Source organism: Rhododendron vialii, chromosome 7a (genome assembly GCF_030253575.1).
Source record: "Rhododendron vialii isolate Sample 1 chromosome 7a, ASM3025357v1".
In the NCBI taxonomy this organism is placed as follows: Eukaryota; Viridiplantae; Streptophyta; class Magnoliopsida; order Ericales; family Ericaceae; genus Rhododendron; species Rhododendron vialii.
Genome location: NC_080563.1, coordinates 13,219,449 through 13,363,627, shown reverse-complemented (window position 1 = coordinate 13,363,627; position 144,179 = coordinate 13,219,449). Strand labels below are relative to the sequence as shown.

At 38.8% G+C, this 144,179-nt stretch overlaps 3 protein-coding genes across 9 annotated transcripts in view; 1 reads left to right on the top strand and 2 right to left on the bottom strand.

Moving 5' to 3' along the window:
- Window positions 1-1,135, bottom strand: part of LOC131332066 (glutathione S-transferase T3-like) — a 1,998-nt gene extending 863 nt beyond the window's left edge. For both annotated transcript variants that reach the window (XR_009201587.1, XM_058366124.1), the window contains exons 1-3: window positions 1,019-1,135; window positions 160-621; window positions 1-76 (exon numbers count right to left, since the gene is read on the bottom strand). The exon at window positions 1-76 is cut by the window's left edge. Coding sequence is in view for 1 of the 2 variants with exons in the window: in XM_058366124.1 (XP_058222107.1) it covers window positions 1-76; window positions 160-381 (298 nt within the window). In the remaining variant the exon portion in view is untranslated. The remainder of the gene's footprint in view (window positions 77-159; window positions 622-1,018) is intronic.
- Window positions 1,136-29,282: 28,147 nt separating this feature from the next.
- LOC131332065 (aspartate--tRNA ligase 2, cytoplasmic-like) lies at window positions 29,283-82,580 on the top strand. Of its 3 annotated transcripts, none has more exons than XM_058366123.1 (11): window positions 29,283-29,634; window positions 71,825-71,935; window positions 72,123-72,236; window positions 73,347-73,637; window positions 73,730-73,840; window positions 74,610-74,663; window positions 76,531-76,596; window positions 78,411-78,490; window positions 78,635-78,750; window positions 80,927-81,041; window positions 82,165-82,580. In XM_058366123.1, the coding sequence occupies exons 1-11, from the start codon at window positions 29,455-29,457 to the stop codon at window positions 82,289-82,291; spliced, it is 1,365 nt and encodes a 454-aa protein (XP_058222106.1). In that variant the 5' UTR covers window positions 29,283-29,454; the 3' UTR covers window positions 82,292-82,580. The 3 variants fall into 3 exon arrangements, with proteins under 3 accessions (XP_058222106.1, XP_058222105.1, XP_058222104.1); XM_058366121.1 differs by lacking the exon at window positions 29,283-29,634 and adding an exon at window positions 70,451-71,112; XM_058366122.1 differs by lacking the exons at window positions 29,283-29,634; window positions 76,531-76,596 and adding an exon at window positions 70,444-71,112.
- A 55,511-nt stretch (window positions 82,581-138,091) lies between these two features.
- Window positions 138,092-141,315, bottom strand: LOC131333203 (protein FAR1-RELATED SEQUENCE 4-like). 4 transcript variants are annotated; one of them, XM_058367606.1, is made up of 4 exons: window positions 138,759-141,315; window positions 138,607-138,669; window positions 138,450-138,525; window positions 138,092-138,410 (listed from the first exon to the last, which is right to left on the bottom strand). In XM_058367606.1, exons 1-4 carry the CDS (start codon window positions 141,063-141,065, stop codon window positions 138,151-138,153), a joined length of 2,706 nt encoding a protein of 901 aa, XP_058223589.1. In that variant the 5' UTR covers window positions 141,066-141,315; the 3' UTR covers window positions 138,092-138,150. The 4 variants fall into 4 exon arrangements, with proteins under 4 accessions (XP_058223589.1, XP_058223590.1, XP_058223587.1 ...); XM_058367607.1 differs by having other exon boundaries at window positions 138,613-138,669; XM_058367604.1 differs by having other exon boundaries at window positions 138,092-138,525.
- Between the last annotated feature and the right edge of the window lie 2,864 nt (window positions 141,316-144,179).

Sequence of the window (144,179 nt, the reverse complement as noted above, 5' to 3'; positions counted from 1 at the left end):
TCAAAATATTCCAACAGTGCTCAAATTGAAATGAGCTTCCATGGAGTTCCTTGTACGATTTGTTTGCTTCAGTGACCTACAAACATGTAAACAATTACCTCGTCTGTAAAAAGTGTGAAATCAATAATCAATGTAATTATTTATATTGAAACTCAATACATTGTCTTCCTCATTCATACCACTTTGATGCTTTGCTTCAATTCCAGCAAAGCATCCACAGAACTTGTTAACTGAAAGTTGAATGGTCGACCACCTATTCATCAGAGAATTCTCATTACGCTGAGCCAATGGCATGTGCTCATGAAAGTAATCCCACGCTCTTCTCCAGTATGTTTTCAGTTTCTGGCCATTCCCTTGCACGGCATCCAAGCTAACATGCATTCAAATATGCCGATACAAGCAATTTGTCTTCTTCAATGGTGAACTTGCCACCACGTTGAGCTCTCTTAGGAGTGGATCCCTTTTGAGGTGGGGTTTGAGATGCTTGGGTAAACACTTGAGCATGTGGATTTGCATAAGTAAATCCAAATTCATCTTGAGGCTCCCTCTCAGAATGATCTTCAAGGATCACACCATCTTGTAAGAGATTTGTGAAATATGTATCTGGTCTCGCATCCATCCCTAGAAGAACAAGAATGTAGGTATAATAAAAGAAGAAGAACCGTAAGCCAATGCAAAAAACAAAAAAAGCATCTCTCATGTCATCTCACCTATTCAGAATCAAGAAAACCAACAAGCAGCATGTAGGAAAATTTAGGGTAGAACAAAAACTGCAATTTCTCTAGTTTTAAGCATCCCATATATTGATTTGTTTACACATAAGCATGTCAAGTCTGGCTTAAAACAGGACCAACATTCATTCCCTCTAGTATTCATTGAACAGTCTAGCTTAATCGTTTCACCCATGTGAGTTTCAGAGAAGGGACCACAAGGAAACAAGAAGACAAAGGAATTAGAAATTGGGTATGCAAAAAGCTATGAAATCAAGCTCATGCTATGTCAGCTTATGAAGTTATACCTAGGAAAGCTAGCACTGAGATATTTCCTTATGATTTGATAATGGTTGCGATTCCCGCCTGTAAATGTCACATGATTGAATAAAGTTAGGATCAAAAGGGAACAAAACGAAAAAAAATTTACGCGTTGGAAGTTAGACTTATTTCCTTATCCAATGACTGCATTTGAACTTTGAAGCATGGATTTTGGCAAAGTGTTCACGAAGAAAACAAGAGTAACAGGAACCATTTGAATTTACTTGTTGGAAGTTCCACTTCTTCCCTAATCCAGTAGCTGAATTTGTAATCATAGATTTGGGCAGTTGTTCATAAATGAAAAGGGAACGCATGTATATATGTAGCAGGCACGTTTTAGCATATCGAGAGTGTGTCCAAATGTGTCCCTGTCCTAATCATGTCGAACAAAGATACATTTTTCTCAGCATATTCTGTTCGAAACATAGCCTATATATATATTGAGAAATCCAAAAGTTCCTAATGAAGGGATACCATGGCACAAAAATGCAGATGAAATTTCTCACTAGCCCTAGTTGGCTAATGCAAAGCATAAATCCTTCTAAATGAAAAGCAAATCCTATGCATAGTAATTCTTAACTGCCATCTTCAGTAATGTGAAATCGCCGACCACACATGTAGAAGATCCAAATCGATATAGTCGAAGGAGAAGGAGCGATAGCAAAACGACACCATGAGTCAAGTACATATAGGACGGGCATGTCGTTTGATTGAAGCTAAAACAATGTGCAGCATATAATATTCTCTGTGACAAATAGACAAAGCAATATATATGCAGCATTGCATAGTTGTTCTGCAACAAGTATCTCAAGATAGCAGAACAAAGTAGAGGAGAAAAGAAATCAAGTAATTTGAACTTGAATCAGCTTTTCGAGTCCTAATTAGAATTACGGATAAAGTGTTCCAAGCTGCAACTTTTATCACACAAGTGATTCTTATTATAAAAGATGACCAAAATAAGAATCTAATTAACAGGATCCTTTGAAAATTAGAGCTATATATTTCATTTCATTAAAATCTTGCTGCTTATGCGAGAATGTGCGTGACCTGCTTCAAGGGAAGTTTTCATGGCAGCTGCTTTATCGAATGCAAGAAAACAAAAAGCCAACTTCACTGGCCTGTTTTATTTCTCGATCGCCTTTCTTCATGTCAATCAAACCATTTGGGTTACTCAAATACCACTTGGCCATTCTAGCCACCAATCTTACCAGCTACTTCCCGACCACTTCTCTCTCACATATTTGTATGGGGCCTTATTAATTATGGGGGCCAACACATATGCGAGAGAGGAGTGGTTAGTAGGAGTGTACATAGCATTGTTGCTAACCGAGCCATAATGACAAAACTGACACTAAATCTGAACAAAACAGAGAACCCAACAAATATTATTCCGGGAACAAGCATTTGGCTTGATCTGGATTTTCAGTATCGTATGAGAAATTGGTTAGCCAGTCAGTAGAAACTGAGCCGATAGTCGAATCTTTTGTTTTTCTTCACACATCACATAAAAGCAAGCATGAAAATCCTACTTTTCCTAAGCCAAAATCGAAAATCTAACTGGCAAAAAAACTAATGAGCAGTACCGAAATAACCCACAAAAGAAAATAAAAAAAAGAATCCAACGAATCACTGGCGACACTCGGACATGGATGTACAATCAACTAAACACAATCCAACTGTAAAATCAACACGCACAAATACAGTACAAAATCCTAGGGAATTGTGGTAACCCTAGTTTTGCATGTAATTTAGGTACCAATTCTATAACTATGATCTAATTCACACAAATTATCTTCTCCGATTTCATACCCCAATTGACGTTGATGAAAAAATTAATCCCATAATCTAAACCTAAATCATGAAGTTCAAATTAATTTCGACAGAGAGAGAGAGAGGAATACCTTGTCGATGTTGATGAGGACCATGAAAAATCTCCACAACCCTAGAGTATAGAGGGAAAAGAGGAAGAAACTTCACGCGGGAAAGCGAGAGCGGTGATGAACTTCGCGCGGGAGATGACAAATCGAGGGGAGGAGAGAGGGAAAAGAGGAAGAAATCGACAGAGCGAGGCTGAAATACCTCACTCTGATGAGCGAGGTACTGTAGCACCACGTCATTTCGCCCACGGTGAAGCGAGTCTGTTGGATTTCCTCTTTTTGTGCTTTGGCTAGCTATTTAAGCTAAATGTTCCAATTGCCTATGCAGTTGGAGATGCTCTTATAACATGGAGTAGAGATCTCCATTTCATAAGAGGATGTAAACCCCAAGAAAATGGGTGCAATGGCAGAATAAAGGGCATGCAAAGGAAGTTTTATCAAGATAATTCTACTAAACGAGCCCATTGTGGATCCTACAGAACATTCACTGTAGAGGGCATGCAAAGGAAGTTTTACCAAGATAATTCTACTAAACGAGCCCATTGTGGATCCTACAGAACATTCAATGTAGTAATTTGAACTATTCATCTTGTAGGACTCATAAACTAATACATCAACGCAAAAAATCAGCTTAATCGGCCCATCAATAACAATATCAAAAAATGAATTCCAGCTTACAAAACGTATGACCTAATTTTGTCACTAGTTTTTTTATATTTAACTGTCCATGACCGTCTATTTCATAAATTAGAATTTAATTTTTGATATAAGTATTGATGTCAAGTTGATTTTTTTTTTTTTACGTGAGTATACTAGTTTTGAGAGCCTTACAATATGAACGGTTCAGATTACTACAGTGAACCGTCAATAGAGCCCACAATGAATGGGGGAAACCATGGGGTTTCGAAAGAATTTAAACTCTTTAATATCAATATGGCTTACTTGATACTTTCTTTATTTTTGCTTTATCCCTGTGCAAATGTCATCTAACCCTTTCATTTGTTAAAAATGAACAACTGAAGAAGAATGTTGTAAATCCAAATAAGTAGAGAGAAATAAATAATAATAATATAACGCAATAAACTGTGAAAATTACTACCCATAAGGCCATAAATAAAGCTCTATCATATATGGAAATCCAATAAAAATAAAAATAAAAATAAAAATAAACCCCAGATAGACACAACAAGCCTTCGGTACATGAAACAGAACAAACACAAAAAAAGAGAGAAGATAAAACACGGGGGAGAACAAGTACTAGAAAACAAAGAGTCATTGTGAGTCATCTAAACAAGACTCGGGGTTCAACTCTTCTCCTTCGACTCTGAAAATTTATTATTATTGGGTTCAATCAACTCTTATCCTTCGACTCCCAAAAGCAAGTGGTTTGATAGCATGCATGCACCCGCACTCTTTACAGTGGGAGAAGGCCTCCCCTGTTTGTAGAGACGGGAGCTGCAAAGCACCGCCAGTTGATTGAGCGTGTTACTCGAAAACGATCGACAACCATTCTCTGATGGATCCAGTTCCAGAACACTTCAAATCCGGAGCACAACATCTCCCTGTTCGAAAACAGGACGTACAGAAAATACAGAGCAAGAGAAACAGAGTTATGGAAAAGAACAGAGGCTAGTGATACAGAGAGGATCGAACCAAACAACCGCATTCCACTGCGACCCATTTGTATAAAGCTTGGTTTGAGCTCGTACGCAATGCAATACAAGAGCAAACTGAAAAGTGCAACCCACATGGTTGTGGGGTGTGTTTGGAATGGAGAAACGGTGCCGCCGGCACCTTGATAGCGTAGTTGAAGGAAGTTAAAGAGGGCCGAAATCAGAAAGGCGAAGACGGTGTGGCGGGTTGAGGGCACGGGACGTTGTTGCAAGATGTTGTAGGATGTTATGTCGATGAATGCAACATTGATCCCTCCATTGAAGGTCCTACTTGTGCTTTGTCTGAACATTATCAGAGAGTTGTCCAGTCTATATGTAGAAAGGTGGATGAGATGGGATGGGAATGAGAGAGAGAAGTAGAGAATGTGAGATTTGTAGAGCTGAAACGGGGTTGATTATGCTTTATGTAGTAAGAGTTAAATGGTGGAAAAGTCGTCATACGAAATTCTACTGCATCTTCTGAATGTATAAAAGGTGGAGCCCAGGAGCAACCAACCACTTGGTATTGCTCTTCAAAAGGTATGGCAACCAACTAGGGCCGCAAACGAATAAAATCGTTTGCGAGCAACTCGTAGCTTGGCTCGGTAATGGCTCGACTCGTTATCTAAACATACAAGTTCGAGCTATGATTTTCAACTCATCTAATTAACGAGCCGAGTTTGAGCCAACCAAAGGTCGGCTTGAGTTGGCTCGCGAGCTTAACTTATTTATATATTTAATTTTAACTACTTTATTTCTTCCCACTTCTATCTATGTTTTCCCTATTTCCCCTGTGTATATCATACTCCAAATGACGGTATATATGGGCAAAAAGGTGAGGGATAAAGGGTGATGTCAGTCTCCACCAGAGGTTTTATTGAGTTTGCAAAAAGGTGAGGGATAAAGGGTGATCTCAGTCTCCACCAGTGGTTTTATAGAGTTTTGAAAGTCTCTGCAACTTTCTTTTGTCGACGTGGGACAAATGCAAAGCTTTCCTTTCTCCTTTACTCCACTTCTTTTAGTCCACATCGCTCTTGAAGGTAAAAGAGAAGTGTTAGCTTCTCTATAAAGCCCAACCTTCAACTGCACCTTCAACTGCTTTCCCCGTGCTAGCGTTGTAGCTTTTGCTCATGAGCCATATGAGAGCTGAGTTCGAGCTGAGGACTTTCTCTTCGAGCCGAGCTCGAGTCCACTATGTGCAGCTTGTCTTAAGCTCGAGTCGAGCTCAAGCTAGGATAATCGTCTTGAGCTCGAGACAAGCTCAAGCTGGGGTAATTTATTGCGAGCTTGAACATTTCAAAGCTCGGCTCGATTTGGATTATTTGTAGCCCTACCAACCCTTCACAAATAGATAGAAAAAAGAAAAAAAAAACCAACCCTTCACAAAAGACTGAAACAGTAACCTGGGAGTACCACGTTTTATGCCACGTGACGCCACATGATATTCCAGACAACTTTAAAACACATATTCTAGTAGAGTCTGTACACTTAAAGATAGACTCCAAAGAAATGTATGATTGTAAATAGGTCCGCAGTACCACGTTACGATACTCCTGAACTATTGTATAATTTCACTTTCACAAAAAAACACGACACGTGGCAAACTATGCCGAGAAATGATAAAATATGAGGACTTTAACCATAATCTATTCATCCCTAATTCAGTATTCGCGCTAAAACAAATTCCTCTAGTGTTTTTCCTGCGCAAAACGCTCACTTCTTAGCCCTTTGGGCGTTTTCGTTGTAATTTTTTGAAGTTAATTGTTTGTCTCAACAAGACAAATCGAAAAAGTATAAAATATGAACCGATGTTGAAAAAAGTTCATTTAAGACGACAATCTAGTTCTTCTCACTGTTTGATATTTTTTCATTTTTAGTGAACTTTTTCTTTTGCTTTTGGTCATAATTTTTTATTTGTCAGACTCCTCTCATCGAGACAGATGATTAATTCCAATAATATAATGCAAATCTAACAAAAATTAAAAACGATGAACAAAACTAGAAAAAAAAAAAAAAAAAGCTCACTCCCTTACTCCTTTGTGTATGATATAGGTGTTGTTTTTGTTTAATCTTTGGTTATTGTAATTTTTTTTTAATCATTGTGCTTTGAAAGGAAATTTTACCACAGTCAAATTTTACTACAGAAATTTCATTTTTTGGAAGCCTTGTCCCAGTTTCCAAAATATGTACTTAAAAAATAAGTACCTATTTTCAAGCTTAAAAATAATGAGCTTATCGAATTCAAAAATATGCAATATAAATCTTATTTGATAGACCTCGATGAGATCTTTTAAACGATGTAAAAAAGTTGAAAATTTGATTTCCTAAATAAATTATTTTTAATTTTTAATTTTAAAAATTAAAAATAAGTACTTATTGTCTAAAAATGAAAAGTGGAATAGAGAGCAAGTCCTCGGGATTATTCTTTACCTTTAAATGTTAAATTACATTTAAATTCCTCATATTTTATTCTTTCTCTTTTCTTGGCATGGTAGTGGTACCAAGTGGTTGGTATACTTGTCATCATACAAAAAATGTTTCTCATCGAGAAGGAATTGGAAAAAAAGTACCCAACAAAACCACCTATTTTCATCATACTTGCGCAGTTTCCTCCAACTTGTCTTTGCAGTTATTACTATATGGGCTGTTTGGATGTGAGATTAAGTTTGGGGGTATTATGCGAGAAGGGGGATTGGATAGTAGAGAATATTGGTTAATATAGAATGACCCACATTTTATGGAGTGTGTATTAAATAGTACTTGGTTTTGATGAGGTATAAGAAAATAGGGATAAAAATAGTATTTGGTTTGGATGGAGAATTAATTGGGAGTATAAGAAAGGGGGATTGATGTAAAAAACTGTTAAATGACTTTTTTGCCCTTATGCAGTGTTTTATGACAAAATTTGTTAGTTTCATTATATAATTAGAATAAATATGTGTTTTTTGAGCTGCAAGGGACAAAGAAAAAAGAAAAGAGCTGCAAGACTTGGTTTGGGAAAAGTTGAGAAAAAAAATTAAGTATTCTAAATTTCAATCCATTTGAATAGGTAGGAAGATTTTATTTTTTTGATTATTTAATTTTAAAAGGTCATAATTAAATTTTTGACTCTATGACTCTCGTTGATTAGCCTTAAGAAAGTCGTACAATCAAATATCACTTAGGGCTAACCAACAAGAGTCCTAAAGCCAAAAATTAATTATGACCCTTTAAGATAAAATGATCAAAGAAATAAGATCTTCGTATATGTTCAAACGGATTGAAAATTAGAGCACTTAATTTTTTAACCATATTTTTTAAGGCTGACGATTTTGCTACTCCTTTTTTTGTTAACGCCACTCCCCTGCAAGTGTATTTTTGGTGCAAAAATATACTTGCAGGGAAGTGACGTTAACAAAAAATAGAGTGGCAAAATCATTTCCCTTTTTTAATATATAAACTATAGGTTGAAAAATTAAGTGTTCCAATTTTCAATCGGTTTAAATCAGTGCAAAGATACTATTTCTCTAATCATTTTATTCTAAAGGATTATAATTAATTTTTGACTTTAGGGCTCTCATTGGTTAACCCTAAGAGATATTTGGTTGTATGACTTTCTTAGGGCTAATTAATGAGAGTCTTAGAATCAAAATTTAATTATGACCATTTAGAGTAAAATGATCAGAAAACTAAAATCTTTTCACGGGTTCAAACGGATTGAAATTTGAAAAACTTAATTTTTTTGTGTTTGCTCAGCTTTCCCTCTCGTCTCTTCGAACAGAAGCAGAACTAGCACCTGGGTACCTCGGGGTGGGAAAGGGGGATTACGAGGGATAGAATCATCTAAAATAGAGAGGGATTTGGAGGGATTCCACAGCAACGGGTCGAACCCTACCCATTACTAACACCCCCTCATCCGGTATTAGCAGATGTAATGGAAGACGGGGTAAAGAAAATACCCCCTCCATTTTGGAATACCAAACGGGGTCTTTGCTGGGCCCAGAGATTAAAGGGGATATCACAACCCCGTCATAATACCCCATCCAAATAGGCCATATATATATATATATATATATATATATATATAGAGAGAGAGAGAGAGAGAGAGAGAGAGAGAGGAATTTTCAAGTGAGAGATACCTCATTTTGTTAAAATGAGAGACTTTCATTTTCCGATCAAATTTTGAAAATCCGAACCGTTCAATGTGTGCAGAACGTAATTTTAAGGGTCCTCGCGAGAAATCAGCAAAAAAAATGACCGGGAAGGGCGTCATCCGAGCAGTTTTTTTTGAACCGTTCAATGAAAACTGCTCGGATGAAGCCCTTCCCGGTCATTTTTTTTTGCTGATTTCTCACGGAGACCCTTAAAATCACGTTCTGATCACTTTGAGCGGCTCGGATCATCGAAATTCAATCGGAAAGGGGAGTCCCGTATTTTAATAAAATGAGGGATCCCTCACCGGAACCTAACTCTCTCTCTCTCTCTCTCTCTATATATATATATATATATATACTATAAAAAAGACTAGATTTTCATTGTCTGTGATGCACTGTTGATTGCTATCAATTTCGTTTGCCTGTTTGCCCCTATTGCAGCTCATTTGTCCGAGAAGTTTGCAGGGTGGGCACCGGCCACGTGATGCCGAGCACCATCTCGACCGTTCAAACGTGTTTTAAACGGTCCAGATCTGTTTAGGTAAATTTTGAGTGTAAAATTACCAAAACATCCCCTCAAGCCCAAACAAATCTGAGCCGCCTAAAACACGTTTGGACGGCCGAAATGCGTACTCGGCACCACGTGGCCAGTACCCGCTCGGCACTGAAAAATTTTCCCATTTGTCCGGGTAGCGGCGGCTCATTTGCTGAAAAGCAGAGTTTATTGTCGTTGCCAAGTGTGGGACCTGGTGAGGAGTAGCCGAGCCGTAGCTTGGGGTGGCGCCTGGTGAGGAGCAGCGTGTGGGACCTGGTGAGGAGTAGCCGAGACGTAGCGTGAGGTGGGGCCTGCTGACGAGCAGCCGAGCCTGGGGTTCATAGAGAAATTTCTCGGGGTTCATGACCGAACCAATCGCGGTTGCTGTGCTCGATTGGAATATTTCCCCAGGTATTTTTGAGGTATAGTCTAATCTGGGAATTTCCGACACGACACGAATTCGATACAAAATTAGTGGGTTTTGGTCAGCAATTTTTGATGCAAAACACGAATATGACAAAGCATGATAACACGAAAAGTTAAACAAATCGAATTAGAATCGAGAGAATTCTAACACAAATACGAAATTGCATGACACGGTGTTCGCCCCTATTCTGTATGGGAGTTATGGTTGCCTGCCTGGCATTGATTCATGTTTCTTTGTTTTCTTTGTGTATTGATCGATCAGTTTTGTTTGGCCATAGGTTGGATTTGAGTTTTGTTTTTCAGTAATGCTACACGCATAGCAAATGTGCACAGATTTTGTGCACAGATTTTTTGTGGGGCCCACTACGGGTCCCACACAAATAATCCGAGCCGTTCATGAAATGTAAAACATTTTTTCAAAAGCTCCCGCAAAAAATCAGCTCAATCCGATTTCTATAAGTGTTTGATTCAATCATTTAACTTTCATTATCTTGAGATTCTAATGAAAAGTTAAAAGATTGAATCAAGCATCTATGAGTATCAGATTGAGCTGATTTTTGCGAGGGCCCTTGAAAAAATGTTTTACATTTAATGAACGGCTTGGATTATTTGTGTGGGACCCATAGTGGGCCCCAGTAAAAATCTGTGCACATTTGCTGTGCGTGTAGCATTACTGTTTGTTTTTTATGTGGGATGCTCCTTTGCACCTGGGTGCTACTGGTACAGATTTTAAACCAGCGAGTACAAATGATTTTTTGGACCTCTTTCGGGTCTCAAAAAAATGATCGGAACCGCTTATTTTGTTTAGAATACTTTGTTTATGATCCTTGTAAAAAATAAGCTCAATCCGATATCGGTAAGGGCATTTACAAAACATCTAACTTTGTTACAGAATTCAGGCTTGAGTTCTAAAGCAAAGTTGGATATTTTGTAAACGTTCTTACCGGTACCGGATTAAGTTTATTTTTTACAAGGACCATAAACAAAGTATTTTAAACAAAATGAGCGGCTCCGATCATTTTTTTTGACCCAAAAAGCCATTTGTACACACTGGTACAGATTTATATTTGTACCAGTATCATTGCAACCTGTAATTGGTTTGTTTCAATAAAAAAAATTTTAATTACCTTCAAAAAAGAAAACTACAAAACGACAACTTGATCTAACATCTGTTATCTACTAGGATTGTAGGGAGCACCATATGGTCATGGCCGTGGGAAATATGCAAGGTTTAGGATCGATGATGTTGTATAGATTGAGTTTGAATAATTTACGTTCATATACACATTGAAACTGTAGTTGAAAAATATATTTGCGTGGATATGTTCAAAGTTTAAAACGATTAATTGTATTTGTAAGTGAAATAATAAAGTATTAGACTTGTCCAATATTGCTCATTGAAGCCACCTAGGTTTAGTGAATAAAATCTAGATGCTACTTCACATATTGTCAATTGGTTTTAGGTTGGAACCCTCTAAAAAATTTAACATAGTATCAAAACGAAGTCTTTAGTGACCTCATCTCCTGTGGAAAAGTCTCTGTCATCTCTGTCGTCCGAGTCAATCACTGGTCTCCTGGTCTGTTAGCTCCACGTCCATCCAAACTGCACGTGAGGGAGAGTGCTAGACTTGTCCCACATTAATCATTTAATTAAGCCACCCAAACTTAGTTAATAAGATTTAGAGGTTACTCCACCTTTTGCCAATTAATTTTAGGTTGAAACCTTCCAAAAAATTTAACAAGAAGAATGTATAATCGAACGGAATTTCTAACAATTTCTAACTCTTAAGAAGCAATCAAAATTTTAACTGGTCACTTTCTTGACAGAATTTACAATGAGACTCAAAACACATGCCCATATTGGCTCCTGCTCCTATTTTGAAGGGGAGGCATATATATGGATGCGGCTACAGAAAAAAAGGTAACATTTTGCCTAAATTTTTCTCAGTGTTTTAAATTGAGTTTTCTTTCTCTTAATTTTCTCAATTTTAAACATATATTTTTGTTATCGTCCTCGTTGAGACAGACAATGTAATGTACTAATGTATAATAATTCTATACATTAGTAAGACTAATTAATGGGTAACCAGATATATAATTTTATTTACAATATTCAGTTTATTTTAAACAGTTTATTTGGATCATGTGGTGGTAAGTATTGAGTAGGATTTACAGATATTTGATTACAAGCTTTTAAACCTTTTGCATGCATAAACAAAGAGGAACACATCTTGATTTACATACGTAGATTAGAGGAAGAAATATTTACCCAAAATCTTTTGATAAATAAGCTTTTAAATACAGCTTTATATACAAACAGACCTCGATCTAGTAGCACCCTTACTAGGTCATAGGAAAAGAACAGGTTAAGATTAGAGAACTATAGCAACAATTAGCTGAAGCACAACTTCAGTACAGAAGAGCAAAACCATTCCAAAACTAGGTCTAAGTTGTAATAACAAATAAGATAAAGCAGTAAAGTGTAATTATCTAGATTTGTCTCTATAAGGATCCCTACCAGTGTCTCTACTCATAGCAAAACTCCAGCACGCATGGTGGCTCCTCATTCAGCTACATTTCTAATATTTTTCGCTCCCATATGTTAGCAATTTTTAATAATCGGAAGTACATGTCATTAATTAGACTTAAATATTGTCGAACAAATTAACTTTGAGATATTTATGTTATACCCATTGATTTGTGATTGTTATTACGGTCGTGCATTTCGTATGTCTTTAGTAACACAAATTTTTTGTCGTGGAATTTGTATAAAGTTGGGCTGGCTAGTTTTAACGTGCAGAGACTATTGCAAATGGTTCAATGATATTCTGAAGGTGTAAAGTTTTACATGTTGCAATATGTAAATCCATATAAAATTTACGCAACTCCATAAAAATGTAGTTAAGGTCAATAATAATATTACTTCGTGTCTTACGGCACTAATTTGTACGTATATACATTGTCATCATTTTTGCGAGACAAATGATCTCTTAAAAGAGAAGACTGCTAGAAGTAGAATATGATTATTCAGGACTACAAGTATGGTTTAATTTCTTTAATGAATGGACAATTTATTTTGGGAAAAAAAAAATTATCTTGAAATCCATCATCATAGTCCAATCTCACTCCCCAAGATGTCACTAAAAAAACATGACCATATAGGCTAAACGAGATGTTAAAATGTCTACAAATCAGCACATATTGCACGTGCATGCGGAAAAAATTAACAAACGGAAGAAGAATGATGTAAATTAACATAAATTGAGATTAAAAAAAAAAAACAAATATAAGGGGAAAAAAAAGTGTGAAAATCACTACCCATAAATAAAGTGTAACTTAAGATGTATAAATTGAAATCATTAGATGATCCTCTCTCAATCTACATCCCCTTAAAATCTTCGAAATTTTCCAAGTGTAGTGGATGAGAAGGGATGGCAATTTGAACCGAACCGATGGGTACCTGAACCGTAACCGAAGTTTTTCCCCGAATCATAACCGAAATTTTCCCCGCGGATACGGGTATGGTTGAGACACAGAATAACCGAATGGGTATCGGTTCGGGTCTGGTTCAACTGATACCCAAACCGATACCCGATCCGAATCGTAACCGAATCGAACCGAAACAAGTAAATTACAAAAATACCCCTGTATATATATATACCCATACTCGTGAGTTAGGGTTTGGGCTCTGGTTCATTTATCACTTCTCACTTCTCAAAGCCGATAAACTTTTGTATATCCCAGGTATACAAGGGCTCTTAGTATCCCTTTTCGGTCCGTTTTCAATTTTTAGTTCACTTCCCAAGCACACCTTGATAATCGGCTTCGCTCATTTCGTAGAGTTTGACGAGAACATTAATCTTGCAAAAAATTATGATTATCGGACTTTGGTAGATACATGATCGGCACATGTGAAAAATGCAAAAAAATAAAAATTGGATCCAAAAACACACTAGATCAAAACCCAATTTTTGTTTTATGGCATTTTTCATATTTGCCAATCATATATCTACTAAAGTCCGATAATCATAATTTTTGACAGGATTAATGTTCTCGTCAAGCCCTACAAAATGAACGAAGCCGATTATCAAGTTGTGCTTGAGAAGTGACCTAAAAATTGAAAACGGACTGAAAAGGGATACCAAGAGCCCTTGTATACCTAGATATAAAAAAGTTTCTCAAAGCCAAGGAGGCGGAGATATCAATCTCTCTCTCTCTCTCTCTCTCTCTCTCTCTCTCTCTCTCTCATCCTATAATTCCTAATTTCCTACCAGTCATCCTCACGGGTCCTGCATTGCTAATCGATCATCCCCACGCCTCTCGCCTCATGCCGTCGATCAGCCTCACCTCTCTCGCCAAGTCGCTGCGATCTTTATCACTTCAGGCACTCATCTCGCCGTCCATCATCATCACTACGAAAAAGTGAAGAAGGAGTTGATGTCGTCTCGTCGATCGTCTCTCAAATTGAGCGCAAAAACCGAGGTCCGCCGCAACTGGACTACAAGTTCCATTTCTGTTCCATAAACGTTTATTTAATCGATTGAAGTTAGTGTTTGTGTTGGTCAATGAGTTGTGTTGCTTGATTAGTTTACAGAGATTCTAGATCTGCATATTCTCTTTCTCTCTCTCTCTCTCTCTCTCTCTCTCTCTCTCTCTCTCTCTCTCGTAATAATCGGTTAACCATTCGGTTCGGGGATTACCCGAACCCCAGTTACGGTTCATTCCTCCCCTCCCCGTTCGGGGTATCGAGGCGGATTTGGTTTGGCTTCGGGTTTTGAGGATCAGATACGGATATGCCAATATCCGCCCCAAATGCCATCCCTATTGACATGAGATCAGATATAATACAACAAGCCTTTGGTGCATACACTAAAGAAAAAAAACACAATAAGAGAGGGGATGAAACAGGGGAGGAAATAAAGAACAGAGGAAGCTAAGCAACACAACAACAGATGAGAAACTTATCAGGCTCACCTCCTCTCCTTACTCCATCTCTCCAAGTATCTTACAGTGGGAGAAGGCTTCCCCTGTCGGCATAGATGGGCGTTACGAACCACCGCCAATTGATCTAGCATATTGCTGGATAAAGGAGGAGAACCATCCTCCGACGGACCCAGCTCCACAACACTTCACTTACGGAGCACATCATCTCCCAATTCGAAAATAGGATGTACAATAATTATAGAACGAACCAAACAGGGTTTCGGAAAAAGAAGAGAGGCCAGTGATACGAAGAGAATCAAACGGAACAAACCCATTCCACCATGACCCACTCGTGTAAATCTCTGTTCAAGCTCGTACGTAATGCAATACAAGAGAAGACTGGCAAATGCGACCCCCATGGTTGCGGGGTGTGCTTCGAATGGATAAACATTACCGTTGCCCAGATAGTGCAGGTAGAGGAAGCTAAAGAGGGCCTTGATCAGATCGAAGTCGAAAACGGCGTGCTCGGGAGTGGGCATGATTATGGGGTTGAGTGTTGAGATAGAGCAGAGCAGTGTGGACTGTAGGGCTATAATTGAACCGAGCAGCTTGCAAGTTCGGTTCGGTTCGGCTCATTTACTAAACGAGTCGAGTGGAGTTGGGCTCGTTCGACAAAAACTCGACTCATTAACGAAGACTCGACTCGATTAAAGAGTCGTTTAGTAAATGACTAAGCTTAGCTTGTTAAGGCTCGAGCTGGAGTTTTTGGCTCGTTTAGTAAATAAGCTGAGCTCGAGCTCGCGAAAGCTCGACTCGGCCCGTTTATAGCTCTAGTGTGGAGTTCTCTCAAGTACCATTTTCATTATCAATGAGTGACTCCATTTTTTATAGGTTCCACGGAGTTTTTCTATTATTACACGTGAGTAGTCAATATCTTTTGCTATACAGAGAAAAATGCAAAAAAAGATAATTTGTAATTACTATTGAAGGCAATTTAAAAGATTAGAAAATTAGAGGCCGGTCCTTCTTTTTAGATCCGGTTTAATCCTAACCCTGAATATTTTTCCGAACCTATGTAGGTTTGGTAATGTTATGTAATGACTTTTATACCTAGCCGATCAAAAAAAAAAAAAAGACTTTTATACCCAAATGAATCAAATCAAAACCCCTCTCTCTCTCTCTCCCTCTGCAATACTCCATCTCCATCCCACCGTCTTCAACCAAGGGAAACTGAGGCCATACCAGTTCGTTCTCAAGATGACGCAACGTGGTCGTGGCCCACTAACGTACACGGATGCCATGGCGTCGTCGGAGACTTGCACGAGTTTAAGGCCACCGCCCTTGAAGACTATGTTGACGGAGGTGGAGCCGGCGGTGAGTTTGTTCTCCATCAGCTCCTTCACGGCGGAGACTGACCGCTGGATCACTTCTCCAGCAGTGATTCGGTTCACCACGGACACATCAATGCGCTGGATCTTCGGTGGTGGTTCTTCCGACGCCGATCAAGGTGGAGCCGGATAACGCGGCGACGGTGTTGACAGGAATAGTGATCTGGTGGAGGTTCGGCCCGTGTGTGGGTATGGGTGTGATGAGGTGGTTGTGAAAGGTGAGATTTCGATGCGGTGGAATTGGTTCGGTCGCTTGAAAAGAATCAATCTCAACAAGGTTATAAAACTAGATTTGATAGGAGTATTACAATGGAGTAATATGTAAACCATTTACTGCTTTGTTCAACTTGACTCTCTCTCACACACACAAATTTTGTGAACTGAAACTTTGTTCAATTTTTGTTGGTGTATGAATTTTCTATGAGAATTGTGTATTGTTCATGAGAATGGTCTATGAGAACTATGTATTTTCTATGATAATTGTATATTTTTCCATGAGAACTGTATATTGTCCATAAGAACTGTGTATTTTTCTATGAAAACTGTGTATTTTGTATAAGAACTATTTATTGTTCATGAGAACAATGTATGAGAACTGTGTATTTCTATGAGAACTGTGTATTTTAGTGTGTAGTGAGTTTATTTGAACTGTGTATTTTTTAGTTCACATAGACAGTGAGCAATTGAATTGTAATTAGTTCACAAAGCTGGTTTTCTATGAGAATAGTCAGTTTTTATAAGTCAATTATATGGTAATTGACTTATAAGAACTGACTATAAGAATTGACAGTTCATATAGCCAATTCTCATAGTTTAGTTCACATAGTCAGTTCTCTATGAGAATTGAGTAATTCTCATAAAACTGACTATGAGACTTGGAAGTTAAAAATTCAATTCTAAATCAATTTATTTCCTATGTGAGAACATTTATTTGATTTTGATTACCTTTTTGTTTTTTTTCAGTTTTTGTTCATATGTGTATTTTCTATGAGAACTGTGTGTTGTTCATGAGAACTGTGTATTTTTCTATGAGCGTATTTTTAGATTTCAATAAATCCATAATTTTTGAGCTTGAAGTTACCTTCTTAAAAAATAAAGGCTTTTTTCCGTTTCCGAACGGAGCCTTAGTGCTATTTCAACTAAAATAGGGGATGTCAGTCCAAGTCCAGTGAAATAGTCAAAAAACCTCAGGGTAGGTAAATGTAATTTACCCTTTTATACCTTTTAGGAGTATTTTTCTAGGTCGTTGATTTTTCTACTCCCTTTTTTGTTAACGCTACTCCCATCTAAGTGTATTTTTGCACCAAAAATATATACTTACAAAAGAGTGACATTAACAAAAAAGGGAGGGACAAAATTATTTCCCTTTTTCTATCGTCAACAGTTTCCCCTTGTAGGTCTAGGAATTTATCATCCGTGGTTTTACCATATCTCTCCTTATCAAAACCCTAGTGAGTCGTCCTGACAATCATTCCTGGAGCAGGCCGAACATAAAACTTCGTTGTGGTATGAACCGAGCCTTGTTCGATTCAAATTAGAAATCCTGTGCACGGCTCCCGACCCTATTTTTCATCGCGAACCCGCTGTGACACGTGTTCGGCGGATTACAAGCCTGTGCTTGGCCACTCCCTTACAACGTCCCTTCTTCCGTCAGCCGCGTGCCAAAGTCGGCTAGGCGTGCTCGGCCACCTGCGGAGCATAGTCGCTATTGACGTCAGATGACTGCTGGATTACGCGCCTTCCCACGCGCAAAAACGGTTATAACAAAAGATGATCATGGGCACACGTGGTTCATGCCAGCTCACCCATAAAAACGGTTACCAGATCTATTCGGTGGCGTCGCCTGGCTCGCGCAAGGCACGTGCCTGTGCTTGGAGAGCAAGTCAGGGAGACTCTATAAATATTGGAGGATAACGCCTCTGGGGAGGTACGCACTCTTACACGCGAATATCCACTCAAAACCCTGGTCTCTTTCCTCTCTTCCTACACATACTTATCCTCTCGCCGGAGGGCCTTGCCGGGCAACCCCCGGCCAGGTCTTAGTCGTGCGCTCCCTGTGCAGGTTGCGGAGAGAAGGCTGGGAAGCCACTGAACCAGCGGAGGAAGGGTTCAAGCCAGAAGAGACGGGCCACACAATTGGTGAACCTGACGTGAAACCTTCTCAGCTTCTGATCAAAACGGCTCAAACTCTCTTCCAAACCACCTTCCTCACAAAAAGACGGTCAAAAACTCAACAGCGATGGGCGGAGATCCACAAAACGTTTCCGTTTCGGGGGCCAAAGACACCAGTGGAAACGCAATCCTCCCACCGTTTTCAGAAAGGCACATATCCATCTCACTCCCCCCAGATTCTGGGCTTTCTCCGGTCGCAGACGACATAACAACGGCCTACATCCGCCTTCTGCAACGACGAGACGACGAAAGGGACAACGAACTTGCAGCGCTAAGGGCGGAAGTGGCCCAGATGAAGCAACATATGCAGGACGCAACCCCAGCCGCCTCCAGATCTACCGGAGGCGGACGACGGAGGCGAAAAAACTCTCCTCCCCCTCCTCCTCTTCCGCCGCCGCGAGACCACCCCAACGAGGCGGGCCACCGCGTCTCCGTCAAAGACCGCCTTGGGTTTACGCCAGAAAAAGGAGACGTCAGGGAAATTATCCTCTACAAACGACCTGCAACATCTGGTTCACACCACTCGAAGTCCCACCACGAGCGAACCCGCACAAGGGACACCGAATCATTCACGAGCACGTACTCGACTGGTCGCGCGGAGTTCTCTCGCACAACGGCCTCACGCCGAAGTTAAGACTCCGTCGAAACCAGGCGCCACATTTCTGAACGCCTCAGGGTGATACCACCAGATAACTTGGATAACGAAAACAACGTTCGGCGGAATGGCAAAGGCGTACGGATCGAAGGGGCGGAGAACGGGATCAAACCCTATTGCGACAAAGAAAAGTCCGTCGACCACCCCCGTAGGGAAACGACGGACCTGCGGGGCAAGCTTCGCAGCCGAGTACATGAGAAAACCGCAGAAAGAGAGAAGCACCCAAAGAGGTCGCGCACGAACGAGCTAGGCAAACCACCGCGTCCAGGATTTGAGCGGCAACGTAAGGACCTTGGTATCTCACCCTTCGCCTCCCACATCATCAACACCATTGCCGAACCCAATTTCCACCTACCAAAATTCACGAAGTTTGACCCAAGCACCTGCGAAGCTTACACTCACCTCATCCACTTTCGGCAAACCATCGAGCTGTGTACTACAAAGGATGAAATCAAATGCAAAGCGTTCCCATCCAGCCTCGGCTCTCTTGGACTCCAGTGGTTCAACAAATTGCCCGCTGGATCCATACGGAACCTGGCTGACCTTGAACGCGCCTTCAACACTCGCTTTATCACTAGTAACAGAACGGCGAAGGAGCCTGAGTCCTTGACCCAGATGAGGAAGCTCCCAAATGAAACGCTCAGGCACTACGCAGAGCGCTACTGGTAACTTTTCAATGAAATTCCTGGAATCGACGAGTACTGGGCTGCGCGCACCTTCAAGAATGGGTTGGAATCTGGCAGCAAAATACTCGACGAACTGGCTATTCGACCTCCGCACGGCATGGGAGAGTTGATGCGTGTCGTAGAACGATTTTGTGCCCTTGAAGAGTTCTACGCAGACCGAGTCGCTCAGGGGATCCCCAATGCAACAGCCTGCCTACCGACAACAGCTCCTCAGCTGTAGACACCAATCGCAACTCAACAATCCCAGCCAAAGAAACACGTCAACAACATCAAATAAGGGAGGAAACGCCAGCCAAAGGAGCACGACTACGTGACCGAAACCACCCACTTCAAAGAACCCATCTGGTCCTTCTTGAAGGAAATCATGAGGCAACCATGGTTCGAATGGCCGCAAGGCAAACTCGGCACGGACAACGGCCAAGCGGATCAGAACCCAAGGAAGAAGTGCTCATACCACAATGAGCTCGGCCACTACACAACGGCATGTGCTCCATACAAGGCACTGTTGGAACGTCTGGCAGCCCAAGGCCATCTCGACCAATACATTGATCGAACAAAAACACCCGCCCGCCCACCTGTCGGAAATCCCAACCCCAACGAACCACGACCGACGATACATGTCATCCACGGCCCGATGACAAAGGAATCTGAAGCACACCTCAGAGCCGACCTCGATCGCGCCTCCACTTCTAAACAGGTGCTTGTAGTAAGACCCGGGTCAAAACGCCCGCGGCCGGACGAAACGCCCAAGTGGACCATAACTTTCACAGAGTGCGACCTCGAGTTCGTACAAACTCCACACTCCGATGCCCTTGTCGTTACCGTACAAATCAGAGTCCACAATGTCAAAAGAATCCTCATCGACCAGGGAAGCTCGGCAGAAGTGATGTACTATGATCTGTTCAAGAAGCTCGACCTAACCGAGTCAGCCCTACAACCCGCCGAGGTCCCTCTAATCGGATTCAACGGAGCACCGGTCTGGCCGCTCGGACGAATCTTCCTTCCGGTCGTCGCAGGTTCGAAAACGTTGACCGTCGAGTTCATCGTCGTCAACGTGCCAAGCCCATACAACGCAATTCTTGGCCGAACCTGGCTTTATAACATGCAAGCAATCGCTTCGACCTACCACCAGGTTGTCCGCTTCATCGGCTCCAACGGACGACAAGAAGATCTGAGAGGTGACTAAGTAGCCTCCAAAAAGTGCTACGTTTCGGCCGTCCACAACTCGGCCGAAGCCAAAGAAGTACAATGGGTTGAGGTCCCCGACATGGCCGTGATCAACGACGTCGGCCAGAAAGCCGAAGACAAAGTAGAAGAGGACCTCATCCAAATGCCAATCAACGAGGATGGCTCCCGATTCTTCCTAATCAGCTCTTCCATCAGCATGACTGACCGCGAAGAAATGTTCCAATACCTCAAGAAAAATATAGAAGTCTTTGCCTGGACCCCCAACGAAATGCCGGGGGTCGATCCCAATTTCATCAGTCACTCTCTCAACATCAAGAAAGACGCCAAACCTGTCATCCAGAAGGCGCAGCGTTCCGCAGCCGAACACGCCGACGCCGTCATCGAAGAAGTCAAGCGTCTACTGAAAGCCAATGCAATTCAAGAAGTACAGTACCCGACATGGTTGTCCAACACTGGTGTCGTTAAAAAGAAAAACGGTAAATGGCGAGTCTGCGTGGATTATACCAATCTCAACGACGCCTGCCCAAAAGATTGGTTTCCACTTCCGAAGATTGACCAACTCGTAGATGCAACAGCAGGCCATGCTCAGCTAAGCTTTCTTGACGCCTACCGTAGCTACCACCAAATCGCCATGGACCTTGACGACATGGAGAAAACTGCTTTCATCACGCCTTATGGCATTTTCTGCTACCGCGTCATGCCCTTTGGACTCAAGAATTCAGGTGCAACGTTCAACAGAGCAATATTCAAGATGTTGCAAGAACAAATTGGCCACACCGTGGAGGCTTACATTGATGACTTGGTCATCAAAAGCAAGCAGGAATCCAACCATCTCTGAGACTTGGCGGAAGTTTTCGAAATCCTCAAGCTCCACAAGCTCCGACTAAATCCTGAAAAATGCGCGTTCGGAGTTAGCGTCGGAAAATTCCTGGGGCACCTTATCACTCGAAGAGGTATTGAGGCCGACCCTAACCAAATCAAGGCTGTTAAAGATTTGCGCCCACCAAGGACAATCAAGGAAGTACAAAGACTCACTGGGATGGCAGCAGCTTTAAACCGATTCATCAGCAAATCCTCAGACAAGTGCCACGCATTCTTCCATGCCTTGAAAGGAAAAAGTCGACGCAGCTTTGAATGGATCCCGGATTGCGAATCTGCTCTGACCGAACTCAAAGACTACCTAAATTCGGCTCCGCTGTTGGTGAAACCTAAAGAGTTCGAGACTCTATATCTCTATCTCGCCGTGTCCGCCCACGAAACAAGTTTCGCACTTGTACGGCGGGAAGGTGCCGATGACAAACCCATCTATTTCACAAGCAAAACGCTTCTTCCAGCTCAAACTCGCTACCTGCCACTTGAAAAATTAGCCATTGCTCTCGTCTCAGCAGCCAGGAAACTCCTGCCCTACTTCCAATCACACCCCATTGTCGTCTTAATGGAGCACCCCCTCAAAGCTCTCTTTCGAAAGGCAGATCTCTCCAACCGGGTATCTAAATGGGCTGTCGAACTTGCAAACTTCGACATCAGCTTTGAACCCCGAACGGCAATTAAGAGCCAGGTGTTGGCCGACTTTATAGCAGAACTCACTCCAGAAGACACAGTGGCACTCAATGCTCCAACCCCACCAGATGTTGCCGAGAGTAGCTCCCAGAACATGCCATGGCACCTTTTCCAGGGCGAAACTTGGCGACTTAACGTCGACGGGGCTTCCAATAGCAACGGAGCGGGAGCAGGGGTAGTCTTAATCTCACCTTGTGGAACACTTCATGAGAGCTCCCTCACCATCGACTTTCCAGCCACCAACAATGAAGCTGAATATGAAGCCCTTCTTGCTGGCTTACGATCAGCCATCGCAATGAAAGTCGCCAACCTCATTGTCTACTGCGACTCCCAACTCATCGTTAACCATGTACTCGGTGACTATGAAGCCCGTGACCCTCGAATGCTGAAATATCAAGCCACAACAGCTAAGCTTATCTCCCAGTTCAGCAATTTCAGCATCGAACAGATCAATCGCGAGCACAACGCACACGCGGACGCACTTGCAGGCCTCGCCTCGGCGTCCACAGCCTCAGAATTCAGAACCATCAACTTCGGTAGCATCGACCGCCCGTCTTTTGAACCCAATCCAGAGGTACTCAATGTCGAACTCGGTCTCAGCTGGATGGATGAGATCGTTGCGTTTCTAAAGCAGGACACCCTACCCACAGACAAGAAGGAAGCTTACCGTGTGAGAAACAAGGCCGCTTACTACTGGCTTTCTGAAAGCGGCCAACTATACAGGAAATCCATCTCCGGACCTTACCTCCTTGTCGTTCACCCCACCCAAGTACCCGAAATTCTGACAGAACTTCACTCAGGCAGCTGCGGCTGCCACTCTGGCGGCCGCTCCCTCTGTCAACGTGTCATAAGCCAAGGATACTTCTGGAAGAACATGAAGAAAGACTGCGAGGAAGTTGTCCGCAAATGCCGAACCTGCAAGCTGTTTTCACCCATCCCAAAATAGCCAGCCCAGAACCTTTCCCCCATCACTAGTCCTTGGCCCTTTGCCCAATGGGGGCTTGATATCGTGGGAAAGCTGCCAACGGCTCCTGGAGGCTTCAAGTTTCTGATTACAGCAACAGACTACTTCTCCAAATGGGTTGAAGCTGAACCTCTCGTGACAACAACTGAGGCTAATGTTCGAAGATTCGTATGGCGAAACATTGTTACCAGGTTCGGCGTCCCATACGCAATCGTCTCTGATAATGGAACTCAATTCGTCGGCAAGGACCTCACAAACCTTTGTGCCGAGTTTGGGATACGTTTCTTCAACTCCACACCAGCCTACCCACAAGGGAACGACCAAGCAGAGGCAACGAACAAGACCGTCTGCGCCGGCATCAAGCGTCGGCTGAACTCCAAAAGAGGAAAATGGGCTGAAGAACTGCCACGCGTTCTATGGGCCTACCGATCTACACCAAGGCGTTCAACGGACCAGACACCATTTTCAATGGCGTTTGGCATGGAAGCTGTCATCCCATTAGAATCCAAGTTTCCAACTCTCAGAACAGAAACATTTGACCCCAAAACAAACGACGATGCTATGGCCCAAGAGTTGATTTTGGCAGAAGAGAAGCGTGATGACTCTCACCTGCACCTCGCTGAATACCAGCAGCAGGTGGCCAAGGGATACAACCGCAGCGTACGAATCAAAAAGTTCAAACCAGACGATTTGGTTTGGCGAAAAGTTGTGCAGACCAGCAAGAAAACAAAGTTCAAGCCCAACTGGGAGGGACCTTTTCGTATCGTCAAGATTGCTGGTGAAGGTGCCTACGTGCTGGAGGACATGAATGGGAAAGTTCTAACTAACCCATGGAATGCACAAAATCTCAAGAAGGCATACATGTAGTAGAAATCCCCAACAGTGTGCCTCGTTCGGCCACTGCCTATCCTATTTTTCTTTATTAAGCTTCAGCCAAAGTCTTTACATTTCAAACTTGTACTTCATGATTGGAAAATCAAAGAAATATTATCTGGCAGTTGTCATTTGCAAATTCCAAAGAAACTTTTTCTTACTGAATTTTACCTCGGCACATTCAGCCGACCACAAACGTTGACCTCGGTCACACCCACAAACGGCTACTATGCCTCTGCTTCGGCCATTATTACTGCCCAAAGAAGCAAAACGGACATCAGGTCCACCGAGCCCAAAGTCACACAATACGGCTGGAACTTGGGCTCCGGTTCGGCTTGGCAAGACAATGAGGTCGGCCACAACCCGGTTACACTCACATTTTGGTGAGCAAACCACCCACAAACATTACAACACCCCATAAACTCTCTTAGGGGCTGGCATCTTGGCCGAGCACTAAACCACATAAACAAATACCCCACCAACATCAGCGGCTAACCTTAGCATCATTCACAAAATATAAAATTCGCCGAAGAAGAACATCACGCTCGGTCAACTCTCCATTCTACTACTTTGGTCTAGGCTCGGCAATACACACAGCCAGCAAACTTTAACACTTGGTTAAACATTCCTACCCCTAGGCCGAACCCAGACCAAAGTGGGGGCTATGGATATCTACCATTTAAAACAAGATAATCAAAAAAATTTCACAAGGCATGAAGACATTCAATCATGTTCGGCAAAACAAATTCGTTGCAAAAAGAAATCACACTATCCATCCAAAGGAAAAAACACAAGTGTTACGGAAGATCCTAAGCTAAGAGGTACGGCGTAGTAAATTGTTCGGTGCCGACCCCTCATCAACTATTACACCTGGCACGGCAAAACTCCTAAGTTCGGAGCCGTCCAGTCCAACAAAAATTTTGAAGTTCAAAAAAAAAATCCTAATCTTGTGGAAAGACATCAGCAACGACATCAGCATTCTTTCCACTCTCGTCCTCGGCACCTTTCTCGCCAGTTTTATGAGCCTGCTCGGTATCCTGGTCGACCGCCTCAGCCACGCCCCCTTCAACCTCATCTGCCTTCTTTCCACTAAAACCATCCCCACCTTCGGCGTCGGCAACAGTAAGGTCATATACATCCTCCTCACTCTCGGAAAACTCCTCTGGAGGAAGTGGTGCACACTCCTCGTCAGTATAAGGCAGCACGAGCTCGGGCACTTCGGCTGCAGGAATTGACTTTGTCAAATTCATGTCTGCCTCGAGCTGCATGACCCCACACACAGCTTTCACCCCAACCTTGTATCCCCCCCGGTACGTAATGGGGACCCTGGACTTGATCTCTTCATTCACCATCGACCGAGCCTCCCTAACGTACTCGGCACTAGCTCTGTCGTACCCAGCCTGGTAGGCCTTTTCATCGACCTCTTTCATTTTTCTCTTCTCTCTCCTCAACACCTGGCCAAGCTCACGCTTGGATTTTTTGACTTTCTCCAATGCATCATCCCTCTCCTTCTCGAGCTCGGCAATCTTGGTCTTGGCCGACTTCAGGGCATTCTTCGCAACCTTCGTTTTTTCATGTTCGGCTTTAGCGTCATCTCGATAGCACGTCCTCTCGGCTGCCAACAAATCAGACTGATCGGAAACCCGCCGTAGAGCCTGTCCTGCTTGCAAAAACTAAACGGTTATGCTCGGTAACAAAAAGAAAAGCCGAACATCATAACTGAGAAACCAAATAATCAAATACCTGAACAAGGTAGGCGCTAGCATGAGCGATGCTCGGCTGCAGCTCCCTCGGAACTCTTTCCATATCTCTCGGTAGAGCAAGACCATGTAGCATGGTGACGGCCAGCCCTGGTTCCAGTTTGACACTATCATCAACACTTACAACCCTACCCTCGGCTGTAGCAAACGAAGGCGCGAACTCCTGCACGATCACTTGACCCGCAGAACCCGCCGACCTCTCCACAGCTTTGGAGCCACCAGCAGCAGATGAATCAGTTTGGTCCTTAAGCACTGGCGTCGGCGGCCTGGTAGGAAAAAAGTCACGAGTGACCTTCTGCTTCTTTGAGGCAGGTTCAGTCATTTCGGCCTCCTTCTGCCGAGCAAGAGCACCATCCCTAAGGTTGATCTTCACCACGTTCCTTCTGCCCATATCATCGGCAAATTCAGGTATAAGTGTTCGGAGTGGGGGGATGCTGGCGCCATGGAACTCAGCTGGCTGACTGTCTTGGAACCAGAAATCCGCCGACTTCTTCAAAGTGGGAAACTTCACCCTCGGTTCCTTTTTCCTCTTGCCCGGATTGGGGGCAACGCCTCCAGCCTCTTGTTCACCAGCAACTGTCTTCTTGCCCTTAAACTTCGTGCTCGGTCCTGCTTCCCTCTCCCTTCTCTTCAATTTCCCCTTATACGAAGGTATGTAGCCAAGCAGCGTCGGCGCGTCACGACAGATCTGAGCCTTCAGCGTTTCGATGTTCCCTTCTACAGCAAAGGACTACTGCCTCTTGGTAATTGCTCGGTGATCTGTAAGGAGAAAGTGTTAGCCAAATAAAGCATCAAAACTACAGTGAAGATTAAATTGTGCTCGGCACATGAAGGGGGAGGTAAAGGACCTCGAAAGTCTTTTTATCTTCGGCACGGAGTGCAGCCTTATCGACTGATCGCCGAACTCGTAATTTCCGCTTACTTCAACGTACAAATTGGCCCACTTGTCAGTGTCGGGAAGACCGTTTATCAAGGGATCCTTGCCACTACGCGTCGACAAGTACCTGCGGTCAATCTTGCCGTGCCTGGACATGATGTATGTATGGAAGAGGTCGGCGACTGTGAACTCAAGATTATGGAGCTCCTTCAGTTTAATCGCCGACATCACTATCCTATAGCTGTTTATGGCGAAGAAATGAGGAACTACGCCGAACTTGGCCAACAACTCCCTCAAAAATGGGTGAAGAGGAAAACGGAATCCAGCTTCACAAATTGCCATGAAGGGAACCGTTATATGTTCGGGACGGTCTTCCCTCCTATCCCGTATCTTGTTACTGGCCACCTGGCTCACAACAACATCGTCGGGGATATTGTATGTTTGGTAGAAAGCAGCGTACTCATCAGGTTGGCCGCTGAAGTAGTAGGCATAAGGACAAACCTGCCCTCGCTCATATAGATTAGCGACCTCCCTGTTCTCGGATGAGGTTTCGACCGGAACAGTACAAGAAGAAGTTGTGGCTTCGGTCTAGGCGCGAAGCCTGGACTCAGCCTCGGGACCAAGTTCATGCTCGGATACAGATTCCGTACTAGTGGTGAAGGTTATCTCGGGCGCAGTGTTGTACCAGCCATCGTATTAGTAGTCGCGCTCAGCGTTGGAATCACTCGAGCCAGACATATTGGAGGCAATTGAAAAGGCCTGGCGTCGGCTCCTGTACCTCTCCACGTACGCTCGGATCACAAGATCTGTGGAATCGTCCCCTGAACTTTCAGAGTCGGATGAAATGATGATAATTGAGTGAGCCAGACCTAACAAAGACAAAATCGAGACAATGAAAACCCTCGTCGTTGGCTAGAAGACAGAGATCGTTCTACGTTCGGCTACCTAAAACTGGCCCACCCTATTATCACACTCCGCAGATCCAAGTTCGGGAAACACGGACCCAAGTTAACAAGCTCGGCCAAACCCGTTGTCGGCCAAGCTTATTAACGTTAGAAATTGAGGCTCGGCCAAGCCTCGTCATCGGCCCAGATCGTCAACATCAAAATTGGGGCTCGGAAGAACCGTTAAAGCTGGAGATGAACAGTTTGCCATCTCCAGTGATACACTGTTCACTTAGGACAACGAACCCCAGAAAAAAAGAACAGAATATGCAGAAAATGTGCATAAACAACAAGAATGATAGAAGAAAGAACTCATACCTGAGATTTTCAACAAGATCTGGTGCAGAAATCCCTGGAGATCAAGATCAGGAGTTGAGCCGGTGTTCTTCGAGTTCTGAGAATGGAGTCCTAGAGAGAGAGAGAAAAACGTGTCCTTTCTCTCTCTTCGCTTCACCCTTTATATAGAACTAGGGTTTGAGATTTGAAACTCCCGCCCATCATTACACCGCCGAACCTCTGGCCATTCAGCGCTTGACACGTGGCAAAGAAAAGGACAACCTACAGAGCTTGCCAGCCGTCCTTTCACTGGCCGTGCCCAGCCATGGAACGACACCTGGCACTCCTCCACTAAGGTTCTCCACCAGCGGCTGATATTGCTTCTGAAAAAAGGATGGGTAATGCTCGGCTGAATCTCACCTTTAACAAAGCAAATCCACGTTCGGCACTCCTTGGGTTCGGCCAAGGCTTGATTTCAATCACTACCTCGCGTTCGGCATCAGTAGGGATTGAGGGGCTATTGTAGCAGGCCGAACATAAAACTTCGCTGTGGTATGAACCGAGCCTTGTTTGGTTCAAATTAGAAATCTTGTGCACGGCTCCCGACCCTATTTTTCATCGCGAACCCGTTGTGACACGTGTTCAGCGGATTACAAGCCTGTGCTCGGCCACTCCCTTACAACGTCCCTTCTTCCGTCGGCCGTCTGCCAAAGTCGGCTAGGCGTGCTCGGCCACTTGCGGAGCATAGTCGCTATTGACGTCAGATGACTGCTGGATTACGCGCCTTCCCACGCGCAAAAACGGTTATAACAAAAGATGATCATGGGCGCACGTGGTTCATGCCAGCTCACCCATAAAAACGGTTACCAGATCTATTCGGTGGCGTCGCCTGGCTCGCGCAAGGCACGTGCCTGTGCTTGGAGAGCAAGTCAGGGAGACTCTATAAATATTGGAGGATAACGCCTCTGGGGAGGTACGCACTCTTACACGCGAATATCCACTCAAAACCCTGGTCTCTTTCCTCTCTTCCTACACATACTTATCCTCTCGCCGGAGGGCCTTGCCGGGCAACCCCCGGCCAGGTCTTAGTCGTGCGCTCCCTGTGCAGGTTGCGGAGAGAAGGCTGGGAAGCCACTGAACCAGCGGAGGAAGGGTTCAAGCCAGAAGAGACGGGCCACACAATTCCCCAAATTCCTCTCTCTTTCTCTCTCCTCGTTCCAATGTTGTCAGACGCTCCAAACCATCCGAAACCAGAAGAAGACGGTGTCAACATGGATGCTACGCAAAGCAAGAAGGCCGCCAAGAAAGAAGCCGCCAAGCAATAGAAACGCGCCGCAGCCGCCGTCACGGCAATCTCTCTCGACGCCTCCGACCCCCTCGCGGCCCACTACGGCGACATCCCGCTGGAGGACCTCCAATCGAAGTCCGTCACGAGCCGCGAGTGGACCGAGGTCGGGTCGCTGACGGAGGGACTTGAGGGCCGGACGGTGCTCGTGCGGGCCCGGCCCAGACGGTCCGCGCCGTCAGCAAGAAGATGGCGTTCTTGATTGTCAGGGAGAAGGGGTTCACTGTGCAGTGCGTGCTGTCGGTGTCTCCGTACGTGGTTAGCCTTGGGATGGTGAAATTCACGACGGGGTTGAGCAGGGAGTCGTACGTTGATGTCGAAGGGACTGTTTCTGTGCCTAATAGCCCAATTAAAGGTGTTTCTCAGCAGGTATTTACAACAAAATACGTAGCAATGTTACGGTTCCGGATTTGTTTTTTCTTTCTTGATTGGCAAAGGAAATTTCATTATTATTAAGATTTTGCATGGCCAAAACGGACCGATGGATGGACAAAACCGGTCGACTGCCTATCCAAGTTTTAAGTTTTTGCAAACGAGCTGAGTCAAGCTGAGCGGAGCTTTGGTGTCCAAGCTAGGCTGATTTAGTAAACGAGCCAAAAAATTCGACCTCTGCTCAACTGTAAACAAACGAGCTCTTTAAACAAGCCAAACCAAAAAATTCGAGCTCGGCTCAACTATAAACAAACGAGCTCTTTAAACAAGCCGAGCCTATACAACCGAGCCGAGCTAATGAGCCTAAAATTGAGAGAGCTCGATTACTAAACGAGCCGAGCCTCAAGCTGCTGGCGACAGGGACGGAGCCAGGAATTTCACCACGCAGGGACGACCGTGCATGCGAGAAAAAAATATAAATACACATGCATAATCACGTAAATACATTAAAACTCAAATAAAAAAAATTATCTCATTAATTCAATATCTATAAGGGCTTTTTTAGAATTCTTATGGACCTTACGAATGCCGAAAAAGTTTTTAAAGATATCAGATTGAGATAATTTTTTACAATAATCCATAAAAAATAATTTAAGAATAACTCAGGATTTGAATTTAATTTTTTGAAATCCGAAATGAGCTCTACAAAATCAATCAATCATCATGTCCATTTATTGAGCACCAAACAAGACCAACTTGTGCCACAACACCACTGTTTTGCATGAGCGGTGAGTGAAGCGGTGAATTGGTGCGGTGGAGGTAGCAGGTTGTTCCCCTTCCCTCATTAGTTACTGTTCACTCTTTAGTGTCGTGGCACCCGTGCGACGGTGCGAGTCAAGAAAGTCGATCATACCAGCATATTCTTTTATCTCTCACTTCACTTTAACTCTTGCTCCCAGGTTACCCATAAAAAAAGGAAGATTTAATTATAGGTCCATTATAGACATTTCATAAGTTCGCAAGTCCATTAAATAATTTTGTAAAGCCACAAGTCCACACAACTTAAACCCTTAGGTACCCTATAAAAGTAACTAAATCCTAAACCCTATGATAGGAAAGTGCACCCTAAAACCGTATAAAAGTGCTTAAACCCTAGGATACCATACGCGAGGGTAATCTACCATACCCTAAGGTACCCTATTCTATAATAAAAGTGCACCCTAAAATCTAATGAAGGTGCCTAAACCCTGGGTTACCGTACTCTACTCTAGGGTACCCTAAAATGAACTTGAGACCTTACAAAATTAATAGGCAGATTTGTGAGCTTATGAAGTTCACATAATGGACCTAAGACTAATTTTCTATAAAAAAAAAATAAAAACCCCCTCAAATCCTTTGTATTGAGATATCCGTGTACCCATGTATATCGGGTCGTTAGATTGTGTGATATCCGTGTACCCATGTATATCGGGTCGTTAGATTGTGTGAAAAAAAAAATTATTTTTTAAAATTCTTAATGAGATCCAACGGCCAAAAATCCACCAGTATAGAGGAATTTTGGTACCAAGAATTTGAACTCCTTAAAAAATCACCACATAGGCTAAACAGAGGGACCTGGAGACCCTGCCAAGCAGGGGTGCTTGGCAGGGGGTTTCGAGCACATCTCGGTCGTCCAAAAGTGTTTTGGACGGTCTAGATGTAAACGTAGCGAACGGATTTAAAAAAAAAACAGGAAAATGAAAAAGATGTTTCGATCTGGGCCGTTGATTCCAAGATGAACGGCCGGATTGGCCGCTCGGCACCCACTTGGCAGGGGTGCCGCTTACCTCTCGGTTTAGAAGGCGCAGTCCCGCGGACTGGCCGATGGCTAGCTTGAATCTGCCTAAACAGAGATGTTAGCACGTATTGCCCTTTCATGCGGTAAAAATGAACAAATGGAAGAAGAATGCTGTGAGTTTTGATGAAGTGTTAGATATTGAGGTTATACTCATTGATTTTTTGTACCAATATATGGTCACGCATTTGATTTGTCTTTTAGGCTCCGTTTGTTTTGATGTAAAATGTTTTACAATGTAAAAAATATTTTTCATGGAAAATATTTTTTCAGAAAATAAACTTCAAACTTTTATTTTCCGTTGTTTGGTTGGCACATGAAAATATTTTCAGAAATCAACAAAATAGTGTAGAGAGAGATGGGGGAGCTTAAACGGTGGAGAGATCTGAGAATATTGGAATTGAATGTGAGTTAGGACTGACAATTTAGAAAACTGAGCAGTGAGAATTGCAGTAGAAGGTAGCGGGTTCATTTCGGAAAATAACTTACGGAAGATTTAAAGGTAAGTCATTTTCATCCAATTGATGGAAAATGTTTTACATGTAAAATATTTTGCTAATTTTTTACACAACCAAACACCGGAAAATAGGTAAAACATTTTACGCCCAAACAAACAGAGCCTTAGGAGCACATATTTGTTGTAATGTTATTTGAATAAAAATGTGCGGGTTAGTTATAACGTGGAAACACCATTGTAAAAGGTCTAATGAAATATTGATGATGTAAAGTTTAATGCAGTTAATATCGTCACTTCATGTTTTACCGTACTAGTAGATATGTTATCATTTTGCGAGACAAAGAATATGTGAAAATAGAAGAATAATAGACATGAAATATGTCATCATATTTATGTGACGTTTTATCGTTTTTTTCCTTTTTGTGCTTTGGAAAGAATGCGTGTGTTATTTCGGTCAACAATTTTGGTTCAATTTTTGTAATGATTTAACAAATAATTTTTGAAAATTTATCTTGAAATCCATCACCATCGTCTAAAAGAAAATTTACTTGTAGATTTGGGCATAGCCATCCGACTAAGATTTCTTTTTTTCTGGATTAAGGGCTTAAAAGTTTAAATATATTCTAATGGCTTGTCACTGTCAAAAAGACTACATAATGACATTAAAAAACTTCTGGTTCCCTGAAGGCCAAGAAAATGACCCAAATTGTTGCGTATTCCAGAAAGGTCCAAAGGGCCAAAAGGCTAGGGCGGGTAATGTGTTGAGTTCAGAGATGCGTTATGGATGTTGGCAGTTGAAAATTTTTCTATGATTTGTGTCCTAAACCCTTTTAGCATGTGTTTGACGTCGAGATTTTAAAGAAGTGGATGGGTGGGTTATGAATTATAATAGCCCAGCTCCTCTTCAATTCTTCAAATTGATTGGAGAGTACAATTTTAGCCCGAAAAGAGGTTTTTTTGTGCGCAATAATTGGGATCGTTCAATTTTTTTTACTCATTTAGAGTATAAAGTTGATCGCATATTGTTTCATATGATTTGACAACACATTTATGTTCCAAAAAATAGTTGAAATGGGTTTTGATCTAGTGTTTGCAATTTCATTTTTCTGCAAAATAAATGTGTCCAAAAAATACTGAATGATATTCGATTAACTTGATATTCAGTATGCTTGATGTTCTCGACAAACTAAACAAAATGAACGATCTCAATCATTAAAATGGACTCGGAAAAAGTCTTTTTTGAGCTGAAATTGCATTTTCCAATTCATTCGAAGGATTTGTGAGGAGCTGGACGTCATATTCCACATCTGTTACTGTTACTCGATCTCTTTTTATAGAGTAGTCACCCTTGACCTCTCTAATAAGAGAGTAAGGAATCTGAACAAATTAGACTAGCATCGATTAATTGATGGTTCGATTAACGGTTTAATTTGTTGTTCAATTAAATGGATTTGTGAAAACCCCCAAAAATGACGTGAAATCCGTGCATTTCTGGGTCATCTTTATCCAATGCTCACTTCACATTGGTTAAGTGCGCATAAAAAAACAAATAAGTGTTTGTTCTCCATGAGGTCGCATGTACGAATTCACGGAAGCCAAATATTGAGTTTGTCGGATCATTAATTTCAGAGCATCGGAATTAGTCAAGTTCAGAATCAATTCATTGTTCAAAACAGGCATACTCTTTTATTTGGAAAACCACCCATAGCCCACTTTAATCTCGCACTCCCAAGTTGCCACTGAAATAGAATCACCAGATAGGCTAAACAGAGATGATAAATTGTTCAATCAGCCGTGATTCAGCACTTATTGCCCTTTAATGCGGTAAAAATGAACAAATGGAAAAATAATGCTGTGAATCAGGATAAATATAAATAAATATATATATGTATATATACTCTGAGGGATCCCGGAAATTGGTTTGGTGCGGGATGTGATTGTCAGCCGTTGGATATAATCCAACGGCCAGGAAAAGAGAAGGCATTAAATTCGTGAGTAATTACACTTTCCCTCCTCAACACTCACACTTGCCCCCTTCGTTTCAATCCACTTCCACGGCTTCACAGTTCACGTGAGAGAGAGAGAGAGAGGGAGAAAGACGAAGAACGCGAACTAGAGAAGGGACACTAAATCATACGCGAACCAGAGAACGAAGAGAAGAACGCGAACCAGAAATCTTGCGTGATTCTGCGTCCACCAAGGTCACCAAGTATCTCTCTCTCGAAAAATCTGGTTAGGGCTTTCTTTGCCCATTCGAAATCGGCAAAAATTAGGGCTTTTATTTGGGATTCGAACCTAGCTCTCTCTCACTCTCGAGATCGATCTCTGCATTTTCTGCAAAAACCAGTACTTGCTTTGTGTTGTATCAGGCCTTTCATTTAGTTGATGGTTTAAACGATTGAGAGCAGTTCAAAAAAATACTACTCCGTACTAAATGATTAGGGGATTTGTTATCTTTTCCTTATTTGGTTGTGGGGTTCCAGGGAGGGGCCTGCCTCTGGGTTTCCCACTTTTCCCTGCTCCTTTTTTTGATCATTTTTTCCCCTTCAAATATTGGGTTGTTTGTTCGAATATGAACGTTGTTAGCAAAATTTTACGGTGGAAACGGACTTGTTTGTTGGGGTAATATCTACCACCTACAGTGCCACTATCAATTTTGTTTTGAGCTTGGAAATAGCTAAGACATCACACCTGGTTTTCTTGTTGGATCCTTCTTGTGTTTTTATTTTTTTTTTCCCTTTTGATCGGATTCTTGTGTTGTTTACTTAGATGTTGATGTTAGCAATTAGCCGTTTTAAAAGCTTAAGCAGATAGAGATGGTGTAAACAACAATGACCTAGTCTCTATTAGTTCATTGCAAAGGTACATGGGATTCACTGAGTTTCAGCAATGCCTGCTACGGGCCAATGCCTTGCTCTAATGGCTGACTCTGTGGGATGCTACATGAAGTAAAAATGAAAACTTGTGTTTGCTTGAATTCTTGAGCTCCATTGGCGTCCCTACTTGGATGTACTTAATAAAAGACGAATGGAGACATTTGGCACTAGGTCCTGACTACCCTCCAGGCCCAGGCTTGTTTTTAGTCTCCTTGAATATGGTGGCTATGGTGGCCGAGATGAAGTGAAAAATCCAATTACACTTTCTGACCCCCTTCATCATCTCTACGGGTATGAACTTTTCAATATCGAAAGAAAAAGTTCAAACTTGGCCCCTCCCTAGCTTCCGACCGTATGATATCATTTTTGTGATTTCAGTGAGTTTGTTTTGTCACTGCTTGAAGTTGGAACCTACATGCATGTGGCTCATGGGTTATTACGATTAATTATGCATAGCTATCAAGACCTCATCTAATCTCTTTCTAGCTTAGGGATTTACACTCATAGCTTGTGTGAATGACAAATAATTATAACCCATTTTATTGGATATTTTAGCATGTCTATTAAAACTGATTTTCTGTCTTGAGTTAGCTGCTGATTAATGTTCTTTGGTTTGTTGGACTGGTATTCAATTGTGTTCCCCATATTGCCCGTCTATACAGATGAATTTGTGGCTTTGGGTTGCGGAATTGGTAGTCCTTCGTCAACTGATTCGCCATTGTATTAACGGAAGTGGAAGACAGTCGCATCGATGAGCATAATCGCCGTTCATAGGGGAGCGATACTTTTGGAGACACAATTTGAATTTTAGTGTTAACTATGTTTTCCTATTTTGGAGTTTGATTGAAAAGTTTCTGAGTTTAATTGCTCTTTGTATTATTTTTCATGATGCTTCTTGTGGATGACACTATGTATATGTTTGATTTGGAGGAATAATAAACAGAAAATGATGGTTTAATTGTTGGAGTCATGCTTGATCCATTACTGTAGTTTTCATTTCTGGTTTTTTTTTGCTTTGGTATGTCATTTGGAAGTTTGACATGTGGCTCAATTTGGATTATCCTCACACTTCTCTGGCCAAAGTCTCAAGTGTTCATTATCAAACTCTTGTGTGTCTTTGGCCAAAAGGGTACAAAACTATGCCTCAATGCTCCCACAAACTAAAGGGTACAAAACTCCGGCTGGATACTTGAGAAGGGTCAAGGCAGGGGCTGCTTCCTCGACCAAAGTGCGTCGTAATAAAGAGCGCCCCAAGCGTAGGGCTAGGTCAGTTATAGCATAATAAACTCGGAAGTCCGAGGTCAAATCCACAGGGAGCCAATAAAGCTAGGCCGGAAGGTTTGATTTACGAAGGGTTTTTAGCGTTAGGACCGCCAACCTTTAGATTTGGCGTTGAGATGGCCAACTTTTGAGTGGTGGAATTCTCTCTACCTCCTAACGTAATTGAAAACGAAGATTGACTAGAAATTAAAAGCGGCAAGGTCTAGGGGTTCATTCCGCCCATAACTTAGGCCGTTTAATGCTTCTCTTCAATAACTCAAATGAGAGTCATTGTCATTTGATCCCACTCGGAAGATTTAACCATGAAAATCAAGTTTAACTCATACAACGGGGTTTGGAAATGGATGAAAATTCGTTTAGGCATTTTATCGAACACAAAGAGAGCCATGGTTCTAAGCATTGGGTGTGCCAAAAGACTTGTCTATACCCAATCAAAGAAGTTAACATTTCTAGGTTTAGACCAAAGATTAGAGCTTAACAAGTTCTTTGAGGCATTTTTGCAAACACTTAGAGTGACATAGCTCCAAGCATTATATGTGGCAAGAGATCAAGTCCTTGCCTACAAATAATCAAAGAGGTTAACAACCCTAGGTTTTGTTACATAAAAATGAACTTAATCCATTCACAAACCACATTAAGCACAAGAAATGAGAGAAGCCATTAAACTACCTAAATCATGGGGTAGAAATTACCCCATGACCAAGCCTTGAACACTACTCACCCTTAGTGGGTGTAAACATGAAGGGAAATGAGGAGAGATACGAAAACATTCACAAAAACGAAAATAAAAACTAGATTAAAAAAGATATTGAGTTAACTTACAACTTTAATGAAGAACACAAGCCTCCAAACCCTAGAAATCAACCTCCTTTGAAGAGAGAGTGAGAGCTAAGGAGAGGAGGGAGGTAGAGAGAGAAGTGAAATTGAAGGATAACCTACTAAAATGAGGTTAGAAAGTACTTATAGGCCCTCAAAGTCAGGTTACAAAGGTCCAAAATACCCCCAAGTCAAAGTGCAGTCGGGTACAAAAACGCAGATTTTTTCCAGGTTGTACCGGTACCATGAAACCCCGGTACCGGTACAGGTCTTGTTTCTCAGCATTTTGGACCAAATCTGTCCGAGGTGTACAGGTACCACAGATTCGCGGTACCAGTACATCGCTGGCAGAAAACTTTCGAATTGTTTTCTTCCTCTAACGACCCCTTTGACATCCCGAACACTCTTCGACACTTCTTTAAAAGCTCCTTGGGACTTGGTGGCGTGGTGCCACATGGTCTTGGTTCTTTGGATGATCCCGGGTTGTTTTCCTTGGCGTTCAAAATGCCTTGTTTTTCACTTTTAACCTGTAAGGGCCAAAAATACCAACTCCGCGCAATATCATCTAATTAAAGTAAGTTATGCACGAAAGAGGGACAAAATTGGTATCGATAAGCCCATTTAGGCCCCGTTCCAGAAACCTTCTTAAAAAATAAGCAGCTTATTTCACATTTTCAAACTAAAAAATAATGTAAATGAAAAATAATTTTTAAATTTTTTTTTGCATTGTATTAAAGATTTTGCATCGTATTAAAGATCTCAATGAGATCTTTCAAACAAGATCCATAGTGCATATTTTTAGATTTCAATAAGCCCCTCATTTTTGAACTTGAAATTGCCTTCTTAAAAAATAAGGATTTTTTTTGAGTACCGGAACGGGGCCTTATATACACTATCGAGGGCTTATCAGGGGCCAACTCATTATCCTACCACAGAATGAGTTCAACCATCCAGAGTTGAAGAAGAGCAGTGCAGATAGCATTACCCGCATCTTTCCCATTCCCAGAATGAGTTTTTTTATTTTTCCTGATTCAGTGCCGTGTGTGTGGGGAACTTTTAATCTTCATTGTTTCAGGGCTTCTGATCTTTGCGACTAACTACAGTGTAACACTCCGATTTTTTGGGAGCAAAATAAAATACTATTTTAAAAAAAGTTTGCTAAATAAATAAAAAATTTCAAAATAAAGTTTAGCTATTACAATCTCAAGATAAATTTACAGATTCAAAATACATTGACTTAAAAGCTGACTCTAGGATTGATATGGATTCCAAGCATATTCGATCTTTGTTTCTGATATTCTTTCTGTGTCGAACTGCACCATCATTGAATCCCCTCCGTAGAATCCTACGTCCTCTGGCAAGTTGATCGCCGAAACAATCGATTTACCAGGATACAGACGTATCCGTGAGTGATAAATCACCCAGTAAAATAATCCAACTCAACTACTCATCTTACTTTACAGCTAGCAAGTAGCAGGATAATAGTAATGCGAAAAAGTAAAACAGAGATTTTTCACATAACCAGTTCATTACTAACCATTAACCTATCGTGAAATCTAAGATTTCATCCACGAGATCTTTCCTCCCCAACCGCTAGCTATGCTCTATCCCATGAGATCACTTTCTTTTATTGTCGCGGATTGCACCCAAGTTATGTACCAGCATGTATCCCTCTCATTACAATAAAAAGAAGCTTATCATGCCCGAATCATAACTAGGGTTCGCCTACGTTATGCACCACTTCACAATCATCACTGGGCTTACTTTGTCAGTTTCACAATCATCACTAGGCTTACTTTGCCAGCTTCAAGTCATCACTGGATTTACTTTGCCAGTTTCAAATCATCACATCCAACTCATCACATTTCAAAATCCTGCCTGCAGACAATCTAAAAATAAAACTTTCCAATTCCTCCATTACCTAGCATCGTCTAGGTGAATTCTATTCGCATACCACCCCATGTCTCTAGGATCCAATCTAGCATTCAAATCAAGAATCAGAACAATATGTAATTAATCAAAATGATAATTGAAATAAATAATGAACGAGACAATCACGTAACAATTTATGAACGGACCGTTGCCCTTAGTCTTGTGTGACCAAGAAGTTAATAATTAAGTAAGAAACTTTTATCTAATTATTAAAAAGGAAAAATAATGATTTTGATCTAAATTTTGTAAGCCTAGGCTTATACTAGTTTTATCTAAGAATTTAAAATACATAAATAATCATGATAAATACAAAAAAAAGATGATAATATTGAGTGAAGAAGCATGACCTTAAAACGAGTCCTACAGTCCTATACAATATGTTTGAGTATCAAAAGTTGGATCCGGAAGGGTCGCGGAAATATTTAAAATAAAGATATTAACGAAAGTTGCTGAAAGTAAAATAATTAGATAATAAATAATCTAATAAATAAAATATGTTGAGATTAACAAAGTTTCATCTTCGGAATGTAAGGAGTCTAGAAAAAATTACTTAGGCATTAATAACAAGGTTTATAAAGTCGTAAAGTAATTTTGATTGGAAACATCTAAAAAAATAATAATAAATATTAAATTTAATAAAAAAATATGAAATTAGCAATATATCATCTTTGAGATGCGAGAAGTCTAGAAAAAATAGTTTGGGTGGTAAAAACTTTCTTCGGAAGGTTGCAAAGATTTTTTCGTTTGTAAACTTTGAATGAAAACAAATGAAAAATATAATAAATAGAGAGAAAAATTTTAAAAAATATATGATATTAACAAGTTATGATTTTTGAAGTGTGAAAAATCTAAGAAAAATAGTCCAAGTGTCAAAAATGATGTTCGAGAGGTCACAAAGTAGTTTCGAACCAAAATAGTACACACCGCAAAGTTGGACCGAGTTGACCTTGCGGCCCACAAGGTCGGAAGGCCTGGTTCTTGCGGTGGCAGAACCCGAAGGTTGCAGCCGCAAGGTCGTGACTGGAATTCGAATTTTTTTTGTTTTGCCACGGTTTCGATGCATATGATCGTTCGGGGCACAGGGTCAAGCATATAAACACTTAATATACTTAGAAAAGTGGTTGGAAGGGATTATAATACCTCGATTGGATCGAATTGATTCAAAATCGAAACTTGAAATTTTTGGGGAAGATGACTTTGGTTTTGGCTATGGAGGAACCTTGGGACCGAATTGAATTAATGATGTTTGGTGATTCTAGGAGTTGTAAAAAGTGATTGGAATGGTCGGTTCGGGTTTTGGTGGATTGTAACTATGAAACCCACTTTTTCTCTCTTTCTTTCTCTCTCTAGAACTCCATAGCTTGGAGCTTGGTTTTCTTTTGTTTTTCTCTTCTCTTCAGACCAATGAAGTGTGGTGAGTATCGCGATGTGTCCGTGGGTTAATCAGGTAGGCTATTTATAGGTGAATTTTGGAAGGAAATGATAAGATTGAATTTAATGGGATTTGGTACATGTGTGGAACTTAAAAGGGACGAATTGGGACTGTTTTTGGGGCTTAAGAGGAAGCAAGAAAAGAATATGAACGAATTAAATTTCGGATTTTGCTTGGTGATGAAGAATTTTTGGTTTTGGGCAATGGGGGATGAATTTGTTTTTCTTTGTGGGAAAGAAATGGAGGGAGTTATTGTATAGAGACAGATGGAGCTGTGGGAGGGAGAGAGACTGCAGGAGAGTGAGGTAAGGGAGGAGAAAGAGTGTGCATGCATGTATGGGAGTGTAGGAAAAAAAAATTAATACATGCATGCATGTGATTGCATGCAAAAATGAAAAAAAAATACATTTGTTTATATAAATTAAGGAAAGGAATTTTATTGATACTAATAATACTATTAATGAAAAAAAAAATACGGGTTGTTACATACAGTAAGATCGTACATTACTAATTACAAAAGTTTATAACACATATTTTAAGATACATTAGGTAAAAATGAGCACAAAAATCTCAGACAAAGTTTGAAAGTATGTTTTAAATGAACATCAACAAGTTTTAGAATGATTGAGCTAGTTTTGTTAATGACTTTATTTTGAAATATTTCTTCCAGACGGTTAAAAATAAAGAGAATCAAGAAAGAATAGCTCCAATAGACAAACAGCTCGTAAATTAATAAGTATAAATGTATCATATGATGAAATTCAAGTATAAAACTAATTTATATGTGTATTTTCGAGATATATGCAAGTGTGAATATTTATATGTTAGCACACTTTATAATTATGCTAATTTATACAAAAATATAAAAAAAATATTTTAATTTCGAATGGGGGTACGCGTTCGAGTGGCGTGCCCCTGCTTGACCCCCTTTGGGTCAGTCCCTACAATGATGGAATCAGGGGGGTTTAGTGGCGGCGGCCGTCAAGACAAGAATTTTAGAAAATGCAATTATCATATATAAAAAAAAATATTATCTCCAATTCTTATAATCTCACCACCGCTAGATTTTTGTTCTTATTTTTTGTTATATACTTGTCCTAAACTCTCTATTTTTTTTAAGAAAGAAAATCTAGAAAAGTATTTAAAACTAAATTCAATAGATGGTATTTGCAGTATATTGAAAAAATATAACATAATTTGCTATGTTTTTTTTTTTTTAAACTCCATATGCAAATGAAAAACATCATTTATTATAATTTTTGTTAAGTTATTTTTATTTTTTCTAGCGTCGATGACTATTACTATTGTAATGTAATATTTTTTCCGCATACATTTCGTCATTATTAGGGTAACATCCTGATTTCGTCCTTGCGTCTCTGGCCCCACCAAAAGATATAAATATATGTATAAAATGTGTATAAGTGTTTGTAGTTGAATATTTATTGATTCTATCATACTAATAACTTATATCATACTATGATTGATGGGGTACACGTACATTACATGAGTTGCATGCGTCTTCAGGGCTACGTAAGGGTACTTTGGTCACCTAATTACCTCACCGCTGCTTAAAGTATGAATATAGTATGTCAAATTAATCCTTCTTTTTGCCTGGTTGTTCTTTTTACTTCCTCATAATTCAGAAGAGAATAACCCTCCATGTGTAGAATAAAATTCCGCCAACCCAATGAGAGCATGACAACTCAGCAATTCACTCGCACTCCACACGTGCACTTTCTTGGAAAATGATTATTTAGAACTCTATGGAGCAAAAATTTGATTATGAGAGTCCATGGGACAAAATTTAATTATGATTATTTAGAATAAAATGATCAAGAAAATAATATATTCGCACCTGTTCAAACGGATTAAAAATTAGAGCACTTATTGCCCTTTCATACGGTAAAAATGAACAAATGGAAGAAGAATCCTGTGAATTAAGATAAAAGTGTTAGATATTGAGGTTATACTCATTGATTTGTAATTGTTACCAACATACGGTCACGCATTTGATTTGTCTCTAGGAGCACATATTTGTAATCATGTTATTTGAATAGAATTGTGCAGGTTAGTTATTACGTGGAAAGACCATTGCAAAAGGTCTAATAAAATATTGATGATGTGTGGGAATTGATAATGCCAAAATCCTTTTTGTTCCTGCCAAAATTCATTCATTGCTTGACTTAATTGCCCTCTACTACACCACTTATTTTACAAAAATACACAAAGAATATATAAAAAGAGAAGAGTGATAGACGTGAAATATGAGTCATTTATGTGACATGTTATCGTTGTTCTTTTTTCTTTTTGTGCTTCGGAAGGAATATGATGTTATTTCGGTCAACAATTTTGGTTCAATTTCTGTAATGTTCTAACAATTCATTTTTGGTAGAAGATTTATCTTGAAATCCATTACCATAGTCTCAAAAAAAAATTTACTTGCAGATTTGGGCATAGCCATCCGATTAAGATTAATTTTTTGTGGATTTTTTTTTGTTATTCGTTAAACCTAATTTACTCTATCCTAGGGAACTTCAAGAGGGAGATGAGTGCTTACAGGAATCGAACCATGCCCATGTGCATAGGAGTATAAGAGAGGCATCAACTGCATTTCACTCCACTTGCTACTTTTTTTCTGGATTAAGGGCTTAAAAGTTTCAATGGCCTTGTTCGTTTTGATACTTTACTTTGTTTTAACTTTGTTTTTCAATCATTACCATATATCTTTCTTCAATCATTACCCTATTTCTTCAATTATTAATTTCATTTCTCTCTCTATCTTTCTCCACTCATTACCCTATATCTTTTTTAGCATGTGTTTGACATCGAGATTTTAAAGAAGTGGATGGGCGGGTACGTTTTTGTCCAGCTAGCTCCTCTTCCAAATTGATCGGAGGGTATCATTTTAGCCCAAAAAAAACTGTGCGCAATGATTGGGACTGTTTAATTTTTTGAACTCATTTAGAGCATCAAATATGCCAAAAATAAAGTTAATCGCAAGTGAATTTGGACCGTTCATGTACATTTTAAGAGTCTTTTCTTTGTCAATTCTCTTTGTTCCTAGCACTCCTCTTGGTACATACACTGAAGGAAAAACTCAAACAAGAGAGAGAGAGGATAAAACAGGGGCGGAAATGAAGAACAGGGGAATCTAAACAACACAACGACAGATGACATACTTATTAGGTTCACCCTCCTCTCTTTACTCCATCTCTCAAACTTTCTTACAGTGGGAGAATGTTTCCCCTGTTGGCGTAGACGGGCCCTACGAACCACCGCCAATTGATCCAGCACATTGCTCGATAAAGGAGGAGAACCATCCTCTGATGGACCCAGCTCCGCACCACTTCAATCACCGAGCACGACATCTCCCAATTCGCAACTTTTGATTGTATATAAAGTTTGTACGTACATCTTGGACTCATTTAAGTAATAACCCAGCATTTTGTTTAATTTTGTGGGCCCCCTTTCTTGTGTTCGGTTGATAAGAATCACAAGATGCAATCCAAAGTAATCCATTAATGTTTGACCATATGAGTTTTTCCTCCTTTGTAATCCAAAGTAATTACACGTGGGGGCTCCATATTCAGCAACATCGCCGATACATGTATATATTGTGGTCCCATATGTTAAACAAATTCTTTTATGGATAATATCTTTCACACACTCTTTTTTTATAACAGTTTGTCTGTGTCATTTAATTATTTGTATATTCATTTACATTTGAAATTGAAAAGGCAATACCGTATATTCTCATTGTAAGATGACCAAACAAGGTAGCGCATTTGCATAAGAAGAAATGTGAAAATCAATTAGTACCTTTTAATTATAGGAGCTACATGTTATATGATATATAGTACTAATATATAAGTAAATATTGTCGAACAAAGTGTTAGATAATTCAAGTTATACCCATTGATTTTGTGACTGTTACCAATATAAGGTCATGCATTTGATTTGTCTTTAGGAGCAAAAATTTTCAGTCATGTAATGCGTATAAAATTGTGCGGGTTAGTTTTATGATTTTATCGTTTAAAGACCATTCCTAAGGGTCTAATGAAATTTTGAGGATGTTAAAGTTTTACACGTTGCGATATGCAAAACAATAATAATAATACTAATAGTTGGCGCAACACTTATTAATGTGCAGTTAAGGTCATTACTTCAGGTCTTGCCGTCCTACTATAGGTCATCATTTTGCAAGACAAGTCTGTAAAAAGATAAGAGTAGTGAACGCGATATATTCTGACATTTTTTTATTTTTTTTTAGTTCTTTGGAAAGGAATAGGACGTTATTCACGTCTACAATTATGGATCAATTTCTTAATGATTTACCAATTAATTTTGGGTTGAAGATTTATCCTGAAATCCATCACCATATAGTACGAAAAGAGTGACTTTCTTGCGGATTTGGGTAGTCAAAAAGGCCGCATTAATGACATTAAAAAACTTCTGGTTCCTGAAGGTTTCCAAAAAGGGCCGAAGGGCCAAAAGGACGAGTTTATGTGTTGCCTCGTGCGTTGTGGATGTTGGCCATTGAATTTTTTTCTGAAATTCATGCATTAAACCCTTTTATATGTGTATATTATCGGGATTTTTAGACCATAAGGGTGTCTGGGCTTCGGCCTATTTAGGTGGGCTTTGTCTCAATGGGTGTCCTTGATTGGCTTCTTGCCAATCGTTAGGATTGAGTCTTGGATTGAACAAACGATTGCTCTTTGAGCATGATGTTTTTCTTTGCTCCTATTAATCTTATACTGTAACAATTTCAAGATTAATAATTTTTTTTTGCTGTTGAAAAAAAAAACTTCGAGATTTGAAAGAAGTACTGGATGGGTGGGTCAGAGAGTCCACCTCCTCTCCAATTCTTCAAATGGATTGGAGAGTAAAATTTCAGCCCAAAAATAGGTTTTTCTGAGCAAACTTTAATAATCGGGACCGTTCTTTTTTCTTTTTTTTTGAACTCATTAAAACCATCAAATTTGCGAAAAGTCAAGTTGATCGCATATCATTTGACATTATTTCGAAACACATTTAATCTAGGATAAATATTTGAAATGGGTTTACATCCAGTGGTGCAATCTATTTTTTTGTAAGATAAAGTCCAAAAATATATCAAATGGTATCCAATCAACTCGATATTCGCCAGGCTTGATGTTCTCAACCAATTAAACAAAATGAACGGTCTCGATCATTAAAGTTGGCTCGGTAAAAACTTTTTTCGAGTTGAAATTGCGTTCTCCAATCCTTCAAGATTGGAGTGGAGCTGGACTTCATGAGTGGTGCTGCTTCTCTTTACTCCGTCGCGTCGTCGAGCTACCCATCCCGTCTTCACCCCCGCTCGATTTAGTCACGAGCAGGACCCCGAGGTGGGTCGAGTTCTGGAGCCACGCTGCCGTGGACCGGCGGTGGAGGAACTTCAACTCCTCGTCGTGCTCTCTAGAGCGGTACTTCGACATACCTCGATCGGAGCCGCCAAAGTGGGTGGAGGAGCAGATCGGTATGAAGCCCCAATTAGTTGAACTAGTCGGTAGATTTCCCGGTCTGAAGCCCCAATCAATTGAACTAGTCGGTAGGTTTTGCAATAAACTTCTGCATAACAGAATTTAATGGTTTTAATATGTTGTTCAATTAAATGGATTTTGTGAAAAGAGAAGTGCTACAATACACACTCCTTATTTGGGTGTGTATCATATGCACCCTCTTTGATTACCATTAGATACTTGAAAAATGATCTGAACCCCTTTAAAATGTTACGATAGGTTACTAACAAAAAACCTATTACCAGTGCAACAGGTAAACCCTGTGAATTAATAGTTGGGCCATAAGTTTGGGCTGAAAGAAAAATTAGGCCCAATTTTATTTTTGATAATTAATTTATGTTAAAAATAATAATTTTATTTTTTATAAATTTTGCAGCTAAAATTATTTCAAGTGAAAATAATTCACTTCTTTAAAATAGGTTCTTAATAATTACTAAAGGAAAAAGATACTATCATTATCATAATGTAATAAAAAGTCAAGGCATTTTTTATAGGATTTTTAAAGTGTTTCATATTTGTAGCCAATTTTTTTTAATTTTTTTGAAATATTATGATGTTTAAGATTTTTCACAATATCTTTAATTGCATAGTGAACTTTCACATAAATGGTCCAACTAAAAGGAATAACGAAGTCAATCATCTGTATTAATAAGTAAGAAACACTAACAAAAAAAGTTATGGGTGATCAAGAGAGTAATGGTGACGAGATAAATTTACCAATACATTTTAGGTTATGTGTAAAAGATAACAATATTTAGGACGTGCTATTTATTTTTGGTCAATAGGCGTACTACTAGTGTTTTGTGAATTAGTGCAAGCATCTGAATTACAAATAACTAATACTCGTATTTGATAATGTAATCGATTACAAGTGTTATCAATACCAATCAATTACGTAATTGAAACCGCAAAGAAATATAATCTATCATGTAATCAATTATTTGTGGTATTCAAAACAATTGATTTTTAAATCTATTGCAATGTTTTTTTAAACTTATTTCGCAATTGATTAGAGAACTTACTGAGGCCCATCAATTAGCAAATCGATTGAGTAATCGACTTCACATTGTTACCCAATCGTACTCAATTCAATTACAAAATCGATTTTATTGTCTAATCGATTACATAATAGAATTGATTACATATTCGATTATGAGGTCGAATCAAATATGTAATCAATTGCAAAATCAATTACTATATATTTGATTATAATGTCTAATCAATTGAAAAATCAATTATAAAGTCTAATTGATTATGGAATTGAAAATTCACATAATAGATTACATATTTGATTAACTATCGTTCAAAAAAAAAAATTGGTTAAGTAATCGATTGCACAATTGATTAAAGAAAAGTTATGAAATGGACTAAAATGTTACGATTCCGTAGTGAAAATGTTACGAACTAAAAATGTTTCAATTTTTTTTTATAAAGTTATGAAATACACCAAAATGCTATGATTCTAAAAATGTTATGAATCTATTGCTAAAAAGTTACGATTCATTCGTAAAAGTTACGATATGCACTAAAATATTATGATTTGTAAGAAAAATGTTATGAATCAAAAGTTACGAATTTTTTGTATAAAAGTTACGATAGACATAAAATGTTATGAATGACCGGTTCAGCAGGTAATTTTTTATGAGGTGGCACAATATAGACCACACAATAGATCCATATGATATGCACCTTAAAGAGGTGTGTATTGAAGATTTCTCCTTGTGGAGAACCCAGAAATAGCGGGCAACCCAATACTAGTAGTTACTATTCGGCTCTTTAGCAGCCGTGCGACGGTGCGAGTCAAGTAAGTCGGTCATTTTTCGAAACAAGCATACTCTTTTATCTCTCACTTTGCTTTAACCCTTACTCCCAAGTTGTCACTAAAAGAACCTCCTCGAATCCTATGTATTGAGATATTCGAGTACCCATTGATTCTTGGGTCGTTAGATTGTGTGAGAATTTTTTTATTTTTTGAAATTCTTAATACAATTCAATGGCTGGAAATACACGGGTAAATAGGAATTTTGGTACGGAGGATTTGAACCCCTAAAAAACTCACCACATAGGCTAAACAGAGATGTTCAATCAGCATGCACATATTGACCTTCCATGCGGTAAAAATGAACAAATGGAGGAAGAATCCTGTAAATTAAGATAAAGTGTTAGATATTGAGGTTTTATACTCATTGATTTGTAATTGTTACCAACATACGGTCACGCATTTGATTTGTCTTTGGGAGCGCACAAAACTCTTTTTGTTCTAATGAAATATTGATGATGTGTGGGAATTGATAATGCCAAAACTCTTTTTGTTCCTACCAAAACTCATTTATTGCTTGACTTTATTGCTATCCATTGCACCACTTACTTTACAAAAATACACAAAGAATATATAAAAAGTGGAGTGATAGACGTGAAATATGAGTCATTTATGTGACGTGTTATCGTTTTTTTTTTTTTCCTTTTTGTGCTTCGGAAGGAATATGATGTTATTTCGGTCAGCAATTTTGGTTCAATTTCTGTAATGATCTAACAATTCATTTTTGGTTGAAGATTTATCTTGAAATCCATCACCATAGTCTCATAGAAAAATTTACTTGCAGATTTGGGCATAGCCATCCGATTAAGATTAATTTTTTCTGGATTTTTTTTTTTGGCCATTCGTTAAATATAATCTACTCTATTTTAGAGAACTTGGAGAGGGGGATGAATGCTTACGGGAATTGAATCATACACATGTGCATGGAAGTATAAGGGAGGCACCAATTTTATTCCACTCCACTGGCTACTTTTTTCTGGATTAAGGGCTTAGAAGTTTCAATATATTCTAAATGGCTTGTCACAGTAAAAAAGACCGCATAATGTCTTCTGGTTCCCTGCAGAAGGTTGAGAAAATGACCCTTTTTTTTTTTTTGATAATCAGAAAATTGACCCAATTTGTTATTCCAAAAAGGGGCCAAAGGGCCAAAAGGGCGGGTAATGTGTGAGAGATGCGTTACGGATGTTGGTAGTTGAAATTTTTTCTATGATTTGTGTCCTAAACCCTTTTAGCATGTGTGCTCCTCTTCCAAATTGATCGGAGGATATACCATTTTAGCCCGAAATAAATCGTATGCAATGATTGGAATTGTTCAATTTTTTGAACTCATTTAGAGCATCAAGTATGCCAAAAATAAAGTTGATCGCATATTGTTTGATATATTATTTGACAACACTTATTTTTTGCAAAAAATAGTTGAAATGGGTTTTGATCTAGTGTTTTCAATTTCATTTTTTTGTAAAATAAATGTGTCCGAAAAATACCGAATGATACTCGATTAACTTGATATTCAACATGCTTGATGCTCGCGACAAATTAAACAAAATGACCGATCTCGATCATTAAAGTGGGCTCGGAAAAAATCTATTTTGAACTGAAATTGCATTTTCCAATTCATTAGAAGGATTGGAGAGGAGTTGGACTTCATGAGCGGTGACGCTTTTCTTTAGCAAAGTTATCATAAACGTAATTAAACCCTTGACCTCAAAAAAGCGAAGAAGAAAAACGTCATATTTCACATTTATTACTCGATCTCTTTTTATAGACGAGTCTCGCAAAACCCTTGACCTCTCTAATAAGAGGGTAAGGAATCTGAACAAGTTAGACTAGCTTCGATTAATTGACGGTTGGAAGGTTGTACAATAAACTTCCACATAATATAATTTAACGGTTTAATTTGTTGTTTCATTAAATGGATTTGGGAAAAACCCAAAAATAACGTAAAAGCCGTCCATTTCTTCCTTTCTGGGGCATCTCTATCCAATATCCAATGCTCACTTCACGTGAGCCAAGTGTGCATAAAAAAGTAAATAAGTGTTTACTCTCCATGAGGTCATATGTTTAAATTCACTGAAGCCAAACACTTCAAATATTGAGTTTGTTCTGTAGTTAACTTCAGGGAATCGGAATTAGTAAGGTGGGCTTAGACATCCTGTTTGCAGAATGGATCAATCAATGTTCAAAACATGCATACTCTTTTATTTGGAAAACCACCCATAGTCCATTTTAATCTCGCACTCCCAAGTTGCCTCTGAAATAGAATCACCAGATAGGCTAAACAGAGATGATAAAATTGTTCATTCAGCAGTGATTCAGCACTTATTGCCCTCTAATGCGGTAAAAATGAACAAATGAAAAAAGAAGGCTTGTGAATCAGGATAAATATATAGATATATAAAAAAAAGAAAAGAAAGTGTTGAAATCAGTACTCATAAATAAAGTGTAAATTAAGATGTATAAATTGAAATCAATACATGATCCTCTCCCAATCTACATCCCCGTAAAATCTTCAAAATTTCCAAGTGTCAGATGAGATCAGATACAACAGAACAAGACTTTGGTACATACACTAAAGGAAAAACACAAACAAGAGAGAGGGTAAGACAGGGGAGGAAATGAAGAACAGGGGAATCTAAACAACACAACAACAGATGACATACTTATTAGGTTCACCCCCCTCTTTACTCCATCTCTTAAACTTTCTTAGAGTGGGAGAATGTTTCCCCGGTTGGCGTAGACGGGCGCTACGAACCACCGCCAATTGATCCAGCACATTGCTCGATAAAGGAGGAGAACCATCCTCTGATGGACCCAGCTCCGCACCACTTCAATCACCGAGCACAACATCTCCCAATTCGCAAACATGATGTACGAAAAGTACAGAACAACCCAAACAGGGTTTCGGAGAAGAAGAGAGGCCAGGGATACAAAGAGGATCGAACGGAACAACCCCATTCCACCACGACCCACTCGGGTAAATCTCGGTTCGAGCTCGTACGAAATGCAGTACAATAGAAGACTGGCAGATGCAATCCCCATGGTTACGGGACGTGCTTGGAATGGAGAAGCAATATTGTTCCCCTGGTAGTGCAGGCCGAGTAAGTTGAGGAGGGCCTTAAGCAGAAAGTCGAAAACGTCGTGCTCGAGATTGGGCATGATGAGGGGATTGAGAGAGAGAGCTAGCACAGAAGAAGATGGTAACTGGTGTATACTCTAAATCGGGGTTGGTTATGGCTCCCCTTAACAGCCTTTTATAATAGTGTGGATGGGGGGAAAAAAATCATCAATGGAAATTGAAGTTGTATGACGTAGGGCTCCGGGGTTCAAAAGGATAACAATGGCCATAGCAGGGCTCCTAAACTATTACGCGCTTTTTCTATAGCAATTCCCTCCCCCTGGATATTCCGCTTGACCAAAAAAAAAAAAAAAATTTCCCTCCCCCTTGCCATTTTGACACGTTTCTGTGGGAGGCAAAACAGTAGGCCCCAGTAATTTCAAGTATAAATACCCCGTCTCCTATACGGCTATACCTCCAATTCCCATCGTCAAAAAGTCTACCCCACCAAACATTCGATTTTTTATATTATTGATTGATTATTTTTTATGAGGTTGATTTCGGGTCTAAAAAATGATTCAAATCGCTAAATAGTTTTAAAATACTTTTCATTGGTTTCTAATTAAAAATAATTAGCTCTTTAATTCAATATCGGTATGAGCTTTATCAAAATTCGTATGGCTTCTATGAATGCTGAAAAAGCCCTTACGGATATCGGATTGTGATATTAAAGAAGATTCAAGAGAAAGTTGGAAAAGAAATTGTAATTTAATGGTGTGAAAACTAGTGCAGAAACATGATTTTGGTAATGTTTTTAGAGAAAGCTAGTACTGGTGAGGAAGTTAAAGACTTTGTTCGATCGGAATTAAATTTCTTTGTTAACTAACTAAATACATGAAATTTAAATGGAGTATAAATTTACTTTCCTCTTTTTTCTCTGACTAGGACCTAAGTAAATCTTAAATAATAATATCAAATTCGCAGAAGTTCTATGGGAAAACTTCGTGGTAGCCAAAATTTTCAGTTTTACAAATAGAGCATCGTGTGTTCTAAACACAATATATCCTAAAAAAGGGAAATGTGAGAAGTATGGAATTGAAAAGGAAAGAAAGGGAATACGAAAAGAACATACATACGTACAAAAATAAAATGAGACCTTAAAAGTGCCCAAATCAAAACACATGTTTGTTTGTTTTTTCAATCAACAAACCCTTGTTATGTTCACCTACGTCAAAAAAACAAGTGGGGCCGGAATGAGTTATTTATCTATTGGTTGACATGGCCCCACGACCTTGTGTTTGGTAATGAGATACCCAGATGAGAGAAGGCCAGAAGGGATCAGAAAGGGTTCAATTTGATCCACTTCACTCTTTACGTAATTGCTTGTGACTTCGTGAGTGGGGATATCTATTTCTTGGTTGAGGTGATTTTGGTTTGAGGGAATCAGAAATAGCGGGATGTGGATATTATATCAGGCAAGGCAATTGTCAAGAAAAAATCCAGTCCTGTTATAAGATGTCTCAAACCAACTTGCACGCATCTCAAATCCAAGATTTGCACTGAGTGGGGTACCTAGTATTAAGAACGTTTAAGGAAAAATTAATAAAAAATTGTTGGGAAGTCCACTATAGCATATTTGTAACCCACTAAATCCACTTCTAAATTTAATAACCCCTCTAGTCCACTAATTAGGTTTTGATGAGGCCTTAAGTCCAATTCAATTAAAAAAGGAATTAGTTCAGGACCAAAATACCCTTACTTTTAAAAACTGTTAATCTGATATATCTCACTCCTATATAATCTCCCATATCTCACTCCTATAAAATCTCCTATATTCACGTTGTTCCCATATCCAAAAAGGAAACAGAGTCCAAACGAGAGAGAGAGAGAGAGAGAAGATTACCCTTTCCATTCAAATCCCACATTTTTAGCCCATTATCCGTTCTACGTTTGAAATCCCAGCAGTTACGTTAAAATAAAACGACAGAAGATTCTCATTTTCTGATATACTGTATATAACGTAATTGTACATATATAACGTTATATACTCGTTTATCAGTTCTCATTTAACGTGCGATACTTACATTTTACGTTATATACTTATTCATTGGCTCGCATTTAACGTTATATGAGTTTTTGAAATCTTTTTTTATTATAATACAAGAACATATAACATTCCATGTTTACATCTGAACGTACATATATTAACATAAAATGGTATATGTTCTATAATTTTTTTGGAGTTTTGCTGCACAAAAACTCTCATATAACATTATATTTTTACTTTATTGAATTGGTCCGCGCAGCGGCCTCAATGACTTGCTTCGAGTAACAATATATGTTCTTTTTTTGTTGGGAGGTACACAAGTCACCAGCTTTCATATAATGTTATATGTTCTATTTTTTTGGAGTTTCACAGCATAAAAACTCACATATAACGTTATATGTTTTACTTTATTGAATCGGTCCGCGCAGCGGCTTCATTGACTAACTTCTGATAACCGTATATAAATAATCTTATATATGTTTACAATGCAAAAACAAACAAAGAACTTTATATGTGTATTATTTTGCCACATAAATAAATACACACAAAAAAACGTAATAAGTGTGACAAAAAATAAACATATAGCCTTATAACATTATACATGAGATTCTGTCTTTTCTAACTCTAAAAAAAATGGGAAAAAAAAGCAGAGGAGATCTTGTAACTTCTTTCCCTTTGTCGCCGTCGCCTTCTTCACGGTCGATTTTGCATCACATGTAACTTAATACTCTTCACCCCTTGAACAACTGCACAAATAATAAGTCAGTAAGACCGCTGCGCGGACCAATTCAATAAAGTAGAACATATAATGATCAGAGTTTGATATAATCATATCTACTCGCAATCAAAACCCTAACTTATATATTATTAATTGTTCAATTGTGCTTTGCTAATGAGTTCCTATATATACCTTGAACTGGAGTCAGTTACCAACATTGATTTAACCATATATAACCCTATATATTTGTTGAACAGAACATCATATATAATGTCTCACGAGATAGTAGATCGTATATAACGTTATATAAATTAGAAACTATATATACATATATGCAAAAGAGACAGAACATCATATATAATGTCTCACGAGACAGTATATTGTATATAACGTTATATAAATCAGAAACTATATATACATATATGCAAAAGCAACAGAACATCATATAAAATGACTTACGAGACAGTAGATCATATATAATGTTATATAAATCAGAAACTATATATACATATATGCAAAAGCGACGAAGGGTGGCGATCGACGACGAAGGACGACGGCGAGGAGGAGTGCGATGTCAGCGACGAAGGGTGATCGACAACGAAGGAAGTCTGGGACGTGGGTTGATCTCTGTTTTTCGTCCGTTGATCTCGTTGTTGGAGTGACGACGGCAATCGAGTGCTTGACGACGGCGACGGAGACGACGCCGGTATTTGAGTGCTTGAGAACGGCGACAACGATTGAGTGCTTCTCGCCGATCGAGGACGACGAAGAAGGGCTGATGCCGAAGAAAGCCCGACGATCGAGTGCTTCTCGTCTGGGTTTTGTTCTTCTGGAAAAGGTGCTTCTCGTCTGGGTTTTGTTCTTCTGGTTTTGTTCTTCTGGAAAAGGTTCTTCCGGTCTGGGTTTTGTTCTTCTGGAAAAGAAAAAGGGGGGAGGGGGGGTAGGGGGGGATTAGGGATGGGTTTTATAATGGAGGAATCCGAGAAAAAAACGGGAATGGAGGAAAAAACGGGATAAAAGATTTTTTGAAAGCAGGGGTATATTAGACTAACCAAGGTTATTATATCTTTACTAATAGGTTAGTGGACTTAAGGGGTTATAGAATTTAGAAATGGACTTAGTGGGTTTGGAAAGTGGTATAGTGGACCTGTGAAAAAATCTCCCAAAAATTAAACACTATTTGATTTTGAAAAATCTGAGTTCATAATCATATGCCAAGCAATAAAGGAGCAAACTAGGGATGGGAATCCATAGGGTCTTTGTGTGTGTTTGGAATGGCGAGGAGTGGTAATTGGAACAAGTTCTTGTGCTGATAAATGCAACATTGATCCCTGCTAAAGCCATTGGATAGTAGTGTTTATTCATCTGACACAAGAAAGGTAATATGCATAAGTAGGAGTGCTAACGGTAGATTGGGATCGGTTTAGATACTTTTTATACCAAATCAGATATTTTGATTGGGACTTTTTACGAGCCAAACCAAATATTCATGGTTCGGTTTGGTACGTCCTTGTCCTGTTTAACCGGTTTATTTTGGTTTCGGGTTCGCTACTTGTGCTTTATTTTATAGCAAAATAAGAACCAGTATAGACTTCCATCATTTTAATTTCCATATTAAACTACTCAAACATCATAAAATCAAGTAAGAAAATTAAATTAAATGAAAAAATTGAGTAAAAAACTAAATTAAACGAAAAAATATCTTACAATCAAGTACAAAACTAAATGCAAAACTTAAAATGTATTACCTTCTTCAAGATTTTCCACTTCATCTAGTTGCTCCCTAAGAGACATTTGAGACAGATGCCTCAATTATTTTTGTACGCAAATATCCAATCAATACTTTAATTTATATGTGCGTGTGTGTGTATATATATATATATCCAGTCTGGTCCGGTTTATTTCTGATTGGAGGGAGGAAAAATAGACTGAACCGACTTTTTCGGTTTGGCAAAAACTCAAACCGGACTAAATCATTTACCTCTAGATCGAGAAACCAAACTATTGAAACTAAATCACCAGTTTGGTCCGGTTTCTGTTTGCGGTTCAGTTTATTACTGGTTTTTATTTTCACCCTATGCATAAAATTTAGTTAATAAACAAGAAACCATCTCTATACTATTAATTGAGGAAGGAGAGGAAAGATGATGTCATTACCAGGAAAAACAGGAAATGAGATGTGATGAAGCTTCCTTTCAAGGGTGGAAAGTTTGACAAGTTTTCAATAGTTAGTGAATTCGAAAGGTCCTAATAAAGCCAATGTTTAAGAAACATTCATGGGGAGGCGTTTTGGGTCAAAGGGCTGAGGGTTCAATAGTATAAGTACATAGGAGTATGTTGTAAAGCTAAGTGTAGAGTCATCTCAAGCACCATTTTCATTAGTCAATGAGTGACTCCAATTTTTATACTTACGGTGGACCAAATTTAAATATGTTTTTATTCGTCCACGTGGGTGGTCAATATACAGAGAAAAAATAAAAAAAATAAAAAGAAAAGAAGAAGAAAGTATACAGGAGTAGTAAAAAGATTGAAGGCAATTTAAAAGATGGGAAAATTTCAAAAAAGCCCCTGAACTTTCTGACAACTTGCAAAAAAACACCTGAACTTTCACTATTAACAAAAAAACACCTAAACTTTGCATTCCGTTAGCAATTAAACCCCTGCCGTCCAATTCCGTCAATTTTTAACAGATGGAGCTAACAGAAGGCGTTAACTTTTTATTTTTTTTACTTTTTAATTCAAAAATTACTTTTAACTCTTTCTTTTTTTTATTGGTAAATAAATATACAATAAAGTTCTTTTTTTTATTACTATTTATCAAAAATTACTTTAACCATATTTTTTATTTTCAAATTTTACCGCCCCCCCCCCCCCCCCCCCCCCCCCCCCTTTTTTTGCTTATTAGAATCAACTCCACACCACCAATTAACCCCACAACCAACCGCCAAAGCCTTAGCCACAATTTCAGAAATTCAAAAGTTCTTTTAACCTCCTCTTTGTAACCTTTTCTTTTTTTTAGTACTTTTACTTCCAAAAATTATTTTTAAATCATTCTTTTTTTTAGTCATAAATAAATATGCAATAAATAGTAAAAATGGGTTAAAGTTATTATTATAAATAGTAAAGATTAGAGTTAAAGTAATTTTTGATAAATAGTAAGAAAAAAACTTTATTTCATATTTATTTACTACTAAAAATAAAGAGTTAAAAGTAATTTTGGAAGTAAAAAATATAAAAAACAAGAATGCTAAAAAAAAGAGTAATTTCGAATTTCTAAAATTAGAGCTAGAGCTTTGGTAGTTGATTGGTGGAGTGGGGTTAAAGTTCTAAAAAAAAAAAGAGGGAGAGAGAGAGAGAGAGAGAGAGAGAGAGAGAGAGAGAGAGAGAGAGAGAGAAGGGGAAATGTACAATTTGAAAGTAACAAAAAAGATGGTGGTTAAAGTTATTTTTGTAAATAGTAAAAAATAGAGTTAAAGTAATTTTTGATAAATAGTAAGAAAAAAAAAAGAACTTTATGGCACATTTATTTACCAATAAAAAAAAGAAAGAGTTAAAAGTAATTTTTGAATGTAAAAAGTAAAAAAAAATAAAAAGTTAACGCCTTCCGTTAGCTCCATCCGTTAAAAATTGACGGAATTGGACGGCAGGGGTTTAATTGCTAACGGAATGCAAAGTTTAGGTGTTTTTTTGTTAATAGTGAAAGTTCAGGTGTTTTTTTGCAAGTTGTCAAAAAGTTCAGGGGTTTTTTTGAAATTTTCCCTTAAAAGATCTTGCATATGAGGACGGATGTATGATCTTAATCTTGTACAAGCAATTAAAAAATTTGTAAAAATTAAACACTTAAATTTGGGAGGGCGAACCTACGGTATTTAGAACATTTTAGTAATATAATTCTATCGTAATACCTATGCTTTTTTAGGAAAATTTGATGTGGACGCGCAATCGCCAGTCACTAATACGGTAATACTCAATCCGCCCCTTGTGTCCCTCACTACCTACAAAGTATAGTTGCTTGCTAATTTTGTACAGGATCAAAAGTCTTATGAAACTGTTTTAGCAAATCCTAGTCTTCAAATTAGTTTGGATGGTGTCGGTTTTGATATTTTTCAACAAAAATCCTGAAATCAATTTGATTCATTACTAGGAGGGACAAACTATTTTGTACAAAACTTTCAAAAAGGCACTTCAAATCAACCCCTCTCTCTCTCTCTCTCTCTCTCTCTCTCTCTCAATATAGTGAACAAGAAGTTTGATTTTATTTTTAACTTTTGTACATGCAGAGGGTTCTTAAAAAGTTATTTAGGCACCATGAAGCAATTTTTAATAGGTACGATGAACTAATTTTCTCCGTATTATTGCACGAAATGCAATAATAATGAGTCTTGGCTTCAATGAAGTTAAAGAGGGGGGGAAATTTCAAAATACCCCCGACCTTTACTCTAAATTTCAATTAGACTTCTAACCTTTAAAAAAAAATCAATTTTACTCCCAACGTTATCTTCCGTTAATCAAAACGCCCCCTTCCGTCCAAATGACTAACGGATTTTGTTAAAGACTCCATTAAATAACGTTCCGATCAAATTTCGATGATCCGAGCCGCTCAATGTAATCAGAACGTGATTTTAAGGGTACTCGCAAAAAATCAACAAAAAAAAAACTGAAAAGGGCTTCATCTGAACAGTTTTTTATTGAACAGTTCAATAAAAAAGTGTTCAGCTGTTCAATAAAAAACTGTTCAGATGAAGCCCTTCCCAATCTTTTTTTTTTCGCGAGTACCTTTAAAATCACGTTCTGATCATATTGAGCGGCTCGGATCATCGAAATTCGATCGGAAAAGAAGGGTGCGGGCTGAAGCAAAATTTGGATGTCCTAACTTAAACAAAATTAAGATCAGTCCGCACATCCTCTTTCCAGATGGGGCCTCTAGCCCCTCTTTGAATTTGTAATAATAATTCTCTTTCTTGAGTTTAAAAAAAAAAAAAATTACAGTTAAAAGCTAAGGCTAGTTCAAGCTGAAACATGCTGAAAAGAAAAACTTTAGGTTACTCATTTAACAATCACTTCGTTCTTTAAATTTGAAAATAGTCAATTCCTATTAATTAGTTGATCAAAGTCATGTAATTTTATTTAATTTGAAAGCTGAAATGATCTCGTTCGTTTACTTTTAACTCGAATTGACAACCCGTTAGAGCATCTCCAACCCTACTATTTACTTTACTTAGCAAAAAGTACAAAAAAAAAAAAAAAAAGGGGTACTCCCTCTGTCCCATTTTTTATTGTCTATTTTTGAATTGTGTGCTATTTTTTAATTACTTATATCTTTCAATCTATAATATTTTTCATAATTTTGAAAACTTTGTATTATACAACTAATCAAGATCTATCAAATAATATCCATATTGCATATTTTTTATGATCCACATTAAAAGATATAGACCAAAGACATAAAAGAGACAAATAGAATAATGGATAATGAAAATGGAACGGGGGGATTACATCTTTATTTTGTTTATTCACTTTTTCATCTATGTATTCCAACCATACTCTCTATCTTGACTATCTATTCAAACTATATATGTTCTAGTTTGTTCATTTGTACCAATATATTTTATGGTTGAAGCTAAAAATATCACTTAAATAAAGCAAAAAATTACTCCAAAAATATCTCAAGCAATAGCAAATCATAAATTTCCAGTAAATGTCACCAAAGGGGGGGTGGTGGAATTAAGATAAATGAAGGACTGAAATTCAAGAAAAAAATTGTACTCTCTCCATCCCAAATTGGATGACAATTTTTGAAATTTGTGTCATTTTTCATTACTTATATCTTTCAATCTTTAATGTTTTTCACGAATTTGAAAACTTTGTATAATAGAACTAATCGAGAACTATCAAACAAGATCCATATTGCACATTTTTTGAGATTCATATTGAAAAATATAAGGAATTGAAATTGGCACAGATTTCAAAAATTGTCATCCAATTTGGGACGGAGGGAGTAGTAATTACGTAACCTAATGTCCAACCAAAAGACAAGGGAGGAGAGAGAGATGTTTTGGTGGGAGATCCTAATGTGGCGAGGGGAAAGGCTGGCTAGTACTAGCCAGTCAAAATGGACCTAAGCAAGATAGCTAGTGGGTTGGAGTAGGAAAATGCATTTGGGCTAGCTATTGTTGCTAAGAGGGCCCAAGTAGCAAGTGGGGATAGAAATCTCCATTTCATAAGAGGATGTAAACCCCAAGAAAATGAGTGCAATGGCAGAATAGAAGGCGTGAATATTTTTTTCTTGCATGCAAAGGAAGTTTTATCAAGATAATTCTACTAAACGAGTCCATTGTGGGCTCTACTGAGCATTTAATGTAGTAATCTGAACCGTTCATTTTGTAGGGCCCATAAATTAATAAATCAACGCAAAAAATCAGTTTAATCGGCCCATTAATAACAACATCAAAAATTGAATTCTAGCTTACAAAACGTATGACCTAATTTTGTCACTAGTTTTTTATATTTAACTGTCCATAACCGTCTATTTCATAAATTAGAATTTAATTTTTGATAATAATATTGATGTCAAGTTGTTTTTTTTTTTTTTTTTACGTGAGTATACTACTCTTGAGGGCTTTACAAGACAAATGGTTCATATTACTACAATGAACCGTCAATAGAGCCCACAATAGGTGAGAGAAACCATGGGGTTTCGAAAGACTTTAAACTCTTTAGTAACAATATGACTTACTTGATACTTTCTTTATTTTCGCTTTATCCCTGAGCAAATGTCATATAACCCTTTCATTTGTTAAAAATGAACAACTGAAGAAGAATGTTGTAAATCCAAATAAGTAGAGAGGAATAAAAAATAATAATATAACGCAATAAACTGTGAAAATTACTACCCATAAGGCCATAAAAAAAGCTCTATCATATATGGAAATCCAATAAAAATAAAAAAAATAAAAAACCCCCCATAAACATAAGGGAATACATACTCTATTATCAACACAAATCCCATACTCATTAAAAAATTTCCAATTGTATTATTAGCTGAGATCAGATCAGATCAGATTGACACAACAGGCCTTCGGTACATGAAACAGAACAAACACAAAAAAAAGAGAGAAGATAAAACACGGGGGAGAACAAGTACTAGTAAAACAAAGAGTCATTGTGAGTCATCTAAACTTGACTCGGGGTTCAACTCTTCTCCTTCGACTCTGAAAATTTATTATTATTGGGTTCAATCAACTCTTCTCCTTCGACTCCCAAAAAAGCAAGTGGTTTGATAGCATGCATGCACCCGCACTCTTTACAGTGGGAGAAGGCCTCCCCTGTTTGTAGAGACGGGAGCTGCGAAGCACCGCCAGTTGATTGAGCGTGTTACTCGAAAATGATCTGCAACCATTCTCTGTTGGATCCAGCTCCAGATCACTTCAAATCCGGAGCACAACATCTCCCTGTTCGAAAACAGGAGGTACAGAAAATACAGAGCTAGAGAAACAGAGTTATGGAAAAGAACAGAGGCCAGTGATACAGAGAGGATCGAACCAAACAACCCCATTCCACCGCGACCCATTTGTATAGAGCTTGGTTTGAGCTCGTACGCAATGCAATACAAGAGCAAACTGAAAAGTGCAACCCACATGGCTGTGGGGTGTGTTTGGAATATAGAATCGGCACCTTGATATCGTAGTTGAAGGAAGTTAAAGAGGGCCGAAATCAGAAAGGCGAAGACGGTGTGGCGGGTTGAGGGCACGGGACGTTGTTGCAAGATGTTGTAGGATGTTATGTTGATGAATACAACATTGATCCTTCCATTGAAGGTCCTACTTGTGCTTTGTCTGAACATTATCAGAGAGTTGTCCGGTCTATATGTAGAAAGTTGGATGGGATGGGAATGAGAGAGAGAAGTAGAGAATGTGAGACTTGTATAGCTGAAACGGGGTTGATTTTGCTTTTTGTAGTAAGAGTTCAATGGTGGAAAAGTCGTCATACGAAATTATACTGCATCGTCTGAATTGCCAAGTTTGGGCCTGCTGTGAGGAGTCGGCGAGTTGTAGTCTGGGGTGGGGCCTGGTGCAGCTGAGCCTGGGGTCCATGGATTTTTTCTCGGGTTCATGACCGAACCTATCGCTGGCTTCTAGTAATTTTTCTCCAAAATTCCTTCTTTATTTTTTTACCAGAGAAAAAGAGTGGAATGAGACGATCAACGTAGCAATTCCAATTGGGTGTAACAAAAGGGGCTTTCTATTCACTATGCAATGTCCGGTTCGAATAATAGCTATTGTCCGTGAGGACAATTCGTTACCACAACACCACTTAGGTACAAAATAACAAGGGAACAAATCACTGTCATTGCCAAGTTTGGGCCTGATGTGAGGGTCGGCGAGTCGTAGTCTGGGGTGGGGCCAGGTGCAGCCGAACCTGGGGTCAATGGATTTTTTCTTCATGACCGAACCTATCGCTGGCTTTGTTAGTACTTTTTCTCCAAAATTCCTTTCTTTCTTATTTTTTTATTATTGGAAAAGAGTGAAAGGGAACGACCAGCGTAGAACCTCCCATTGAGCGTGACAAAAGGAGCTCCCTACCCGCTATAAAATGTTCGATTCGAGTCATAGCTATTGTCTGTAAAGATATGCCATCACCACAACACCACCTAGGTACATGATGACAATGGAACAAATCACTGTCTTTGCCAAGTTTGGGCCTGGTGTGATTGGTAGGCGAGTCGTAGTCTGGGGTGGGGCCTGGTGCAGCCGAGCCTGGATGAGATCAGATGCAATACAACAAACCTTTGGTGCATATACACTAAAGTAAAAACACAAAGGGGATGAAACAGGGGAGCAACACAACAACAGATGACAAACTTATCAGGCTCCCCTCCTCTCCTTACTCCATCTCTCCAAGTATCTTACAGCGGGAGAAGGCTTCCCTTGTCGGCATAGATGGGCATTACGAACACCGCCAATTGATCCAGCATATTGCTCGATAAAGGAGGAGAACCATCCTCTGACGGACCCAGCTCCACAACACTTCACTTACGGAGCACATCATCTCCCAATTCGAAAATAGGATGTACAAGATACGAAAAGAATCGAACGGAACAAACCCATTCCACCACGACCCACTCATGTAAATAAATCTCTATTCAAGCTCGTACGAAATGCAATACAAGAGAAGACTGGCAAATGCGACCCCCATGGTTACGGGGTGTGCTTCGAATGGAGAAACATTACAGTTGCCCAGATAGTGCAGGTAGAGGAAGCTAAAGAGGGCCTTGATCAGATCAAAGTCAAAAACGGCGTGCTCGGGAGTGGGCATGATTATGGGGTTGAGTGTTGAGATAGAGCAGAGCATTGTGGACTATAGGGCTATAAACGAACCGAGCAGCTCGCGAGCTCGGTTCGGTTTGGCTCATTTATTAAACGAGTCGAGTGGAGTTGGGGCTTGTTCGACAAAAGCTCAGCTCGTTAAGAGAGACTCGGCTCGATTAACGAGACTCGTTTAGTAAATGAATAAGCGAGGCTCGTTAAGGTTCGAGCCGAACTCGAACGAGTTTTTGGCTCATTTAATAAATGAGCCGAGCTCGAGCTCGACAAAGCTCGGCTCAGCCCGTTTTATAGCCTCGGTGTGGAGTTATCTCAAGCACCATTTTCATTATCAATGAGTGACTCCACTTTTTATATGTTCCATGGAGTTTTTCTATTATTCCACGTGAGTAGTCAATATCTTTTGCTATACAGAAAAAAAAATGCAAAAAAGATACCGTAGTTTGTAATTACTACCCGTGCCTCAAACAATTGACATATATACTGGGCTCACGTACAACACCGCGACCCTATCAAACGATTCCAACTATGTGAGACCATATTCGTTGACTTTGTTAATTTGAGTTGGCAAGTAAAAAACAAATCTACAACCATTGTTGGTTATTACCTAGAGATTAAATTCTTTACACCGCCGGTGTAAACATTTGTTTTATTCAAATTAATTATATTGCGTCATGTCGTCATATTTTATTGATTGGGACCACTGTTTTGCAACATAGCGCAATGTAATTGATTTGGTGGAAACAAATGTTTATACCGGCAGTATAAAGAATTTATTCTCTATTACCTTGGGCAATGAGTGTTTTGTTTCTGATTGAATACCTTAGCCTTCGGATAAAAGTAGCACCTACGTTGGATCAACGAATAATGGGTGTCCAAATAAAAGAATAAATAAGTTACCGTGAGACAATTATAAGAGATAATGTACCATTAGCAATTTTTTTTCCATTGAAATGGTAATGCTTTAATTGTTAGATCGAAGATCGAACCCAAGCAAAAGATGCACTCGTAAAGAAAAAAAACGATATTAGAAATAGGGAAGCCAATGCCATAAAGGAAAAAAATGGTTGTAGCTTGCCCAATAGGGGTTCCAAACCCAATATAAAAAAATTTATGTTGAAATAGCAGCCCCCAATACCTTTGGAAATTGAAGAGCTCAATCAACACTATGTCATTCAACTAATAGAACTGATCCATGTTACGAAGCCTCTCAATTACCAGTAATTTTAATCTCCGGCCTCACTATCTCGAGCTATATTATTCAATTCCATTTTTATGAGGTATTTTACAAACACTTTGGATGCAATAAAATCAGAAACATTTGCAATTCCTAAAGTCCCAATTAAAACCTAAAGCATAAAAAAACAATTCATGGAATAAAAAAACTAAAAGAAAAAATCTTATCTAGAAAGAATACATGGAATAAAAAGGAAAAGAAAGGTTCAATTATCAGTCAAGTCCAATCCCAGGAATATGATATCGCACAACCAAAATCAGTCATCCATAACCCAGGAATAAAATGATAAAACCTTAAAACAAAAAATACTCTTTGTCGAACTCACCGTTTAAAAGTCCATGCGAGAGGTCAGCCCTGTCAAATGACCGAATGGAAAAGAGAGGAATAGAAAGCATCTCAATTTTTGGGAAATATAAATCCCTTAGATCTCTTGAAAATTATCTCATCCCTGCCGTAAAGAGGAAATCTTCTTCCATACGGGGTTTGAATTTTGAACAAGAAAAGATAAGAACCCTTGGATCAAATGAACATCAAAATTCAAATTCAATCTCCTCTGTTTAAACTGTCATGGAGGACAGTTATGAGAGAAACATTTTGCAAAATCATTGTGTATTGTAATACAGATTGAAGGCAATTTAAAAGATCTGCACATGAGGACGGATGCAAAGATTTTAGGGAGCGCTCATGCTATTGACTAAACAGTATTTTTGTTATTCTCGGTATTTAGTTCAAAAATACCTATAATTCAAGAAAATTCATTTCCTTTAACTAAATAGACTAAATGGTAATTGTGGTATTTTTAATGCAAACAAGTGGTATTTTGGCATTAGTACTCTAAAGACATAAAAATATAACGTGAACTCACCATTAATCTTAGGTGGGTGGAGTATTAGCAATAAAAAGTTGTTAGAGTATCTCCAATAGCCTCCTCTTTTCCTTATTCTCGCTTGAGAGGAGAGCCAAACCCTCAAAACCTCTCACCCAACAGACTAGCTTAGAGCTTGGTATTTTGATCGGGAGCTACAGTACCACGCCACAAGGGGCAAGGCACTGTTCACTCGGTTCTCTCTCTCACTCTGCATTGGCTCTGAAGTTGTTGGCTTCGTTGTTGTCGCCCGTTGGCTCCAGCAAGCTGTGGGATTGGATTCCGTTGGGGTTTGATTCAACCATCATTTGTCCGTCGGAAGATGGGACTTTGTTGGTTGGAAGAAGGAAGCATGGGATTCCGGTGGGTTTGTGGATTTACTGATTTTGATTGTGTGTTTACTAATTTTGATTGTGTGTTTACTGATTTCGATTGTGGGTTTCTTGATTTCAATTTGTGGGTTTATTAATTTCGGTTAACAAATTTCAATTTGTCGGTTTACTGATTTCGATTCGTCCGTCGGAATCGAAGTTTTGATCATTGGTGAGCAGAGGTTGTGGATTCTGTCCAGGTTTGTTTCCTGGTGAAGCTCTAATAGTGGATTTTGGGTTTTGTTTTCTGGCGAAGCCCTATATTTTGGGTTTTGTCCTTTTATTTTTTATTTTTAAAGGAGTTTTGTAATTTGAGTAGGTATGTTGGAAGAGAGATGTATTTTGTGACTAGTTAAAGTAGAATTTTAGTGTTTTAGTTAGACAATTTGCTTAGAATGAGATTGAGGCTATTGGAGATGCTCTAACACATAATGAATTTGGCGAGTGAACCAACATTTGAATATTGTAATAAAAAAATGCTATCATAATGCCCCCCTCTTCTTTTTTTTCAAATTTGAGGTGGGTAGTCGCCCTTACGTCCATCACTTCCGTCACAATATACCGTAGTGATGCGCACCCAATATTGTAGATATTTGGTGCGACTAGTCCCGTTTTATGTTGCTTTAACTTGCATTTATCTAGCTTTTATAACGATATTGCACGTAAGGTGTGTTTTTAGTGTTTTCAGGTAAAACGTGCAAATAAGGCGCATTTCAACGCCATGGATGGCCCAAGTGCTTCCAAGTACCCGAAGACCCTGTCGGCCCCTTAAAATCTGTCTAAGTATGGAAAAATGACTTTCAGAAAAAGTATCGATTCTCGAGATTAAAAATGGCGGTAATTAATCCTTGAATTTTTGTAAGAGTAACTACAAAGTTACAAGGTTTTATTTGAAGAGCAAGGTCATGTTTTGAGCCATTTTCTCTTGCGAAAAACGTGCAGATTTCCATTTTACACTAAAAATGGGGGGTTGACATTTTGATTTAATTGAAATCTTCAAATTCTGGTAATGCCATTGTTTCCAAATGGGGGGTACTTTCTTATTTTCATTAAATAAATTAAAGTAAAGAAAAGGTAAAAGAAAGGTTTAAAATGTAGTCTTTACTTAAGTTTAGAGAATGAAAATAAGGTGCTGAGATGCTGTGGAAGTTGCTGGGAGCCGTCGGGTGCCAAGTTCTGGAGGCTGACTTGAAGAACCAGAGATAAGCTCTGCGTATCGATACGGATTAAGCGCTGTATCGATACGCGTTGGTTATCTTTCCAAGCAGAGAGTCCCGTATCGATACGGCCATAATATGTATCGATACGGGATTGTTACGGGAGATTGGCCTTTTCAGCTTAACGATGTGGTATCGATACTTTGCTTATTCTGTATCGATACGGAGAGCTTCCGACCAGATATTTTGCTACTTTTTGGACTTTCCATTTATGGAATAGTTGCTACTTATAGTATGTTTTTAGATATTTGAGGAGAGAGAAACCCATTGTGTATAAATAGGGGTCTCCTCTCTCCCCTTTGTTATCTAGGTCTTTAATAGCTTTTAATTTTCCTCCATTAATGGTCTTTCAAGCTTTTCTAGTGTAATTCCTTAAGAACTCAAGTAAGTAATTCTCGTTTGTTAATTTCTCGTTTATTAAAGTTGTTCCTACGGACTAGATCTTTTATAATATCAAGTTTGTTTTCGTTTTCATCGGTTAAAAGTCATGTCTCGTTTTTATGCTTTCTTTCATGCTTTAGCTATGTGTGAGTAGTTGATAGGCCAAGTCTCGGGGTAATCTTTCCCGAGGACTTAGGTGGTTATTTGGTTCTCAAACCTTCGGGCTTAAAATCTTGATTTTCGGAATTTCATTAATCTAGCCTTTTTGGTCTAAGCGAGGCGTGTTAACTCCTTGGTATGAAGTTTAGTCAAGCGGTCTTGGCAAGCGACATACCGAGGGCTCGTGGCCCCCTACGTGTTAGATACATTAGCAAAAATAGGTTGATTTAATTCCGGTTAATCACCTCTTTTGATAAACGTAGTCATTAAAGCTAAATCTTCCGGGCGTGAGCACGCGGTCGTGGCTCTCGCCTGAGTTATATTGAGAACCGGTAACGGCTAAAGTCAAGGGTTAGACGATCCCTAGACTTGCCTCCTTTTAGTTTATTAAGCGTTATCCTAGTCTTTTGCCTTCGCAATTTTCATCGTTTCAAAGCAAAACCAAGTTGGCCGTCTTAAACGCCACAATCCACCATATAAAACCTACAATCCGATTAAGCTACATTCGAATTCTCTGTGGGTACGATCCCGGACTTCCGGATATTATGCTACCAACGACCTAGCCCTACGCTTGGGGTTTTCAACCTTATATTTGAAGGCGAGGTTTGAAGGCGAAGCACGTAGTAACTTTGCTAATTTTGTACAGGATCAAAAATCTTACGAAGCTGTTTTTTAGCATGCAAATTCAAGTCTTCAAATTATCTTTCTTTTGATGGTGTCGGTCATTATAATTTTCGGACAGAATTCCTAAATCTTCATTACCGGAAGAGAAATATCCGTCATTCGCATTGACGAACCATTATTGATAGTGCGTAAAGTTCTCTTTAACATTCATGCCCATCAAAAAGCATAAAAAAATTAATTCCACTATTTCATGGTCTAGGCCATTATATTTTTGGTTCAAGTATTTGATTTGTCTTTCCAATAAGTTTACGAATCTGTATCTAAATTAAAAAGGGAAAAAAAAAACCAAGAGTTGAGCCATGACTCCCAATTAATCATCCTTTTTTTTAAATTTTCTTACGAAATTTTGTACTCTCAATTAAGAGTTGGGAGGGAGAGACGTTGGAGGGAGCTTGTTCCCAATTGGCTTTCACTCCTTGCTCTTGAGGATTATCGGGCCTCTGGCCCCTCTTTGATTTCATAATAATAATTCTTTCTCCCGAGTTTAAAAAAAAAATAGCCCCTAAATAGAAAATTTTCTATTCCCATGACAAACTATTTTTTGAAGAACTTTCAAAAAGAAACTTGAAATCAACCACCTTCTCTCTCTTGAAAAAAGAACTTTGACTTTGTTCGAACAAGAAACATATTCTTCTTAAGTTCTTGGTTTGCGGATCGAATATTCTTTAGGTGATAGAGGGTTATATCGTTTTTTTAGTGCCACCTCCAAATTCAAATTTTAGTTCCACCATTCTACGCATATAAAGAAAAAGGAAAATGAACTAATGAGGGAAAATGAACGGGGCCTAATGAGTTGATTTTTTTTAATAGGTTCTGTTCCACGAAGGGTTCTAAAAAATAGTACTCCCTCTGTCTCTTTTTAAGTGTCTTGCTTCGTAACTCTAACTTATTAAAAAAACATAATCATTACACATTTCATATCAACTTTTTCCTCCACTTTCCCTACTTACCCATCATCATTACACTTTTACTCACTAACTTTTCAAAATAAAATCTACTTTTAGGGACAAAATAGACAATACACCAACTTTTACCCCCCTAACTTTACAAAATGGACACTTATTAAGGGACAGCCCAAAATGGTATACTGGACACAAAAAAAGGGACGGAGGGAGTACTTATTTATACTTTTCAAGTTTAAAAATAATGGACTTATTAAAATATTTTTTTGTGTGTAATATGAATTCTGTTTGATAAATCTTGATGAGATCCTTTAATTTGTGCAAAAAAAAATAGAAAAATTATTTTTGAAAATATGTTATTTTTAACTATGAATTGTAAATAAATACTTACTTTTTAAGAGTCCTTAACGGCACAGAACAGGGCCCGTAGCAATAGTGTAATTCTCCAAACATACAACAAAAGGGTAAAATGGGACTAAACACAAGTTTAATTGCCAAATTGTTAGTCAGCTAACGGAGAGGGGAAACTGAAATGGAAAAGTGAATCATAAACGAGGTCAGTGCTATTTCAACTAAAATAGGGGATGTCAGTCCAAGTCCAGTGAAATAGTCAAAAACCTCAGGGAAGGTAAATGTAATTTATCCTTTTATGGAGTACCTTTTACTCTTTTAGGAGTCAGAAATGCTACACACACATACAATCTGTGCACAGATTGTGCACAGATTTTGTTGTGGAGCTTACCACGGGTCTCACACAAATCATCCGAGTCGTTCATTAAATGTAAAATATTTTTTTAAGAGTCCCCGTAAAAAATAATCTCAATCCGATACCTATAAATGCTCGATCCAATCGTATAACTTTTCATTATCCAAAAATCTGAATGAAAAGTTAGATGGTTGGATGAAGTACCTATAGGTATTGGATTGAGCTTATTTTTTACGGGGACCCTTGAAAAAATGTTTTACATTTAATGAACGGCTTGGATGATTTGTGTGGGACCCGTGGTGGGCCCCACAACAAAATCTGTGCACAAAAATCTGTACGGGTAGCAGGACTCTTTAGGTGTATTCTTTTCTAGAGCTGTGCTATCCACACAGATTTCTATGCACAGATAGTGCACAGATTTTGTTGTGGGGCCCACCACGGGTCCCACACAAATCATCCAAGCCGTTTATTAAATGTAAAACATTTTTTTAAGGGTTTCCGTAAAAAATAAGCTCAATCCAATACCTATATGTGCTTCATCCAACCATCTAACTTTTCATTCAGATTTTCGGATAATGAAAAGTTATACGATTGGATCGAGTATCTATAGTTATGGGATTGAGATTATTTTTTACGGGGACTCTTGAAAAAATATTTTACATTTAATGAACGGTTCGGATGATTTGTATGGGACCCGTGGTGGGCCTCACAATAAAATCTGTGCACAATCTGTGCACAAATTGTATGTGTGTAGACTTTCTGTCTTTTCTATCAGAAATGCTACACACATACAATCTGTGCACAGATTGTGCACAGATTTTATTGTGGGGCCCACCATGGGTTTCACACAAATCATCCAAGCCGTTCATTAAATGTAAAATATTTTTTCAAGGGTCCCTGTAAAAAATAATCTCAATCCGATACCTATAGATACTCGATCCAATCGTATAACTTTTCATTATCCGAAAATCTGAATGAAAAGTTAGATGGTTGGATGAAGCACCTATAGGTATTGGATTGAGCTTATTTTTTACGGAGACCCTTAAAAAAATGTTTTACATTTAATAAACGGCTTGGATGATTTGTGTGGGACCCGTGGTGGGCCCCACAACAAAATCTGTGCACAAAAATCTGTACCGGTAGCAGGACTCTTTTTCTATCGTCCACAGTTTCCCCTGGTCGCCAGACGATTTTGTAGGTCTAGGGTTTTATCATCCGTGGTTTTACCAAATCTCTCCTTATCAAAACCCTAGTGGAGTCGTCCTGACAATCATTCCCCAAATTCCTCTCTCTCTTTCTCTCTCCTCGTTCCAATGTCGTCCGACGCTCCAAACCAACCGAAACCAGAAGGAGACGGCGTCAACGTGGATGCTACGCAAAGCAAGAAGGCCGCCAAGAAAGAAGCCGCCAAGCAGCAGAAACGCGCTGCAGCGGCCGCCGCCGCCGCCGTCACGGCGATCTCTCTCGACGCCCCCGACCCCCTCGCGGCCCACTACGGCGACATCCCGCTGGAGGACCTCCAGTCGAAGTCCGTCACGGGCCGCGAGTGGACCGAGGTCGGGTTGCTGACGGAGGGACTTGAGGGCCAGACGGTGCTCGTGCGGGGCCGGGTCCAGACGGTCCGCGCCGTCAGCAAGAAGATGGCGTTCTTGATTGTCAGGGAGAAGGGGTTCACCGTGCAGTGCGTGCTGTTGGTGTCTCCGGACGTGGTTAGCCTTGGGATGGTGAAATTCGCGACGGGGTTGAACAGGGAGTCGTACGTTGATGTCGAAGGGACTGTTTCTGTGCCTAGTAGCCCAATCAAAGGTGCTGCTCAGCAGGTATATACAACAAAATACGCGGCAATGTTACTGTTCCGGATTTGTTTTTTCTTTTTTGATTGGCAAAGTAAATTTCGTTATTATTAAGATTTTGCATAGCCAAGGACGAACCGATGAATGGACGAAACCAGGCGACTGCCTATCCAAGTTTTAAGTTTTTGCAAACGAGCCGAGCTGAGCGGAGCTTTGGTGTGTTTACTAAACGAGCCAAAAACTCGAGCTCGGCTCAATTGTATAGCTCAATTGTATACGAGCTGAGCCTAGTTTGTTCATTAAACGAGCCTCTTTAAACAAGCCGAGCCAAGCTTTTTCGAGCCAAGCTGAGCTAATGAGCCTGAGAAATCGAGAGAGCTCGATTACTAAACGAGGCGAGCCTCGCCGAGCCTCGAGCTGTTCGTTTGCAGCCCTTTATTCTTCATAGTCAAAGTAGTATTTTGTGAAATGTTTAAAATGATGTTGGTTCACTCACCCCGCATTTTCTTTTAAAATCTAATACCCACTCGAAATTCTATAACAGATGATGTCATCTCTTAGGGATTTTCTTAGCAAATTTGAATTTTGGATGATGTCATCTCTGTTGGCATTATAGATATTCATTGGCATGTGGCAGGAATTTTGGGGTTTTTTTCTTCTTATGATGGGTAAAGTCTGGAAATGACTTGTGAATTTTTTTGACAATAAGTAATTAAAAGAACCTATTTTGACATCGCAGGTGGAAATTCAAGTGAGGAAGGTTTACTGCATCAGCAAGGCAGTGCCTACCTTACCTATTAATATCGAGGATGCTGCACGTAGTGAAGTTGAAATTGACAAGGCTTTGCAGGTATATCGGTTTCGCATTTTCTTTCACACGTAACGTATTGATTGCTTGTAGTTGATGACCGCTATATATTAGATCGTATGGTAGCATTTGTGGATATTGATAACATGCTCTATGATTGTGATGCATTGTATTCATGTGCTTACTGCCTTATAAGGTGTTTGTCAATTTTGTTTTTCGATGTGTGTAGGCTGGAGAACAGCTTGTTCGTGTCAATCAGGATACCCGTCTAAATTTTAGGGTTCTGGACCTGCGCACACCTAGTAATCAAGGGATTTTTCGCATTCAATGCCAAGTTGAAAATGTAAGTTTGCATTATGTGGTTTATATTCTTCATAATGCCCATCCCTCTGTCTTCTGATTTTTGTTGACATGTATAGCACGGTTTCTTGAAATGTTTAATAATATTGTTGTTAGCAAAGAACGGTATGTGAAGTAAGTCATCCTTTTGATAGAGTGGTTAAGAAATTATTGCTGGTGGCTGTTGGATCAGGACCATCAGGTGGTAAAAAAGTGGGGGTGACCTTAGTTCTACCCCAGATATAAAAACAAAAATAGATGAATGAGGTAAGGTTATTAAAGAAAGGACTCTATTTTCATTCTTGCTTTAAATTGCGAAGGAATTTTTCCGGTAGGATCTGTATCCAATGCATAACTTCTTCTTGTTGAAGAGGACTGTTGAATGTAGTAAGTAGTAACTTATTATTAAAGGATCCTGAATACTTTCTTGTCCTTACTCATAAAGGATGGCGAAGCAACATGTATCAGACACATGACTAGTTGTTGGGGAGTGATTTTAGAGATGGAGATTTGTAGATTATGGACTCCCATGCAGTCCAAAGAGGATAGCTGAGATATAACAAAATATTGTTTTCCTTCACGCCAATGTTCAAGAACTTAATAGTGAGCCTCTCTTTAAACATGGTACACATTTACTGTTAACAAAGTATGAAATAGCATGGTATACCTTAAAAGATTATGCGGTTACTTTCTAATGATGGAGATAAAACAAACTACAGCATTGGTTTTTAATCGAAATTACTTCATTTATCCTCGAGTTATTAGAATTGACTTTCCGCCACGTTCTTGGGCGGAGACGGAATCTGAATTTTAACATAGGGGTAGCGAGCTTATATAACTTGGTGGGAAATTTGTTTTTGCTCTGTGTTCTTATTGAGGTTGCTATCAACTAGGCTATTTTTGCACAAGTAGTAGGTTAGGCTTTCTAGGCTATTTTCGTACAAGTTTTATCTTTATTGTTGTCGTAATTACCTCTGTGTGTATGACACGTACTTGTTGTTTAGAGCTGTACATACCAATTTGCCTTTTTCCTTTCATTGTTGTTTTACTTAGACCAGAGCACATGGTATGATTGCTAGCCTGGTTTTTTAACTCTGTTTAAACTGTTCTACAGATATTCAGGCAGTTCTTACTATCTGAAGGCTTTGTGGGGATTCATACCCCAAAGTTGATAGCAGGTTCTAGTGAGGGTGGCTCAGCTGTTTTCAGGCTGGACTACAAAGGGCAACCTGCATGTCTAGCTCAGTCACCTCAGCTTCACAAGCAAATGGCAATTTGTGGTGATTTTGGCCGTGTTTTTGAGGTAGGTCCAGTTTTCAGAGCAGAGGATTCCTTTACCCACAGACACTTGTGTGAGTTCACTGGTCTTGATGTTGAGATGGAGATCAAGGAGCACTATTCTGAGGTAATTGAATTGTCAGTTTATGGTTGTAAGGATCACTAAATAATAAAGGTTATGACCTTTTTGATGTTAAGGTGCCTAACTTTTTCATGCAGGTGATGGATATTGTGGATCGCTTGTTTGTTGCACTGTTTGATAGTTTGAATGAAAGATGTCAGAAAGAGCTTGAAGCCATTGGAAAACAATATCCATTTGAGCCTTTAAAGGTCATAATATCATATTTCTGATTATGTGAACCATTATCAATGTGCTGCGGATATTGATGTTATTATATGTCTGCATGCAAGAAAGTTAACATAAAGATTTTTATAATCCTATTAGGTGGGTATACTCCTATGTAGCGCAAATACTTCTATATGGGAGTTGTGTCCATATTGGATGCCGATTCTCCTCCCATACTTGCAGATACATATTCCTGAAGCATCAACTATTTGAATTTATTATTATTATTTTTTGATTTTTGAAGCATTGGATCTCTTTTGGGTACTCTTGGTCACGTATCGGAACTTGATGAAATTTAGATTGTGGCACTTCTTGCATAGTATTGGAGTAAATTGTTAGGAAATAGGAATACAGATAATTATTAATGGCTAATACTTTATTTACTTTTTAGAGAGAGGAAAATCTATTAAGATGAAATTTGTATCAATGTTTTAAAGTTGTTTAATACACACTCATTGTGATGTGTTCCATAAAATTGGATTTCAACAAGTAACCGTGTAAACATGTGCAGAATGCTTTTGCATTTGAAGAACACAAAACAGTTCTCACCATACTTGCATTATACGTAATATAATGGTAAAGTATTGTAATGATAGTTTGTAGTCTAACATATCTGGGCAGTACCCATATCCTATTTTCTTAGAGTTTCTTGAAACACCGTATCCGTAGCTTATCGTATTCATATCCTGTGTATCCATGCTTCATTGATGTGCTCTTGTTTGTGCTAACTATTGCTACTGATTGGCTATTCAGTACTTGAGAAAGACCTTACGACTTACTTTTCAAGAGGGGGTCCAATTGCTGAAGGTAAGAGTTCTCGTCCTTCTTCTCCATAGAGTAATATCACTTTAAAGGACTTGGAAGTTTGAATGTGCATGTGCTGAATTTTTACTGCATATCAAAACTAGTGTGGCAGGTTGTAAGTCATTTCTCCTTTTCTGCAGGGAATGTTCTACATTCTTGTATGAAAAGTATACAGTACCTAAGATTTGAATTTAGAAAGTTCATTAAATCTCACATGTTGGATGAACAAATACACACCTCTAGAAAAGTCGTGCATTTGCTCGAAAAAGCTGGGTTACAAAAAAACATACAAACTTGTCTGACCAACAGAAGTAAATAAAAAAAAAAAAAACTGTATAAAGAAGAAAACTCTACAGAAACCACCTTGAAAAAGTATGTTGTACTAGTAACTTGATGAAGTTTGGACTGGTTGAAGTTTAGTTAGAAAATGCAACTTACGAGGAAGTGTGATGCCCATATTTTTGGGTAGTCTATACATTTCACTAGCCGAATAGTTCAAGGGCCAGTTTTCAGTTCTTTGGCTGGAGAGAAATGCTTGAGTTTTGGGATGTGGATTTTGCAATTTATCTTCTTTTTGGTCAGCTATATATCACTTTTATAAGGGATTCCTTTGTTTTTGAGTAAAGGATTGGATATCAGTATGTGATTTGTTATGGTGTTATTTTTCCGTTCTTGTTTCTAGGTGGACTTTTTGTCCTCCTTAAACTGTTATACTTCCTTGTTTCGTGTAATTTCTTTTGTTGCTCATTAAAAAATAAAAACAGAAATAAAACAAATCTAACCTAGTAAGACGCAGATTCCTTGGCTCTCTTCTCACTGGTGGTGAAGCAGGCCGAAACCTGCAAGATTGGGATAGTCCCGGGAAGCCACTCGACCGGGGGCAACAAAAGTCACTCGACGTTGCTAATCGCGGAATACACTCACGCGATCAAGTCACACACTTGATTATTGGAGGAATCACTCACTCTGAAGCAAGAAATATTTGCACAATATTTTCATAAACTCACAACTCTCCCTTTTCATTCATTAGAACTAATATAAATAGGCATTACAAAAGAGGACTCTTCAAGACTCAAAATAAATGCTCGACATTTCCAACACAAGCCTTTCAAATACCTAGACCACTATTAACCAAAGACGCAACTTACTAGATAGTTAAGACACATAATACTAGATAGTTAAGACACATAATAAATGCTTAGACCAAAAACTAAAAGACACTTCAAAAAATAAGTAAGATAACTCTTCATTTCCCGATTATCATTATTTTGCTCCTGCGTCATACCCCCTTTCTTCAAAAGAACTTGTCCTCGAGTTTAACTTCCCACGGTCCACGGGTTGACCAATTAGCCTTTCCATCCTTTGCTTTTGCCTGAGATGTTGCTTGAATTTTGGTTTGTGACCAACTCGCGAGTAGAACACTTTCATGACTCTTGAAAATTGGCCATCAACCATCTGCAATGGAAATTGTTGGGATGGTTCAGTTGCATGCAACTCCAAGTTATCAATCATTTCATGACTAACAACTCCAACTCCATCAACTTTTCTTTTTCCCAAAATTGAAGTTGGCTTCGATAGTAGAGTGTGTGAGACTTTTGGAGCAGATAAACTTTATTGTCTCCTCATGTCCATCATAGTTGAAAGGTTTGGAACACTCAACTATCGTCTTTCCAGTTGTTATCGAACCGGAGTATTGATGTTGTTTGATGATTAAGAATCCTTCTTCAGTGTACTCATCATAGATTGGAGGCAAATTCCAATCCACCAATGGTTGTGAAATTGTAGAATCTCCATCGAAAAAAATTCCTTCTAACGCATGATCTTTCCTCGGTCTTTCACTTATTCGCAACATTTTATCTCAAAATGACAGGATAAAAACTCAGCAGGGCAGGATCACCGCTCTGATACCAATTTGACGCAGGCCGAGACCCGCGAGGTTAGGATAATCCCGGGATGCCATTCACCGGGGGCAACGGAAGTCACTCGACGTTGCTAATTGCGGAAGACACTCACGCGACCAAGTCACACACTTGATTATTGGAGGAATCACCCACTCTCAAGCAAGAAATACTTGCACAATATTTTCATAAACTCACAACTCTCCCTTTTCATTCATTAGAACTCATATAAATAGGCATTACAAAAGATGACTCTTCAAGACTCAAAATAAATGCTCGACATTTCCAACACAAGCCTTTCAAATACCTAGACCACTATTTACCAAAGACGCAACTTACTAGATAGTTAAGACACATACTACTAGATAGTAACACATAATAAATGCTTAGACCAAAAACTAAAAGACACTTCAAAAAATAAGTAAGATAACTCTTCATTTCCCGATTATCATTATTTTGCTCCTGCGTCAGGTGGATAAGTTGTTGGCCGTCGTGGCATGACAAAATGATTCTGAATTTGTATGATGTTGAGATGGTTGGGGTTGTCTAGGATTCTATCTGATTTCCAGCTTTAAATTAAAAGGATATTTCCTTTGGAGATAGGCATGGATATACTAGATATGGATCTGGCATGGCAAGGTAAACAACATGCCAGGACCTGAAAATTTGTATGGAACACGAGAATCTTGTTCGAATCTATTGACTTTTTGATTGACAAATTCAGTTTTTATGGAGAGTTCAAGTTATTTTGCATGAACTTAAACTTGGTCCAAATCCATGCTTTATTGTCACTATATCTCTGTTCATAAGAAAATGGGCCCTGAATACAAAAACCTTTGATGATGTGCTCTGTTTTGTTTTGTTTTGCAATTGTTTTCTGGAATCTTTGTGGAAAGGTTACACTCTTTGAAGCACAGACACTCTTAGGTCGCCGTATCCGCATTTTGGACAAGGGGTCATGTGGGGGACACATAGGGGACATGGCACGTGGTGTGTCCCTTATATTAATTTAGCTTTTAGAGGGACACACGGGAAACGGCTGGGACACGTTTGAGGACACAGCGAGGGTAGAAGTGTAGTATTCTTTTATTTTTTGAGGGGTAAACATGTTCTTAATCGGATGTTTGGGCATTAGTGTAATCAAACCTATATAAGCCCAAGTTACCAAAAAAAAACCTATATAAGCAATCCTAAATGATTGATAAAACCATATCGATCGAGTGAGTCTCTCTCTCTCTCTCTTGAAGCAGGAAACCCTAAAAATCTAGATTGACGACAATTGAACCCCACTATCCTTGAAGCAGTCTCTCTCTCTATCAGTCTCTCTCACTCTTGCGATGTATCTCTCAGACTCTCCCTCTCTCGCTGTATACATTTACACATATGATACATATTCAATTTTTATATCTATGTTGCTTTGTGTATGAGTGTCTGTCTTACATTTTATTTTTTCTGTGTCCCTCACCATGTCCGTGTCCCCATTTTTTTAGTAGTCCCGTGTCTCGTGTGTTCGTGTTAGTATCCGTGCTGCATAGGTCACACATCTCTGGCCAAGGTTACATGGAGTGGATATATGCTGAAGTAGTTACTTCTAACTCTTTGCTTTCCAATCTTGACATACTGCAACAGGAGAAGATATTCTAGCAACTTTTTTTCTTTCCTGATAGGCTATATTCTAGTAACTAGACAGCAAAAAATGCAATATCAAGCGAAAACAAATTTCTTAATCAAGATATTTCTCAATAACTTTGCTTTGAAATTTCTCTGATGTTCACTGCTGTCCTTAAATGAATTCATCCTTACTGCATCCTGCATTTTTGAGCTGTAATTCTCGTATTATATGTTTCTACAGGAAGCTGGCATTGAAATTGATCCTCTAGGGGACCTGAACACAGAATCTGAGAGAAAACTGGGGCAACTTGTTTTGGAGAAGTGAGTTATATTTTACTTACCGACATTTGACTTGTTTTCCTTACTTTCCCGTTCTTATTTTTCTTTCTGTTACCTCTATGGCTCTATCTGAGATTGTCATCCCATGAATCAGTAATCAATGAACTGGATTTCTTCTGAATATAGGTATGGCACTGAGTTCTATATACTTCACCGCTATCCACTGGCCGTTCGACCATTCTATACCATGCCTTGTAGTGATGACCCTACTTACAGTAATTCATTTGACGTATTCATTCGAGGTAAACATTAAATTGTGGCATGTTTTCATAGAATTATAAGTGTTTTGTAATAAGTTTCGGTGTCATTGTATTCACATTAATATTCCCAAATCACAATGTTTTGTTCCACTGAATGTTATGTTCTCTTTTCTCGCTATTAATGAACTTGAACGTAGATTGTTGCATGGAAGAAAACAAGAATGCCTAGATAGTTCGGTATGACCACAGGACGTGGATATGATACGATATATGCACGCTGACATGCCTTTAATAAAGTAGTTACAACACTAAGATCTTAAGTTTGAACGTAATATCAGCTTGGTTTTCTGTTTAACATTACGAATACAGTATTTTACATTCTAAAGCAATTGTAAGTTTTGAGCTTTTAGGATTTCTAAACTAAAATGGACAAAGGAGGGACTATATTTGTAAATTTTCACTATTTTATGTCATCGTTGGATCTTATGTTATTTTCTCCAAATGAACAATGTGCTTCAGCTTTCATGTGTGTTTAGTGATGGACTTTAAGTGTCTAGTGCGGGTACGGTTTTGATGTTAAAAATATATTAGAACATATGTGTGACACTTGCCTAGAGTGTCAAATGAGTGCCTTTATCCAACGAGTGAGACAAATCAACCACTTAGAGATGCCAGTTTTTGTTAGGAGGATGCTGAACTATGATGTTGAATAGTTGTGTTTTAAATAGGAAATACCTTCCGCATTCTTTTCAATCCATATGTGCAGCTTAAGAAGCAATGATATGGACACAGGACACACATAGAGACGCTTATTGTTTTTTTTCAAGATTTAAAACATGGAGAGGCATTGAATGTACATTATACTCATATTCATCACTCTGACTACATAAAAGATAATGACATCATTTCCACCAAATGAGGATGAGAAACATAAATTGCATTCAACGTTATGAAGATAAAAACAACAGTCTCTAAAAATGTATTAATATACTAAGCATCCATGGCAATTTTGACCCTAGTCAACTTTTCGAAATTGTGTTCTGACCTCGTAATGTGTTCCTTCTTTGACTTCTTAGCCAGTCCCAGTGTGTCGAACACACTTAAATTTGGGTAAATATTGAAGCGTTGTCAACATGTGTTGAAACATAGTTGTGTGAGGCCCCTATACTTCTTAGCGTATGAGCCCTTTGTAGCACTGACACGGACCCAAACATAGAAACATGACTCTGGCACTCCATGTTTGAAGTAAAAATAGTAGAGAGAAAGGAATAATAGCATAAAAGTACCTTATATGCCTTTATTCTCATATGTCATTACGTGTTTCAAAATTTGTGTGAGTTATTGCAGCATTCCCAAGAGTTTTTGTATGTATGACACCTCCAACATGTCTCGCAAGTGTCCATTGTGTACTAGATTGTCTCTGGAGTGTCCGGCGAGATGTAAGTGCTTCATAGCACACCCCCCACCCCACCCATAGGAATTACTGCTTGATTGGCCCGTTGCTCTGGCTACTAAGAACCTTTTTTAAATCGTAACGATGATTACCTGTATGATATATACAAATAGAAGAAATACAGCAATGTTGGAATTGCAGACATTGTGGGCTCTTTCGGCTATTTAAGCCACTTGGCTTATTTTTTTGTCCTTTATTCAAATTTTTTTTTGGATTTGTTAGTTTTTCGTCGATTTTTTGAGGATTATTGCTTTGCCATGACGAGAGGAATCTAAAACGTAAAAAATTACGATCGAAATCCAATTTTTTTTTAATACTAAAGACGAAAAAATTGGCTTATTGGCTTATTTTCGCCTTTATTCAAAAAATATAGATTTTAATCGTAATTTTTTACTTTTTAGATTCTTCTTGTTATAACAAAGCAATAATCCTCAAAAAATCGACGAAAAACTAACAAATGCGAATTTTTTTTGAATAAGGAAAAAAAAATTAGCCAAGTGGCTTAAATAGCCGAAAGAGCTGTGTCTAAACTCACTTTATCCCATAAGCATGCATCTCAATTTTTATTGCATATGCATGTTCATAAATGCACTCAAACTTCGTCATAGCTGTTACCATGAAAGCCATTCCTAGAAGATTCCTAACAACTAACAAGGGTCTTGGGTGCTTGTGCCATAGTCTAACCCATTCGTAGTCTGGCAACAATTTTCTTTTAGTATTTGTCTATCAGCATTCTAACAACTTCATTTTGTCCTTTGAGTTTAGGGGAGGAGATAATTTCAGGAGCTCAGCGGGTCCACCTACCTGATTTTTTGGCAACACGTGCTGAAGCCTGCGGGATAGATGTCAAAACAATATCTACATATGTGGATTCTTTCCGGTATTTTCTAAATTCACCATGTTGCTCCACACTTTTGCCTTTTCAATTGCTTTTGTTTTTGCAAGAAATTGCCAGTCTTATGAATAATCTCTGTCTCTATCTGCGTGCATGGCTGTGTGTCTCAAATCCTCTCATTGTTCTTGCTAATCAAAGCACTTCTTTACAGACATTAGATATTTCCTTTTCAAATTTTTTGGGATCCTCTCATTGTTCTTGCTAATCAAAGCACTTCTTTACAGACATTAGATATTTCCTTTTCAAATTTTTTGGGTTGGGTTACCTGTATAGCTTACCTGATATTGGAATTTTGCTTTTCGTATTTTGATAAATTTTATCAACATTAAACTTCGGAAATTCTGTTTGTTTTCTTTCACGTTTTAAATTCATGGTCTGATCCTAGCCAGAAAAGTTTCATGAAAAAAGTGATATAAAATTGGGTATCAATGTGCAAACCATTGTATAGTTTTGCTGCATGCCACTGCATTTGATTGATTTACATATTTGAGCAATTTGAGACCTTATTCTATGTTTTGGAACAGAATGAGAATATGATTTGCGTTTGTTCGAAATTAACTTATTATCATCTATTGTATTTTGTTGAACTTTTACTGATAAATCGTATAAGTTTTGCCAGGCCATATTCAACGTTGTTAAGTTATTTGTTTTGTTCAGTACTAAAACTCTTTTCTCATCATCAGTCTTATTACGACGATAATCATGAGTTGTCGTCGTTATAATTATACATAATTGTACTGTTATCGATGTTGTCATCAGATGATGATGTTGGATCATGATTACAACATTTCCACAGACCTATATGCGTATAGCAAATTTCCTTTGCAAATTTCCAGTTTTTGTTATACTGTGCTACCTTGGATTTCTGTACTTATAACAATCTGTGAGCTATTTATTGTGCGGTAGCATTCTGGTCAATAGATTCTGTTTTGTTATCTAATAATAGATTCCCTATTCTGTATGTTATTTTCATTTTCTGTCTATTCTTATCGAATGAGTTTTCTTGCGGAGATGCTCGTCCGGCAAAAAATGATTGGCGATCTTAGGACATCCAAGTTGACGACGATAAAACCCAGCGAAAATCTGATTCACTGTTATTATGCTGCAGGTATGGTGCACCTCCACATGGTGGTTTTGGGGTGGGATTGGAGCGTGTGGTGATGCTCTTTTGTGCCCTCAACAACATCCGCAAAACTTCTCTGTTCCCTCGTGACCCTCTCAGGATTGCTCCATAACATTTTATGCCAAGTGCATTCTGCCTTACTTTTGGTTGCTGCTGAATCGCTGATTGATTCCTCTAGGCAGGTTCTTCTCACAACTTTTCGATAAAGTGTACACAGTTTCTCAGGGAAAGGTGCTGTATTACATTTGTATTACATTACATTACACATTGGTTTCTAATAAATGTCCTATGTGGCGTATTCATTGGTTAGGATCAAATAACTTTGTGTAGCTGTTAAACAAATCAATGATCAAGATGCAACTGCAAGGATATTTATTAAATTGCCTGCAGTTTTTTATTTACGCAGTTGCCATTGATCCTCATTTATTTACTCTCCCTTTCTCTCCCACACTTCCTTTCATGGTTTGATGCATGTGATATCTCCAATCTACTTAATTTTTCAATCTCTCTTTCTATCTCTGAAATTAGAAAGCAGAAAAAGAAAAAGAAAACACTTGATATATTCCTCTCCCGCACTTCCTTCTATGGATTTTCAATAAACTTGAATTTTTGAGTGAATGTAAACACATCAAGATCTACCAGATTAATGGTTCGGATTGTGAAAATTGAACGTGATGATTCTCATTCTGCATCACATGAAGAATCATAGGAGAGGATCTTAGATTCAAGGTCAAAGATCACTTTCTTCCTTAATGAAGAGTTCCAAGTTTTTTAAATGGCTTGAGACAAATCTTCAGCAATGCTAGGACAGTCATTCATTTATTTTGACCACCAGTAATTACAGATGTGGCGTATTCTACCCACCATTGTTGAATTTAATCTCATACACCCCTCTAATATGGAAAAGATTGTGACATTCAGCTCCTCAGAGGATAAATATTGAGGTGCATATTAGAGTGAACAAGAAGTTTGATTTTATTTATAAATTATGTCCATGCAGAGAGTTCATGCAAAAAACTACTATTAGGCACCATGAAGCATTTTTTTAATATTTACGATGAATTAGGTTTTATCCGTATAGTTTTTCTTTCAATACCGTTTACTGCGTAAAATGCAATATTTTGGCTCTGTGTCCAAAAAAAAATTGATTTATATATACCGCTTGTACACTCATAAAGAAAAGAAAAATGAAGTAATGAGGGAAGAAGAAGCATACAATTGACTAGGGTTCAATTTTTGAACACAGGTCGCAAGAAAGTAATTTTTTGTAAATCCTTTAGTCCTGGTGTAGATGACCTTTGACTCGACTGAAGAAGGGATTAGTTGAGGTGCCCCGTAAGCTGGCTTGGACACCCCGACGGTCAAACCAAATAAAAAGCAAGGAAAGGGTTGAAAAGGTTCAATTTGGTTTCAACTGTGAATTATATTTGCTGACAAAGGGAGTGTGTGTGAATATAGGAAACCGCGTGACCAAATGGGTCCTCACGTTTCTCCCGTCGGCACATTTTTAGTATCTCTTTTCTTTCTTTAAAAAAACGCACTTTTTTTAAAGTATCAGAGCTCATAAATCAATGATTGAAATTAGGGGCTCTATAGAAAAGCAATTAAGGCCCTCATTCTATTTTTGCACCATCCTTTGTGGTACATATCTCGTCATTTTATCAAACTAAGGCCTATTTTGACTTAATAATTGTAGAGGATTATTATTTTTGTCTTTATTTAAATTTTTTCTACATTTATAACTTTTGCATCAAATTCTGATGGACTATTGTAAAAATTATTTTCAAAACTAAGTTTCTTAAAATAAAATTCAGAATATTAAGCCAAAAAATTTGAATGAAAGACAAAAAAAATAAAAAATAAAAATAGAATCGTCCAAGAGTAACCCGAAATAGGTCAATTGCTATATACAAAGAGAAGAGTACTAAAAGAGGAAGATGATGCCTTGCAAAACAACAAGATGAATGCACCGTGTTCAATTTTCTTTAATGATTTGGCATGTGATTTTGGGTATGAGAATTATATCAAAGTCAATCACAATAATTGGAAAAAGAAAAAAAAGAAAAAAGAGAGTTGTTTTGCAGATTTGGGAATTGCCATCAGATCAAGATAGTGACTTTTTAGATTAAAATTTTCCAAGAGTTGCAAAATTAGTTAGTTGGATTAAGACAGTAACGAGTTATTACTCCAAAAAGGTCAAAATGGACCAAAAGGGCTGGTTTATGTAGTTGCCTTGAAGTTGTTCACGTTGGCACTTGGGAAAACTCTTCAGTTATACTACATGATGCTTTCGTGTTGCAATAGAAAACATACGCACATCAAAAGTTAGACAGACAAAAACTATATAATATAATTTTCATTTTCATTCGTCCTGTTTGATTTCTAACTGTGTCAATATCTTCTCCCTCAATTGATTTACTTGGTGAGTGATCATGATTTGGGGAAAAGAAAAAAAAAATGTTGCGAGGTTAAAGCATCTCCAACAACGTCAAGCAAGTCCTAGGCAAAGTGCCTAAGAAAAGTGTAAATTTCTATTTTAACGAGTCATCAAATAAATAGAGTGCCCAACGGCCTAAGCATTTAACCTCTCCATACACATTAAAAAAAGAGAGAGAAGATAAGACTGTTCAATACCCAAGCGGAATAACTCGCCGGAGTAACTTGGCGGAATACCTGTAATATTCAGTACATGTACGACGGAATAACTCATTGAAGTATATGAGATCTGACTCGTCGGAGTAATTGGCCGGAGTAAACGAGCTTTGACCTGTCGAGGTAACTCGATGGAGCAACTTGAACCAAAAGAGATTTGATCGTCGGAGTTAGTAGTGCGTTCAAATATGTAATTCGAACCCAACGGAATAACTAGCCGGAATCCCTTCGAAGCAAACGAGATCTTGTTTGGTGTGTGGGTGAGCGTGTGTAATAATTTCAGAACTGAGAAAGCTTCAAACGCATTGTAAAACCTTTTACTAGATTGTGTTTATTACCGATATTGATCTCATGCTGATTTTCTATTATGGATAACGCTCATTTAATCAACCTTTTTATTGAATTACAGTACATGTGCCTTTTTGTGATGTCATTGGTGTTAATTAAATTATTTTGACTAATATAATTCATCGTATCATCACCAAGGTTAACCGACGGTGCGATGCAAAGGTTTATGCTCGTAGCTTGTAATTTATGAACTATTTAACTTTTAAGGGGACATGGAATTAAGGACCAGGGGTCCCTGCTGTGTCTTCAATTCGGGCGCTGTCCTGAATTCCAAATTATGATCTAAACTGTTAATTTACTTTGTGGACCTTAATGCGTACAAAAGGCTCATAAAATATCAAGACAATCACATATCGGCAACCCGTAAGTAATACACAACAAGAGAGAGCCAAAGACCGGATACATCAAAATTCCATAAACGACACAAGCCTTAAAGTACGTACAGAAAAAAGAAAACCCCAAAAACAAATACAATAACGCTACATATACGACAGTCCAAACATAACATCAGCGACAACCGCTCGCATACATGTGGAGTCCACACGCTCACAGTGTCAGCCATATGGCGCACAACAAGTGTCAAAATGATTGGAAAACAGTACAAACAGAGAGTACAGAGCATCCCAATCTCTGACAACCATCCCAATTTTCGGTTTGTAGTCCTCCCCTGTTTTCAGAATCCTTAGTCCTTACACAATCTCCGACAATTCGAACGAATTTTCACTTTGTAGGCCTCCCCTGTTTTCAGAGACGAGCGTATTTCTCCGACGGATCCAGCTCCAAAGCGCTTCGATCATGGAGCAGCACACCTCCCGATTTGAAAACAGGACAAACAGAGAGTACAGAGCAAGTGAAACAGCGTTACGGAAAAGAACAGAGGCAAGAGATACAGAGAGGATCGAACCGAACAACGCCATTCCACCGCGACCCAAGTGGGCAAACCTCGGTTCAAGTTCAGCAGCATATGCAAAGGAATAGAAGAGCACACAGGCAAGCGCAAGATACATCGTTTTCGGGTTTGTCTGGAACGGATTAACGATACCGTTCCCCTGATACTGCAGGTCAAGGAAGTTAAAGAGGGTTGAAATCAGAAAGGCGAAAATGGTGTGACGAGGAGCTGGCACGGGATGTTGTTGGAAGATGTTGTATGATCCTATGTTGACGAATGCGACATTGATGCCCCCGTTGAAGGTCCTACCGGTGCTTGGTCTGGACATGTTAAGAAATCGTTGGGATTGGAATGATGGGATTATAGATTGGATTGAATGAGAAGAGCGAAGAGAGAGAACAGAAGAAGGTAATAGTAGTTTGTATTCATAAAGGGGGCCGGGGCGGGGGAAGGCATCTTTGTTTTATAGAGTTGGATGGGTGGTGAAGAAGTAGTCAAATTACCAGGAAGTTGCGGTTGTACTGAGCTGTGGCTTAAAGGGTTCAAGAGGGTTTTGGAACACAGAAACAAAAGGAGAGTTTTGGCTATTGACTTCTTTTGGGGTCTGTTTTGTTTGTTTTGTTTTGTTTTGTTTAGAAGTCTGCTCTCATGAAATAGTAATAGATATGTGAACTATTTTCAGTTTGAAGTTATGGCATCTACTCTCTCTTTAGTTAAGTGAACTGATTTGTTAAAAAAAAAGGATTAGGTGTTCGGGTTAGTTTAGGCGCATTTTGACTAATCCCATCTCGGAATACCAAAGTTAACGATCCTTCAAATCTTCAGCCAATCTGAGATTTTCTTACCTTTCCGGAGGCGAAAGTTCAATTTGGGAGAAATAAAAGATGGAAGTTGTGAGGAAAAAAAAAAAAAAAAGGAAAAGAAGATAAACAAACGCAACACGGAAGAAGAAATAGGGAGAAGGAAAGGGATCAGATGGTTCAAATTCCTTCATTGCTCTGTATAATTTGGTTCGAGGGAATCAGAAATAGTGGGATGTGGCTTTAATATTGTTGTTTGACAAAATGGTATTTTGGTCTGGGTGGCACGTCAAGGAAAGGAGGAGTCCACTCCTGTACAGAAACATTCCCAAACCCATTTTTGTGGTCCAAGCCTGGGTTTGTGTGTATAAAAGGGTTCACTCTATCTCTCATTGGTCAGCAATTGTCTAGGCGAGTTGGTAGATGAAGTTACCCTCTGGCCCTCCCTAAAAAAAAAAAAAAAAAAGCTCCAAAGTCTAGGTGTTGTTTGGTTTGCTTTCTTCGTTTTCTCTCTGGCATCATCTTCTTTTCCGGACTTATTATTAAGCGTTCTCTTCTTTTTTAAGTGACTATCACAAATGAAGTCATTTATAAGTCTTTTGAGTTCAACTATAAATCAAAATAAATACTCCCTCCGTCCCAAAATATTTGTTCGGTCCGCAAAAAGGAGTGTTAAAAATAATTCAATTTTTGCAAGAAAAATTCAAAAGTTTTTCAACAACTTACTAGATATCAATGAATATTTTTAATTTGTGAAAAAGTTTGAATTTTTTCTTGAAAAAATTGCATCATTTTTATGTTATCGTTTTTGCGGACCGGACAAACAATTTGGGACGGAGGGAGTAACATTTATCAATGTACGACACCTTATAATAACCTCATGATTGAGTATTTCGTTGGATTAGCAAATACTAGAAGAAATACCTTGAATATGAATATCTAGTTCTTGATCCCACTAACAAAAATTTGCGGATCCGTCCACTAATCATATGCCAAGCAATACACGCGCGCAAACTACCAATGGAAACCCGTACAGTATTGGGGCGAGTTTGGAACGGAGAAAAATCCATTTTTAATTTCTGAAAATGATTGGATCTGCATTTGTGCATCACAACAACATGCTTCCTTTAAAGGGTGGAAAGTTTGTACAAATTTCTCAAGTTGTCAACAGTCAATGTGAGTTCCCAACGGGGACTACCTAGCTAAACTGAAAGGGTTAATTAAAAGGTCCCAAAGCCTATGTTCAAACAATGTGGGGGGGGGGGGCGGCGGCTTTGAGGCTCAAAGGGTCCGGTTATAATATTCGAAATACATATGGTGTACAGTACTCAAGCACTCTTTCATTAGTCAATTATTATGAATAGTATATGGTTTTGTTTGTCCACGTACGTGGGTAGTCAATATCTTTTGCTATATATACAGAGAAAAGAACGAAAAGATACATGAATGTCAAAATTGGAGAGACCAAACCTACGTTATTAAAAATACTTTAATAATAATAGTATCTTATCATAATATATACTGGTTTTTTTTTTTTTTCAAACTTGAGGTGGACAGTCGCCCTTACACATCCACCCTTAGATCCATCATTTCCTACACAACGTATCTATAGTAGCTTATTTTTTAAAGGATCAGAAGTTTTATGAAGCTGTTTTAGCAAACCCGAGTCTTCAAATTAGCTTTTGATGGCATTGGCCTTGATATATAATTTCCATAAAAAAAAAATAGTGAAATAAGTTTGATTCATTGGAGAGATATTAGTTTTGATTCATTGGGGGCACAAATATCTCTCATACAAATTAATGAACTGCATGTAATTGATACATAAAATTCTCTACAATGTACATGCCCCTCAAAGAGCATCAAAGTATCAAACAATTGGCATCATTATATCTCTGCTTAAACTTGGAACCATATAACCAACCTGCCATCTAAAATTGATAAATCCTAGTATTTCGGGAACTACAGAATTTTATGTTTTTGCTACAAGTAACTAGTTTGTCTTTGCACAAAGTTTGCGCATTTAAAAAGCTGCAAGCTGCAGCCCCCAAAGGTTAGCCTGGTCGGTTGGTGGATTTGCTTGCGACATGGTTAATCAGGATTCGATTCTTGGGGACCGTAAGAAAGTAATTTTTTGTGAATTTTCCAATTCCGGTGTGGATAGCTTGTACTTGACCGTACTGGACAGTGATCAGTTGAGCTACGTATGAGTTGACCCAGACATCCATGACTGTCGAACGATAAAAAAAGAAGAAGAAACCAGTCTTGTTATCGAGTGTTTCCCCCCAACATTTTGAGTTCAAGCCATCTACCAAGCAAGGAAAGGGTTTAGAATAGGCCTGTGCAAAAAACCCGTGGGTCCGTGAACCCGACCCGACCCGAAGGGTCTCGGACGGGTTCGAATCACAACCTCGGGCGAGTACGGTTTGATTTCCATTGAAAAAACTGTTTTCGGTTTGGATTTCAGGTTTATATGGGGTTTACCCGTCGGGTCCGACCCGACCCGACCCTTTTAATATACGTATATCTGCCCTAGACTCCTAGTACAAAAGGGCAACAATACACTTTCTGAAAAAATCAAAACATTCCAGATCTAAAAATGGTGTTGCCGCCGGACCATCCCTCGGTGGGATTCCCACCTCCAGTTCCACCGTGAGCCTCCGGCGCCGCACCACTGTCTCTCGCTCGCGCTCTCTGTCCTGCTCTCTCTCTCTCGCGACGCCAGCATCCACTACTCCACCATCTCCAGATCCCGAAATCGGTAAATCTCACACTTCTACTTCGAATCGGAATGGATCTCTCTCTGTCTTGCTCCCTCTCGTAATTTTTTTTGGGGTGTTTTTTTTTTAGTTTTGAGGGATTATGGTGACTGGTTATGTGACTACTCCAGACTGGATTTTCTGCGTTTTCATGTCTTCCTTTCTCCGATCTGCATTTTCTGGCTCCATTGGCCCAACCCAACGGACCCGAACCAACCCGAACCGACGAAAAGAATCAGTTTTCGGACGGTTCTTCTAGGTACTCCGTTCGGCTTCGGTTTAGAAAATTTCCAACCCGACATGGTCGGGTACGGGTGGCGGGTACGGGTCAAACCCGACCCGCCCGACCCATGCACACCCCTAGACTTTAGAAGGTTCAAGTATGTGAGACTAATGAGCAATACAAAGAGAAAAGTACTATAGGTGGGAGATGAAGTCATGCAAAGCTACAAAATATGTGGATTGGGTTTCAGTTTTCGACAATGATTTGGAATGTGATTTTGGGTATGACATTTCTCTCTAAATCCATCATTTTTCGGTATGGAATTACCCACTTTGACATTCCAAAAAGGTCCAAGCAGACGGCGGACCAAAGGGTGTTGAGCCAAAAAAAGGCGGGCCAAATGGCTGGTTTATGTGTGTTGTCTGGGAAGTTTTTGATGTTGGCACATGAGACTATGTATTTTATGCGGCCTAATATTTTTCACTATGTGTGTGTTTTTAATTTGAAGTTTTGATAGAAGGGGATGGCTGGGTTAAAGCTAATGCTTTGTTTGGATTGCTATTTGGAAAAAAAATTTCTACTCAAAAGACACTCATATCCCTAGTTTCAATTATTATTCACCATATCTCCAATCATTATTCTCATTTCTCTCTCTATATCTCTTCAATCATTACCTCTACTTCCAATTATTACTCTCATTTCTCTTTCCACTCACAATCGTACAAAATTTCTCAAAAACTCATCCAAACACAGCATTAACTCGTCAACATTGTTTGATACGGCTATAGGTTGGAGGGGATTAGTAATGAAAAGGGGATTGTGGTTCGTAGTGAAGATAGCTTAATAACGAAGTTTTTTTTGTTTGTTTAGTGTAGGAATTGCATAGGGATTGTCATAAACTTGTTTGTTGTGGTTGAGCAGTGAGATTAGATTAATGTGATGATCATATATGGACTCAAGCTAATTTGTGGAACTCGACTATCAAACCCAACCACCTTTCCTTTTCTAATCCCACCATTGTGAGGTTTGGAATCTAAGCAGAATCCAAAGCCCCTCTTGAAAAATCCAACTTAATGGAAAAGTAGTTAACACAAGTTATTCTTAGTCTATCTTTAGTTACAGAATGTTAATATGATTTGCATTTGTTCGAAATTAACTTATTATCATCTATTGTATTTTGTTGAACTTTTACTGATAAATCGTACAAGTTTTGCCGGGCCATATTCAACGTTGTTGAGTTATTTGTTCTGTTCAATACTAAAACTCTTTTCTCATCATCAGTCTTATTACGGCTATAATCATGAGTTGTGCATAATTGTACTGTTATCGATGTTGTCATCCGATGATCATGTTGGATCATGATTACAACATTTCCACAGACCTATATGCGTATAGCAAATTTCCTTTGCAAATTTCCAGTTTTTGTTATACTGAGCTACCTAAGATTTCTGTACTTTTAACAATCTGTGAGCTATTTATTGTGCGGTAGAATTCTGGTAAATAGATTCTGTTTTGTTATCTAATAGATAGATTCCCTATTCTGTATGTTATTTTCATTTTCTATCTATTCTTATCGAATGAGTTTTCTTGCGGAGATGCTTGTCCAGCAAAAAATGATTGGCGATCTGAAGGACATCCAAGTTGACGACGAAAACCCAGCGAAAATCTGATTCACTGTTGTTATGCTGCAGGTATGGTGCACCTCCACATGGTGGTTTTGGGGTGGGATTGGAGCGTGTGGTGATGCTCTTTTGTGCCCTCAACAACATCCGCAAAACTTCTCTGTTCCCTCGTGACCCTCTCAGGATTGCTCCATAACATTTTATGCCAAGTGCATTCTGCCTTACTTTTGGTTGCTGCTGAATCGCTGATTGTTTCCACTGGGCAGGTTCATCTCACAACTTTTCGATAAAGTGTACACAGTTGACTAGACTGTGTACACTTTGACTGGAGATAGCCTGCAAGAAAGTAATTTTTTTGTAAATCCCTTAGTCCCGGCATAGATGACCTTTGACTGAATTGGATAGGGATTAATTGAGGTGCCCGTAATTTGACCGGGACGCCCCTGACCGTCAAACCGAAGAAAAAATAAAGAAAGGGTTTAAAAGGTTCGATTTTGCTAACAAAGGGAGTGTGTGTGAATATCGGAAACCGCTTGCCCAAATGGGTCCTCACGTTTCTCCCGTCGGCACATTTTTAGTGTCTCTTTTCTTTCTTTAAAAAAACGCACTCTTTTAAGGGGGTGTTTGGGAGGCTATTTTTTGGACTTTCATTTTTAACTTTTTGATTTTTTGGCTTGTGGTCAGAATGTATTTTGATTTTGGTAGAGTGTTTGATTTTGGTAGAGTGTTTGGATGATACGTGCAGAATATATTTTGCAATAGAAATAGTGTTTGAGAGATATGTGATGAAAATGAATTATAAATTGATTTTTTACTATGTTGCCCTTGATTAGTTATTGTGGAATAATATGTGTAAATAATGGTTCAAAATTTCTTGTTAGCAACTGGGTTTCCTCACATTTCACCTCCCTCCCACTTCCTGAAAACCATAATTTCATATCTCCCCCTTCTTTTTACCCAAATGGGATTCTTTTCGATAACTTCAATATGAACCCTACCTTTGTTAATGGGTTCGAATGAGACGTGGAGAAACAGTCCAGTCCTTCGAATCAAACCCCTGTCCCCTTCCCAGCTCTGTTTTCGTTCTCTTCTTCAACTGGGTTTTGCAATCATTTTCCTCCATGATTTCCGTCGACCAGGACTTTGGGTTTTGGGGAATTATCGACGAATGAAGAGGGTATAGGGGTCTTTTGGCGCAGCTGAGAAACAAGAATGGAAAAATAAAAATGGAAAAAGCTCCTCTTCCCCTCTTTTTCACTTCTCTTCTCCTTTGTTAAAATCAGAGAACTCATTGTCATGGAATGAGACAATGAGTTCTGCCTTTTGCAGCCAAACAGAAAAAACAGGAAAAGGGGAAAATGAGTATGGAAAAATGAGCCTACCAAACAGGCCGTAAGTATCAGACTAAAGGCCTATTTTGAAATTAGGGGATCTATAGAAAAGCAATTAAGGTGCCGTTCCATTTTTTTTTTCAAAAAAAAGGTAATTTTAAATTCAAATATAATGAAAATGAAAAATAATTTTTAAATTTTTTACACCGTTTAAAAGATCTCAATGAGATCTATCAAACAAGATCCATGTTGATAGACTTGCTTAAACACATAATTTTTGAGCTTGAAATTACATTATTTTTCTAAAAGCTCTTTTTTAAAGAAACTGGGACAGGGCCTAAGGCCCTCACTCCAATTTTGCACCATCCTTGTGGTCTTGTGGTACATATGTCATCATTTTATGAGACTAAATACCGCCAATTTTGACTTAATAATTTTAAAGGATTATTTTTTTGTTTTTATTTAATTTTTTCCCACATTTGTAACTTTTGCATCAAGTTTTGGTGGACTATTGTAATAATTATGTACAAAACTAAGTTTTTTTTTTTCAAATAAGATTCAAATTATTAAACCGAAAAAGTGGAATGAAAGACAATTAGACAAAAAAATAATCCTCCAAAACTAGTAAGCCGAAATAGGCCAAGTGATACATACAAAGAGCTAAAGAGTACTAAAGGAGGAAGATGATGCCTTCCAAAACGATAAGAGGAATGCATCGTGTTCAATTTTCTTCGATGATTAGGCATGTGATTTTGGGTATGAGATTTATATCAAAATCAATCACAATAGTTGAAAAAGAAGAGAGTTGTTTTGCAGATTTGGGCATTGTCATCAGGGGAAAGTCTACAATACACACCCCTTAAAAAGGTGTACCATATGCACCTATTTTATAGTTCATTCATAACATTTTAGTGTTTTTCGTAACTTTTATTCTAGAATTCATAACCTTTCAGCAGTAAGATTCGTAACATTTTCATTATGATTCATAACATTTTGGTGTATCTCATAACCTTTATACGATTCGTAACTTTTTAGCAATACGATTCGTAACATTTTCTCTATAATTCATAACATTTTGGAGGGTGCATATAATACACACCCAAATAAATGGTGTGTATTGTAGTCTTTCCCTGTCATCAGATCAAGATAGTGACTTTCTAGATTAAGGTTTTCAAGAGTTGCAAAATTAGTTAGTTGGATTGAGACAGTAACGAGTTAAATCCAAAGGGTCCAAAATGGACCAAAGGGCTGGTTTATGGATGCTTTTCGTGTTGCAATTGAAAACATATACACATCAAATTTAGACTAGGCTCCAAGGAAAAAAGAGTTGGACAAAAACTATACTATAATTTTCATTTTCATTCGTCCCATTTGATTTCTGACTGTGCCAATATCTTCTCCCCAATTGATTTACTTGGTGAGTGATTATGATTTGGGGAAAAAGAAAAAGAAAATGTTGTGGTGTTAAAGCATCTCCAATAGCGTCAAGCAAGTGCTAGGCAAAGTGCTTAATAAAAATGTAAATTTCTATTTTTGACTAGTCATCAAATTAATAGAATACCCAACAACCTAAGCATTTAACGTTTCCATACACATTAAAAAAAAAAAAAAAAGGCTATTCAATTCCTGTGTAATTTGGTGGAATACCTAATATTCAGTACATATACGAAAGAATAACTCACCGAAGTAAACGAGATTTAACTCATCGGAGTAAATAGCCGGAGTAAACGAGATCTGACTCGTTGAGGTAACTCGCTAGAGCAACTCTAACCAAAAGAGACCTGATCATCGGAGTTAGTAGTGCGTTAAAATACGCAACTCGAATCAAACAGAATAACTCGATCGCCGGAATCCGTTCGAACCCAACGAGATCTGTTTGGTGCATTTTTGCCTTCATGTTTTTTTACTTCCTCGTGAATTAGAATTTCAGAAAGTTACTTTTGTTCTTTTATCTTAAAAAAACAAGTTATAATTTCGGAACTGAGAAAGCTTAAAACGCATTTTAAAACCTTTTCCTAGATTGTGTTATTACCGATATTGATCTCATGCTGTTTTTCTAGTATGGAGATGACGCTCATTTAATCAACCTTTTTATTGAATTATAGTACACGCCTTTTTGTGATGTCATTAGTCTTAGTTAAAGTAGAAAATTGATATTCGCGCTCATTTTATTGATGCAGACGCTCTACTTTGTTCATGAAGTTACTAGTAACTTCACGTTGAAAGTGGTTTGCCTACATCCATAAAGGGAGCGCGAATATCAAATCCCTTAAAGTATTTTGACTAATATAATTCATTGTATCGTCACAAAGGGTTAACCGACGTTGCTATGTCTACGATTCGGGCGCTGTCCTGAGCTCCAAATTTTGATCGAAACTGTTAATTTACTTTGTAGACGTTGATGCGTACAAAAGGCCTATAAAATATCAAAACATCAGATATCGGCAACTCGTAAATAATACACAAGAAGAGAGAGCCAAAGACCGGATACATCAAAATTTCATAAATGACACAAGCCTTAAGGTACGTACGGAAAAAAGAAAACCCCCAAAAGAAATGCAATAATGCTACATACACGATAATTCAAACACAATACCAGCCATAATCTCTCACATATATGTGGGGTCCATATGCTCAGGGTCAGCCATATGGCGCACAAGTGTCAAAATGATTGGGTTCAGCTATTCTCCTTGGACAATCTCTGACTACGATCCCAATTTTCGCTTTGTAGTCCTCCCCTGTTTTCAGAGTCCTTAGTCCTTACACAATCTCCGACAATTCGAACGAATTTTCACTTTGCAGGCCTCCCCTGTTTTCAGAGACGAGCGTATTTCTCCAACGGATCCAGCTCCAAAGCGCTTCGATCACGGACCATAACACCTCCCGATTCGAAAACAGGACAAACAGAGAGTACAGAGCAAGCGAAACAGCGTTACGGAAAAGAACAGAGGCAAGAGATACAGAGAGGATCGAACCGAACAACGCCATTCCACCGCGACCCAAGTGGGCAAACTTCGGTTCAAGTTCAGCAGCATATGCAAAGGAATAGAAGAGCACACAGGCAAACGCAAGATACATTGTTTTTGGGTGTGTCTGGAACGGATTGACGATACCGTTCCCCTGATACTGCAGGTCAAGGAAGTTAAAGAGGGTCGCAATCAGAAAGGCGAAATTGGTGTGACAGGGAGTTGGCACGGGACGTTGTTGCAAGATGTTGTATGATCCTATGTTGATGAACGCGACATTGATGCCCCCGTTGAAGGTCCTACCGGCGCTTGGTCTGGACATGGTTAGAAATTGTCCGGACAGTGTGATCGAAGAAGATTGGATTGAGAATGAGATTGGAATGATGGGATTGTAGATTGGATTGAATGAGGAGCGAAGAGAGAACAGAAGAAGGTAGCAGTTGTTTGTATTCTCCCAAAAGGGTGGGCGGGGCGGATTAATGTGGTACCTTTTGTTTTATAGAGTTGGATGGTGGAGAAGTCGTCAAATTACCAGGAAGTTGCGGTTGTACTGAGTTGTGTTTTAAAGGGTTCAAAGGGACTACCAAATTTTGCAGGTTTTTTAGGACAAAGAGGGTTTTGAAACACAAAAACGGAGGGTTTTGGCTGCTTCTTTTCTTTTTTCTTTTTAATAGCAAAAGGAGGGTTTTGGCTTTTTTTTTTTTTTAATAGCAAAAGGAGGGTTTGGGCTATTGACTTCTTTTGGTGTCTGTTTTGTTTTTTTTCTTTTGTCTAGAAGTCTGCTCTCCTCTCATGAAATCTGTAATCGATATGTGAACTATTTTCAATTGGGAGTTATGGCATCTACTCTCTCTTTACTTAAGTGAACTGATTTAAAAAAAAAAAAAAAGGATTAATGCATTCGGGTTTGTATAGGCACATTTTGACTAATCCCGTCTCGATCAATCTCAGAATACCAAAGTTAACGATCGGTCAAATCATCAGCCAACCAAAGAAATTTTTTTTTTCTTTTCTGGAGGCGAAAGTTCAATTTACAAGAAATAAAAGCAGAAATGCTACACACACATACAATCTGTGCACAGATTGTGCACAGATTCTATTGTGGGGCCCACCACGGGTCCCACACAAATCATCCGAGCCGTTCATTAAATGTAAAATATTTTTTCAAGGGTTCCCGTAAAAAATAATCTCAATCCGATACCTATAGATACTCGATCCAATCGTATAACTTTTCATTATCCGAAAATCTAAATGAAAAGTTAGATGGTTGGATGAAGCACCTATAGGTATTGGATTGAGCTTATTTTTTACAGGAACCCTTGAAAAAATGTTTTACATTTAATGAACGGCTTGGATGATTTGTATGGGACCCGTGGTGGGCCCCACAACGAAATCTGTGCACAATCTGTGCACAAAAATCTGTACCGGTAGCAGGACTCAAATAAAAGATGGAACTTGTGAGAAAATAAACAAACGCAAGAAGAAATATATAGAGAGAGAAGAAAAGGGATCAGATGGTTCAATTTCCTTCATTGCTCTGTAATTTGGTTCGAGGGGATCAGAATTAGTGGGATGTGGCTCCAATGTTGTTGTTTGACAAAATGGTATTTTTGTCTGGGTGGCACGTCAAGGAAAGGAGGATTCCACTCATGTTCAAAACCCAGTTTTGGGGTCCAAAGTTTTTAATGTTGTTTGGTTTGCTTTCTTCGTTCTCTCTGGCATCATCTTTTCCCGGACTTATTAAGCGTTCTATTCTTTTTATTTAAGTAACTATATATCACAAATGAGCCTATCCATCATTCATTATCCCAAAAGAGATTAAATTTTTTCCAGATGAGGTGGAAACCTCATGGTTTCCGCCATCCATTGTGGACCTTACTGAGCATTCACTGCAGTAATTTGAATAGTTCATCTTGTAGGGCCCGAAAAATTATATGTCCATGTAAAAAATCAGTTTGATCGGCCATCAATAACTATATCCAAATTTAAATTTTGGTTTATAAATCGATGGTCATAGATAGTTTAACTTAAAATACTAGTGACAGAATCAAGCCATTCGTTTTATAAACCAAAATTCAATTTTCGAAATAGCTATTGATGTTCAATCAAGCTGATTTTTTGAGCAAATATATTAATTTGCGAGCCCTACGAGATGAACAGTTCGGATTATAATAGAAAATGCTTGGTAGGGCCCACAATGGGCCGTGGCAGAAACCGTGGGCCACGGTTTCCACCTCATCCGGACATAACACATTCTCTTATCAAAATAATAAGTCTTTGAGGTCAATTGTAAATCAAAATAGTAGTAACATTTATCAATGTATGTATATCTACCTTATAATAACCTCATGATTGAGTTATTTCGTTGGATTAGCAAATAGAAGAAATACCTTGAATATGAATATCTAGTTCTTGACCCCACTAATAAAACTTCGCGTTTTTGTCCCCTAATCATACGCCAAGCAATACATGCGCACAAACTACTAATGGAAACCCATACGGTATTGGGTTGGGGGTGAGTTGGGAACGGAGAAAAATCCATTTTTAATTTCTGAAAATGATTGGATCTGCATTTGTGCATCACAACATGCTTCCTTTAAAGGGTGGAAAGTTTGTACAAATTTTTCAAGTTGTCAACAATCAATGTGAGTTCCAAATGTGGACTACCTAGCGAAACTGAAAGGGTTAATTAAATGGTCCCAAAGCCTATGTTCAAGAAACAATGGGGGGACTTTGAGGCTCAAAGGGTCCGTTCATAAGTACATATGGTGTACAGTATCTCAAGCACCCTTTCATTAGTCAATTATTATGAATAGTATATGGTTTTGTCTGTCCACGTGGATAGTCAATATCTTTTGCTATACAGAAAAAAAAACGAAAAGAAACATGAATGTCAAAATTGGAGAGACCAAACCTACCTTATTAAGAATACTTTAATAATAGTATCCTTTCATAATATATACAGGTTTTTTTTTTTTTTTTCAAACTTGAGGTGGGCAATTGCCCTTACATATCTACCCTTAGATCCATCACTTCCTACACAACGTATATATAGTAGCTTATTTTTTACAGGATCAGAAGTTTAATGACGCTATTTTAGCAAACCCAGGTCTTCAAATTAGCTTTGATGGCATTGGCCTTGATATATAATTTCCCTAAAAAAAAATATAGTGAAATCAGTTTGATTCATTGGGGAGATATTAGTTTTGATTCATTGGGAGGCACAAATATCTCTCATACAAATTAATGAACTGCGTGTAATTGATACATAAAATTCTCTACAACATACATGCCCCTCAAAGTATCAAAGTATCAAACAATTGGCATCATTATATCTCTGCTTAAACTTGAAACCATATAACCAATTGGCCATCTAAAATTGATAAATCCTAGTATTTCGGGAACTACGGAATTTTATGTTTTTGCTACAAGCAGCTAGTTTGTCTTTGCACAAAGTTTGTATATCGAAAAAGCTAGCCCCAGCCCCTAAGGGTTAGCTTGGTTGGTTAGTGGATTTGCTTGCCACATAATTGATCAGGGTTTAATTCTTGGCGATCGCAAGAAAGTAATTTCTTGTGAATTTTTCAATCCCGGCGTGGATAGCTAGTACTTGACCAGACTGGACAACAATTAGTTAATGTGCATGTAAGCTGACCCAAACACCCTAACCGTCGTTCCATAAAAAAAAGCCAGTCTTCTTGTTATCGGGCGTTTTCCCCAAACATTTTGAGTTCAAGCCATATATTGTCCAAGTAAGGAAAGGGTTTAGAAGGTTCAAGTTTGTGAGACTATACAAAGAGAGGGTTTTACGTCATTGAGTTCAAGCCATACAGTGTCCAAGTAAGGAAAGGGTTTAGAAGGTTTCCAAGTATGTGAGACTCACTATTCAAAGAGAAGAGTACTATAGGTGGAAGATGATGTCATGCAAAGCTACAAGATATGTGGATTGGGTTTCAGTTTTCGACAATGATTTGGAATGTGATTTTGGGTATGACATTTCTCTCTAAATCCATCACCATAGTCCAAATGAAAAACTAGTTCTTTGAAGGTAAGGAATTACCCACTTTGACATTCCAAAAAGGTCCAAGCGGACCAAAGGATTCTGAGGCCAAAGGGCTGGTTTTTGATGTAGGCACATGAGACTATATATTTTATTCGTCTCAATACTTTTCACTGTGTGTGTTTAATTTGAAGTTTTGATAGAAGCTAGGGGATGGTTGGGTCAAGGGTGGCAATTTATCTCTTTTAACATTTGGTAAGCTAAAACCCTTCTGCCTCGTTTGATACGGCTATAGGTTGGAGGGGATTAGTAGTGAAGAGGGAATTGTGGTTCGTAGTGAAAATAGCTTAATAATGAAGTTTGTAATTGCTTGTTTAGTGCAGAAATTGCATAGGGATTGTCATAACCTTGCTTGTTTTGGTTGAGTACTGAGATTAGATTACTGTGATGATATATGGACTCGAGCTAATTTGTGGAACTTGACTATGAAACCCAACCCCCCTTTCCTTTTCTAATCCCACCATTGTGAGGTTCGGAATCTAAGCGGAATCCTAAGCCCCTCTTGAAGAAATCCAACTTAACGGCAGATTAGTTGACACTCGTAATTAATTCTAGTACAATCTCCATGTGTACTTTAGTTTGTGGATTTTATGGTAGTACTATATCTCATTTAAAAGCAATAGTTCTATTTATGCTCTACTTTAGTTTGTGGATTTTATGGTAGTACTATCTCATTTAAAAGCAATACTTCTACCTATGCTCTACTTTAATTTCTCGCTCATAATGCTCCGATAAAAAAGAATGAGTGTAAAGACTAAACGAGCGGGTGTGAGTATCATTTCTCTGACAACTTGGAAAAAGCTTAATTAAACGAATTCTAACAGGAATTGTTTACTGATCGATACTCTGGTTGTGATGTTGATAGGTTCTGTGATTGGCATGCTGCTAATGAAATTTATCATACACTTTCAGTTGCATGCTTTTTTTGTCATGAGAAATTAAAGTGTGTGATCTCTTGGTTCTTTTTTTACTTTTTGTCATTTTAACATTTGGATTCGTTTTTCCGTGTTTATGTGAATATGCACTTTCTATCTATTCTAATATATAAAAGGAGAGAAGCTTTGGTGTGACCTGTTTTTGAAACTCAAGTTTTACATCCATTTTATTAAAACATAATTGACCCTTGACCACCCGCCACACCCCGAAAAAAACTATCTACCCACACTCCCACTCTCCGAGTGTGCCCCCGACCGCTTGTTCACATAACTAAACACAAAGAATAAAAAGATCAAAACTGCATAAATCAGTAACCCAATATAAACTTTTATCTTAATAGATACCATCATTTACATTACACTCTCCACCATACAAATCACCATCTATCATCAAAAAAACAAAAATGAGAAATATTTACTCTACTAGCTGAGAGCCTGAGATCAGATACAACGACAAGCCTTTCGTAACTAGTACTAAAACAGGGGAGAGAAAGAAGAACAGATGTCAATTAGATTAATGGGTTCAGGTTATCTCTTTCCTATCACTTAAAACTCCACCAGATTTTCAATTTGTGTGCCCCACGACCGGGGTTGTCGGAGAAGACACTTGTTTCTTACACTGGGAGTCGGCCTCCCCGATTGGTATAGGCCGGCGTTACCAGTATAATGGGGACGACCATTCTTGCTCGAATCCAGCTCCAAAACACTTCAATTACGGAGCACAACATCTCCCGATTCAAAAACAGGACGCACAGAACGTACAAAACAAACGAAATAGAGTTTCGGAAAAGAACAGAGGCCAAAGATACCGAGAGAATCGTACCGAACAACCCCATTAGAGCTCGACCCAATTGGGCAAACCTCGGTTCAAGTTCAGCCGCGTACGCAAAGCAGTACAAGAGCGAACTGGAGACTGCAACCCACATGGTTTTCTGGTGTGTTTGGAACGGAGAAGCGGTACCGTTGCCCTGATACCGGAGGTCAAGGAAGTTGAAGAGCGATGAAATCAGAAAGGCGAAGACAGTGTGACGTGGGGTGGGCTCGGGACGCTGTTGGGAGATCATGTTGTATGATTCCACGTTGATGAATGCAACATTGATGCCTCCATTGAAGGCCCTTCCGGCGCTTGGTCTGGGCATGGTGTTGAAGAAATTGTGAAGGAGATTGGACGAGGTTATGAGATTGGAATGATGGAAATGAAGAGTGGAATTGAATGAGAAGAGAAGAGAAGAAGGTAGTATTTGTCTTCAATTTGTGGGGCACCCCTCCGTTTATATAGTGGGGGTCTTGTGGGGAAGTCGACAAGTCATGCTATGAGGAAATTACTAGGGTTTTAAAGGGTTCAAAAGGACTGACCAGACTTGTGGGTTTGTTTTGAGGGCTGAGAGGGTTTTGGCCAGCCACAGACTTGTTTTCAGAAAGAAACATGCTTCAAATCAATTTTTGCCGCGTGTCTAGAAGTCGTCTCTCTCTCTCTCTCTCTCTGGGTTTTCTATTTTCAATTATGGGTTTATGGCTGTTTGCCTGTTACCCTCCCTCCTTATTCAGATGAATTTATGAGCTTCTTTTAATAAGTTTATAAATTAAAATTATGTGTTTCGGATGAAAGACGGTACCGTGTGAAGTGCGACGAACCAATCACTTTTTCAGAAAATGGGTAAAAGAAGAGACAAACAAAAGGCATACAAATAAAGAAATAAAGAGAAGCACTTGTGGAAGCGTGGAAGCCCTTGTAGAACAGTAGAAGTGTGAGCTTTCACTATTTTATTTTATTTTTTTCATTTTAACGGCAATAATCAAATTGTTTTGTCCAAATGGTATTTTAGTTGATATATGTGTAACTTGCTTAGAAACCCGTGAAAACATGATTTTAGTCCATTTAATTTAGGGGAAACTCATCCTAAGTCATATAATGCGCATGCGGCTGCAAGAGTACGAGTATGAGTGTGAAAACGTCTTTCAAATACCTCACAATCAACTACAATAAGGAGGAAATGCCATTCAGCGATTATGTGACTAAGCTGTAGGCACTATACAATAACTATCTTATAGTAGTATATATTTTTATAGGTAGACATATACCCCGTCCCAAAATGATAGTCTCATATGAAAATGCGTGTAATTTTTGCGATAAAAAACAAGTGGGCTCCAGTACCTTGTGTCTTCTGGTAGATAATAGATGTGAAAATGGGCTCAGAAAGCTCAAAGTTCAATTTGCTTCACTGGGTTGTTTATGGTATGTGGGTTGGTGGATATCTTTTGTCCTAGTTGAGGTGATATGGGTTTTATGTGGCTTTTTAATTTCTTTCTTTAACAAAATGGGCGTTTTTGACTGGGTGTCATGTGAAGAGAAAGACTCCACTCACGCTCAGAAACATCCTTCACCATTTTTGGCGGTCCCACACTTTCAATTTCTTTATGAATTCGGATCCTCTTGGTCCAAGTTTTTGGATTGTATGAGACAGTTCGAATCATCAAATTGTCCATTACTGCAATTAATACTTCAAATTTGGATCGTTCCCTCCGGTCCAAATCAAGGACCGAAGAAGATCAATTCCTTTTCTTTTTTTTTCTTGTGCAAATGAGAAGATTGTTCTGGCAGAGCTGGAGCTATTATAATTCATGTATCATGACACCAAATATTGCATCTTGGAGATGGCTTCGCAGTAGTTTGGGAGAAAACTGCAGGGCATGCAGTTCTGCATTTTCAGTGCCCTTTTCGGGCCTTGCTCGATGATCGGAATTGTTCATATGATAGAGCTCGACGACTACTTCAATCGTACCAAAAATAATTTTCATCGGATTCCGATCGATATTTGATTGAAGCATGTTTATCTTCAAACAGAAGAGTTGAAGATGGGTTTAATCCAATGTGTATGGTACACTTTTTCAAAGAGAAACGTGTTTCGATTGGATATCAATTGGAATTTGATTAACATGGTTTTTCGTATGGTCGAAGTACTCATCGAGCTCTATCATATGAACGATTTCGATCATCGATGAGGCCCAAAAAGGGCACTGAAAATGCAAAACTGCATGCCCTACAATTTGCTCCCAAACTGCAGGAAAGCCGTCTCCTTGCATCTTTTTTCTAAACAATGAGTGAAAGATGTTAAATCAGATGTGTTATGCTTATCGGGAGGGGAACCAAAGTGTGGATGCTATTGCAAAAATCAACTTTAGTAGTAGTGAAAATCATCTTTTTGTTTTTCAGTCGATTCCAAACAGTTTGAATCTAATCATCTTTGATGATGTTAGGGGAGTTAAACTCCTCAGAACTATGTACTAATTTGTTGTTTTTTCAGTTCCAATTTAATTTTAAAAAAAAGGATGTTAAATGACTTCAGACGTACATTATAATAACTAACATCAAGGGCACACACGATATGTGTGCAATTTTTGGTAACGTTGATGGATATATGTATTTGTAAATGCTGTTATTTTGGCCCACCAGATTTATGGTCTCTAGTTGACCAGAAGATGGTCCATCTCGATTCGGTTTTTGGGCCACCAGGGGTGTGTTTTCAGCCCAATAATGCTAGAGGTACCGATGGAGCGGACCGACCTTGCACTTATCTTGCACTGATTGACAGTAAATCAAAAGTTTTTTTTTGTTAAAAGTGAGAAGATCGTATTGATAAACGCCTAGCGACACTTACAAAACGGAGATCATTACAAAGAACTTAAATAAAGCCAAACTAATCGTCTAACAAATACAAAACGAGTAAATTACAATACAATCGATGTCTTTCATCCAAATCATGTCTGACAAAAGTTTTACATTTGGCTCTTTTAGAAAGCATTTTTTGTCCCCCATTTTTATGACACATGTCAGTTAATGAACTTTTCAGAAATTCATAAAAAATATTTTAAGTATAATTTGCGATTTGAATCATTTTTCTAGGATCCGTAATGAGTCCGCTAAAACAACAAAAAAATCATTGCCCTTTAATGGATACCAAATAGGGAGTACACTGCTTCATTATTATTATTTTTTAATTTTTACGGCACTCATTATGGATCATACAAAGATGATTCTAACTGCAAATTATTTTTAAAATATTTTTCTATGATTATCTAGTTCTTGACCCCACTAACAAAAAATCATGTTTCCGTCCCCCAATCATATATGCCAAGCAATACACGCACGCAAACTACTAATCGAAACCCCGTACGGTATTGGGGTAAGTTTGGAACGGAGAAAAATCCATTTTTCTGAAAATGATTGGATATGCATTTGTGCATCACAACATGCTTCCTTTAGTATTAAAAGGTCCCAAAGCCTATGTTCAAGAAACAATAGATGGGGGGGCTTTGAGGGTCAGAGGGTCCGTTTAATATTCGAAGTACGTATGGTGCAAATCTGAAGGGTTGTTTAATATTTCATATTCAGCATTTAAAATTGAAATAATTAAGTAATAAGTGAGTAAGTAGGTTTGATAATCATATTTTACATTACTTAACAGATTAAGTGCCACTTAAAATATAGTGTAAAAAGTTAATAAAAATTAAGTAGCTTTGAACTACTTAATTTTGGTTGAATTCTTATATGCTTGCATTCAACCACCACCATCACCAATCGTCCACCACCGTCGTCACTCAACCACCACTACACCACCACCACCACCACCACAACCGCCACCACTCCACCACCACCACTACTCCATTACCACACTATCACCACCACAACCATCACTATTCCACTACCACGCTACCACCACAACAACCATTACCATCACAACCACCACCACCGCCGCCATCACCACCACTCCACCACTGCCGCCACTACTCCACTACCACCACCATGACCATTACTACCACCACTACTCCACTCCACCCCCACCACCACGCTACCACCACCACAACCATTACCACCCACCGCGAGTCCACCCCACCACCACCACTACCACCACGCCATCACCATCATTCCGCCACCACCACCACCACCACACCACCCCTACCACCACAATGCCACCATTGCACAACCACTACACCACCATCACTCCATCGTTACCACAATCACTACCACGCTACCACCACCACAACCATCATTATTCCGCTACCACCACTACCACGCTACCACCACCATAACCACCATCACTCCACCAACACCAACACCACCGCCGCTACCGCCGCCACCACCGCCGCTCCACTCCACCCCCACCACCATCGCTTCACCACCACCACCACCACTACCACGCTACTGCCACCACAACCATTACCACCCACCACTAGTCCACTCCACAACCACCACCACACCACCACTATCACTCCTCCACCACGACCACTACCACACCACCCTTACCACTACTACCATGCCGTCGCCACCGCCACCATTACAACGCCACCACTGCACCATCATTATTCCACCGTCACTATCATCTCTCCACCGCCACCATCCCACCACCACCCTCACCACTACCATTCCACCACCACCACAATCACCAAAACTAAAGAGACTAAAACTAAAATTAATTCATTAATTTTAATTTAGTGCTTAATATGTTTATCAAACAACTCTTCAGCTTAAAAAATTCAGCTTTCAGTACTTAATTAACTTTTCAACTTTCAGTTTCAATTTTATCAAATAGCCCATAAGTGTAATACGGAGTATATGGTTTTGTTCATCCACGTGGCGTGGGTACTCAATATCTTTTGCCCTGCAGAGAAAAAAACGAAAAGATACATGCATGTCAAAATTGGAAAGACCAAACCTACGTTATTAAGAATACTTTAATAATAGTAGTATCCTATCATAATATATATATAGGTTTTTTTTTTGTTTTTTTCAAGCTTGAGGTGGGCAGTCGCCCTTACACATCCACCCTTAGATTCATCACTTCCTACACAACGTCTATATAGTAGCTTATTTAAATAAAAAAAAATAGTGAAATCAGTTTGAATCATTGGGGAGATATTAGTTTGATTCATTGGGAGGCACAAATATCTCTCTCATTCAAATTAATGAACTGCGTGTACGCTAACTAGTCTCTCGTGAATTCCGCCGCGTCAAGTGGTATCAAAGCACGGCTTTTCCTGGCTCGATGGCACCAAACAAAGTTGAAGACACACCCATTGACGTTCGTCGTGGTGAAGTATTTAACAAGACTCGCACTAAGGGATTTGCCCATGGTCAATCTGTTAAACGCAAAGTTGATAGGAACAGCATTGAGGGATTTGCCCGCAACCAACCTATTAATCAAAACGTCTCCGGAAGATATTCTTATTATCAACTTGATAGTGAGGATGAATCTGAAGACGAGTTATTTGAGGATTATTATGGATATCAGTCGAATAAGCGACATTCAAGGTTTGAAGGGTTTTACCGCACAGATGACGACTTTTCAACTTTTCAGGTACAACCAATAATTCCTAGTTTTAATGGGTATTGCCATCCTGAGAATTTAATTTATTGGTTTCGTAAAGTTGATAAGTTTCTTGAGTATATGGAAATTCCGGAAGAAAAGGAAGTTAGATTCGTGACTTGTAAATTACAAGGCTAGGCTTCTAGATGGTGGAAGCAATTGCAATATAATCGGGAGCGCCAGTATAAACAACCAGTCAAGACATGGCTCAGGATGAGACGATTGATGAGTGATAGATTTCTTCAATCGCATCATGGTCAGATGTTATATGAAGAGTATCGAAGAAATCTTGAGTCCAAGCGATTGTCCCGAGATAATCTTGGGTTGTCTTATTCTTTTTCAAGTAATAAAAATTATACCGTTGCGGCTACTGAAAACTCGAGGGACACATCACAGAGACTGTTGGGTTCGGGTCACTCAAAGCGTCAACAAACCGATAAAAATCTTTCAATCTCAGATTCCTCACGTTCCAGCTATTATGATGGATATGAAATCGCAGAAAAGGAAGGAGATCGAGTTGAACTAGAGGAGGTGATATTTGTTGAGCCCAACATCGAAGAAACAGTGGAGGTCGATGTTGAATGCAATCATTATGGGTACAATAAAACTGATGATAAAGAGAAAGTTGACCTTTATATTAGCAAAAAAGAGGAATGCAAGATTGAAGTTCATGATCAAGATGAAATTGGCATCAATACTTGTGTGCAAGAGAATATTGAAATTATTTCAGATGAGGCTGCGGAGGACCAAAATAAAATTGCATTGGAGGCTTGTGCGTTTGGGCTTGATGAATCTCCCGCAATAGAGTTGACTACAAGACTACAAGAAAATATGGCTGTTGCTGAAATCCGATTTTCTAACAAAGGAGTGCCAACCAATTCTATAATAAATCAAAGTCTAGAGAATCAGCAACTTCAGCATAAGTTTCTAGTTGATTTTCTTGGAGTGCAGCAATTTGATTGGGTTCTCAACATTCATCTAGTGAATTTTGTCAACAAGTTAAAGCATGCTGAGAAACAATCTTTGCAAATACACTTTTTCTTGAAGTTTTATTTCAAGTTAAGGAAGGAGTTGAAGTATTCTAAGTATCTGTTTCTTTGGCATGGAAGATGGCAGATTCCTAACGAGAACTCGAGGTCGAGTTCTTTTGAAGAAAAGGAGACTGATGTAGGACAAAAATGGAGAGTTTTTGTATTTTATTTTCTTTGTTTTAGAATAAGATTTTGGTTAGGAATATTTCCGTTTAGGTTAGAATTATTAACTTTCCGTATTCGGTTTAATTTTGATTTTTGCCTTTATTAGAATTCTTGGTCTACAAGAATTAAGATTTTATTTTAATTAATTAGGAAATATGTTTTATTTAATGCCGCTTGTTTTGGCATGATTTATTATTTCTTTTACAGTAGGATATCTAGGGTTAGGGTCTTATAAAAAGGGCTGTAACCTATTCAATTATGAGACTTTTAAACTTTTATCAATAATATTACGGAGATTTTCTCTTTCTTTCTTGTGCGCAAGAATTGCTCGTTGCGATGAGTTGTTTATCTCGTTTGGACTAGTACGCTAACTAGTCTCTTGTGAATTCCGCCGCGTCAGAAAAGTACTATAGGTGGAAGATGACGTCATGCAAAGCTACAAGATATGTGGATTGGGTTTCAGTTTTCGACAATGATTTGGAATGTGATTTTGGGTATGACATTTCTCTCTAAATCTATCACCATAGTCCAAATGAAAATAATTTTATTTTTATTTTATAACAAATGAAAAAATTGTTCTTGAAGGTATGGATTACCCACTTTGACATTCCAAAAGGGTCCAAGCGGACGGCGGACCAAAGGGTGCTGAGCAAAAAATAAGGCGGGCCAAATGGCTGGTTTAGGCGTGTTGTCTGGGAAGTTTTTGATGTTGACACATGAGACTATGTATTTTATGCGTCCCAATACTTTTTACTGTGTGTGTTTAATTTGAAGTTTTGATAGAAGGGGATGGCTGGGTCAAGGGCGGTGATTTTATCTCTTTTAACGTCCGGTAAAGCTAAAACTCTTCGACATCATTTGATACGGCTATAGGTTGGAGGGAATTAGTAGTGAATAGGGGATTTGTGGTTCGTAGTGAAGATAGCTTAATAACGAAGTTTTTTTTTTTTTTGTTTGTAGGAATTGCATAGGGATTGTCATAAACTTGTTTGTTGTGGTTGAGCAGTGAGATTAGATTAATGTGATGATCATATATGGACTCGAGTTAATTTGTGGAACTCGACTATGAAACCCAACCACCTTTCCTTCTCTAATCCCACCATTGTGAGGTTCGGAATCTAAGCAGAATCCTAAGCCCCTCTTAAAAAAATCCAACTTGACGGAAGATTAGTTAACACAAGTTATTCTAAGTCCAATCTCCATGTGCACTTGCGTTCGTCCTGTGCATAGTACGGATATTATGATAGTTTTATCTTATTTGAAAGTAATAGTTGTATTTATGCTCTACTTTAATTTCTCGCTCACAATGCACCGATAAAAAAAATAGTACAAGGACTAAACGAGGGGGTGTGAGTATCATTTCTCTAAAAAGTTCAATTAAACGAATTCTAGTAAGAATTGTTAACTGATACTCTGGTTGTGATGTTGATATGGAAAGTTATGGTAGGTTCTGTGATTGGCATGCTGCTAATGAATTTCTCGACACTTTCAGTTGCATGCTTTTTTGTCATGAGAAATAAAAGTGTGTGATCTTGGCTCTTTTTTTGGGCAAGGGTCTTTTAACATGTGGTTTCGTTTTTCCCGAATTTATGTGAATGAATGTGCACTACTCACATAAATAAACACAAAGAATATCCGTAACCCAAATGTACTTTTATCTTAAATAGATTCTATCATTTACTCCATTACACTCTCCTCCATACAAATGTTGGGGATTCGAACGTCCAAACCCACAAGCAAACGCACACAATCGAAGAACAAATCAAGAACAGAAAACAATATAAAGTAAGAAAAGAACAAGACACAGAGATTACGTGGTTCCGACTTAAGCTGATTGCTTAATCGTACGTCCACGGGGTGCTGGGGTGTTTCACTATGATGAAAATATGTCAGAGTTACAAAAAAGAGGCAGCCCTAGCTTTGCTTTTATATGTGCAAACAAGCTAATACTAGAAAACCCTAAAAAACGCTAAAACCTGCGTTGGGCGGGACCCAAAACCTTCCGGGTCATTTTTACTGCGACTCTAAAATTGTCTTCACATCTCAACAATCTCCCACTTGAAGACATGATTAGACATCCAGCCAATCATCAACTATCATTAACACCACCAGCACCCAGCCTCCCACTCAAGCTTGGAGACCCACAGAAGCTGAACAAGACTTCAGCTTCTCCACAGTAACCACCTTCGTAAACATGTCTGCCGGATTATCCCTTGTGTGAATCTTCTCCAAAGTGAACTGCCCATCCTCCAATAAAGAGCGAATAAAGTGATACTTTATGTCAATATGCTTGGTCCTCGAATGAAAAGCTGCGTTCTTTGCCAGATGTATTGCACTCTGACTATCGCTAAACAATTTGCAATTGTCCTGTTCCTTACCCAACTCTTTCATGAAGCTCCTTAGCCATACCATCTCCTTGCATGCCTCCGTGGCTGCAACATACTCCGCCTCTGTTGTGGAAATAGTCACTATTTTCTGTAGCCGCGAGACCCAATCAACTGCTGCACTCCCCAGTGTAAAAACATACCCAGTAGTGCTCTTCCTGCTGTCAATGTCCCCTGCTAAATCCGAATCCACATATCCTTGCAAACAAATATCAGAACCTCCAAAACACAAAGCCAAATCAGAAGTACCTCTCAGATACCGCAAAATCCACTTGACTGCCTCCCAATGCTCCTTGCCTGGATTTGCCATAAACCTGCTGACAACTCCCACTGCTTGAGCAATGTCTGGCCTTGTGCTAACCATAGCATACATCAAGCTGCCTACCGCCGAGGCATATGGAACTTTGGCCATGTAGTTCTTTTCTTCATCAGTTACTGCCCCTTTTTCCCTTGAAAGCTTGAAGTGACTTGCCAACGGTGTGCTAACGGGCTTAGCACCTTCCATGTTGAACCTTTTGAGCACCTTTTCAACATATTCCTCCTGTGACAACTTCAACTTTCGGTTCACCCTGTCCCTACTGATTCGCATCCCAAGGATTTTCTTTGCAGAACCCAAATCCTTCATTGCAAACTCCCTGGACAGCTGTGCCTTGAGATTAGCAATCTCATCCATGCTTGAACCTGCAACAAGCATATCATCTACATACAACAAAAGTATGAGATACGATTTACCAAGCTTCTTAAAATAACAACAGTGATCCCCATGACATCTACTGAACCCCGTATTTGTCATAAAGGTATCAAACCTTTTATACCACTGCCTAGGCGCCTGCTTCAACCCATACAGACTCCTTCGAAGCTTACATACCTGATCCTCTTTCCCATTGACAACAAAACCCTCTGGCTGATGCATATAAATATCCTCCTCCAAATCCCCATGAAGGAAAGCAGTTTTAACATCTAACTGCTCTAAGTGCAAATTCTCAACAGCCACAATATTAAGGACACATCTGATAGTACAAATCTTTACCACAGGAGAAAAGATTTCGGTGTAGTCAATACCTGGTTTCTGCTCAAAACCCTTTACTACCAACCTCGCCTTGTACCGTTTGCTCCCATCAGATTCTTCCTTAAGCCTGTATACCCATTTGTTGTGCAAAGTTCTCTTCCCCTTGGGCAACTGAACCAAGTCCCAAGTCTGGTTTGATGAGAGAGAATCCATCTCATCATCCATTGCTCGCTCCCACTCTCCCCTGGTCTCCACCTGCAATGCTTCCTTAAAACATTCTGGTTCACCACTATCAGTTAACAACAAATAGTGTAAAGCAGGAGAATAACGCATTGGTGGTTTAACGGTACGTGTAGACCTCCTGAGTGGAGGAGTCTGTGGATCTGCCTGTGGAGTAGGTTGTATATTAATATCCTGAGACTGTAAGACATTACTGTCAGGGATCCCCTCAAACTCTACAAAGTCTGAATTTTCTTTAGCCTCATCGGGTTGATTCTGTCTATTTCTATACAAAACAGACTCATTAAATACCACATCCATACTCCTGCGTGTTTTCCGATTTTCAAAATCATATAGCCTATACCCATAGCTATCAGTACCATAGCCTATGAACACGCACTTTCGAGACTTAGCATCAAGTTTACCCCTATCACTCGATTCAATATGCATATAGGCCATGCAACCAAATACTCGTAAATGAGATAAATTTACCTCTTTACCTGACCAAGTCTCCTCCGGCAATCCATTGTTCAAAGGAACTGAAGGTCCCCTGTTGATCAAATACGCCGCTGTATTTACTGCGTCAGCCCAGAATTGCTTAGGTAACCCAGCATGTAACCTCATGCTCCTTGCGCGCTCTAGGATCGTCCTATTCATGCGCTCAGCAACTCCATTCTGCCTTGGCTTCTTTGGGATCGTTTTCAACCTTCGAATCCCATTTGCAGCACAGTAAGCCTCAAACTCACCATCACAATACTCGCCGCCATTATCAGATTTCAGACACTTCAATTTCTTTCCTGTTTCATTCTCAACTAATGCTTTCCAATTCTTGAAAACACCAAACACATCAGATTTATGCTTGAGAAAATAAACCCATAATTTTCTAGTAGCATCATCAATGAAAGTAACAAAATAACATGAGCCACCAAGAGAAGATACCTGAGATGGTCCCCACACGTCTGTATGAACCAACTCCAACTTCTCTAATTTTAGAGTTTTTGCCACCTTTGTAAAGCTAACTTTCCTCTGTTTCCCGAAGATGCAATCCTCACAGAAGTCCAAGTCCAGCGACTTACAACCCGGCAATTTCCCTTTTGACAACATTACTTTCATCCCCTTTTCGCTCATGTGACCCAGCCTACGATGCCACGTAGTACAATTAACCACTGATGCTGCCACTGCGATGCTACAGTAAGTACCCGAAGATACATATAAGGTTCCTTCCTTTTTACCGCGAGCCACAACCAGTGCCCCTTTGCTCATCTTCCAAGCGTCTGATGTAAACGATGTGACCACTCCACCCTCTGACAACTGACCCACCGAAATAAGATTCCTTGTTAGACTAGGCACATGTCTAACATCCTTCAATTTCAGTACTGTCCCGTCTGTCTGAGTCATATACACATCCCCTTTCCCAATTATGTTGCAAGATTCATCATCACCCAGATAAACTTTTCCAAAGTTTCCCTGCACATAATTCTGTAGCACATCCATGCGTGAAGTAGCATGGAATGAGGCTCCCGAGTCTACAATCCAAGACTCATCGCGAGAATCCAGCGAACAAATCAAGGCTTCATTATCCGATTCCTCAGAAACATTTACAGTGTTCTTACCCCCCTGATTATTCCCGTTCTGCTGCTTTTTCGGTGGTGCCTTACAGTCTCGCTTCCAATGCCCCAACTGACCACAGTTCCAACAACCTTCAGGTTTCACTTCTCTAGTACGAGATTTACTCCTGCCCCTGTTCTTGGAACTCCCTCTTCCCTTGCCCTTGTTGCCTCCCCTATTTGCAGACCTGCCTCTGTCCTCTATACTAAGTGCTGAACCCGAAGCAACATCCTCACCTGATGCTCTCCTCCTAGCCTCTTCTCCTAATATCAATCCAGTAACATCCTCCAATTTAATTGTTGCAGACCCGGAGGAATTACTCACTGCCACGACAAGTCCATTCCAACTTTCTGGCAAACTCGATAGTAGAACAAGAGCTCTAATCTCATCATCAAAATTAATACCCACGGATTCTAACTGATTCGTGACCGTATTAAATTCATTCAGATGTTCAGCAACAATAGAGTTTTCAGGCATCTTTAGGTTAAACAATTTTTTCATAAGATATACCTTGTTCACCGCAGAAGGTTTCTCGTACATCTTTTCTAGGGCTTTGAACAAATCTGCTGTAGTCTTTTCTTTGGCAATATTCGACGCAACCGACGGCGCGAGGCTCAATCGCACAGTCCCCAAAGCTTTGCGATCCAAAATATCCCAATCTGCTTGCTTTATGCTTTCTGGTTTTGTGCCACTGATCGGATGATATAGATCCTTCTGATACAAAATATCCTCCATCTGCATCTTCCAGAAAGCATAGTTTGTACCATTGAACTTCTCGATCTTGTATTTTTCTTCAGCCATTGTGTAAACCCTTGACCTCCTAACCCGGAGCTCTGATACCAGTTGTTGGGGATTCGAACGTCCAAACCCACAAGCAAACGCACACAATCGAAGAACAAATCAAGAACAGAAAACAATATAAAGTAAGAAAAGAACAAGACACAGAGATTACGTGGTTCCGACTTAAGCTGATTGCTTAATCGTACGTCCACGGGGTGCTGGGGTGTTTCACTATGATGAAAATATGTCAGAGTTACAAAAAAGAGGCAGCCCTAGCTTTGCTTTTATATGTGCAAACAAGCTAATACTAGAAAACCCTAAAAAACGCTAAAACCTGCGTTGGGCGGGACCCAAAACCTTCCGGGTCATTTTTACTGCGACTCTAAAATTGTCTTCACATCTCAACAACAAATCCCCATCTATCATCAAAAAAACAAAAAGAGAAAGATTTTTAATACTCTACTTGCTGAGAGCCTGAGATCAGATACAACAAGCAGCCTCTGGTAACTGGTACATACAACAACAACAACAAAAAAGGAGAAAAAATAGAACAGGGGAGAAAAAGAAGAAAAGGTGCCTATTAGATTAATGGGTTCAGGTTCTCTCTTTAGTCTATCACTTAAAACGACCTGGGTTTGTCGGAGAAGACGCCTGTTTCTTACACTGGGAGTCGGCCTCCCCTGTTGGTATAGGCGGGCGATACCGGTACAAGGGGGACGGCCATTCTCCCTCGAATCCAGCTCCGAAACACTTCAATTGCGGAGCACAACATCTCCTGATTAAAAAACAGGGCGCACAGAGAGTACAAAACAAACGAAACAGAGTTTCGGAAAAGAACAGAGGCCAAAGATACTGAGAGAATCGAACCGAACAACCCCATCCCACTGCGACCCAATTGGGCAAACCTCGGATCAAGTTCAGCCGCGTACGCAAAGCAGTACAAGAGCGAACTGGAAACTGCAACCCACATGGTTTTCGGGTGTGTTTGGAACGGGGAAGCAGTACCGTTCACGCGATACTGGAGGTCAAGGAAGTTGAAGAGGGATGAAATCAGAAAGGCGAAGATGGTGTGACGTGGGGCAGGCTCGGGACGCTGTTGGGAGATCATGTTGTATGATTCCACGTTGATGACTGCAACATTGATGTCTCCATTGAAGGCCCTACCGGCGCTTGGTCTGGAGTCTCTGGACATGGTGTTTAAGAAATTGTGAAGGAGATTGGATGAGGTTATGAGATTGGAAAGATGGAAATGAAGAGTGGAATTGAATGAGAAGAGAAGAAGGTCTAGTGTATTTGTATTTCTGGAATGGGGTTGGTCTTTAATTGTAGGGCACCTCTCCTTTTTATAGAGCGGTCTTTTGGGGAAGTCGACAAATCATGTTATGAGGAAATTGCAGTGATATCTTCTGAATTGGGGTTCAAAAGGAGTTAGGGTTTTGGCCCTTTTGCGGGGCTTCAAATCAGCTTTTAGAAATATGCTTCAAATCTAGAGACTAGTCGTCTCTCTCTCTCTCTCTCTCTCTCTCTCTCTCTCTCTCTCTCTCTCTCTCTCTCTCTCTCTCTCTGGGTTTATGGCTGTTGCTCTCCCTCCTTAAATTCAGATGAATTTATGAGCTTCTTTTAATAATTTTATAAATTATGTGTTTCGGATGAAATACGTACCGTGTGAAGTGCGAACCAATCACTTTTTCAAAAAATGGGTAAAAGAAGAAACAAACAAAAGGCATACAAAGAGAGAAAGAGAAATGCTAAGTACAAAGAAAATGGGCAAAGAATTGATCCTTAAAGTGTACAAAAACGGTTCAGATGCACTGCACACTGAATCAGAGAGAAATAGAGAGAAGCCCTTCTAGAATTGTGCGTTTTCACTATTTTTTTTTTCCCATTTTAATGGCAATAGTCAAATTATTTTTGCTAAATAGTATTTTAGTTGATGAATGTGTGAAGAATGACTTGCTTAGAAATCTATGAAAATATGGGCTTTACTCCATTTAGTTTGGAAAAACTCATCCTAAGTCATATAATGCGCTTGCGGGTAGGGATGGCCATTTTGGCCGACCTGTCCAAATCCGATCTGTTATCCGTCCCTAACAGATTGGATATTCGGGGATTTTTTCGGATATTGGAGCGGATTCGGATTTTTTTTCAAAAAAAGAATCGGGGATCGGATTAGATCGGATTTGGATGTAAGTCTACCTCCAATCCGCCCTGAATCCAATCTCCAATCCGTATTCGACTCGACCTGAATATACGACTATATAAATACCTCTCCGATCCGTATTCGACCCGCCCTGCCTTGAATACTTGACTGGCCGACTATATAAATACCTCTTATTTTTAGGGTTCGTCACCCACAAAACAAAACACAGTGTTGTTGGATGAACTATGGAACTCTAGTATTGTTGTTGGATGCAATAGTGTTGATTTAACTTAATTGGCTAAGTTAATGTCGAGCATCCGCAATGGAGTTTGGTATATTTATGTGTTAAATGTTTGTTAAAATGTGTATTAGTACAAAAATGGGTCTTGCAAACGTGTGTTAGACATTGTTAACATATGAGTGTGTTAGAACATCCACAATGAGTTTGGTAGATTTGTGTGTTAAAATGTGTTAGGATTAAAAAAAAATAGGGCCCACAAGTGTATTTTAGGAGTAACAGACATTTATATTTTATGGTTAGTCCAGGTTGGAGTTTGAATCATAGAGGTGAGACCTACTTATTGTTTGCTAGCATAGGCACATATGCTAGCACACTACAAGATTTAACACACTCTAACACACAAATTAATGCAAGTAAAGGCACAAAAAATACATTTTTGTTTGTCAAGTCTTAACACACACAATTAAACACACTAGTTAGTACACCCATTGTGGATGCTTTAATAGTTGTGGAATCAAATTTTTTTGGCAGATTGTAGAACTCTAGTATTTGTCGTCTTCCTTTTTTTTTTTATGGTCACTAACTATGGAGTAATGGAACTATGAATCAATGGCTTAATTGGTTGATTGTGGCTTAATTGGCTAAGTTAATGTCTTACAGAATCAAGTTTTTTTTTTATTTTTAAATTCGGATATTTAAATCTCCGATCGGATCTCCGTTCCCCGTTCGGGGCGAGGATGGAGTACCCAAAATATATCCGATCGGAGATTGGGGCGGATTCGGGGGATGGTTGGAGGGTTTGGATTTGGCTTCGGATATCCGCCCCGTTGCCATCACTACATGCAGGTGCGAGAGCATGAGTGTAAGCATGAAAATGTCTTCTGAATACCTCGCAATCCACTACAATCGGGAGGGAATGTTATCTTGAAGGATTACGTGACTACACAATAACTATCCTAAATATATATGGTTATATGGGGCGGTTCCAAGAACACCAAAAAAAATATTTAAAAAAACACCTCAAATCTCAATCTCATAATTTTCGATCAAATTTTTATGATGTGAACCGTTCAATGTGTGCAGAATGTGATTTTAAAGGTGCCGCAAGAAATTAGCAAAAAATATGATTGGAAAGTGTTTGTTTTGAGCAATTTTTAATTGAACCGTTCATCAAATTTGAGCTAAAAACTGCTCAGATCAAGTCTTTCCCGGTCATTTCCCCCCCTAATTTCTAGTGGGTACCTTAAAATTACGTTCTGATTACATTGAGCGGCTCGGATCATCAAAAATTGATTAGGAACTATGAGATATTTTTTTAGATATTTTTATAGGTGTCCCCGGAATCACCCCGATGTTTATATGTGTGTGTATACATATAAACATCGGGGCAGTATATATATTTATTCACTCCGTCCCAAAATGATAGTCTCATACGAAAATACTTGCAATTTTTGCGATCAAGAAATACTTGCTTTCATATTTTTTTAAAATTTTCACACCAAATTAAAGAATTAATTGAGATCTTTAATTTGGTGCCAAAAAAAAAAAAAACTCGAATAATCATGTACAGAAGTAGTTTGTTTGTTTATCCAAAAGTTGCAAGTCGTTACCTAGGAAACTATCATTTTGGAACCAAGGTAGTACATATTTTATAACCTAATATTCCGCAATCGCAATATACTTCCCAGTGCACACAATAATATGAGGTCCTGCTCAATAAACTACTTAAGTTTGAAGTCCTGGAAGCACACGTACACTGCTACATCACGCAAAAACAAGTGGGCTCCAGTATCTTGTGTTTGGTAGATAACATAACATGTAGAGATGTGAAAATGGGGTCAGAGGGTTCACCGGTTTCTTATGGTATGTGGGTTGGGATACCTTTCGTCCTAGTTTAGGTGATTTGTATTTAACGGAATCAGAAACAGTGAATTGAAATGTGGCTTTTTGATTGGGCCCTTTTTAGTTTCGTTGTTTGACAAAATTGGCGTTTTGACTGGGTGGCATGTGAAAGAGAGAGACTCCACTCATGCTCAGAAACATCCTTCACCATTTTTTGCGGTCCCACAGTTTCAACTTCTTTATGAATTCGGATTCTCTTCGGCGTTACCTTATATACTACTCAAGGCTTTCATAACTCTCCGATGTGGGAAGTTACATTTTTGGACTGAACGAGACAGTTCGAATCAAATCGTCCAGTACTGCAATCAATGCTTCAAATTTGGATTGTCCCCTCCCGTTCAAATTAAGGACCGAAGAGGATCGATTCTTTTCTTTATTTGTTGTGCAAATGAGAGAAGATTATTCTGCAGAGTTGGAGCTATTATAATTTATGTATCATGAGACCAAATATTGCATCTTTTTTTTTCCTGAATAAAGAGGTTAAATGACTTCAGACGGGCACTAGCATCCGGGGCACACATAATGCATGTGCGATTTTTGGTAACTTCGATGAATACATATAGTTGTGTGCGGAACGTGTTTTCTATAGGAAATAAATGAGAAACAAAACGATATGGGAAGGGAGAAAATAAAGATAAAAGCTTCTATTAAAAAAAATTAATCTACTTCTTTGCCCAAATAGCTATCAAACTGCACTTACAGTGAAGTAAAGGAGAAAAAGAATCTGACTGCTATTGTGGAGTATCAGATTTAAATTCTCACATCTCTGCGGAAGAGAAGGAAACCGGCATCAAGATCTACATTTTGGTAACTGAAGCGGTTGTTTGCGATTGGTTTTGATTCGAATGGTCACCTTTATTCTATCTTATAAAGGTGTTCTTCTTTTATAAGATAGAATAGATCTTGTGTCATTCAAAAAGACTGCGTCTGCTAAAAAATCAAAGTCGATTGACCTCACTTTCTCTTGACTTTTCTCTGCCTTCATACTTGCAACCCATAGCGTTTCAATGATTTAAAGATGTTCAATTTGTTCTCTCGTGTTGGCTCAAAGGGACCAATTAAGGAGTTGGTCCATTTCATTTCCTAAGTAGATAGGCATTTGTCCCAAAATCTATGTAGAATGTGTTTTCTTGAGGCTTTGAACGAAGGGTGGGCGGTGATTATTTTTCCTGATGCGTGGATGATTGAGTCCTTCCTATGACATAACACACCTCGTAATAAGAAGGTTAAGCTGGTTTGCACTGCATTCATCATTCAACAATATTACTACATCACGCGAGAACTGTGTTGTGCAGTGTATTGAGCACCATCCAGACTGTTCATCTCGACAATTAATGATCCAGATGTTGAGATTGCACATCCAAAATGCTTTTGGACTGTTGAGATTGCACCCCATGAGTCTACTACATCAGTTTTGAGACTTTTCTAGAAAAAACCCATAAAAGGTTAAGACGTTCGCAATGCAATCACGATCTAAGCATAGTTGTGTGGTTCAATGACATTTGGTCGACAATATTACTACAATAATTTGAGATTTTGAGTTACAGTTTATCACACCATACAATTGATGTCGTGGTAATTATATTTCAATCGTAATTAGGCCTTGTTCTTCTTAGCTTTTTGGGGGGTTTTCTTGTTTTATCTTTATTCAAAAAAAAAAATTTCGCGTTTTTAGTTTCGCGCCAAATTTTTTGAATTATTGATTTGTATCGACAAGAGGAATCAAAAAACAATTTTTTTTTTACTTTTATCCAAATATTTTTTTGAAATATCTAAGATAAAGCCCCAAAAGCTGGCTTTTTGGGTTTTATCTTGGATTTTTCCAAAAATATTGGGTTAAAGTACAATTTTTTTACTTTTCTGATTTCTCTCTTTTAGACAAATCAATAACTCACAAAAGTTTGGCGCAAATTTAATAAACGCGAAAAAATTCAAATAAGGCAAGAAAAAGCCCCAAGAAAAAGCTTATGAGAATAAGCCAATTTCCATGTCTAAAAGTTAGATTCCTGGAAATTAATTATTAACGAGTACTCCTTTTGTCTCAATTTAATTGTCTTTTTTTGGGAGTCCGTGTCACTTTTTAATTGATTATATCTAGTAATTTATGATAAAAATATTGTATTATAGAACTAATTGAGATCTATCAAATAAGATCCATATTGAATATAAAATTCATTATTGCTTTAAAGATATGGCTAGTTTGTTATCCAGTTAGAATATAACGATGGACTATTAAATTGGGACTGAGAGGAATAAATTATGTCCGCTAGCGGTGGAAACCGAGGGGTTTTTGCCACCGCCATTTGTGGGCCTCACCATGCATTCATTGTTGTACTCTAAACTATTTATATTGTACAGTAGTATATCCACACACAAAAAAAGACTGTTCAATCTAGGAAATTGTAATATCTCCGAATATCCTTGATAGTGATAGTTGAGGCAAAATCCGGTGTCAACATTTCTTTTGTTTTTACTAATCTAAGAAGATACTTTACTTAGTTTGATATAAGTGATTTTTTTATTTTGAGAAAGAGCAAGAACTTCAATTAAAAAAAAAAAAACACTAGTTTACAAGCAACAAAACAACACAACAAATAAAGCTACATGGAGACAGGAAAATCAGCACTAGCTCTATTCAAAAGATGTTGCACCCCAATAAATGAATGAAACCTTCGAGATTCTACGAAAAGAAAGCTTTTGAAATCTTCTCACCGAGTTTGCGCAATACTAAAAACTTACTTGCATAGTAACTCTCAACCTAATCTGAGGGATTACCCAGATATGGGAATCCATTTAGCTCAACAAAGGGGTCAGGCTCCAAAAACATAACAGCTCCATCCGACAATGTCTGTTACGTCTTTTTGGGTCCGAGATTGATCACTAGTTTATGAAATCGAGCTAGCAGGACTTGCACGTTTGGGAGCACGTATGGTCACCCGTTGCTCAATATCCTTACATGTTTTGAAAGAGTTAGATTGCCCAGGAGTTAGCCCATCACTTGAGCAGAAATTGACCCATCACTGCAGTCACTGCTGTTATTTTGGCCCACCAGATTTATGGTCTAGTTGACCAGAAGTTGGTCCATCTCGATTCGGTTTTTGGGCCACCAAGGGGTGTGTTTTCAGCCCAATAATGCTAGAGGCACCCAGATTTATTGTCTGAATGATCACTTTCTTAAATTGGCCCCCTCAATCTAAAATTCTGACTCCGCCGCTTGAATACTGATGGAGCGGACAGACCTTGCACCAATTAGCAGTAAATCAAAAGTTAGAGCATCCACATTTTGCTCTTAGAGAGCATTTTAATCACTCATTTTTATGACACATGTCAATTAATGAACTTTGGGAAGTGCTACAATATACATCCCTTATTTGGGTGTGTATCATATGCACCCTTATTAAAATACACCAAAATGTTACGAATCTATTACTAAAAAGTTACGAATCATATTGTTGAAAAGTTACGAATTTTTAGTATAAAAGTTACGATACGAAATAAAATGTTATGAATGACCGGTCCTACAAGTAATTTTTTATGAGGTGGCACAATATGAACCACACAATATGTGCATATGGTACACACCTTAAAGGGGTGTGTATTGAAGACTTTCCCATGAAGTTTTTATGCATTTTGATGCTCCATTTGAACACTTTAGATGGTGCATTAGGTAACAAACAACCTAGACTCTAGTGCCATTTAAAGATGCTGCTTGTAAGGTAATGTGAGAGCAAGTGCACCAATGATAGGTAAAATAACTATTCAAAATGTAAGATTTGTAATTTAGCTCGATAGTTTTTCCATCGCAACTGCTGCAAAGCTCTCTATTTTCTCTGGATTTCATTAATATATTGCATTATTACTTATAAATGGCTGAGATGGGTATGAATGTAGAGAGAGGGGGAAAAAGTAGGCGAGAGAAACTCAAATATTAATTGTTTAATCTTTACCTATGCTACAATCCCTCCCCAAAATTACCGAGCCTTTGCAGCCAAATGTATTATACCTTTGAGAGTACTTAGGCTGGTGTAGGTTACTTTTTCTAGATTTACTCTCTACTTAAGAGAAAAAGAAAAAGTGAAGAGTCTTAAACGAAATTTCTAAAAATTTCAAAGTGTACACCATTTTTTTTCTCCACCCAACTACTCTCTAACACACATTTTTGTGCCTCACCGCACAAAAATTTAAAGAGTCAAATATGGATGCTCCAAATCTCAAAATTTACAAATTTTATGGGAAATTGGATTGCAGCTTTACTGCACCAGTCCATTCATGGAGATCGCAAACCCCCTAGCTACCACTCCACCTTCGCCTCCCCCACCACATCCTCCATCCACCACAACCACACCGACGCTCTCCGCCTCCGACGCACCCCTGTTCCCCTCCCCTTCTCCGGCACAACCACCACCTTTGCGCCCTCACATCCAATGACGAACTAGGAAAGCATCAACGTCTCATTCTATCGATTTTCGATCAACTTGATTTTTGCGTGAATGTTAACACATCAAGACCTATTAGATTAATGGTTCAGATTGTGAAAAATGAACGTGATAGAGTCTCATTCTGCATCACATATAAAGAATCATATGAGAGGATCTTGACTCAAGGTCAAAGATCACTCTTTTCCTTAATGAAGAGTTCCAAGTTTTTTAATTGGCTTGAGACAAATCTTCAGCAATGCTAGGACAATCATTTATTTATTTTGACCACCAGTAATTACAGATAGGGGTGGGCACGGGTCGGGCGGGTCGGTTTTGACCCGAAACCCGACCCCGACCCCGACCATGTTCGGGTAAGTATATGCAGGCCCGTAACCGCACCGCACGGGAGATGAAAACCGTCCGCGAGCCCGATCCCTCGGTCGGGTCGGGTCGGACCCGACGGGTTGCACAAAAACTGAAGAATTGGGCTTTTGGATTGGGCTTCTGTAATTCTGTTATTAGAATTTTATTGTTTGAATCATTTTTTTTAAATATATTCTGAGCCCAATGGCCACATAATCATGTGTAGCCCATTCCTGTTTGGGCTTCCATTAGTTTTAAATGGTAAATCTAGGCCAACCCATTCAGGATGCTTAAGCACCTGACAAAGCAGACGGCAAACGCTAGAGCAGCAACTTGAGAATCCGCAGACGCGGAAGTCTCAGCCAAACGAAATAGAGGCAGTAGATCGAGAATCAACCAAATCTTGGCAACAAGTTCATAAGTTTCACATGCTTGATAGACACAACAAATACAGCCATCAAACATCAAAAAAAAGTACACCAACTACATTTTAAATGCAGTTTTCTTCCACAATACCATAAAAGGAGCAAACACTATACCCCATTCAAACTTCAAAGAAATCAAGTCCACTTCAAGTTTAATACACTTAGTTACTTCTGTCTAGTGTCAAGTGTCCACTAACAGCAGAGTATCAAAAGTCAAGCTTTGCACATCTACAAAAAATATACCCCATCCAGAATATACCCCATTCAAAGTAAATTAAAGTCCACTTCAAAAACTATACCCCATTCAAACTTCAACAAGACTATACCCCATGTTGATTTTGTACAACTTCAAAAACTATACCCCATTCATACTATACCACTTCAAAAACTATACCCCATTCATACTATACCACTTCAAACCCACAAAAAACAGCCATAAAAGTAGAGGGTTCGGCTGCAAAATATCCACAAAAAGCATTATACCTGAAAAAAATAAAACAAGTTCGATTAAAAGTTTAAAAAGATAGAATATAGTGAAGCAATGCAAATGAGGTTTGAGGTAGAAATTTTATACCAAAATCCATTGTCGATGATAGTTAATCAACCTGAACCAAGGCTTGAGTTTGAGGTTGATCTTGATCCAGTAAAACTAGCAAGAAAAAAAATTAAGATAACTAGTAATATTGGTGAATGTAATTAAAGTAAATTAACAAAACAACAAAGTACATTTTAAAGTAATTACCTGAGTCGTAGGATTCATATTGCTCAATGTCATCCATTGCCTTACGAAGAGAAATGGGGACATCATTTCGAAGCCAATTTTGTCCACATACAAGCATCTCTACCATCGCAGGAGAAAGTGAGCTGCGAAAAGGATCAAGTATGCGTCCTCCGGTGCTAAAAGCTGACTCGGATGCAACTGTAGAGACGGGAAATGCTAACACATCACGAGCCACTTGCGACAACACATTATACCTCACAGAATTGTTCTTCCACCACATCAAAATGTCAAACTTTGAATCATCATCTTCTGATTCACAAGTTTCAGCTAAGTACTTATCCACCTCAGACTTGGATGAAATGGAATATTGCTTCTCCATGTAAGAAGAAAATTGACTGGCTAAAGATTTATGGGGATCATCGAAATCATCAATAGTCATAGCCGAAGCCTCACGCACATTAGGCACTTCCACACTATTCTTATCATGCTTAGCATAGTCGTTAAACAAACGTATCAAACAATTCTTCACCTTTTCCTTCATTGCTTTAGCAATATCTTCACCATACAATCTTATGAAGCAAAACTCCACATAGTCTAGCTTCTTTCTAGGATCAAGAACCGCAGCAACATACAACAACAAATTAATTTTGTCTCCCTGTCCCCAATACTTACCAAGCTTTTCTTTCATACTCAATGCCATTGAAAACAAAAGAATATCACTGCTCTTAAGCAATTTCTCTACTTCCAATTGAATCACATACATGTCTTTAAAGAAAACATCAGAAGTGACATAAAGGGAACCTGAAAACCTCTTTGTTGCAATATAGAAAAGCCTTAAGAAATGGACAAACGTTCTACAATCGCCCCAATCTTTCTTGGTTGGCTTCCTCTTTTCCCCACTCCCTCTATTTCTCCCACTCCCTCTATTTCCCCCAAATGCCCTATTATTCTCGTTTTCCTCTTCTCCCTCGCTAAACTCATCATCCTTAAAAATTGCCTTGAAATTGGAGTCCTCTTCGTGTAATCGGTTAAAAGCTTTCTCAAACTTTTGAGCAGCATCAAGCATTAAATAAGTGGAGTTCCACCTAGTCGGAACGTCGAGGCACAAATACTTCTTGGATTCAATTTTCTCTTTCAAGACACATTTCTTAAAAGAATCAAGCCTACTAGGGGAGGATCTTACATACCTCACAACCTCGCGTATGCAAGCAATAGATGGAGCACGCTCTTCCAAACCATCACTAACAATGAGATTGAGAATATGTGCACAACAACGAACATGTAAATAGTCATGACCTAAGACAGTTCCCTCCCAATCCTTTGTTTTCTTTACCAAATACCTGATAGCCGTGTTATTTGAACTAGCATTGTCTACTGTTATAGTAAAGACACCTCCAATGTTCCATTCAAGCAAACACGCCTCAATCTTTTTACCAATTGTATCACCCTTATGATCATCGACAATACAAAAGTTCAAAATCCTCTTATGAAGTTTCCAATCGTCATCAATAAAGTGTGCAGTTAGACACATGTAATTTAGATTTTGAATCGATGTCCATGTGTCCGTAGTGAGAGAAATCCTACGACCTCGTAGTACATTCATCAACTTAGCCTTCTCTCTATTGACAATCTTGACGACATCTCTAGCAACAGTATAACGAGATATAAGTTCAAACTTTGGTTGTAAAGCCTTGCAAAATTTTCGAAAACCAACTCCTTCTACGAACGCAAATGACAATTCATCAAGCATAACCATCTCAACAAGAGCAGTTCTAGCAGATTCTGCAGAAAAACTTGTGGCAACAAGTTCAAAACCTTCTTTTCCATCTTTTTTAGGTTCAAAACTTAAAGTTTGTTGACCACCTGTTGGTTCTCTATTGTAAGGGTACTTCTTGCAGACTGTAATATGAGCCAACATGCTACTTGTTCCATGCATTTTAGGATCAGCCATATACTCGTTACGACAATACTTACAAATACCTCGTTGTATCCCATCCGGAGTGTCTTTAGCCTCGATTTTATCGAAGTGATCCCACGCTACCGATTCCGGTCGGCCAGTTTGTCCAATTCCTTGTTTTTGTGCCTTGGGGGGCTTAGCCCTAGCCTTAGCCTTAGCCTTAGCCTTTCTCTTGGTAGATTTTCTGGGCACAGTAGGAGTATCACCCCCATGGATAACAGCTTCAACTTCATCACCCGAAGCAGAATCCATAACCTGAACAGAGATCACAAAATAAATCAAAACACAGAAATCTACACACGCTGCATAAACATGCAGAACACATAAATAAAAACTCAACTGAAAACCCATGACCCAAAGAAATTAAAAACCCTCAAAAAGTAAATGTTTGTTAAAATCAAAACCCCCAAAAATCAAAACCCCCCCAAAAATCAGTTTTATTACGAGAGAGAGAGAGAGAGAGAGAGAGAGAGAGAGAGAGATTTACCTATTGGAAAGGTCTGAAGTTTGGACCGTGGAAGATGGCGATTCGGCAAAGTTCAACCGCTAGATGCGAGATGGACGAGAGAGAGGAAGAAACGACTGATGAAAGAGAGAGACGGTGACCGGCGAAGGGTCACGGTGGAGGCGAGGGAGTGGGGCTGATGAGCTCAGTGGGGTGCGGCATTTTTGTTTTGGGGTAGGGTCAGTAAGGTTTTGGTTTGGGGCGTCTGGGAACTGGGAAGAATGGGGGAAAGGGGAACCTTTTTCCTTTTATATGCCTAGGGTTGATAATAAAGTATATTATATATTAAAAGGTCGGGTCGGGTCGGACCCGACGGTTTAGAAAACCTGAACCCGAAGTCCGAACCGAAGTCATAATTTTAAGGGAATTTGAACCCGCACCGTCCGAAGCAAGTGGTCGACCCCGCCCGTGACCCTTCGGGTCGGGTCGGGTCGGGTCCGTGTACCCGCGGGTTTTTTGCACATGCCTAATTACAGATGTGGCGTATTCTACCACCATTGTTAAACTTGTTCTCATACACCCCCTCTAATATGGAAAAGATTGTGACATTCAGCTCCTCAGAGGATAAATATTGAGGTACCTATTAGAGTGAACAAGAAGTTTGATTTTATTATAAATTATGTCCATGCAGAGAGTCCATACAAAAAACCTATTAGGCACCATGAAGCATTTTTTTTTACTAGGTACGATGAATTAGGTTTTATCCGTATAGTTTTTCTTTCAATATCGTTTACTGCATAAAATGTAATATTTTGGCTCTGTGTCAAAAAATTTTTTTTTTTTGATTTATATGTACACTCATAAAGAAAAGAAAAATGAAGTAATGAGGGAAGAAGAAGCGTACACGATTGACTAGAGTTCGATTTTTGGAGACAGGCCGCAAGAAAGTAATTTTTTGTAAATCCCTTAGTTCTGGCATAGATAACCTTTGACTGGACTGGATAGGGATTAGTCGATGTGCCCGTAATTTGACCCGAACGCCCCTGACTGTCAAACCGAAGGAAAAACAAAGAAAGTGTTGAAAAGGTTGTATTTTGTTTCAACTGTGTGAATTATATTTGCTGAGAAGGGAGTGCGTGCGAATATAGGAAACCGCGTGACCAAATGGGTCCTCACGTTTCTGCCGTTGGCACATTTTTAGTATCTCTTTCTTTAAAAAAACGCAATTTTTTAAGTATCAGACTAAAGGCCTATTTTGTAATTAGGGGCTCTATAGAAAAGCAATTAAGGCCCTCACTCCATTTTTGCACCATCCTTGTGGTACATATGTCATCATTTTATGAGACTAATAAGGCCTATTTTGACTTAATAATTTTAAAGGATTATTTTCTTGTCTTTATTTAATTTTTTCCCACATTTGTAACTTTTGCATCAAATTTTTGATGGACTATTGTAATAATTATGTACAAAACTAAGTTTTTCTTTTTAAATAAGATTCAAATTATTAAACCAAAAAAGTTGAATGAAAGACAATTAGACGAAAAAAATAATCCTCCAGGACTAGTAAGCCGAAATAGGCCAAGTGATACATACAAAGAGCTGAAGAGTACTAAAGGGGGAAGATGATGCCTCGCAAAACGATAAGATGAATGCATCGTGTTCAATTTTCTTCGATGATTAGGCATGTGATTTTGGGTATGAGATTTATATCAAAATCAATCACAATAGTTGAAAAAAAACAGAGACAGTTGTTTTGCGGATTTGGGCATTGCCATCAGATCAAGATAGTGACTTTCTAGATTAAGGTTTTCAAGAGTCGCAAAATTAGTTAGTTGGATTGAGACAGTAACGAGTTTATTACTCCAAAGAGGTCCAAAATGGACCAAAGGGCTGGTTTATGGACGCTTTTCGTGTTGCAATTGAAAACATATACACATCAAATTTAGACTAGGCTCCAAGGTAAAAAGAGTTAGACAGAAACTATACTACTATAATTTTCATTTTCATTCGTCCAACTTGATTTCTAACTGTGCCAATATCTTCTCCCCAGTTTATTTACTTGGTGAGTGATTATGATTTGGGGAAAAAGAAAAAGAAAATGTTGTGGTGTTAAAGCATCTCCAACTACATCAAGCAAGTGCTAGGCATTAGGCAAAGTGCTTAAGAAAAGTGTAAATTTCTATTTTGAATAGTCATCAAATAAATAGAGTACCCAACAGCCTAAGCATTTAACCTCTCCATACACATTAAAAAATAATAATTACTATTCAATTCCGGAGTAATTTGGTGGAATACCTCTAATTTTCAGTACATATACGACATAATAACTCACCAAAGTAAACGAGATCTGACTCATCAGAGTAAATGGCCAGAGTAAAAGAGATTTGACTTGTCGAGGTAATTCAGTGGAGCAACTTGAACCAAAAGAGATCTGATCGTTGGAGTCAGTAGTGCGTTACAATATGTAACTCGAACCAAACAGAATAACTCGTCGGAATCCGTTCGAACCAAACGAGATCTGTTTCGTGCATTTTTGCCTTCATGTTTTTTTACTTCCTCATATTTAATCAACCTTGATATTGAATTACAGTACATGCCTTTTTGAAGTCATTAGTGTTAGTTAAAGTATTTTGACCAATAAAATTCATTGTATTGCCACAAAGCTTAACCGACGGTGCTATAAACTAGTACTTGGGAGTAATTTTTAAGGGGACATGCAATTAAGGACCAGGGGCCCTGCTATGTCTTTGATTTGGGTGCTGTTTGCGAGCTCCAAATTATGATCTAAACTGTTAATTTATTTTGTGGACCTTGATGCGTACAAATGGCCCCGAAAATATCAAGACTATGAGATATCGTCAACCTGTAACTAATACACAACAGGAGAGAGCCTAAGACCGGATACAACAATATTACATAAACGACAAAAGCCTTAAGGGACGTACAGAAAAAAGAAAACCCCAAAAAGAAATACCATAATGCTACATATACGGCAATCCAAATACAACATCATCTACAATCCCTCGTATGCGTGTGGGGCCAGCATGCTCAGTCTCAGCAATAAAGCGCACAAGAAGTGTCAAAATGATTGGGTTCAGCTCTTCTCCTTAGACAATCTCTGACTACGATCTCAATTTTCGCTTTGTAGTCCTCCCCTGTTTTCAGAGTCCTTAGTCCTTACACAATCGCTGTCAATTCAACCGAATTTTCACTTTGTGGGCCTCCCCTGTTTTCAGAGACGAGCGTATTTTTCCGACGGATCCAGCTCCAAAGCGCTTCGATTGCGGAGCACAACATCTCCTGATTCGAAAACAGGACAAATAGAGAGTACAGAGCAAGTGAAACAGCGTCATGGAAGAGAACAGAGGCAAGAGATACAGAGAGGATCGAACCAAACAACCCCATTCCACCGCGACCCAAGTGGGCAAACCTCGGTTCAAGTTCGGCTGCATATGCAAAGGAATAGAAGAGCATACAGGCAAGCGCAAGATACATGGTTTTCGGGTGCGTTTGGAACGGATTAACAATACCATTCCCCTGATACTGCAGGTCAAGGAAGTTAAAGAGGGTCGAAATCAGAAAGGCGAAAATGGTGTGACGATGGGGAGTCGGCACAGGACGTTGTTGCAAGATGTTGTATGATCCAATGTTGACGAATGCGACATTGATGCCCGCATTGAAGGTCCCACTGGTGCTTGGTCTGGACATGGAAATCGTTCGGATTGGAATGATGGGATTATAGATTGGATTGAATCAGAAGAGCGAAGAGAGAGAACAGAAGAAGGTAATAGTAGTTTGTATTCATAAAGGGGGCCGGGGCGGGGGGATTAATATGGTATCTTTGTTTTATAGAGTTGGATGGGTGGTGAAGAAGTCGTCAAATTACCAGGAAGGTGCGCTAGTACATGCGTCTCAAAGGGTTCAAGAGGGTTTTGGAACACAAAAACAAAAGGAGGGTTTTGGCTTCCTCTTTTAATTTTTATTTATATATTAATAAAAAGGAGGGTTTTGGCTATTGACTTCTTTTGGAGTCTGTTTTGTTTGTTTTGTCAAGAAGTCTGCTCTCATGAAATCTTTCATTGTTATGCCACTTTCTCTCAGATGGTTCAATTTCCTTGTAATGTAATTTGCTTCAATTTGAAAAGGGATCAGAAGAAAAGGAGTGCAATTTTATTCACTCTCCTTAAAAAATGATGAACAGTACCCTCTTTTCTATTGTTTGACAAATTGATATTTTTGTCTGGGCGGAACTTGAAGGGAGGACTCCACTCATGTTCAGAAACATCCCCAAACACATTTTTGTGGTCCCAAAGTTCCAGCAATGCTAGGGCAATAATTATTTTTGAACAGCAAAAAAAAATATTTACTAATCTCTTCGGAAACAAATTATAAATATTAAAGGGACTTAAAGCACGACACATCACTATAAAGTAAGAGCACCCACAAAGACGACATCCCCAAACTCTAAAGATCATGTACCTCCACGATCTAAAAGGAAAATAACAACCACCTGAGGTTGGCTATTGGCATAGAACCCACAATTGAACACCGTCACCTCTACCAAGACCACAAAAGACACACCTTCCCCCTCCATGACAAAGGATCAAGCATCAAGCTGGTTGAATATTGGCACTTTCATCATCTTGAGCTTCCATTATCATGGTTTTGCTTAAAACTTTCTCATCATCTCCCATATAACCGACACCCATCATCTTTGTTATTGATCAAGTAGCCTCAGGCCGTTAGCCGCATAATTTTTTCGGAAGTCTTTGAGATCAATTGTAAATCAATGAAGTACTAACCTTTATAAGTGTATATCTCTCTACCTTATAATTAACCTCATGATTGAGTTATTTCTTTGGATTAGCAAATAGAAGAAATAACTTGAATATGAATCTAGTTCTTAACCCCACTAACAAAAATTCGTGGCTCCGTCTTCTAATCGTACGCCAAGTAATACACGCGCAAACTACCGATGGAAACCCGTACGGTATTGGGGGTGAGTTTGGTACGGAGAAAACTAAATCCTTTTTTCTGAAAATGATTGGATCTGCATTTGTGCATCACAACAGCTTCCTTTAAAAGGGTGAAAAGTTATCGAAGTAAAATGTTTAAAAGGTTCAGGGGCATTGAGGGTCAAAGGGTTTAGTATTCGAAGTACATATGGTGTAAAGCTATCACGAACCGTTTCATTAGTCAATTATGAATAATAGTATATGGTTTTGTCGTCCACGTGGTTGGTCAATATCTTTTGCCATACAGAGAAAAAAACGAAAAGAAACATGCTTGTCAAAATTGGAGAGACCGAACCTACGTTATTAAGAATACTTTAATTAATGACATCCAGTCATAATACAGGTGGTTTTTCTTTTTCTTTTTTTCAAACTTGAGGTGAACGGTCCCCCTAACATATCCGTGCTTAGATCCATCACTTCCTGCAAAATGTAGTGGCTAATTTTTTAAAGGATCAGAAGAAGCTTTATGAAGCTGTTTTGGCAAATCCAAGTCTTCAAATTAGCTTTGATGGCATTGGCCTTGATAGATAATTTCCCTAAAAGAAATAGTGAAATCAGTTTGATTCGTTGGGGAGATATTAGTTTTGATTCATTGGGACGCACAAATATCTCTCATACAAATCAATGAACTGCATGTAATTGATACATAAAATTCTCTACAACGTACATGCCTCTCAAAGAACATCAAAGTATCAAACAATTGGCATCATTATATCTCTACTTATATTTGGAACCATATAACCCACCCGCCATCTAATATTGATAAATCCCAGTATTTCAGGAACTACGGAATTTTATGTTTTTGCTACAAGTAACTAGTTTGTCTTTGCACAAAGTTTGTACATTGAAAAAGCTAGCCCCAACCCCTAAGGGTTAGCTTGGTTGGTTGGTGGATTTGCTTGCCACATAGTTATCAGGGTTTAATTCTTTGCGATCACAAGAAAGTAATTTCTTGTGAATTTTTCAATCCCTGCGTGGATAGTTGGTACTTGACCTAGGCAGCGATTAGTTAAGGTGCCTGTAAGCTGACCCAGACACCCTGATCGTCATACCATAACAAAGCCAGTCTTGTTATCGGGTGTTTTCCCCAAACATTTTGAGTTCAGGCCATATATTGTCCAAGTAAGGAAAGGGTTTAGAAGGTTCAACTTTGTGAGACTATACAAAGCTAGAGAGGGTTTTATGTTATTGAGTTCAAGCCATACAGTGTCCAAGTAAGGAAAGGGTTTAGAAGGTTTCCCAGTATGTGAGACTCACTATTCAAAGAGGAGAGTACTATAGGTGGAAGATGATGTCATGCAAAGCTACAAGATATGTAGATTGGGTTTCAGTTTTCGACAATGATTTGGAATATGATTTTGGGTACGACATTTCTCTCTAAATCCATCACCATAGTCCAAATGAAAAACTTGTTCTTGAAGGTATGAATTCACCACTTTGTTATTCCAAAAAGGTTCCAAGCAGACCAAATGGTGCTGAGGCCAAAGGGCTGGTTTTTGATGTTGGCACATGAGACTATATATTTTATTCGTCCCAATACTTTTTACTCTGTGTGTGTTTAATTTGAAGTTTTGATAGAAGTCAGGGGATGGCTAGGTTAAGGGTGGCGATTTATCTCTTTTAACGTCTGATAAGCTAAAGCCCTTCTGCCTCATTTGATACGGCTATAGGTTGGAGGGGATTATTAGTGAAGAGGGGATTGTGGGTTGTAGTGAAGATAGCTTAATAATGAAGTTTGTTGCTTGTTTAGTGTAGAAATTGCATAGGGATTGTCATAACCTTGTTTCTTTTGGTTGACTATTGAGATTAGATTAATGTGATGATACGTGGACTCGAGCTAATTTGTGGAACTTGACTACGAAACCCAACCCTGTTTCCTTTTCTAATCCCACCATTGTGATCAGGTTCGGAATCCTAAGCCCCTCTTGAAGAAATCCAACTTAACGGCAGACTAGTTAAGACACGTAATTAATTCTAGTCCAATCTCCATGTGTACTTGCGTTTGTGGATTTTATGGTAGTACTATCTTATTTGAAAGCAATAGTTCTATTTATGCTCTACTTTAATTTCTCGCTCATAATGCTCCGATATAAAAGAATGAGTGCAAAGACTAAACGAGCGGGTGTGAGTATCATTTCCCTGAGAACTTGGAAAAAGTTTAATTAAACGATTTCTAACAGGATTTGTTTACTGATCGATACTCTGGTTGTGATGTTGATAGGTCTGTGATTGCCATGCTGCTAATGAATTTATTGACACTTTCAGTTGCATGTCTTTTGTCATGAGAAATTAAAGTGCGTGATCTCTTGGCTCTTTTTTTTTTCTTTTTGTCATTTTAACATTTGGATTCGTTTTTTGCATATTTACGTGAATATGCATTATCTATCTATTCTAATATATAAAGGGAAAGAAGACTTTGGTGTGATTAATTTTTGAAACCCAAGTTTTACATCCAAATTATTGTAACCTGATTGACCCTCAACCACACACCATACCTGGAAAAAACCACCCACCCATACTTCCACTCTCTGAATATTTTCCCTTGTACTTCTACGTGCACACACGGAGGGTGTGCCTCCAATTGCTTGTTCACATAAATAAACACAAAGAATAAAAAGATCAAAACTGCATAAATCAGTAACCCAATATAAACTTTAATCTTAAATAGATCCTATCATTTACATTACACTCACCACCATAAAAATCACCATCTATCATCAAAAAAACAAAAAAGAGAAAGATTTGCTCTACTAGCTGAGAGCCTGAGATCAGATACAACAACAAGCCTTTCGTAACGAGTACTAAAACAGGGGAGAGAAAGAAGAACAGATGCCAATTAGATTAATGGGTTCAGGTTATCTCTTTCCTATCACTTAAAACTCCTCCAGATTTTCAATTTGTGTGCCCCACGACCGGGGTTGTCGGAGAAGACGCTTGTTTCTTACACTGGGAGTCGGCCTCCCCGATTGGTAGAGGCCGGCGTTACCGGTATAATGGGGACGACCATTCTCGCTCGAATGCAACTCCAAAACACTTCAATTACAGACCACAACATCTCCCGATTCAAAAACAGGACGCACAGAGCGTACAAAACAAACGAAACAGAGTTTCGGAAAAGAACAGAGGCCAAAGATACCGAGAGAATCGTACCGAACAACCTCATTAGAGCTCGACCCAATTGGGCAAACCTCGGTTCAAGTTCAGCCGCGTACGCAAAGCAGTACAAGAGCGAACTGGAGACTGCAACCCACATGGTTTTTGGGTGTGTTTGGAACGGAGAAGCGGTACTGTTGCCCTGATACCGGAGGTCAAGGAAGTTGAAGAGGGATGAAATCAGAAAAGCGAAGACGGTGTGACGTGGGTTGGGCTCGGGACGCTGTTGGGAGATCATGTTGTATGATTCCACGTTGATGAATGCAACATTGATGCCTCCATTGAAGGCCCTTCCGGCGCTTGGTCTGGGCATGGTGTTGAAGAAATTGTGAAGGAGATTGGATGAGGTTATGCGATTGGAAATATGGAAATGAAGAGTGGAATTGAATGAGAAGAGAAGAGAAGAAGGTAGTATTTGTCTTCAATTTGTAGGGCACCCCTCCGTTTATATAGTGGGGGTCTTGTGGGGAAGTCGACAAATCATCTATGAGGAAATTACTGGGTTTTAAAGGGTTCAAAAGGACTGACTTTGTGGGTTTTTTTGAGGGCTGAGAGGGTTTTGGCCAGCCAGAGACTTGTTTTCTGAAACAATAAGTCTACACTTACCGACCCTTTTCCCCGATTTCTTTCCCGACGCTGACGTGGCGGTGGCCCCCACGTCAGCAGGTACAAAAAAAAAAAAAAAAAAGAAGGCTGAAATCCTAATTTTCCCCCAAACCAGACCATTTCCTCCAAACCCCCGTCTGGAAAACCAACGAAGAGAGAGAAGAGGAGGAGGAGGAGGAGGACCACCGGCGACACCCACCACCACCGGTGACTCCCACCACCACCGTCTACCACCACCACCATCGGCTCCACCTCCGGCGACCAACCCTTCGCAAAAATCGCGACACCACGAGCACCGACGACAAATCCCATCGCCAAGGTCTCTCGCTCTCTTTTTCATGCTTCTCTTCCTTTGTCTAATTTCTCTTTCTTGTATCGTCACACAAATCGAAATCCAATAGGGATTTGATACCCTCTCCACCCACATGGGTTTAGCTCATTTGCACAGTAGGGGAAACCAGCCAATTACCTAGGTATTGATCCGGTAATTATATAAACTTGGCATTTCAATTTCAGGTTTAAGGGAAAGAATGAAAACTTTATGTGATTGTGTAACTTGGTTGTGGTGGCACTTAATTTGCTTAATGATTCACCTCTGTATGCTTCCTTTGCAATTTTTAGTTCTTCCTAATTAGTTCTTGTCGGAGTTGGACAGTTTTTGCTTTCTACTAATTTCTGTTTTTGGTATCATTGTCCTATAGTTTGATTTGAGAAATGCATGATTATTAATGTAATGCAGGGTTGGACAATTGCAGTTTGTTTTTGTTCCTATTAAACTGGTGGCCCCTGGACAATTGCATGATTATGGTGATGGGTGGTTTAATTCGATAATTGTGAAAACTATGTTGTAATATTGGTAAAATGAGTAGGGAACACAGTGGGAAAGTGTTCTTAGTTATTAGGTAAGTTTGGTTTCCATTTACTGTCTTGGTTCACAAGAAAATCATCCGAATCTTACTACAAATCTTTATTGATCTGTTCTTTTCATTTTATTTAGAAACTGAAACAACTTCGGAAAACGGCAATGAAACATCCATATGGTGCTCGAATGTTTTCTTTTCCTATAAAAGTATTCTTTTTGATTGTTTCGTCATTATAGTTTCTCACTCAAATACACTGATTTGGCATATATCGTGATTGGTTGAACTACAGACTCAGCTGAGGGACTGAAAGACACAAGTTCACAGCATGAAGGGGCACTAAAGACAACTGCGCTACATGGAGAAAGTTCTGACCCCGAGGTAGACTTCGTAGACAGTTTTGTAGGTATTACAATGTTCAGTCAATTAATCTGCAGTCACTTTTTTATTAGCATTTGGCAAATCGTTGCGTCATTGTTCATAATGAATCAAATGACCATTGTCTTTTCAAGTATTAGAGGGCTAGACATTTCGGATTACAAATTATCCATCCCATGCCTTACTTTTGCTTTTCATGGGGCTGCAGAATGTATGTTTTTTTGGATATTCGATGAAGACTTTGACAGATGAAGATCTAAGATTCATGATAGCATCAACTCTTACTTGCCGCATTGATCATCAGTAGGTCTTTCTACCAAACTAAGTGAAGGTGTGAACCGAGGAGGGATAACATACTACAAGTGGTGAAGAACCGAGGCAATGGTCAAGCAATTAAGTCCCAAGTTGTGCTTAGCATCATGGAGAATTGAAGATCCATTAGAATGGTCTGTACGCAACTCAAACAAAGATGCTGAATCATTTCGTGGCGAAGAAGAGTAGAATCCTTTGATAGCAAATAAAATGGAGATGTAATTACTAGGTCTATTTGTCCTACAATTGAAATACTGGAATGTAATCTATTTTTGTTTTGCAAATGAGGTTTAAACCATTAGAGAGGAGAATGTACTCTTATTTATTTGCACGTGAATGATAATTAGTATGAGAATGACCTTACTTATTTATTTGGCTTGTGAATGGCGATTTAGAATGGGAAATGCCCGGCGTGGGCTTGTGTGTAACTTGATGCTATTCTTGTTGTTATTCTAGTTGTATTGACTGAGACATGAGACATCGGGTTAGGACCAAAAATAGGGGAGACTCTGCCGAAATTTTTTCAAAACCTACCTTTGGTTAACCTAGGGAACCAAACTTACGTATTTCCATCAGACCATTGCAACTAAATACTTTCAAATGCTAGGACCAAATTCAGAATAAATAATTTTAGGCTACATAAATAGATGATGTACACAAATTAAGTCAATATGGAAGAACTACATACTTTCAAAATTAGGACACGAAGTCGTGTCCGACACGCTTGCAATACGAATGAAGAGTTCCATTGCATACCAGAGATTCCATTTCATACAACATTAGCAAAATATATTTTACATGATTACATGAAACAAAAACTGAAATGCATACATTATAAATTACTTTCCAACAAAATACAAGAAACTTTCTACATCAACAAGCAAGTCTTCTACTCTTTGCCGTTATCCTTTGCATTCAACATATCTGTAAAAGAGATTTTTCCTTCTTTCCAACCCTGCCCTTGACTTTCCATTAAACTTGATTGCCCTCCTCCCCAAACTTGACTACTCGCGATACTTGATTGTCCTCTCCAAACTTCACTATTGAATAAATTTGGCATGTTGTTTTGTGAAGTTGGGAAGTTGCTAATAAATTGGTCAAAGCTTGCTCCGGTTCCGCCTTGTGCCATATTTGGGAGGATGGCTCCGCCTTGTGCCATACTTGGAGAAAATGGGAGGATAGCTCCGCCTTGTGCCATAGTTGGTTGCATATTATGGAGCATCATGTTGGGCCACATAAATTGCCCCATATAGCATGGGTAACTCTGGCAAAAAGCAATCAAGTTTAACATGAAACACAATAAAGGTATTATAGTACGAACTTAGCAAAAAGAAAAGTTTCTTACATTTACATTTCCAACACTCTCTTGTGTCCCAAACACATGGCCATCCGCAATATTCTCAATCTCCTGAAATTAGTAAAAAAAAATATAACTAGTAAGCATCCAAGTTAGGTATATGTTCATAAAGTAAGCAACAAATGAATATAAACTTATACCTTCGTTTTTTCATTAGGCAATGTCTTCTTTTTTGGTTCTCTTTTCTTCTTACCAATTTTTTCAACAAAATCTTGCTTTCTTTTAGACGGCGGTCTCCCTTTTCGACGAAGAGGTTCCGGGTCAAGGATGATCTTACTCTCTTTGGAACCTAGAATTTCATCTCCAAATGAAAAGGAATCATTAGGAGTACCGAAAACTATATTACTTCCACAAACAACCGAAGATTCAAGTAATTCTTGTTTTAGCTCCCGTAGCCGTCCCATCACCTTAGCATACTTCTCTTCACAATCTTCCGCCAAATCGGCAACCTCATTAAAGAGATTGCACATGTTGTCATACCGACGTGCTTGAATTGTCCTTGATGAGTTATCGTAGTTGATTCGAATTTTGGTGTGGACCCTCTTCACATCTTTTCTCCATCTTTTCAAGACATACTTATCAGGTACTCTTTGAATTCCCCTATCATGGAATACTATCAATTGATGTCTACACACCATTCCTTTAAATTCAAACAATCGACAATTACAATTGGCTTCATTGGTCTCGCCATTAAAATCGACGATAAATGACACACGTTTTCTCTTTTTCTCTTCTCCATATGTAATCCACTCTTTTGCCTCATACTCTGACCAAACATCATCCCTTATTTTTTTTTCATAAGAACACTTAAGTTTCCCAACAAATTCATCTTGAAACTCTTTCGCCTTCGCATTCGTGTAAGCACTTTGAAATTGATTCTCTAACCCATCTTCAATTATGCATGGGATGTAAGATTGCGAACTTTTCGTATCTTCATTTTTTTCATTGTCTACCTTTCTCGCCAATGCATTCTCATATTGCTCGACAAATTGCTTCAAGGTCGTTTTCGAATTGATGTAATCGTCAAAATAAGAATTCATGCTCTCACTTCTTTGTGTGGATGACATTCCCGCCCAAAATACATCTTTCACAAAAGCCGGCACCCATCGGTTCTTCTCTAAGTACAACCCATGTAACCATTCATTATCTTGAAGTTCGTACTTTTTGATAAACGCCTCCCAAGCATCCTCAAATTCATCTTTTGTAAGTGAATCATAAACCACACTGTGCAAAGAAGGTGAAATTGATTTATATGCATCGTACTTTCCTAACTTTTCTGGCACCTTTTTCAAGATATGCCATATGCACCACCGGTGTCGGGTGTTAGGAAATACGTCTTCTATAGCATTCTTCATGGCCATACATTGATCGGTAATAATTGCTTTAGGAGCACAACCCCACATGCACGTCATCCAAGTCTTAAATAACCATGAGAATGACTTGGTGTCTTCATGAGATATGAGTCCACATCCCAATAATACCGATTGACCATGATGATTGACGCCTACAAATGGAGCAAAAGGCATGTCATACTTGTTTACCAAGTATGTTGTGTCAAATGTCACAACATCACCAAATTCCTTACAAGCCGCCCTACTCCTTGCATCAGCCCAGAATACATTCCTCAATCGACCCTTATCATCCAAATCCATGGCAAAAAAGAAGTCAGAATTGTCAGCTTTCATCTTCATGAAATAACTATGCATCGCCTCAGCATCTCCTTCAACAAGTAATTTATGTCGCTCAGTATTCAAATAATTTCGGCAATCCTTCTGATTATATTGAAGGTTATCATGTCCCCCCGCCTGAATTTGAAGTGAGTCATAAGTCTTATACAACGGAATCCCAACTTTATCATTCAATACGAGCTTTCTTTCCACATGTTCATCAAGAACCCTATTGCTTTTGTAAAACTTGGACTTTCCCGGGCTATATTCATGATTGTGCTCCAAGGCCACCCGATTTAACCTCCACTTTCCATCCGGACATATAGCAAAATTAAGGCGTGCTGGACACTCAATTTTTGTTTGTGGCCGTGGTTTGACCGGATTGGTAGTTTTGACCTTTGCCTTTCCACCGCGACTACATTGAAAAGTAACATTTCTCAAGTTCCCATCTCTTCCCTTCTTGCTAATTCTTTTAGCCACAGCAAACCCATTTTCTTTAGCATATCTTGAGTAATATAGATAAGCATCATTTGGTGTGTCGAATATCATTCCCTCATTCGGTTGCTCAACTCTATCTTCAAAATTTTCTGTTTCCTCTTTTCCATCTTCATTAGTACATATCTCATCACACTCCTTTTTTGAAGAACCACTCGATACATCTTCTTCATCTTCATTGTATCCACTCCATACCTCCTCTTTCTCATTAGAATCTATCTCATCTTGATTCGATGATCGTGGAGGCATTGTCGAAGGAATAGAATCTGGCGACATCGGAAACATCACCTACATGTTGAACAATTAACTAAGGTCGATAAGTATTATCACAAGATAGGACACCAAATCAATAACAACTTCATGAGACAAAAAAAGATGGCCAAGTCATGCATCATTTTCACAACAAAATCAAAATTTTCACCAATAGGCATCAATAATTTCAGTTAAACAAAATCTCTAATTTCAGTTAGACAGAAAACCAGCTCTAATTTCAGTTAAACAGGAATCGCTAGATTAAATAAAATGAAGAATTGGTTTTAGCCTTTTAGGATTAATGCTAAGTCTTCACAGTTAAAATAAACTCATATTGATACACCAATTTCTGTGGGTTAATGCCAAGTCTTCACAACTAAAAATTAAACAAAAGTGCTACACACACAACGGTTGTGTAAAACACAACACACAACCAATCTCTAGCCGTCTATTGCTGTAATAAATGGCCAGGATTTTCTCAAAGACATTTTCTTGGAAGAGTTTGTTTAAAATCTAGACCATCCAAATACATCTGAACAGTTAGAATTATGCACACAACTAACACAACGGTTGTGCAAGTAGCATTTTTGAAAATTAAACTCAAATTGATACACCAATTAAGGCATCTAAAATATCTCACTTTCAAGCCGCCACAATCTCGCACTTACGCCACCATCGGGCTCCGGTATCAATCTTAGGCTTAATGAAAACCTGCTAATTCCATCATTCCAAACAAGCCCATTATTCATTCTATAGGCTAAACCCACAAAAAATAACCATCAAAATTCCCATTGTTCATCACTACAAGTCTACAAGAGTCCCACAAAAGATAGCCATCAAAGACATAAATGACATAGATCAAAGTTCTTCAAACACTTAACCAAAATTTTTTTCGTCTTTATTCAAAAAAAATTGGATTTCGGTCAAAAATTTTTACTTTTTAGATTCCTCTTGACGTGAGGATGCAATAATCTCCAAAAAAATGACAATAAACCAAGTGATACGAAAAAAATTTCAATAAGGACAAAAAATAAGCCAAAGTGGCTTATTTGTCCGAACACCTTGGCGAATGTGAAATTATCAATATTCTGTCCAAAAGGACAACGGAATCCTAAAACAGTACTAATTCATTGAATTAGAAGAGAAGTTCAACAAGAATGATAACAAGCATTAAAAAAATGGAGACTTGTAGATGTACACAAATGGTGCTCGTGGTGTCGGTGCTCGTGGTGTCGCAATTTTTGCGAAGGGTTGATCGCCGGTGGTGGAACCGGTGGTCGTGGTGGTAGATGGTGGTGGTGGGTGTCGCCGATGGTCCTCCTCCTCTTTCTCTCTGTTCGTTGGTTTTTCAGATGGGTGGGTTTGGGGCTTTGGGGGAAATGGTCTGTTTTGGGGGGAAAATTAGAATTTCAGCGGATTTTTTTTTTTTTTTTTCTGGGCAGCTGCTGACGTGGGGCCACCGCCACGTCAGCGCCGGGAAAGAAATCGGGGAAAAGGGTCGGTAAGTGTAGACTTATTGTTTCAGAAAGAAACATGCTTCAAATCAGTTTTTGCCGCGTGTCTAGAAAGTCGTGTCTCTCTCTCTGGGTTTTCTATTTTCAATTATGGGTTTATGGCTGTTATCCTCCCTCCTCAGGAAAAGTCTACAATACACTCCTTAAAAATGTGTATTATATGCACCTATTTTGTAGTTCATTCATAACGTTTTAGAGTGTTTCGTAACTTTTGTTCTAAATTCACAACTTTTCAGCAGTACGATTCGTAACATTTTCATTATGATTCATAACATTTTGGTATATCTCATAACCTTTATACGATTTGTAACTTTTTAGCAATACGATTCGTAACATTTTCTCTATAATTCATAACATTTTGGGGGGTGCATATGATACATATCCAAATAAAGAGTGTGTATTGTAGTCTTTCTCCCTCCTTATTCAGATGAATTTATGAGCTTCTTTTAAAAATTTTATAAATTAAAATTATGTGTTCCGGATGAAATACGGTACCGTGTGAAGTGCGACGAACCAATCACTTTTTCAGAAAATGGGTAACACAAGAGACAAACAAAAGGCATACAAAGAAAAATAATAAAGAGAAGCCCTTGTAGAAGTGTGAGCTTTCACTATTATTATTATTATTACTATTATTTTTCATTTTAACGGGCAATAATCAAGTTGTTTCGTTCGAATGGTATTTTAGTTGATATATGTGTAACTTGCTTAGAAACGCGTGAAAACATGGTTTTAGTACATTTAGTTTAGGGAAAACTCATCCTAAGTCATATAATGCGCATGCTGGTACAACAGTATGACTGTGAGCGTGAAAACGGCTTTCAAATACCTCACAATTGACTACAATTGGAAGGAAATGCCATTTTCAGCGATTATGTGACTAAGCTGTATACACTACACAATAATTCTCCTAAAGTAGTATGTATTTTTATAGGTAGACATATACCCTCTCCGTCAAAAATGATAGTCTCATATGAAAATACGTGTAATTTTTGCGATAAAAAACAAGTGGGCTCCAGTACCTTGTGTCTGGTAGATAACAGATTTGAAAATGGGCTCAGAAGGCTCAAAGTTCAATTTGCTTCACTGGGTTGTTTATTGTATGTGGGTTGAGATATCTTTTGTCCTAGTTGAGGTGATATGGGTTTGATGTGGCTTTTTAATTTCTTTCTTTGACAAAATGGGCGTTTTTGACTGGGTGTCATGTGAAGAGAAAGACTCCACTCACGCTCAGAAACATCCTTCACCATTTTTGGCGGTTCTACACTTTCAATTTCTTTATGAATTCAGATTCTCTTGGTCCAAGTTTTTGGATTGAATGAGACAGTTCGAATCATCAAATTGTTCATTATTGCAATTAATATTTCAGATTTGGATCGTCTCCTCCGGTCCAAATCAAGTACTAAAGAAGATCAATTTCTTTTCTTCTTTTTTTCTTGTGCAAATGAGAAGATTGTTCTGGCGGAGTTGGAACTATTATAATTTATGTATCAGGAGATGGCTTCCCAACAGTTTGAGAGAAAAACTGCAAGGCATGCAATTTTGAATTTTCAGTGCCCTTTTCGGGCCTTGCTCGATGATCGGAATCGTTCATATGATAGAGCTCGACGAATACTTCGACCATACCAAAAAT

What these genes read in the sequence shown, in the direction of transcription:
- LOC131332065 (XM_058366121.1), top strand. Translation starts at nt 70,606, where the DNA reads ATGTCGTCCGACGCTCCAAACCAACCGAAACCAGAAGGAGACGGCGTC. An exon ending in TCAAAGGTGCTGCTCAGCAG is followed by an intron (nt 71,113 to 71,824) that starts GTATATACAACA and finishes TTGACATCGCAG; the next exon opens with GTGGAAATTCAAGTGAGGAA. An exon ending in GGGCAACTTGTTTTGGAGAA is followed by an intron (nt 78,491 to 78,634) that starts GTGAGTTATATT and finishes TTCTGAATATAG; the next exon opens with GTATGGCACTGAGTTCTATA.
- LOC131333203 (XM_058367604.1), bottom strand. Translation starts at nt 141,065, where the DNA reads ATGTTTCCGATGTCGCCAGATTCTATTCCTTCGACAATGCCTCCACGA. An exon ending in TGCCTAATGAAAAAACGAAG is followed by an intron (nt 138,670 to 138,758) that starts GTATAAGTTTAT and finishes TACTAATTTCAG; the next exon opens with GAGATTGAGAATATTGCGGA. An exon ending in AGAGTGTTGGAAATGTAAAT is followed by an intron (nt 138,526 to 138,606) that starts GTAAGAAACTTT and finishes GCTTTTTGCCAG; the next exon opens with AGTTACCCATGCTATATGGG.